The 125,591-nt window shown below is 32.0% G+C and overlaps 8 protein-coding genes and 2 long non-coding RNA genes across 18 annotated transcripts; 3 read left to right on the top strand and 7 right to left on the bottom strand.

Moving 5' to 3' along the window:
- Nucleotides 1-27,132: 27,132 nt before the first annotated feature.
- On the bottom strand, nt 27,133-39,802 carry LOC140663821 (uncharacterized). The gene has a single exon (XM_072888321.1). It carries the CDS (start codon nt 38,293-38,295, stop codon nt 36,388-36,390), a length of 1,908 nt encoding a protein of 635 aa, XP_072744422.1. The 5' UTR covers nt 38,296-39,802; the 3' UTR covers nt 27,133-36,387.
- A 4,262-nt stretch (nt 39,803-44,064) lies between these two features.
- Me31b (ATP-dependent RNA helicase me31b) lies at nt 44,065-54,855 on the bottom strand. Its single transcript, XM_072887210.1, has 8 exons — nt 54,489-54,855; nt 53,024-53,188; nt 52,662-52,868; nt 52,397-52,568; nt 52,165-52,315; nt 51,489-51,684; nt 51,242-51,412; nt 44,065-50,540 (listed from the first exon to the last, which is right to left on the bottom strand). Exons 2-8 carry the CDS (start codon nt 53,162-53,164, stop codon nt 50,244-50,246), a joined length of 1,335 nt encoding a protein of 444 aa, XP_072743311.1. The 5' UTR covers nt 53,165-53,188; nt 54,489-54,855; the 3' UTR covers nt 44,065-50,243.
- A 498-nt stretch (nt 54,856-55,353) lies between these two features.
- Nucleotides 55,354-57,921, bottom strand: LOC140663213 (uncharacterized). 2 transcript variants are annotated; one of them, XM_072887229.1, is made up of 4 exons: nt 57,803-57,921; nt 57,262-57,326; nt 55,958-56,588; nt 55,354-55,656 (listed from the first exon to the last, which is right to left on the bottom strand). In XM_072887229.1, the coding sequence occupies exons 2-4, from the start codon at nt 57,320-57,322 to the stop codon at nt 55,494-55,496; spliced, it is 855 nt and encodes a 284-aa protein (XP_072743330.1). In that variant the 5' UTR covers nt 57,323-57,326; nt 57,803-57,921; the 3' UTR covers nt 55,354-55,493. The 2 variants fall into 2 exon arrangements, with proteins under 2 accessions (XP_072743330.1, XP_072743323.1); XM_072887222.1 differs by lacking the exon at nt 57,803-57,921 and having other exon boundaries at nt 55,355-55,656; nt 57,262-57,477.
- Yl (Putative vitellogenin receptor yl) lies at nt 57,863-76,684 on the top strand. 3 transcript variants are annotated; one of them, XM_072887139.1, is made up of 33 exons: nt 57,863-58,003; nt 58,247-58,339; nt 59,437-59,500; nt 59,720-59,865; nt 60,510-60,647; nt 60,767-60,875; nt 61,613-61,750; nt 62,363-62,479; nt 62,556-62,681; nt 62,774-62,989; nt 65,152-65,320; nt 65,948-66,149; nt 66,237-66,431; nt 66,512-66,632; nt 67,898-68,038; nt 68,144-68,396; nt 68,489-68,700; nt 69,582-69,731; nt 69,817-69,947; nt 70,130-70,254; nt 70,761-70,954; nt 71,487-71,671; nt 71,952-72,187; nt 72,405-72,712; nt 73,648-73,887; nt 73,960-74,112; nt 74,489-74,634; nt 74,712-74,809; nt 74,956-75,193; nt 75,343-75,520; nt 75,636-75,924; nt 76,033-76,162; nt 76,336-76,684. In XM_072887139.1, the coding sequence occupies exons 3-33, from the start codon at nt 59,437-59,439 to the stop codon at nt 76,450-76,452; spliced, it is 5,265 nt and encodes a 1,754-aa protein (XP_072743240.1). In that variant the 5' UTR covers nt 57,863-58,003; nt 58,247-58,339; the 3' UTR covers nt 76,453-76,684. The 3 variants fall into 3 exon arrangements, with proteins under 3 accessions (XP_072743240.1, XP_072743232.1, XP_072743249.1); XM_072887131.1 differs by lacking the exon at nt 58,247-58,339 and having other exon boundaries at nt 57,865-58,003; nt 76,336-76,683; XM_072887148.1 differs by lacking the exon at nt 58,247-58,339 and having other exon boundaries at nt 57,865-58,003; nt 76,036-76,162; nt 76,336-76,682.
- Nucleotides 76,685-78,075: 1,391 nt separating this feature from the next.
- Nucleotides 78,076-79,576, bottom strand: LOC140668493 (neurophysin 1-like). The gene is made up of 3 exons (XM_072897540.1): nt 79,408-79,576; nt 78,394-78,598; nt 78,076-78,247 (listed from the first exon to the last, which is right to left on the bottom strand). Exons 1-3 carry the CDS (start codon nt 79,531-79,533, stop codon nt 78,129-78,131), a joined length of 450 nt encoding a protein of 149 aa, XP_072753641.1. The 5' UTR covers nt 79,534-79,576; the 3' UTR covers nt 78,076-78,128.
- A 1,262-nt stretch (nt 79,577-80,838) lies between these two features.
- Nucleotides 80,839-89,910, bottom strand: Ir76b (Ionotropic receptor 76b). Its single transcript, XM_072887201.1, has 9 exons — nt 89,776-89,910; nt 88,666-88,733; nt 85,303-85,479; nt 84,703-84,929; nt 84,512-84,621; nt 84,031-84,224; nt 83,225-83,321; nt 82,952-83,141; nt 80,839-82,711 (listed from the first exon to the last, which is right to left on the bottom strand). Exons 1-9 carry the CDS (start codon nt 89,846-89,848, stop codon nt 82,192-82,194), a joined length of 1,656 nt encoding a protein of 551 aa, XP_072743302.1. The 5' UTR covers nt 89,849-89,910; the 3' UTR covers nt 80,839-82,191.
- On the top strand, nt 89,304-94,485 carry LOC140663255 (uncharacterized). The gene is made up of 3 exons (XR_012046244.1): nt 89,304-89,403; nt 89,551-89,682; nt 89,787-94,485. It is a non-coding gene; the product is annotated as an uncharacterized lncRNA (long non-coding RNA).
- Nucleotides 91,342-109,702, bottom strand: LOC140663235 (insulin-like peptide 2). Of its 4 annotated transcripts, XM_072887263.1 has the most exons (5): nt 103,064-104,038; nt 97,424-97,640; nt 95,443-95,505; nt 94,946-95,157; nt 91,342-94,032 (listed from the first exon to the last, which is right to left on the bottom strand). In XM_072887263.1, exons 1-4 carry the CDS (start codon nt 103,250-103,252, stop codon nt 94,964-94,966), a joined length of 663 nt encoding a protein of 220 aa, XP_072743364.1. In that variant the 5' UTR covers nt 103,253-104,038; the 3' UTR covers nt 91,342-94,032; nt 94,946-94,963. The 4 variants fall into 4 exon arrangements, with proteins under 4 accessions (XP_072743364.1, XP_072743378.1, XP_072743355.1 ...); XM_072887277.1 differs by lacking the exon at nt 103,064-104,038 and adding an exon at nt 109,570-109,702 and having other exon boundaries at nt 91,342-95,157; XM_072887254.1 differs by having other exon boundaries at nt 91,342-95,157.
- Nucleotides 109,703-110,992: 1,290 nt separating this feature from the next.
- LOC140665525 (protein O-mannosyl-transferase Tmtc3) lies at nt 110,993-117,160 on the bottom strand. Of its 2 annotated transcripts, XM_072891711.1 has the most exons (14): nt 116,412-117,160; nt 115,056-115,192; nt 114,833-114,914; nt 114,642-114,741; nt 114,450-114,565; nt 114,191-114,363; nt 113,850-114,105; nt 113,500-113,648; nt 113,083-113,395; nt 112,690-112,980; nt 112,371-112,553; nt 111,960-112,244; nt 111,529-111,818; nt 111,285-111,434 (listed from the first exon to the last, which is right to left on the bottom strand). In XM_072891711.1, the coding sequence occupies exons 1-14, from the start codon at nt 116,601-116,603 to the stop codon at nt 111,407-111,409; spliced, it is 2,595 nt and encodes an 864-aa protein (XP_072747812.1). In that variant the 5' UTR covers nt 116,604-117,160; the 3' UTR covers nt 111,285-111,406. The 2 variants fall into 2 exon arrangements, with proteins under 2 accessions (XP_072747801.1, XP_072747812.1); XM_072891700.1 differs by having other exon boundaries at nt 110,993-111,818; nt 116,412-117,158.
- A 433-nt stretch (nt 117,161-117,593) lies between these two features.
- LOC140665529 (uncharacterized) lies at nt 117,594-119,544 on the top strand. Of its 2 annotated transcripts, none has more exons than XR_012046628.1 (4): nt 117,594-117,896; nt 118,183-118,398; nt 118,503-118,743; nt 118,847-119,544. It is a non-coding gene; the product is annotated as an uncharacterized lncRNA (long non-coding RNA). The 2 variants fall into 2 exon arrangements; XR_012046627.1 differs by having other exon boundaries at nt 117,598-117,888.
- Nucleotides 119,545-125,591: the final 6,047 nt, after the last annotated feature.

Genomic DNA, 125,591 nt, shown 5'->3' with positions numbered 1-125,591 from the left:
AGTTATCAGTTTATAAATTATGGAAATATGATAGACACACATTACACATGTGTAAATATATCGTATTATGGAATTGACTACGAAGATTTTATTGACTAACATGAATTAAATATGATTATTCAACTTTTATTTATTAAATCTAAATTTGAAGAGTAAAGTTTATTTTTATTTGGAATATGAATTGGATTTCATAATAAAATACATTAATTATTATTATTTTCATTTTTGTTCCGAGAAGAGCAATGTTACATGTAATAAAACGTTTTAATAAAATAAACTTTTGTAATTTTAATATTTTAGTAATCTACAATTTTTATGAATATTATAATTTTCATTGTTTTTAATCCTCAGCGTTGTTACCTTTTAACTAATATTTTGATATCCCAAATAAATGAATCAAATCGATGCAAACTCAATGAATCACTTTGACTTATTAAACTATTAAAATATTTAAATTGCAAATTTGATTTTATATAATTTCTCTAACTTTCAAAGAGAGAGAGAGAGAGAAAGAAAGATAAAAAATACATAAAAAAGCAAAAGCTTAAGTAAATGAGAAAAAATATGTTGTAACAACAGCACAAAAAGTAAAATGAGCAGCAAGCGACAAGAATTTGTAGGATATTTTTTATAAACATTTATTGACGAATACAATCTGTTACGATTAAGATTAACAAAAGAGCAAATGATTTTTTTCCAGATTAAAAAAGGAAATTGAAAGACAAAACTGCAAAATTTTCACAAATTTTGTGGCTTTATATTACTTCTAAGAATTATCAGATTTGCCGCATATGTATATTTACACATAAGAAAATTAAATCAAATATAAATTCAAGACACTTAAAATGAAAGAAAGAATTAGTTATTCGTATCATTATTCCGTTTCTCTTTCTTTCTTTTAAGAACAAGCTTTTAACAACAAAATCAAAATATAGAATGTGTCGATTATTTTAAGTTCTTCATAATATGCCCGAAATGCGGGAGCTTGTGAATTTATTTCTATCTCTCTGTTTAAAGGCATTTCAAACCTTCATTTAATAATATCGTCAGTAAAATATTGACAGTAAAATTATTTCCAGGAAAAACTTTTACACATTGTTTTTCACAAACATATACAGAAAGAAGAAAAAGTGTCACAATTTTTGCATGCATAAATACCATTAATCAATTTATCTCTCTTTGTCATTATAAGAGATAAATGAATTTGACAAGAGATTCAGAGAGATGGCTCTTGAAAATGGAACGAAAGTAATAACAAACATCAATGAGAAAATGTTTGGACAACGGTTGAAAACATTTTAATTTTGAGTTCCTGGGCATCATGTCTATTGACATTAGATTATTGTGTAAGCTATAAAAAATTTAAAGACCTGACCTTTCATTCTTTTCAAGGATAAGTCGATTTACATTTTATATGTATTAATCACATTCTTTTATTGTGCTTCGTATTACGATAATGGTTTTAGTCACGAAAAAGTGGGATTCAGTTTCGAGACGGTATTCGAAACTAGTTAGTTCAAAGATCATTTCCATTAACAGTGTGAATGACTTTTAGCTATGGAATTTATTCCTTTGACACAAACATTTTTCAATGAATTTTTATTACGAATTCTTACCGTCTTGTAAGTCATTTCATGAGTTATGTATCTTCGGTTTTCACGAAGATGGAAAAGATGTCTGATAGAAACAGGCTAAAGTGTAAAGCATTACTCCTGATTTCTTCCAAAACTATCTTTGAAATAAGGTGGAAAAATATCAAGGAGCCAAGTGTAACAAGATAAAGAAGCTCGAACAGTGAAAAGGAATTCTAGCGTCAGCTGGAGTGAAAGGAAAAAGACTATTACTATTGATAGCTATGATCGAAGTAATACAAGTGAATGTGACATAGACGAGCAAAAAGATGAAGTGACGAACAAAAAAAACAAAAATTGCATAGAGAAAGAAAAGATGTATGCTAGATGCCATCTCTGCTTTTTGAAATATTTGGATACTAGATTTATTAAAAAAGACAATTCAATATCAGCGAAACGAATAGATTCATCTTATTTGTGGGAGCTCTCTAAGAAAAAGAATATATTATAAATAAGAGAGATTATAAATCTATTTGATTTATATTTGAATGTGTGAATTAACAATATACGTGATGAAACATGTCGAGAAAAAAACAGTATAGGGCTACAATATATGGTAAAAAGAAAAGACATCAGATAAATCATTTTATTTTAGGAGAGACGAATGTGCAGAAAGAAACTGATCGATCGTAGCTTTGGTAACGTTGAACATCCTATCGTTATGAAACGACATTTTACTGTGTAAATAGTTACATCTACGTTATTCCAACGTTTGCCCAACACTCAAACCATTATAACTCTTTTTCGTATATCATGATAGCATCTGGCTGAAACTATTGAATACCTTTTTCAAAGGCAATTTCTCACGTATGTAAAAAAAAATATACATATATATATATATTAAAAGATTTGTTAAAATCATTAAGATTATTTTTTAAATAATTTTTATATTTAATTGAGTGTTAAAAATTTTTTTAAAACGTTTTTATTGCACTTTTTGTTAATTACAAAACTCTCTTTTGTGATATTTATAATATTATATATATAATATTGTAAACGTCACAAAAAAGAGTTTTGTAATTAACAAAAAGTGCAATAAAAACGTTTAAAAATTTTTAACATCCAATTAAATATAACAATTATTTAAAAAATAATATTAATAATTTTAACAAATCTTTTAACATTTAATATTACTAGTATAAATAATGATAATAATAAGTAATATAACCAAAATAATAAAATAGCTAAAATATACATATAAATGGTGTATACCTCGTACATGTGTGCTATTAATAAAAAAATAATGATACATTCTTTTTCCAGCTATTTTCCTAGTTTTATCAGTATCATAACAATATCTCATTTTAAAAAGAGCTTTTCGTTCCATCAATCCCCATTGCTGTTGATATCGTGAATGCCACCTTTGTTCTTTTCGTGCTTACTCCTTATTTCTTGAATCTTTATAATGTCATTATCTAGAAACATTTGTGTGTAAAAAGTATGCTTCTTTATTAATTCATTCTCTTTTTATTTATACTTAGCAAAATTATATAAACTTTTTATAAATTAAGTCTTTTAAAATTAAAATGTAAGTAGGTTACAGAGGGCAAAAAAATGGCGAATAAATAAAGGTAAATAAAGTATTATACACATATTAATATAAATAAATAGGTATATTATAAATTAAAATATTTTATGAAATTAAAGTATTTTATACAATGTAGACCAAAACAAATAAAGGCAAATGTTAAGTCTTTTAATTGCATTCTTTATTTATTTTTATTTTATAATTATAAATCTTATTAATTGATACAATCATGAAAAAGGACTTTGCAACAATTCTAAAGTTCAGAAAATTTAAACACCATTTAAATGTTCAACAAATAACATTTTCTATATTTGTCTGAATACAATAAATATAATATATATATAAATGTATATATATATATATATATATATATGTACATATATATTTATATATATTTACAATATATAAAATATATTTTAGAAAGAAAAATGAGATTTTATAAAATGCAATAGTTTGATCACTCTCTTCTATATCCATTGATATAGAAAAGATATAATATTCATTTGTCTGATCAGCTGATCGAACTCTTCACGTAAAATGTCGTTGTTAGGAACACTATTCCTGAATTAATTTGTTTTGTTTGCGGCTTGTTCGTTGCGCGCCGCGAGCAGAATTCTCGTCGAACGCCTTCGTCCTTTGTAGAGCGCTTTCGAAAGGCATCGTTCGCGCAGAAGCTCACGTTATTATTACCGTATCGTCCGTCACGCGGTAGACTAGGTTTCCGTCGTGCAACGCAGCCATTGTTACATTCCGGATCCCTTGTAATGTGCGAAAAATAAACTGCATAAGAACTCTTACCGTGGTGAAAACGTGGTGGGTACACGACCCACTAGTGTCACCACGACGCAATGATCGTCGCATTCTCACTCGAAGAGTGCACGGTCGTACTGCGATCTCCTCGAACCACCGATAATCCGCGTTCAATTTCAGCAGGTGAACGTGCACGAAGGCTCGGATAGTCGTGCCAAGATTCGTAGGGCAAAATGTGAGGAAGCCCAAGTGTGCTTCCGTAGGAATTCCAATTTCTTCCCGATTTCTTGGACCGCTTTAATGAGTCTCTCGTATCGCCGCGAGGTTACCACTTCGTTCCGTCGATATTAGACGCATGTGCTCCTCCTTATGTTGCACCAGACAAGAAAAGTTTTCCCCTCGTTAAAAAAATATCCCTCTGCCTGGAGCGAAGAGAGAGAGAGAGAGAGAGAGAGAGAGAGAGAGAGAAAGAGAGAGAAAACAGCGTGATGCAAGAACGCAGTTTTTATATACCTTGAACTTTCAAACGAAAAGCTGTGCTTCTTTAATCGCAAAAGGTTTCTCATTACGTCGTGTCGTCTTTAGCATTGTTAAGGATATTTTTATGTTGCTATTATTATTGTATTTGATATAAATATTGTAATAAGTCGTGTATACCACGGAAGAGATAATCCGATAGATCATAGAAAAGTAACTTTTAACCTTTAATCGAGAAGCATCTTGTTTTACAGTTAATTATCTTATTTAGTGATATTATATATCGCAACGCGTGTTCCAGAAGTTAGAAAGTCTTTCTCCGATTTCTTAGAGTTTAAAATTTATTATTTCTTCGTATAATCACATTAAGTACTCGAAATGTGGATTAAGTCATTTTATCTCAAGGTATCACGCAAGTATGTCTTAAACTTGTTCTAATTTCACTCATATTTCGCAAAGATCTTTTAGAGATTTCTCAATTTGCATTTCATTATCTTGTTAATAGAAGTATAGGAATTATTCAATTCAGTTAAGAGTGTAAAAACTAATAAATATTAAAATTAAACGAAAATCAAAATTGAATATATCAGGATTAGTAGAAAGATTTGTATTAGTGAATATTTTGATTAGTAAAAATAAGCACTTTTTAAATTCATTAATTATCAAAAAGCAGCAATAAAATATACATTCTTATTAAATTATATAAAATTAGTATATTAAATGGAGACAATATTATTTATCTCTTTTTGAGAAAGGCACAAAATAACAAACAGTTTAATATAAAGTATAATGTGTACGTAGTATACTAAAGTCTAATTAATGAGCGTAAGTCGAGAAGCCGGATGCACTTTAATCTATTAGTGCATTCAAAGGATAGTCTGCATTGATTCAGCCGGTGAAACGAATCTCTCTATTAAAAGAAAAAAATAAATTCGTTTACGATTATTCGTGAATAACAAGCAGGCAGCGTCCGTAATCGTTGAGTGCATGCGGCAAATGAAAAGAGAAACGCAACGAGAGATATGCAATCGGTAGAAGAAACAAAGCACGCAATTAAATCTATCCTATGGCGAAATCATATTCCTGTATATTGTACATTTAATTAATATTAGCGACAATGTCAAATGCGGGAGAAGGTGAAGAGAAAGGAGGAAAGAAGGGGAAACCCGATAGAGTTATGATGCTGTTAATTAAGCATAATAGCAAATGCGATGTGCGTAAACGTGGAAAGGGACGCTCGGGGATCCTTTGTTTGGCCAATGGTAAAGAGAACGAACACTTTTTTTTTTTTAATTGACGCGATAATTCGTTTTATCTCTTTTGCTTTAAAGGGCTTTTAAAATATAACTTGAATTATTTTTATGATGTCTGTATTTTAAAACTGTCTGTTAATTAATGACAGAAATGAAAAAAACAACGACAGGAGAAATTTCGATGAGAGAAAGCAAAAAATACTCGCGTTCCATTTTTCACAGTGATGAATCAATTATTCATACCACTGTGTGCATTTCACAAACGTGAGATTCGTAGTTGCTCATAAAAAAAAGAAAAGAATTCAGCAAAACATTCGGCTATCTTTCTTGGAAAACTCTCTCCAAACACCACACGCCACACCCTTCTAAGCGTAATACTAAGCCCCGTAATACTCTCTAACCCTTTTAACTCCCTAATCCTAGGGGCGAAGGGATCTTCGAGAGCCCATCGTGACGAAAATCATTAATGCAAATTCATTTAATCAGCTACTCACCACCCTTGTACTCTATCTAACGTATATATAAGACATTACACGGTAAAAGTTTGTTTATACAGATATATCTTTGGGAGGATTTGTAACTTAAATGTAAAATGTAAACGCGAAAAATTCTAATTAGGAAACTGCTTAAAAATGCATGTTGCAATTTGCGGATGGAAACGTTTGCTATCGTATAACAATCTTTTCCTTTTTTTTTTTTTGCTATTTCCATAAATAACTTGAATTAATCTGGTAAAGTTTTGATTTAATCTTCGTTTCAATATAAGCCTTCGCACTATTTGGAGCATTCAGCTTACCGGGATTAATGTTTTCGAGCCGGCTGAAGGAACTTGAGGCGTTGTAATTGAATGTTTTAACAAAAGCAAGTCGGATCAAAGTTTGACCCCGTATAACGTTGGTCGTCGAAGTTGGCTCTTAGCATGCATTTAACATAAATTGAGCATACTTGAGACGCCGTTCGGTTTCGACCATGAAGATGTAAAGTGTGGAATTATTTTTGTTTGCACTTGCGATTTAATTCAGAGTTGAATCGTGCACACATCGACATTAATTTCGAGCATAAACAAAAAAAAAAGAGAACATAACTACTATTAATTTTCGTCATGCATTATCGTATTTAGAAAGCTTACTCGGTGGTCGAAATCTGCTTCGCCGCTTTTAGAAACATGTCCTTGCCTTCGTTAAACAGGAAATGATCGTCCAGTAATTGTTGCCGAATCTGTTTGTCTAATGTTCCGAGCGTGTAATAGGTCTCTTTGAGCTCTTCCTTTAACAATGTTAAAGCTTCCTGTACCTAGAGGCACGAGATAATCGTGTTATAAAAGCTATCTTCTAGCCTCACTCTTACGGCAGCTTTAATCCCCTTTCACCGTGCCACGCTAAACGATACAAAACTAATTGCAGAAATCATTTTCTTGGGATAAACCGCGTATCTTTTACGAATGGCGGATTCAGCACTTTAGAGACCCTGGTATAAATGAAACAACGTTTAAGAGCATTCTTTGTTCATCTTTATATATATATATTAACAAACAGAGCAGAACAATAATTGTATTTACAAATTTTATAAAATAAATTTTTTATACAATAAAATTTCTCACATTTTTCTCAAATTTTCTTTATTAATAATTACAAAGTTAAAAAAAGAAACAAATAATTAGAAATTCACGCATAAGGGCAACAACTTGAAGAAGAGTTGGAATTTTAAATATTCATTTATAAATCCGCCGATGTGATCCACTTTTCGTTCCAGCTCGCAGGCAGCAAATCTTGCTCGCGGCGGGATTGAACGGATAACTCTTGATCGACTTTACGCAATGAATCTGCGTCGAGACCGCGAATTTTCCCTTGGAATCAAGATTACTTTTTTTGGCTCGCTCCAATCCAGGCCGGGATGAAGATCGTGGACCTTGAAACCACTCTTCGATCACGAGATCGAGTAATATGGCAAAGACGCCATAGGCCTCGGGATCAGACGTGCCCCACGCAAGATTCGGAGAATTCACCAGATCAGACTGGATCACGTACGTCAAGGTTGAGCCTCAAGTAATCGCGCGTGTCTTCAGCGCGTCGAACTGCTTGTCACATACTTCTTCAGTGAGAAAGCACCTTTATCAGAACAAAATCAAATATTCTCTATATAAAAATTCTCAATAATCGATATCTCTATATATAAATATTCTCAATAATCAATATATTATTTCTATATTAAAATTCTTAATAATCGATACTTCTATATAAAAAATCTTGTCTATATATTTAACTAAAATTAATTAAACACAAATTTAAATTTTAGATGGCTAATTTTTTAATTGTATTATAAAATGGATAAATTAAAAATAAGATTTCAGGAAATGATACATTGGAAACGATATTTGCAATTGTGAGTTAAATGTATTTCTGGAGTTATTTAATCCAGAGTTAAATCGTATTATATGACATTTTGTCGATATATAACTATTATAAATTTTCATGCATTATTAGAAAGCCAAATTTTCTAACATATCACTAATATTAAATAAAAATATAGAATATAAACGATTGTTTTCAGTAAGAAATATAGACGATTGTTTCCAGTTAAAATATGCTTAATTGTTCACTATTTATTTATTTGACTACTGTGTGATTCAAGGAGATTATAAATTGATATGTCAGTGCCCTATTATCTGCCCGTTTTAGAACGATGCTTTTGTAGACGCTATTTATAAATTGTACAGTTTATAAGCGCGTTGTATGCGTTTTCGATATGCAAAATGTTGTAGACATCGCGTTTCATAAAATGAATTTGCCTTGTGTCTCTAATTAAACAATTTTTTAATCCGAAAATTTGATTTCATAGAATATAACACTCCTTTGTTATTTAATAATGATTTATATATCTCAAATAGAGTAATGTGAATACCTTTTTACTGAAGAACATGCTTTATTCTATTCTACTTTCTACTTGCATAATTTTATATATGTTTTGCAGTTCTCTCAGTTTGTTCTGGTAGCACCCTTGACTTTTTTTTTTTTTTTTTTTTTTTTGGCAAAGGCATGACCGCTTGTCACACATTTTTTTCATATCTCTTTCTTTTTCCACGTGAACGTAATTTTTTTTGTTTCTCGTACACTTATCTTCTGACCCGTCAGCCACTCTATCCTATCTGCCTTCGTCTATCTCGGTAATTTTCTCGTCTCCTCGCCCTGATTTCCTTGCTCGTGCTCGAGATGCATCTCACCCACAGTGTTGGATTTTAATTATATATTTTTTTCACGTACTTCCCGTTTTCCCTTCCTCCTCGACGTTCGTGGCGATCAGAGAATGTAGGACGAGGATGCAGAAATATGTGAAATTTCAATCGAGTCGATCATCAAGTCTCTTTCGATATAATACTCTCGATTTGGAAATAGTTATGTTTTATATAATAATACGAAAAAATGTTTTCGTTTACAAAATTCATACAGTTCAGTGATAAAATAAAATAAAATGAAATATAAAATAAAATCATATCAGTTTCTATAATTGACGTATTTTCGATAAATATTGCTTGCCATTTTTGTCTTATAGAAAAATATCTGAATCTACATATATGAAAAAGCACAATTTTTAGTTTAGCAAAAATAACACAATAATTTACGGACATTTAGCATAGACAATAAATAACTTATGAAGAAAAATTTCAATTAATATGCCATTTTAATCGTCGTTAAACTCATAATCTTACTGTCACTTGCATTTTATATTCCAAATATTAGAAAAATATTTATAAATATTTTCAATATTTTCATCTACCTATGATTTAAATATATAAAAATATATTTTATATGCGATCAAGATTTGTTATAAATTTTATTTCAATTTATACATAGAATGTTAATCTTTCTTCGATTTGTTTAATATGTTAATCAAAACATAGTAGCTGTGACATTATCGAGATAATTAATCTCTTTCTTTGTATTAATTTTACGAAAAGTATATTTAATCTTATATTATTTAAGAATAAGTTATTTTTATATATGTACTATAGAGATTGTTAATATATTTTATTATACATTACATTATTATTCATGCATTAATATTTTAGATACAGTCAGATATTTGTTACCTATATTACATTATCTATACTTCACGAACTCTTCAATATTTTCGTATAAATTGCTGTGGCATAAATAAAGAACGATAGAAAGCTCAATTATGGATAATACTTCTCTCTAACATTGCATTCTCTCTTATAACTCAATAACACATTCCGTGTTACGAATACACAGGCGAGTATAAAGCTGTGGGTTATAAATTACGTCGGGAAACTTCGACGAGGTAGAAGGCGCGGTGGGAAGAATATTGGCGGCACACGCAAAACTAAACAAACCTTTCACGAGGATCCTAATGACACGTAACGAACGCGACTGACACGAACTATGCCCGAACTTCAAAACGCGAGAGGTAGCTCTCGTGTAAATACTGAAGAGGCAAAGAGAAATGCAAGAAAATGAAACGATATTACCCAGAGACGGGTGAACATGGAAATTAATTATACTTAAATATGTCAAGTTCTTAAACTACGTTCGATGGATTTTATAAATGTAGATTATGAAACATAAAAGAGTCAAACATCTTTTTTTTTCTTTTATTATCTTTCTTTGTAAAAAAAATTATCAGTATTTTATTCTTTAAAAAAAAGTATTTTATTTTTATATTATTTGCACTATTATCTATATTAGACATAAGACTTTATCATCTATACATTTTATTATGTAGATTAAAATTAGATTAAATTTATAGATTTTTCAAAAATATCAGATCTATAAATCATCATAATTTCTGCTACCGTAGGAATGATATCTGGATACGATACCTGGAGAAACGCAATTATTGGCGAAAGTATAACATCATTACTACCCGTACAAAAAAAAGTGTTGAACTGTCGGTTATTTGACCAGCTTCAAAGTAATTTGCCTATTTCCCATCATTTGTTCATCGATCGATCGCGGCGCACGCCAGGAAAACTACCATCTTCTGTCAAATATTCGTTGGAACGGTAGATTAGCTACCATTCCCCCGATTACTCCCGAGCATCAATGTAGTATCGTGCGATCTCGACAAATTATCCGGTAGTTATCGCCCTTCCCATCATGGAGGACACCAGGCTTTACAAATACTATCGAGCGTCTGGATACGGGTTGAACTCGCTGGTGAGGAATGCAGATCGATTAGGGTTATCTCAAGTTCGTCCAGGACTTCGATTTTTCATGAACTCTTCGTGTTTCAGATATACCGATTTCTCATTATCGATTACAATTTCCGACGTTTCTTCAATTTGAATGCTTATTGCGGAACGGTGACGTTTGTTACATTTATCTTTGCAGCGATTATAGCCATTTGTTCAACTGCAGTAAGTTCAGTATGATTTTAATACTAAAATAGAGCAATTCTATATTTTTTAATTTTTATAGTTTTATTTTGTTTAGTATAAACTCTTTTTTAATATTTAAAAAATGAAATCAATTAAAGAAAAATATATGGATCAATTACGTCAAAAATTAATATATATAACATATGTATTTCAAAATTCATGAATTTGATATTATGCAAAATATTTTAAAAATATAAAATTAATAATTAATTTAAGAGTCATAATAAGGATTTGATCTGTATAATATAATTTAATCTTAAAATCGTAAATATTATATATCTTATATTGAATTAATTTTTTTACAGTGACTACATAAAAATTCATGAAAATAAAATTGTTTTACTTTAATTCACATATTAATTATTAACCTTATATTTTGAAAGATTAAAAGTGTTTTGCGCAATGTCAAATTTTTAAATCCCAAAATGTATTAAATAATATTAACTTTTAACATAGTTAATCTGTACAGTTCCTCCTTAAATAGACGTATAAACAATGAGAACTACATACATCATATTAACCATAAAAATCTATAATAGTTTTATTTCTATAGAGCATTGAAAGTTTCTAGGCACAATTACCCATTTAGTAGAGAAATTTCAAGTGAGCTTATTAGTCTGGCAATTAATTTGCATATGATACCGTTGGAGATACAATAATTAAAATGCTATTGACAATGCGAGTATACGGTACTATAATTAATTGTTTGCTTTAAAATCAACATGATAATATTAATTCGATGTATAATTAATCAATAAACAAAATCGCAGAATTATCAATATATTCCTCATCATGGTAAGGTTTTTAAATAGATTTAATACTCATTGTTATCTCGTATGAAAGAAAATGGGTTATCTGTAAAAACCTTGCTAGCGCTGAATTCTCTTGTCGATTTGAAAAAAACGTAAATAACTTTACGAGGCAGCCGCTTGAATACTGATATGTTCATATGCCATTGTAACAATGTAATATCTTACACGTGTAAAAAAACACCGCATTTTTAATATTGAGAAAGAAATTTCAATTATTTCCTTGGATTTCAGTGAAACATTTGTTATAATCCTTATCGAAGCAATGATGTTCACAAGAATTATATTCTTATACTTCAAACAAATTATTCACAAACAAAGAGTTTATTAATTTCTCTCAGTTATTTTTCTTTTGTAATTGCGAGATTTGTTTCATGATAAAACGAATTAAAAAACACGCAACATAATGGTTGCAGATTTTAACCATCTGATAAGATTAGATTTAAAATTATAAAATTACGAGAATATAGAAAAATACAAGAGTTAATTTAATATGACAGAATTTAATTTAATTTCATAGATTTTTTTACCTCAAATAATTAAGTTTTTATTCTGACGTTAGAGTTTAAACACGGTAACGTCGAATGGAGCACTTTTTCGTGAATTGTTGAAGACAGCGGAGAAGGTAAGTTGTGACAGTCTCGGCAATCACAGCCAGATTGAAGTTTGATCAAGGCTAGAACGATATTGAACCATACTTGAAAAGCATCCAGACGTTGATTACCAATAATTTATAGAAGTTACCGCGGATGAAAAGCGTCGTTAATATCATACCTCCGTACAAATGTATTCATAAACATGTAAGTATGTTGATCGTCGATTAACTAAAATTTAAAAGCTATGCAATTAATAATTTTACAATTGTGCGCAGCAATAATTTTCATTTCTTCAGCTGCAACGGATGAGCGTGTTCCAAGAGAAAACGAAGAAAATGGTAAGCATTGGTAATCTATATAATCTATATCTCCTCCGTTACTTTGTCATTGGTTAAATATTTTACCGTTTTACGGATTTCTCTCTCACTGCGACAGTTATGCAAGGAGCAACTGGAGTTGGAAATAATGAACAGCAAAATGTCGTGTATCGAGAAGCTATTGAAACCGGAGGTAAATTTGTCTCGATAAATGGATCTTATTGCGCGGTCAGGTCGTTTTACTCATGAATAAAAAAAAATGAGGAAAAAAACACCGTTTGAAACTTGAACGTTATCCGCATATTCTTTCACCACGCTTTATAATTCAGTGTCATAGATAAAAATCATCGGGCCGTGACCTATTCGCGTTTCTATTCACAATTTACACGCGCAAGATCATTGACCTTAAATAATTGAATAATTCCCAGACTCTCTACGATCAATGCGAATACGATGGAGGTTGCGGGGACCCATATAGAGAATCACGGACCGATGCCGATCGCGAGCTCGCTTTTAATTAAAGTTCCGCCGCCATCGAAAAATAAAAGATTTTAATAAAACGCATTTACTGCGATTTTCCGCGTATATGCGTCGGATAATCGTTACGACAGGAAGTAGTACTTTCCGCGTGACAGACACGAGACGACCTATAAACTCTGAATTACCAAAGGTCACATAAACGCATCATGTCTTTCGATCGGACATTAGATCAGTCTCTGTATAGCTCGGCTGCTCGATTGGCAGACATAAAATTAGATTTATGCTCGACCCTATCACAGACCTTTATGCGCCTATCCGCGAGTTTATATTGCTCGATGAGATATTTTTATTTACCCCATTAACCCTTTTGCGTCCGTTAAATGTGTACCTGCACGTTTCAATATGTCTCTCTTTAAGTAAGTACGTGTTATTTTCTACTAATAATGAAATTAGCATCGGAATCTATATCAAAATATTGGCGAATCATTAAAGAAATTAGCTTAACGGAACGAGAAGAATGGTAACGCTCCGAAATTACGGGCTATAAAATGTCGAAGTCTCTCTTTGAACATAAAGAATTAAACTATTTTAATCGAAGAGAAATTCTATTCGCGTGAACTATCGAAACTTTCTAAATTATAATAATTTAGAAGTTTTCTTCCTTGTTTTTTCATTTCTTTTAATTTATTATATATGACTTGGAACAAATCTTACTGGCGATATATACGTTATTATGTTGTACGAATCACTTTATTTGTTAATAAAGTGTAATCTTGTACTAATTAAACATTGTAATGTTATATAAAGGTTGTTAATAGTAATCCGCGTCTGAGAGATTTTAATAATATTATCTAATTTAAAAATAATAATCTATGTGCTAAAAAATAGTAAGTATAATTTCTACGCTGATAGTAATCTTTTTTTCAGGAACAATCCGAATGGCGTCGTAGTAGATCACCGAAGGTATATCATCGTCCAATCAACGCAGAGGCATCGAAATAGCAAGTAAGAATATATACATATATATTGAAATATAGGAGTAATATATATGTAAACAATTTCGACACTATTCCATTTTCAATTTCATAACTGGCGACGATGTCAATAGCAATGTTAATTGATGTAAATGAAATAATCGTTGCCTGACATCACGTTTTAAACAGATAGTGTAAATCTCATGACGTACATAATGAAGTAATACATTTACATATCCCCATAATATGCTATTAATTGTGAGCAGTTAATTGTAAACGTTAATAACTGTGATTTGATAAATGTCTGGAAATTAAATTGAATTTATTTTGTCCGTTCACTCTTTGTGTATTTATGAATACGGAACACAATTTATAATGGCATAGTATACGCTATCATAGGCATAAATTAATACAAGTTTTAATAAATTACAACCGCGTTCGATAAAATGTAAAGTTAAAAATATTTTCACGCGATAGTAGGAAAAAAAACCGGTTTTGTCACATCGTGGTATTGTCATTCTATATGTATATATCCTTGTTCAAACAAATGTAATTTTCGTATGATCACGCGTAAAACAGTATAAATTGTGACCTATTAAATAAACTGCGTACTGTATAAAAACGCGCCGATTCTATGACAAAACTTTCGCTATTGAAATAGCCAGCGGTTCGCCAAAACTTTTGTGCGTGTTGAAATTTATCGAAAAAGAATGCGACAGCCTTTTTGCGGTTGACCATATGAGTATTTGTGAATTTTTTAAAAAGTGAGTGCCACAACGTCGCTTGCATTGCTATGCTGCCTTTTTTATGTTACAATATTCAAATATTTAAAATCATGTTATTCAGTTAGTGCATTTATAGAAGAATTACAATTATTTAGAATGTATACAGTTGAATCTCTTATCATCTCATGCTACGACCGCGAAAGGGGAATTATACCCCCACTCTTTAATTTTTGTCGTAGGATCAGAGGTTTAAGGGGAAGATTCCGGACCGAAAATGTCATAGGATAAGAGGTCCGACTGTACTATGTTTTATAATACGCTTCATTTAATTATATTACGTATTTTTTCGACTGTTAGATTAATAAGATGATAGATAGAAATCGAATCGACAATATATCCCGATCTGTGTCACTTGTAACATGTTTTAATAATTGTCGATTAATTTTAACCGTTTTATATATGTATGCAAAAGCATTGAATTGACACAACATTACTAATTATTAAATTTGATAAATTCTCCGCATGATCCCTTCGGTTAATTTCCTTCAGTCATAATAATAGTAAAACGACAAAGTCTCTCGTATTTACATGGAAAATTTCATATTCAAAATATCAAAATTCAAAATATCATCTTCATGATTAAACTAACTCGTCTGATAAAATTAACCGAATAGTCCTTGAGATCGAAGAGTTTGTTCGAATATATGGGCGATATACGTTATGCAACAATGAGGACTATTGTGAGCGCAACACCATTGTCTTAAAGTACAACCGTTGAAGTTTAACGCTATTATCCCACTCGTAAATAAGAAAAGACAATTTAGCATGATTACAATCTACCAAACTTCAACGTCTATTATCTTAAGACGATCGCTCCCTTACGTACGCGTGATTGTTGTATAACACAGTGCACTTGTGCAATATGCATTGACGAATAGTTTAAATAACTTCTACTTTGATAAATCCGAGAAATAAATGAGAACAAAAACTATTCCGCCTGGCAGCATATTTATTTTCGAATCGTTCTCTTTCACATTTTAAAATTATTTAATTTAAAAATCTCAAATCTTGGAGGAAAAAAAATTTCGCGAAAATACATACACACACATATTGTATTATATGTTATGTAAAAGAAAAAAAAAAATCTTTTGAGAGAATGTAAAGAAAGAATGATAAATAGCCTTCTTGGACACAATCTATCATCTACATTTTGATCTACATTTCATTTATACTCCTCGATTTCTTATTTCGATCGAAATTGACTCACCCTGTGCCGACTGATCGCGCACCGCGTCTTCTCTTCTCGCTTTCCGGATGTCGCCAGTAGTGCCAGTCCGGACTGTCTCGGCGCAGCGGGTCTGGCCACGACCGTCTGTTTCCACTGGGTCGCCTTTTCCGAACCCCCCCGCCTACGCCGGCTACGGAGCAAGACTGGCTCAGAAATTGAACCGCCGTGAACCTATACGTAGAACAGCAGGGTCTTTGCTCTCGTTTAATATTTTAGCCAGTCCATTGGCTGCTGCCGCTCGAGGCATCGACATGCGCTCTGGCTTTCGGCTCGTTCCGCTTACGTTCTGCTCCGCCACACACGCGGGCACGACACGATACGGCACGGCACGGCACGGCACGGCACGGCACGGCACGGCACGGCATAGCACGGCATACCACGGCACGGCATGACACGACACGACACGGTAGGGCAGAGCACGGCGCGCTCTCACACGCCTCGTTACGTCAGACCGGCCAAACTTTCAGCTCCGGGGATAATCTAACGAATGCGCTACACACGCGGCATCCCGATATCGATATGGGGATGAGACGGATCGATCCGCGCCATGCGCGCTCGGCCTATTTATTCGGCCATCGATCCCGCGGCTATCGAACCGCAACGACGGCCGCTTATGGTTCGGAAAGTGTTACATTCCGACTGATTCGAGAGAGAAGCTCGTTATATAAACGATGGATCGTTACCGTATCGTTAAACTCAGATTTTCGCCTCGATTTTCGATACGATGTTTATACAATCGAAGGATAATAAAAAGAACCTGTAGAAATATACAATTGCAATCTGAGGAACTAATTGAGAAACTTTAATTTCGATATCGAATAATTTCGGCTTCTTCCTAATCATTTTTTTCTCCAATTCTTAATTTCATTTATTTATTTAATACAATGCAATGTTTTTATATCCTTGCAAAATTTAATAATATACAGAAAGTTGTACTTGATATTTTGGAGAGAAGTAGGATAGTTTAGTGTTTTAAAACTTATGATGTATGGAATCATGTTTGATGTTTGTAGGAATTAACGCGAGGGAATATTCCACGTTTGCTTGATGTAATGTTGATGAATGGATAATTTCACGAAGTTTAGAGAACCAGCCTTAAAGCTAATTCTTCCATGCGAGATACTCCGTAAGTTGTAGATCACGTGTTAACATATACAAAGAAATATTTGCGCATCTTAATGTGCAACTGCAACGTGCAATAAACATTTATGACAAAACATTTATGATATCATACGTCTGTTTTTAAATATATTGTCTGTAAAAAGAAAAAAAAATATATATATATCGAGAGACGATCTTCTTTATATTTGACTTTAAAATTCAGGGGGAACGCAATCCACCTACTTCTATTTCTACCATCTTCGTACTACGATCCCCGGATTTTTAAACCTCGTGAAATGGCAACCTAGTGTTGACGTTGGGAAATCGGGTATAGAGTAGCTTCTATATCTCCCGTATACTACGTGGTCACTGAACCGTGTGGAGAATTTTTAAAGTAGAAGAAACCTTACAAGCATACACAGGCTACTACTAGTAATATAGTTGTCTAAAAATATAATTACATTATACTTCTCGTATAATGTATTTTAAAATAATGCATATCTATAAAATGTTTAATATAAAGCAAAGATATATAATTGGTAACAGAATTTAATGAATAATTTGACGTTAAAATAATTATTAAATCTAACGCTAGTCATTAATTTGAAAATAATATCAAAATATTGAAACATTTCTTTAGCATGTAAAAATTAACCTTAATAATGATTGATTTGAAAGATTAATAATCGATGTTGTTTGTTTCCGATACGCGATTCGACTTAGCTTCTTTTGTTCTCCGTCGACTATAGTCAGCAAAGCCATATATATGCTGATCGGCATTTTATGCCGACTGGCATAAATCGATTGATACGTATTCAGTAACGGGTACTACCCACTAAGCTTGTTGATCGGTAAAACCGATTATAATACATATAGAAGATGTCTTGAAGCAGAAACAATTCCACAAATTATGCATAGATTTAAGGGAAGAATAATACATACATGATGAGATTTGAGAGATTGAATTAATAAATAGTATAATTTATTAAAATATTTGTAATGAAATTAAATAAGCATTATCTATGATTTTATTAATAAAATTATTAAAATTAAAGCAATTTACATAAAACAGATTTAATGCATTAAACACTTTCAACTTTCATTTTCCTTATTTATTCTGTGCTACAGTAGAGCACAACTAATGCAGCTTTCTGGGAAAGACTTATATTAATTGTTAATAATTATATATTTTACAAGCTAACAAGTTTTCTCGCAGACGGACGTGTTATGTCAATGCTTGACAATTCGGGAAGCGGTAATACAATTTGAGAATGACTTCGGTTTTGGAGGGAATTACACGAAAACCCCATTTATTCTACATGTCGATAAGCCTTTGAGAAATCGATCGCACCGCAGCAGGCAGGTTGTTTATGCAAGTGTTACGTTACTACGCCGATAGCCTCGTTTGGCAAGTGTCTCGCGTCGCCATGCTTTACCGCGAAATAACCCAATAGCTTTGACACGTATCTCTGTAACGCCCAAACTTCGGAAATTTTGGACACGCGGCCGACAATGATTTCGCATCTATAAACGTGGTTTTCATACCCAGCCTTGCTGTTTAAATCCGATACAAACAAAAATTTGAAATAAAATATATCTATCCGTTATTAAACGCGTGTATTTAAAAGTAAAAAAAAAAAGTAAATAAAAAAAAACTTTACTTCCATGAAGCTTTTTCGAATATTTCAGCCGTTTGACAATTTTACAGTTTTACAGTTACAATTTTGCAGGTTTTGATTTTCAACCTCGTATACGTTATAAATTTTTTTTTTTTTTTTTTGAATATAAAAAAAAAGACGACCCGACAAGTTAAGCGGTTTTCTCATCCGCATAAGTAGTAAGTGTCCGAAGTATGGTCAGACTCACGCTCTTGACAAATATCCCGGGTGACGCTTGGTGAACGAAGAAAATCCGATTGTGTCAGTTGCCTATGTACCCAACGGGGAATTTGAAAAATCGATGGTAACTTCTGACAACGTGGCCCGCGAGAGAGCCACAGTCCCTTCCACCCCTTCCGGCCGCCCGCTTTTGGCACCCGCTCTTCGCCACCTCCTAGTACTCTGTCTACGCAACTATCGACTTTTTCGGGGACGCAAGAGCGGAGGAGAAAGTAGGGAGTTTAGGGTAGCGGGCGGGATACGGTGGCCGACAAGCAGCTTCTGAAAAATGCTCCTGGAACGTGACTACCCTCCGCCCTTTTTTCTTCTTCTCGGCGCTCCGTCCGGCACCCCCTTCGCGAAACCCACACCGGGTGGCGGCGAGAGGATTCGGAACGAATGGGCCACACGTGTGCCCCGCACTCTCTTTTTTTTCGTCCTTCCTTCTTCACTTCCTTCCTTCCTTCCTTCCTTTCCTTCCTCCCTCGTTTTATTCCCATACGGCATCGTTGCCCCCGCATCGTCGATTTCGCAGCCTCGCTACTGGCGAGCGAGGCAAGTCGAACTCTCGCGCGCGGTTCTACCCGTGATTTACACTTGTCACGGGCGTCGCTCTGCACCATGTGCCGTAGACACTTTACTTCCCTTATCGGGGACTGGGAATTCGAGAATCGCGTGTTGCCGCATAGGGTTGTATTAATAAATACGAGTTTAATCGGCTGTCAAAGAAAATAAAAAAAAAAAAAAACTCCAAGGTCGTCTATAATTAATGTTAAGCGTTATATATTATTCGTTCCTTTTTCTCTTTCTTTTTTCTTTATTTCTACGTGTATATAAGTACAATCGATTATTTAGAAGGAGATAACAATGGACTAACCTAGGATTAGCGCTTTAATTCAGATTGCGGGCACAATTCAGCTCCAGAAGCTTAATGCATTTAAAATTTATTAGCTCACCAAATGCTACCATTTTGTGCCCAGTCTTTAATTAATAAGCGTAATGTATACCATTAGTCTCTACTATTGCAATTTTATGAGGTAGGATAGAATAGGATATCTTTGGCTTTAATTTGTGTTTTGTTGTTATTGTTATTCACTATAAACTATTTCAACGACATTACAGTAACGCTTCTTTATTATTGTACTTTCTCTTACATTTCATAAATACTTTTATGCATGTAATATATACAATATATGTACAATGAAAGCTCATATTTTTTGCATATTTCCTTTCATTATTATCAAATCGCAGAAGAAAGTCTTTTAATTTAAAAATCCAAAGTAATGAAGTTTATGGTGAGTCAAATATTCTTTAGAGAATCTTTTTAGAAACCGTATTTTAATTTCTCTCGGGGAGAAAAATTAAAACGTCTATAAACGAGATAAAACTTCCACTATATTAATTAGCTTTAATCGTCACATTTTTATTATCGTTATTATTATTTTAGTATTATCACAAGACATGTGAAATAAATTTACGCTCGTTGCGGTTTAAGGTCGCCTGCCGGCGACGTTCTTCAAAGGGAGATTTTAATCCCTCAAGCGACTCGTCGGAAATCCGTCTTCGTCCTTTCCTCTCATCTCTCGTGTAGAAAAGCAACCCGTCGGTCCCGTCGAGTCTCTCCGTCGGGTCGGGGAGAGATTCTCAGATGAATAATATCTAGCGTCGTTCGAGACGGGTCCTAGGATAAATCGTCGTTTGGATGTTACGTCGTCCTTCTCGTCGTATATACCTACCTATCTACATACATATATCTATATATGCGTATATATATCTACGTTCGAAAGTCGGGCAGAAAAAGGGCTCTCGGGGAATAGGTAAACTGCAGCTAAACTGCGCGTATTACATATGACTCTGCAACGACCAACGTGCAGGATCAGCGACGCTATGTGTGTGTGTAGGTGTGTACGTGTGTGTATATGTGTGGATATTCGAAAGTTTCTGCGTGATAAGTGGCGAATGATTTATTCATCTCACGACAGAGCGCAGGCAACGGTACAAATTACGCATCGCGTACAGAAAACCTTCCCGGTACGTGACAGTAATTCATACATCTGTATTAACATGTAGTACGCTGTCATGCAGCTCCCGCCGGCTTCTCCGCTACCGCCAGCCGTTATTCCGCGTTTCGAGAATTTGAAGTAATTTTAATCGTTTGCGCAAACTTCTTCGACCTGTTAAACGGTACCGGGTACTGATGAAAATCATGTAAAATGCAAAATGAAGAGAGAGAGAGAGAGAGAGAGAGAGAAAGAGAGAGAGAAATGATTTCTTGTTCTGCACCAGTACGGCATTTGTAAGCTCCGACTACGCGATTAATTAAAAAGATTATATATATATATATATATATATTATTAATCGTTTTGCTAATTTAAATCAATTAAATGGAATTAAATTTGTATTGGATTTTAATATCTCTGTTAAATAGTCGATTATAATTGTAATTATAATGAGAACTGTTCTAGATTTTGATTTGCAAGATTCAGAGACAATTGATTTCTCGAGTAAAATAATATATACATTTAATTACAGTAATATATAATGTAAGAGGATACAACACATTCATATATATGGTACAACAGATTAGACACTAAATTAGACCTTTCCGGTAGGTCCGTAGGCGAAAGAAAATTCCAGGAAATTGAATTGACTTGAAATTTTTTGTCATCGATTTGGCACATCCCATCGCAAAGCTATCATCGAATTTCGGCTGACTAATCGAGCGTATCGACACGCAATCACTTAGAAATTGACGCGATGGATTGACTGCCGACGCGCGGCATGATTCGATTTCGGATGCGAGTGGGACATGCCCGCGGGTTCGATGTAGTTATTAGAGAAAATGGAATTAATGGACCAACCGCGTGCGGTAATTTCGACGTTAACCCATATATATATTATCGATATCATATTTCTGAAACCGTTTATTTTTAACACCGCATATAGTAAAAATAATTCGCGCGTGACGTTCTTATCGCTGCGATACGGAATTCGAATAAAGATGCTATACAAGCATATCTCTGATGAGGACTTTTTTTTCCATGGTATGCCCAACGGATCCATGGTTCACCACACAAGAACGTAACTCGTCTCTTTGTTCTTGAGGGAATTTTTGATTAAAGTTTAATTTACAGGTACGGCCCCTGGCGGATTTTAAAACGAGATTTTTCATCCTCCTGCTCTACCATTGCGCTCGCTTATCGCCACGCTGGAAAAAGCTAGGCGCAATGATGTCTGTAAATATTATCTGTACATGGAAATATCGCAGAACGCATTGGACGCATTCGTATATATTTTTGGGAATTCTCATGTGCTACTTAAAAACATTTTTATAGTAAAATGTAATTTTATATGAAATATGTAGTAAAATAATTTTATATGTCTTTTAAAATAGAAAGTTTATTTTCGACAATCAAGGTTCTATAAAGATCCCGTTAAGATATCGTGATATATCTGTAAAATCATAATTATCCGAATTATACTTAAAGTCAAAATTAATTGAATATCCAATTAAGCCCGATTCTTATCTTTATAAATCAACATTTGTTCTAGAGATTAAGTAAAAAGTATATAAGATTTGAAATTGACCTTAATGTGCGAGTCACTTAACGCCACCGTTTACTTTAATTATTTACGTTATTAACGCATATTATATTTTTAGCATGGACAACCACTTTGTGCGTTAAGGTTTGCGTAATGGCTTCACTATGTAAAAAAAAAAAAAAAAGAAATGGCCTTGACACGCTTGAATAAGTTTCGGCCGATATTGCCGTGTAAGTTTCGCCTCTTAAATTGGTTTCGAAGTGCAAACTTTATCGTATCGCGCGGATCCGCGAATTTTGTGAGTGACCCAGAAGAGGGAAAGGTATTTAGAAGGTATACACGGTGTTTACGATAGCACAGCAAACCGGCGTTTGCCAATTAACGATACTCAAACTTGGCGCTCAAAAACTTGGCCGGTTTTACTCGAGATTTAATTGCAGCGGTGTTCCAGCTTATCTGGACGGTTTCAGAAAGCGGTTCTTCTCGAGTGACGCGATATCTTCGATCGCGAATCAGTCTATACAAGACCGCGAACCATCTTGCCAGATTACGTAGTATAACGTGCGAATTACGAACACGCGAATTTAATTGTCGGACAATAAAATACGGTGGGGGATTAAAGCGGGGTCTCTCGCGAAGGAAACTCGCTCGTGTTTAAATTTTCCTCCTCTTTTCTCTCTTCTCGTTTTTTTTTCTCGTTTTCTCGTTTTCTGTTTTTTCTCGCACATCGCGATGCCGGGCGCACGCACGTTTAATAAAATGAATATCGCTCTCCAAGGATAACCGCGGCCGGGCGGCGCAGGCCCGGCACGAAATTAAAAGCAAAACGTGGTGGAAAACGCGATATTTCAAGAACAGACCCATGGGTAATTGCATGAAGTAAATTCGAGGTAAAGGTAGAGCGGCGGCCCGAGCTTAGCACGCGAGAGCGTGAAAAAGACCGACGCACGTAAATAAACAATAATTGCCAGTCGTCCGTGCAAGCTCGAGCTCGCATCTAATTAACATGGGATTCGATTGATCTGCGAGAATAGCTAAATGATTAAAATAAAACGATAGAGGCCGAGCTAATGTTTCATCTGTTGCTACAATTAATTATTTTTATTATCTCCATAAATCTACTTATTATTATTTCTTAAAAGTTGAACTCTCTCTCTCTCTCTCTCTCTCTCTCTCTCTCTCTCTCAAAGCCAGCGATTGCAAATGTAATTTATGCAAATATTTCAATTAAATATTATAATTTGTATTATCATATAAAAGGAAAATAAATTTATTATACCTGTAGTAAAAATCAGATTCAACGTAAAATGTAATATTGATGCAAAAGGTATATACGCAATTTCATATTAGCATAAGGAATGTATGTATACATATCTCCAGATAACATGAATGTATATGCATTGCGGGTATCCCTGAAGAATCCCTAAAATATATGAGACGGGAGAATTGCGGCCAACGCAATAGCTCACGATAGTAGTTGCGTTATGAAGACCATCCGATACGCATTTTCAAGCTTTCTGGCTGAAGTGTGATTACCGTTCGGAAAAATACAACATTTTTCCCGACCGTACGTCCGTTAATTCGCCGTATGCACACGTGTGTTTACCCTCGACGGGTTTATATGCTAAAGCGTAATAATGCCATTTCGAGATGGTCCGCAATAGCGCTCGAAGTATACACACTCGACGCATAGAAACGACGTGGCATATGCATTTTTTTTCCCTGTATATCTCGCTGCGAAATTGAAATTGCTTCCAAGATCTCGGTATAATGGCGAAGCGTGGGCAATGACTTTGTTCGAAATTAGGAAGGCGATTAGAATATAAAAGATATATAATACGGAATATTTAATAGGTATTATCATTTTCAATTTTAGTCTCAAGATTCATAAAGATAGATAATTAAATAAATAATTGTAATTAATTTATTAGAAAGTGAATTAAATAATTTACATGGGTAAAAAGAAAACACGTTTTTATACTGTCAAGAAAAATTTTTTTTTTTCTAATCGGTCAATGCTAATTAGTTTTATATAATTTCGATAAATTCCTTGTATTCGAAATATGATTAATATGATACTTTGTATAATTTGTCTCGCGTGTATAATATTTACTGGGAATAAAGTAACATTAATCGCGTTATATTGCGACATTTCTCTCCCAAGTACAAATATAATATATAACGATATGAATACACCAATATTGCGGTTAACACCAGAAACAATAGCTTGCCCGTCTCGTAGACGTAGATAACGATATTTCTCCTAACACACACGATCGATATCCGATACATCACAGTAATACAGAAAATAATAACCGATTGCCCTTTCAAACGATATTGTTTTTTTTTCTTCTTCTCTCTTTTTTTATGGGCACACAATGCAGTGCCAATTTTTATAGCCGTCGTGTTATTTCACTCGAAAAAAGCGTGTATATGCACGCACGATATGGTTAAATCCAGGGCTAAAACACGGGCTCACGCATTTGTGTCCCGACAACGCGTTCATCCAGTTAGAGGTACATATACAGATAAAGAATAACTCTCCACCACCCATATCAAGATCGGGAGCAAAGGAGAGTGGGAATGGGGGGGGGGGGAGGGAAACGGGATGGCGGACGGGAGGAAGCGGAGAGAGAGCATCATGCGGATATATTGATTTTTTGTTACAAATAGAAACGCGCGGGACAGACGGCGCAGATAGAATGATACCAATCAAGGCATTGTTGCTATAACGCGATTGTTGGATATGAAATTTCAGAATGCAACACCCGTGTCGCCGGATGCAATTCGGCCGTTCAGGTTTCAATCAGGTTGCGTCGTTTTCGACCAGGAATCCGGCGGACGTTCTTGTCATATAGAATTGCGTGTCCGTATTTGCTTAAAATCCATTTTAGACACTCAAAATATCCGGTGACAGAATCCGAGGCGAGAAATTGTACGCACTATTTGATAGCTCGCGTGATGCAGAACTCACCTTCGCGAAATTAGTATACCTATCTAGATACTTATAAAATTCTCCCGGCATAAAATGCACTCTGTGCATTTTTTTGTAGTGGCGCACGAGAGAGATGTGCATAGTAAAACTGGCAGATTTAATAACAATCATAACCCACGATTCAAAACTTTGATTACGTAATCAGGTATACACAGAGAATTGTAGATATAATTCCGAATCTAGATTTCCCAGTATGACGTTTCCTTTATTCACCAATTCTCTTTCGTTTTATTGCTTCCTCTTTCGTTATCTTCACACATATCAAACTGTACATTGGACATATCCCTCTCTTTGTATATTCTATACTGTGAGATACTTTCCAATTGAATTTTCACGCGATCCTTTCACATGATGTATATACGCGAGACCCATCATAATTTCTCACTTTGACAAATGCAAGCGAATCGATCTGACACGAGATGACCCTCTTTCTATTGATAAAGTGCCGCTTATAATAATGACGGATTGGGGATTCCTCCTCGTCAAACGTCAAGAGCACCATCGTCCTACCTGTCTTGATCTATCTCACCGCTTCTCATTCCGGAGTTTGTTTGACAGTCACTTGAAATCTCATGGTTCGCCCATGTCTCGTTGAATTCCCCTTTTTAATGAATGCCAACGAATAAACGCAATGATGAGAATAACGACATATCAGGGACATACAGACAGACATTTATGGTTATTAACGCGATAGAAATTAAATATATAAATATATATATATATATATATATAACTGTAATGTGTTAAATCCTCAATAAATATTTATGATGCACAGAGAGTGCAACGCAAAACTGACGAGATTTCTTTCACTATACATATGCGATAATATTTTACAACAATGTTTTCAAACAATTTATATAAATTTTTTTTAACAATATGTATAATATTTTATATATTTTGAAATATAAATATTCGTGAAAAAATATAATCATTTAAATTCTAAGAATAAGAACAATTACACATTAGGTATGAAACCAAAGTTTTATAGGAAATTTAACAGCGAGTTATTCAATTTTTATTGCAGTTACATTTTGAATGAAAGGATTGCAAGTTCTGCAATCCTTTCATTCAAAAGATTTAGTAATAAGTCGGTTAAATAAATACTTCTTGGATACGAATAAAAATAACCATACTTTTAAATTACATTATTTAAGTCTGGCAACGACTTAACTTTTTTTTTTAATATTTTGAATATAATCTATACGATTTATAAAATATTTATTTATAAATTTTATATATAAATCGTATGAATATTTATAACATGTATATTTATAAATCGAAGGTTTGTTTTTTATTTTTATATATAGTTCTGTTTTTAGTTTATTTCAAACCAACTATATACTAGTACTATATATATACTAGTACTATAAAAAACATATTTTATTTTTCTCACGTATTTAGTAAAGTTCCATTTTTACAAGCATCAGTCACTTTGGACGCATGTTATATAAATACAAACTTATAAGGTAGAAAGAACAAAACCATTAAGTCGATCGAAAAAAATTTTATTTCGACAACTGTCGTTATAGCACATGATTTTACCGTACATGTGAGTTTATGACAGCGTATCCTTTACACGCATTCTCTCTCTCTCTCTCTCTCTCTCTCTCTCTCTCACTCTCTCTCTCTTTTTTTGCTTTCTTTATCAATAATCTCCGTCTTGGAACGGTATATTCTGCTCTATTATGTATACCTTCAAAAAAGTGTGTAATTGGAAATATAGATACGTCTATGCCCTCTAAACGGTCGCAATCGTATGCATGCTCCTCGTCTCACATTCTCTCGTAAAATAAAAGAAATATTTCTATATACTTTTTCTTTCTTGTTTATTTTTCTTATTCGTCGTCATACACCACACCGTTAGACGGATTCTTCTTGCAACACTAAATTACACATTTGTACATCGTTAATATCCTTAAAAGTGATTGCCTCCTTTGGCGGGCTCGTTTTAAGGGTCGTAAACTAGGTCCGGTTCCTTACGTACACACGAGCGCTCGATCTATACGCAAATCTCACACACACATACACATACACACAAAACGTACACATACACAATGAAAATATGTGTACACGCGCGCACGCAGGATATACAATAACATTCTCTCTGCTCACTTTTTTTTTTTTTTTAAGGTTGCCAACATCGCATCGATTCTGGTCCGAAGACATATACAGATTTTAATTCGAGTTAATTCGCAGTAACAAAATTCGTTCCGAACTAGGATTCTTCGAAACTACTTAGATATGTAACTATATGGATATATGGGTGTGTGTGTGTATGTGAACATGTGTGGATATGCGAGGGAATGTATAAAAATTTCAAGAGAGATTTACATTTTGTCAAATCTAAAGACTTTGTAAAACAATCTCGTTGGCAACTCTATCGCTTTTCCGCACGATATTTTCGAGAGATTTAAGGTTCTTCCTTTCCATCTGGTTTTCAGTTTTCAGATCTCATATATGTCGCGATGATACGTGCAAGTGTATGTGATATCTTTTCGACTGAGCGCATATGTACGCAATACTATTGTTTCAAACAATAGCTTCGACACACCATCTCGGCGTCTTCTTATCATTAAAACTGAAATTTTTATTGTCCGCAATAGAAGCGTAAATATGCGCTCTCTCTTTCTCAGCGCTTCAAATCTACGATAAAAGATATAAAATTGATTAAAGGGATTAAAAAATCCGAGATGTCCATTTCCGGGTGATAAGAATGGCACACGTAACAGATGAGTTAGCGTACATACACGGTCTATTAACAGAACCAACAATTTGTGTTGAGGATTTTTTCGCGTGCTCGCGAGTCGCTTGTTGGAACAAACGTTAAAGAGTTGCTCATTAATATTATTAGTAGCGTTAACACGGAGCACACATAGCCAGTTACGAACCGCGGCAATGCGACTTGTAACACGCACTCTAATTGTACAAAGTGCAGTTTTTAAGGCCGGGATCGGCGCATTACGTCGGTGCGTATTTTGAAATCCTTCCTATCTGGCTTAGAAATATCAGATTTTTCTTTTTTTTCTTTCTTTCTTTTTTTTAAGAAATAAAGCTATGTTACTTGTATTTATTCTCAGTTCAAGCTTTTATCTCCAATTTCTTTCTTATTCTTTTCGCTTTGAAAAAATTGTGATTGTAATAAATTAAAGAAATCGAATTAGATGCGATACAGAGAGCAATTCTTTTCTTCTGAAAGAACAAACTAGGGCAATCTAGAGAACATCTACAAAATTTCTGGCATTCTCTATCCATACCTGAGTACTTGTATCCGAATTCAGATACCTTCATTCAATAATACCACTTATGCAGATTTATGTAGATTATTTACGTAGGTGATTTTATATAATTAGATGTTATATTAAATATTATTTAATGGGATATGCTTACAATTCTCTTTAACAGTTTGGAAAGAATGACATCACGCATCATGAATGAAATTAACTCTTACAACCATCGTACATAATTGGCAGTCACGTGTGTGTTTAGAATTGATTTAAGTACCTCAAGATGCGATTTAAATATTAAATATTATGTAAGACGCAAATATCGTGGCTTAAGAACTACATCCTTTTCTTAAAACTCAGCAGCTTTTTGCTTTTTAATTTTTGCCCGTTTACATCTTCTTTGGCATCTTTTCTAATTAAAAAGAATATGTTTCGTGGATTATAAGAGTTAATCTCACTTTTTTATCCAAATATAAAATTAACAATATACGGTGATATTATAATATAATGACAATTAATTTATTGCGCGTATATCTCGAATTTGTAAAATAATGTTTATCAATATGTGAAGTTATTGCGAATAAGTGTATTTCTTTTTCTGTATCTGTCGTATTCATCTCTCCTACTACGTTATATCATTATATTATCAAACGCGTTAACATAATTCACAATTAGTTTGTCATCGCTTAACTGTGTCTTTATCGTAATGTACGAAAGTTACCGTACACAATATTGCCTGTATACAAAACTCCACGAATCCGACGAAATTAACACTTTCTTTTAATTTATCTTATTTTCTCTCTTTCTTTCTTTCTTTCACTCTCACATGTACATGCACACTTGTCTTATTTACCGTTTTAATTTAAAATACTTCTCGGTTGATTGGTAGTTACTAAGATTTATTGTTACCAATTGTTAAAACAAGTAACAGTCGTTTGTTACATCACAGTGCAACAACAGGAAACGCCATTCAGAAAATGTATCTATATTCACTGATAATAATGACCCGTAATAACAGATGCAATTTTTGGTCTAGATAATAAAGCTATAAGGCCCGTTTCTCGGCCGTACATCAATAAGAAACATTAAAACATTATATATAATTTTTTTATAAACTTTTAATTTAAAATATTTACGAGAGATGAAATACATATATATATATATATATATATATATATATACATATAACTATATAAAATTCATCTGATTTATTTTACTTTTTTTTTTCAAGGGCTCGGAATACCTTGTCTTGGGTTCAAAATGCTCTAAATCCGCCGCTGCATATAACATTATGTTAATGCGTGTATAAGGTTCCGAAGAGATACGAAAATTCGAGGTGTATAAATTTTGCGAAAACCTGGCGTCGAACGTTGCGGTCGCGAAAGCATATTTTCACGCCAGGAGCGAAGCACGAGCTTCTCCCAACGAACAAAATTACCTTAAGAAGTGAGAAAATATGTGCACAGGGTTGTTTGCGCTTGTCTCGCGTAGCGCCACATCCCTCTTTCGGCAGTGTTTCAAATATATTTTCTCGTGAAAATATGCAGACACATAGCCGCATTATCGATACTCTAAAATGAGAACAACCGATGACATTATGTTGTTTGTAAAAGAAAAAAGAAAAAAGAAAAAAGAATTGTTACATGCGTGTATATATTTTTAAAATACGCTATCCCTATAAATGGAATGATATCTCGATGGATAACGAAACTTTTACGTTTTCAAGTTAAAATTTTTTTTTATTGAGTTTTATTCTATTAAAACTATGAAAGAGAAACGAGAGCGATTTAAGGGGTTAAACAATTACCACAATTAGAAAAATATTGAAAATTACTAATTCTATATATATATATATATATGTAATTAATATTTTCTCATATTTTATTAGTATTAAATACATTTAATTTATTCCAAGTTATTGTGTAATCATGATATTAAATCAATTGATTGTAAATTAGTAGATTATAGGGAAAATACAACCGAATATGTGAAATTTAAATTTTAATGTTAGTCTAATATACGTGCGAAATAACACGCACATGAAATTGTTGAACATAATTTAAATAAATTATTTGATAAGTTACATTCTCATTAGCAAATATAATCGTTATACCTGTGTAGCAGGTCGTCACTCGACTGTATACGACGAAAGTTTCGTTCCACGCAATATTGCACGCCATGTGTCAGTAACTAACTACACGATCATTTGTTTTCAGAAGCGGAAAATGCTAGGAAATAAATTCGCGACAACGTCTCCCTATGTCGGCTTGGATCGATAATTTAGGAAAGTGAAAACCCCAAAGTCACACCATGGTGTGTCTACGAAGCAGCATTATTCCGCGTACTTGCTAAGTTTTATTATCGAGTCATTCTCAGAGCGCAGAACTTTCAAGAGAGAACAATCAATAAAGATCACCCTCAGTTCTGCGATTATCGGGGATTTATTGTTGAAAATTAAATTCGCACGTAAAATAAAATTTTCAAGCAAATCAATCAAATTTTAAAATATTTATTGTTCTCAACGTGAAATAGAGCGTGTAATACGTAATATTTCGCACATTGATTTTTCACAACATAACTTCTTTTAAATCACCGTTTCATGAGCAGTGAGCATATGGCAAAAATATTGCAATCGTATAGTTTCTCAGTGAATATTCTTGTTAGATTATACTACGCGACATGTATTTTGCAGAACTTTTTGTCGAGTAGCGTTGTCATTTCGCGTAATCGATTACACCCCGAAGATTCGCACAATTTTGACAATCACAATTAATATCGCATATTTCCTTGATCAATATAGCTCGCATATATTGAGTTGGTATAAATTCTAAACTCATGTGCTTTTTAGTCGCTACATAGACAACATAGTGTTATCGTTGCGTATATTGAACCAGCATGCAGTGTTGCGACCAGTTGTGTGCCACGTCGATCGAAAGGTATAAAAAAAAAAACTCGTGGATAAATCAGATATAAAGACTTAACTTGCACGCAACAGTTGACTCTTGGCTACTTTGAGCGATCGACACATGCCGGCATATTCGCGAGAAAAAATTATACGAATATTTTTTATACGAAGCAAATAAATTTAAAAAGATGTGACATTTTTGTTAATTCGCATTTTCTCACACTTTTGCGAAACGTAAGTTTCCCCAAGATGAATGACTCCAAGTTTGATGAGAGGCAACGCAAAGTGTCCGCAAAACGCAGAAATTCGCGAATTTCACGGTTTGTTTTTTAATGTCGCGTATGAACGAAACTGCACGTACAAATTTTAACGGAATTTTTTTTTCAGGGACGAATTTGGTTTACACAGATTAACGAACGGATCAGGACGAACGATAGGTAGGATTGAACAACAGCGCATTCCTCAAAAAATTGAAATTGTTCCGAAACAAAATTTCCGACAAAAATAAAAAAAAGGAAAAATAAAATCTGATTCGTAATTTTTGTTCACGCATTCGATAAGATAACAATTAAAGAACGAGCCGCATTAAGTAAGTGAATAAATGAGAAAAAAAAAATTAAAATTCCATTAATTACATATATCGAAATGTTAAAGAATAGTCGTCACAGCGTGAAATAAATTTTTTTATGCCTTTTCGTTTTTTTTTTATATATATATGTATATAATATTCAACTAGAGTATTTATATGAGAGTAACAACCGATTCGATTCAAAGCAATGTAATTGTTGTTGCCCATGTGATTGTTTCATATATAAACTTTTTCTTCCTCATTTGAGAAACCGGTTGATTACCGTATAACTTTTAATTGCAGGCAGTGAAATTTTCAGATAGAAAAATCTCGTGTAACTGTTTTCAAAATATTCAGTATAACCGCATTAGAACTCGTGTATAATCAACGTTGTTGGTTTGTCGTCTATATATTTTCCCGTCTTTCTAGATGCAAGAATCAATGCAAATGTCCGGACTATTCATCCTGTGTGCGACATATCGTCCGGAGTGACCGCGTTTTTTCGGAGCGCTACTTTTTGATATGTCCAATACGGTTCGAGATCATTGAGCAGAGAAAACCGGACCGTGTACCGCGCGATACGCTAGAGCAAAATCGGCGACAAACACAAAAATAGCTGAATCTCGACCGCATATTTTTTTCGATAAACGGAGAACGCGTACGCGCGTTTTGACACGGAACATACATATCCACACGCATACACGCGCCGCACGAGTACATACTTATATACGGCATACAAAATGAACGCACGTCGACATACTTTAGATGGCGATCAAATGAAACTCGCGACTGGCCGTTTTAACTAACTATAGTCAGATCGAATTATTGTGCCTCTCTACAAAGAGCGTAAAAAAATGCCTCTAGAATAAATTGACACTTGAATAAAAAAAATAAACTTTCTTTAAATTGGTCGTTACTAAAAAAAAAAAAAATATAGTTAATTTTTAATAAATAAAATAGAAAAATTAATTAAATTTTTTTCTCTTTATAAAATATATCTCTTTTTTTTTAATTTATAAGATTACTTATTAATATAATTTTGTAAACTAAAAATTAAAATTAAAGTTTCTGCAGAGGTTAAAAAAATTATTAGCATTTTATGAAACTGCAGTGCAAAAAACACGTTGTTTACTAATAATTTTGTAAGACATTTCTCATTGTAATAATACTAAAATAATCATAGTGCAAAGTTATTTTTAATAAAAGCATAGTAATTTGATTTGACAGTACGATTCATCGTCGAATGCGTGGATCGAGACTCACTTAGATTCACAAGATGTTGCATTAAGTATAATCCAGTCAATCAATCGCGAAATCCAATTTTAGTGATTGAGCAATAGTATACATTCGCCCGCGATTGATTTACGGGTTTATCACACAGTCTTATATAATTGATTCTAGTGGATTTGCTGCGTACATATAAAAGTCAAACGTTCGAGATTTTAAATATTCTGGATTTATTGTCGCAAAAACACATTTTTTTTTTTGAAATGCATTTCGCATTAAAGCTTTAATATTAAAATTTAATATTATGAATTTATTGATTTATTGATACATTATAAATATTATTGATTGATATCAATATATCTCGATTTCCTAAAACTTTTATGATTTTTTATTGGTGATAAAAATAGTAATAAATAACAGAAAATAATATATTCTTGTCATTCAGTAATATTGATAAAAAAATTATACATTTTAAAATTGTGTATTAAATAAAAAAAAATTGTTAACCTTTTTTCATTTATAATAATATCGAAATACTATTGGAAAATGGATTTGTATCGGTCAGAAACATTGTAAATTTAATATGAGATACTCGAAAAAATTGAGATTATCCGCTAATAAGCCATCGTGATCAAATCAGGGAATGTGTTGTTGCGAGTATAAAACCAGAACAGCATCTGACGTTTATCTCTTGCTCGATCGTTTTTGCGAGGTTTCGTCTCGGACATGAGAGCCACTCGGACCGGCCACTCGAAGCAACAATATAGGCTCGCCGATAATCATGAGTTTGTCGACCGAGGCTTCGAGGGATGATTCAACGAGGCTATCTTCCGATCGAAAAAGCATTTTGCCAACGCGAGTTTCCGATCCCGCCAAATAAATAATCGTAACCGCTTTTTTTTTCTCTTCCTTTTTACCGAATTGACTAGAAAAAATCCGCGAAATACTTGTTAGCTTATAAGCGTTACTTTTTCACTTTCCATGTAACTCTGCGTGTCGTTCTCATCGCCTTCGCAGTCTTCGCAATCGCCACTTATCATCTCAAGGGGAGTCATCTAACGCATTTTATCCCGGGAGATCTTACGGAAACCTCCCACAGTCTCCGACTTTACGGCTATGATACAAATGTATTACCCGTCGATATTGTGCTGCACGACCGCCGAGACAATGACGTGACCGGCGTAGCGTATCACTTCCTCGTCCCTAACTCGGTGCACGTTGTGTGTATGCACTTCCTGTATGCACTGTCTCTCTCTCTCTCTCTCTCTCTCTCTCTCTCTCTCTCTCTCTCTCTCTCTCTCTCTCTCTCTCTCTCTCTGCCTGTGTGCATGTAACACGCGAGACATAGCTATCGGTGACGACGACTTCCGGTCGATCGATCGATGAAATCTTTCATTGTTGCGTTATATAGAGTTGTTTTCCAATGAAAAAAGATCGATTCTTTGAAAATTGATAGTGACAGTTTCATTGATAAAAAAATTTAATAAAGATACATCAATTTGGAACGAGTCATTGACTTTGCGAGTGGAATTTTTCAATTGCAAACTTGAAGGATGTTTATTATTTCTTATTAATATCATATGAAACTTTTGATCATCAGTAATATTTATATATTCTTAAGTACAGACTTTCATAAAAAGCTTAATTATTCAGATTATTAACTAGCGACGGGAATTTATCAGCAACATTTTCTTTTATTCGCAACAACTGACACTATCGTTCCAAACATTGGCCATTTTTCTCGGAGTACCTCGTACAAATTAACATTGTCACTGAAAGCAATCTCCGTGACAGATGCACGTACATATCCGAATAAACGGAACCGAATGTCTACCAGTTGATCGCACCGCACGTACTTGGAATGACGCACACAAGATTATGTCATTAAGAACGATGCATACAATGGGCTGGGCGCTTTGACGAGTCGCACCACTATAAACGACGTTTGCTCGCAAAGTGTGAACATAGATGGCCGATCTCTTCTTAGAGAGAGAGAAGTCGGTTGTTATTTTTGTCATGTTGTCTAGGAAGGTCATGTTTAATCGCACGCGATGACTTTAATACAGTTTATTCGGGATCGAAGAAAACCGCGACGTATACTGATATGATGTTACATACATAGACCCTCGGTGATATGATAATGATATGCCTCTGTTAGATCGAGGCCGACTCGAATAACGAGTTAACTACGAGTCGATCTTGCGAAAGCTTCCTGTATATTTAACGATTCGATTCGTGATCCTTTATTTATAGCAATCTTTAGCGATTGGCTAAAGTGTATTGCTCGCGCCTTGTCTACCGTGCGATTGTATCATACCTTCTTGATTGTAGAGTACTAGCGTGGTGCTGATTTGAATCCATATCACTGATTAAATAATACCGTCGGATAAAATACCGTACCTTCGATTACGGATATGTAGGATCGTGAACTGGCGTACATTTTCGTCCGCAACAGCGGGGCTGCTTAAACTCTCAAGCGTGTTTTTCCGCGCACGATAATGGCGCGGGTTATCGGTCATCGTCACACTGGTCGCGATCACACTCGAAACGAGATTCATCCCACATACACATACTTGCTCCTGTTTCACTACTGCCCGTCCGGCACTCGCGAGGACGATACTTTTCGTTTTTGTTTTTCTTTCAGCAATCAGTGTCGTCCTCCTGATGTCTCCTACGCAGTTCCAGGTAACGGTGCCGGGCATCGCAGTAATGAAGTAGCGGTACCTAGACGTCGGTGCCGGTTCCCTCCTGGTAGCCCTCGTCGGGCGAGCTGCGCGTGGATCCAAGGACGCGTTTTAACGCCGAGACCGGCGGCAGCACCGGGACGCCCTTCTGCCAGACACGCATCTGCTTCGCGCCGGGCGGGAACTGCTCGACAATTGGCGCCGCGACCACCGCGAGCTGTTCCTTCGACGGGTACACGTTCACCGGGACGGTGGACGTCCTGCCGCAGGTAGTGTCTCTGGCCTCCCATAGGCAGCTGGAGTAGAGCATTTTGCCAGCGTCGTCCATCGTTCCGACGCGACTGTAATCGGCGACGCCGTAAGACGCGATATCTTCGGCGGAGCCGCGCCGGGTGTCTCTGATGAGATCTGGATTATCGATCGGCATCAGGGACGTCGTGGACGAGAAACACCCGGCGCTCGGCATCGCCGCCACGGCCGACTGATTCTGATCGTCGAAACGGCTGATGGTGCTGTACTCGGTCTCCTGCACCACAGCCGCTTGCGGTCTTTGCACGTAACTCAGGTGCAACGAGGCAGGCGGCTTCGATTCCAGGGCAAACGACGTTGTCTCAATCTCCTCGTGCTTCCTGCGGGTGGTCGAGGTAGCGGACGATGGATTGTTGTCGCCTGCGCTGCCGTTGCCGGTACCGTCACCAGACGTCGCCTCCATTGGCGCTGATGACTTGACGTCCTTCAGCGACATTCGTCGCAGGCGCACGAATAACACGAGAATGATCAACAGGATGATTAATATGAGAACGACTAACGCGGCCGATATACCCGCGATCTGACCCGAGCCCAGAGTCGACATGCCCGCGGTTCTTAGGGACACGTGTAAGGTGAAGTTTGCCTCGACGCTACCAGCGCGATTTTCGGCGACGCAGTAAAATTCGCTCGAATCCGCCTCCTGGGCGTTGGTGAGGACGAGGGTGCTTCTCTTCCTAAACTGACCTTCCTCGAAGATGAGGATCTTTTGATAGCTGCTGAATGCCGAATGATTGGCTAGTAACCGGCCATTCCAATACCACTTGACCTTCGCAGGAGGTATCGCGCTCACGCGACATACGATGCTAGCATTCTCGCCGATGGTCGCCTCGGCGTAACGGCTGGCTATTAGCAGAACCGGCCGACAGGCAAAGTCGTCTATGTCGAGGTCGTTGAAGGCACGGTCGAGCAACTGATGAGGGCCGTGGCATATGGGCGCCACGAGAGTCGGCACATTATGCTTGACGAGCCACATTTTCATCTCACGCAGATGACAGTCGCAAGTCCACGGGTTATCGTGTAACTCGATGCTGGTGAGTTTCTTGAGGGGCTCGAATGTGCCCGGATGCAAGGTAGACAATCGATTGTTGTTGAGCTTGAGACTTTCGAGCAGCTCGAGTCCGACGAATCCCTTTGACTCGATTTCACCGAGTTGCGTGTGCGACAAATCGAGCTTAACTAAATTCGGCGTACTTTTGAATGCGTTCAAAGGAATTCTCGTAAGTGGATTATATGCAAGCACTAGATCGCGCAGAAACGGCGTGTTGGTGAAACTCGAACTAGGAATCTCATTGAGTTTATTGTGACTGAGATCGAGCTCGACGAGATTCGTGAGACCAGCCAGTGCCTCGCTGTCAATCCGGTCGATACGGCAATCACGCAAGTAGAGACGCTGCAGATTCGTCAGCTGTACGTGTATAAAGAGATTGCTCTGCAAGAGACGGATGTCGTTGCCGCTCATGTCCAGCACCTGGGTCTCCGGATCGATCCCGTCCGGTATGCTGGTCAGGGAGCGATCCACGCACTCCACCGTGCGCTTCCCGCTCTTCCACTTGCACGAACATTGGTTGGCGCACTTGTCGCCGCTAGCCGTTACACCGAGCACCGTCACTGCGTACAGTAAAAACACCGAGACCCCCATGGTGGACTGTTATTGTCTTCGTCGTCGTCGTCGTCGTCGTCGTCGTCGTCGCCGTAGCAAACTTTCGACGTTCCACAACTGGATTCCTCTTTCTCTCTTTCTGTCTCTCTCTCTCTGCCTCCCCCCCTTTTCTCTCTCTCTCTCTCTCTCTCTCTCTCTCTCTCTCTCTCTCTCTCTCTCTCTCTCTCTCTCTCTCTCGAGGAACCTACTTTCCCGACGACACTCGGGTTTCACGCGTCACCTCAACAACGGCCGAGAAACATCTTCATCCGCACGGGAAAGTCTTTCGAGATTGATCTTACGCCCATTTTCTTCCTCTTTTACACGTTCTTACACTTTGTCGCACACTTGTATCTTTCTTTCTTTCTCTTTGTCTTGTTCTTTTTCCTTTCTGCGCTCTTCCTCCCCTTGCCGTTTTGTATTTTTACTCTCAATTCTCCTTTCACTGGCTAAACGTTTTCTTCTTTATACATCTCGCGCGCCTCGAAATTTATACAAACCCACACCGTTCTCTGGAATTCTTGCTGCGCAGCGTGGCGAATCACGAGAGGGAGCAAAATTGAACGAACCCGTCTCGTCCATTCGTGACTCCTTTTCTAGCATCCCTCTAGCGACTACATATATTCCCTTCACTATACGTTCTTTCGCTCTCGTTACGAGTAGCACACCCCGTTCGGCGAGCCCAAACGGCGTCCCGAGGATGTCTCCTCGGGTTTCGATCAACTACTCTATCAAGTATCCATTGGCGGCATCACACGTGCGCATACGCGACTATTACATACGACGACGTCACTAGTAGACAGACGTAGGGTAGGTCGTTGTCGTCGTTATTCTTACGTAAAACTATGTCCATCAACATGCACCACTCGCGCGTTGTCCCCGACGAGAAGCTCCTCGACACCTTCGCCACGTCTCGTATCGACTGTAACCGCACCACTACTATCAGCGGCAGCACCACCACCACCACCACCACCGCCGCTGCTGCCGCCGCTACCACCGGCCACCACCGCCACCACTCACATCACCGACCATCGCCGCTGCTACGGAGACACCGCTGACACCCGAATTTTCACGAGATATACCGTCGTTGCTATCGTTGGAGCGTAACGCTGTTCTTGTTGCACGGGGACCAATGTACGAGAGTTCCGGAGGATCTCCCCAATAGGGGTGCCGTTCCCCCTTTGCCACCTTGGTTCTTTCTCTCTCTCGCCCTTCCTTACCCTGCCGACCCTCTGTCGCTTCTTCTATCTATCGCTCTGTCGCGCGCGCGCGCGTTTCCTTGTTCAGAGGAAAAAAACTATGGTTACGGCGACGCCAGCGACGCTCAGCGTCGTCGTCGTCGGCGTTGTTGAAATGCGAGACTGCGAAACGCCCGGCAGCGAAACGGAGAGACACCCTCTCGCGCGGCTTTCCTCTCCTCGTATCTTCATCTCGCGTCGTTCTCTCCTCCGTCCGTCCATACGTATGTACCCCGCTACTATCCCCGCATCCCCCTGCGCACGCTAGTCTGCTCGGGAGGGAAAACGCCAACGCGAAGTAGGGCGCACCCTTCTTCCGTTCTCGCTACAGGGTGGCTGGAGATGTTCGAATAACGATAGTAATATCGGGACGAGTTTGATAATTAAAAACGAAATCCGAATTTTATTTAAGTTTAGAAATATTAAGAATCTTAAGAGACACACTGAAATTTAGGCGAGAAGAATTTTTAGTTGACGTCTTATTACCATGACAATGGACATTAAAAGTTTGAACATTGTAAACAGGGATAATGGGGTCGATTAAATTTTCATCAAGCGCAACTTTCAAAGTTTCATGTACAACAATGTGACTATTATAATAATTTGAATTTTTACAACACCCTATATATTAGATACATACACACACATACACACACATATGCGTACACACAACCACCGTGATTCGAGTCTAATACCACCCTTTGTACCCCTCAACCCCATGGCGCGTGTACGTTCGCAAACGTCCCGACATCCACCTTCTTTCTCTCTTTCTCGTTGCTACGTTATATATCTATCTCTTTTTCTCCTTTATATATTCTCTCTTTTTCTTTCTTTCTAGATATATATATATATATATATATATATATATATATATATATAATGTGTGTGTGTGTGTGTGTGTATGTGTATATATACCTATGGCTACCTCTCTGTAACAAATCCCCACTTCCAACCCCCGGCGGCGGTGGTCGTGCGCCCTCCGCGGCAAGTCGAATCGGGAGCGTTTCCACCCCCTACCAACGGTCGGGGAAGAAACCCCACCCTGGTTGCGGGGCAGAGGGGAAGACTTTCTATCCCTAAACGGGTATGACGAGGGGCGCGCGCATATCGTAGTCGTCGCTATACTCGCCACTCCACCTACCCTCCACTACCTCCCTCAAGCTCGCCGCGAACGTGCCTCAGCGCTTCGTGTCTCTTTATCCTCGGGAACTTTCCTTCCCCCCTCGTTCTATCCCGTTTTGCCGATCTCGCTGCCGAATCTCGCGCTCTCGACATATCGAATGCTATGTCACACACATACAGCGGGCAGATATACGGGCTATTTCGCAAAGTGGTTAAATGCACTGCCAGATTACGGGGTGGAGGACGGCGTTTCTGGCGCCCGGCGCCGTCGTCGACCCGGCTACGATATTCGGCTACAGAGTCATAGAATTCCATCGTAGAATTCCGCCCGCGTGGTAGGCGATTCGGGACCTCCTAAGGTCCCGTATTCCGGTCGCATACTCTGCGATAAACGCGTGCTTCTCTGTGATTGTCGTATTATACAAATAAACGCACCGATTCCTTGAACATCCATTACAAAGTACAATTGTCCCTCTGTCCTTTTCTACATTCGGTAATTTGAAAGAGATAATAATAGATGATGGAACTATACTTATATTCAATTTTGGAGACGAAAAATAAGATATTTTTGGTAATGAATTTTCAGAAATAACACAAAAGAGATATTTTTTTATTCATTATCATTTAGCAGAAAAACAGCATTTATTCTTCCTCATCTCGAGTTATCTTGAGTAACATACCTCTTTAAATTGACAGACGTCTTAAGGATGGGTCGTAGGGCTCACACCCCAATAGCCGCGCTTAGTGCTAAATGTGGAAGTGGATAGAGGCGAGAATACGGGTCAGAGTATTCTTCGTTTCTTTATTCCACTGTCTTTTTCCAGCATCTTTGTATCTTTCTCCTCCGCTATCGTCGCATTGTCGTCGCCTATATATTCGAGCCGGTAGGATGTGTGTGGCATACGGACTCCCTCGACCGTACAAATCTCTCTTTCTCTATCCTCCCCTCTGTTCTTTTCTTCCCATTCTCCGGAGTCTCGATCCTGCAAACGACTCGTGGAAAAATAATTCAGAAAATGAGAAAGCGACGACCGTAGAAGAATGGGATTCGGGTGAGGGCAAGAGAGATGAGAGAAAGAGGCGATTTAGATTTGGCTATGTAGCGAGAAGAATGACACCTTGGCAGCGGTGAACGAGGTGGAGGAGTGACTTGTGTGTCATGTACAAATTTTCCCTGGAGGACCTCTTAGACCTAATTGGCGGTCCGAATCGATATCTGCCCGTCCGTTGTCGGCAAAATTGCGATGGTATCCTTTTCTTTCTCTCTTACTTTCGAAAAAAAAAAAGAAAAGGAACGATTCAAAGTGACGAGAAAATAAATCTTACAGAACTGGTCTAGAAGAGGATTGTATAAAATTGCGCTTTCTTCCATCGCTTTATTTAGTATTTTATAAAAATGGAATCTACCACGTTGCTGTTTGTTGAAAAATAATTGTAAAATATTGATGTAAACAATTTAAATTGTTGACTAGAATATGATGGGAAAATGGACACGCAAAAACGTACATGTATTTTTTATAAAGTTTGATCTTTTCTCTGTACAGATAGGGAAAATGAAAAAAGGCTTTAATTCTTTAATATACAATGTTAATTGATACGATGACTTAATTCCAGGAAAAATTTTTTAAGAAAAGCTCAAATATACTTTAAAATAAAAGTTTCTATTTTAAAATTGAAACAATAAAGAAAAAGACAAATTGCACAAGCATATAAAAATATGTATAGGCTCCATCGGATTTTGATGTGTGCATTGGGATTAAAAATCATACTATTAACATTACGTAAGAGCAAATCTCACTTTCGTCACTTTTTACGTGATTCGTCGATGAGATTGAAAAAATACATCTCACTTATACATTCATATGCGCACAATTGCGCATGCTCTTTCAAAAAATTTTTTTTTATATGATGATAAATTATTTTCAGCTGATACTTTATAAAAAACAGAAGCAAACATAATAGATAAAATACAAGGCGAGGCTAATGTAAGCTTTCCTTCTGTGCATCGATGTTACACTTAACAAGGATGGATTCGCAAACGCTACAGAGATAAGGGAGAGATGATAACGCGTCTTTGCGCGCATGATGCATTCGACGATGCCGTGTGGTAGCCGAACGACGCTATTTAAGCGACTACTTAAAATCAATAACGACCCGACATTTATATTGTACGCCAAGAGTCTGACAACATAATTCTTATCCCTTCTTTTCCACCCTCTCTCTCCCATATTTCGAGTTCGCGAAAATTCTGCTCTCTTTCGCAAATCCTTCCTTTGAAAGAGCCAGAGAATCCACCGCAAGAAGCTAGAGAAGCTTACGTTAACGATACGTTACGTATCGAACTGGGAGTTTATCCGATAATATTAAAGTTTCATTTTTGATATTATATATTTTTCATATTAATATGTCATTTTTGCTAATATCTCGCGATGTTAAAGAATTTCTACTTGTATTATTTTATGTCCATATATACAATATATATATTTGAAATAATTTTTTGTAACAAATTATACAGCAACGAGTTTTATATTCAATCGTGTTATATATATGCAATTTACTATTGTTCTGGAAATATAATATTCTCTATGCAAATTTTGTACCAATATTTTCCTTACGATATTTCAAATACTATCCGAATAATTTTTTATCAATATTGTAACATCGGTATCAATATATGAAAACAATAAGTATCCTTACTTTGAAGCGAAATATTATATATATATAATATTATGTGTTTCTCATATAAATCTGTTAAATGTGATTAGAGAAGAAAATGCATTATGTACTTCGTCTAGTGATAAATCAGTATGAAGTGTGTATATACGAGGACAGTACCTCGGTATCTCCATATATACGTCGCACTTTATGTAATCTGCTTGAAAATGTGCATTAGCTCTAATAATCCTTAGATACACCTATAAAATATATTACAGATTATAACAGAATTCATGTTTATGTTCCGAAATATAGGTATATAATAAAAACGGATCAACAAAAGCTTTATGAGAGAAATTAGAAATACAGAGAGAAAATGCCATCACACACATTTTCTCTTCTATACTATTATATCTATTACAAATATCAATATTTTCCAAATAATTATACCGCACCACAATTTGAAATAAATAATAAGATAAAAATCTTTTTATAACGTGAAAAAAAAAAAAAAATAATAATTTCGTAACGGATTAATTAAAATATTCAGTCCTGTCAAACTTGGTAGTTAATCACGGAATTTCAAGCCAAAATCATTTACACGTAACTTTAAAAATTTAAATGACAAAAAATTCATAGTCTTATATAGCTAATAATCTTATTGAAATACCGCACGAAATAGCGTTGTTTTACGCAAGAGAAAGTTTAAATCGAGTACTCTTTAGGATTTATGACATAAAGAAGATATATCGTGTACTGAAACAGAATTTTTATTAAGGGACGACAGAGAGAGTTCTGCTGTTTTGTCCCTTTTAGGAAATGAAATTGACATACGATTTATAGATTGGGTTTGGGCTAACAGAATGGCAAAGATAAATAAAAAAAAATGTTTTCATATATAGTCATGCGCAAACCCATCTTTACAATTTGGGAAAAGAAAAACAATAACATTGCTGGAACACGGAAACAGCTTGTAATTTTGCTTTCGTACCACGCACATAGTTTTCAAAACGATAGCAAATAACGAGAATTGTCTTGACAAATTATTATACATCATTAAAAATCAAAAATACAGAGTATTTTATTTGCGCATAATTACGCGTGAGTCGCAAGTTATTTGGACACTGCATAACATTGCGAAATCATTTTAATATCAAATATATTCCTTTTATTAATTGCGTGTGCAATTTTAATTATTCCAGTTATAAAACATAGACGCAACAGAATGGGTTGTAGAATATAAGAGCTGTGCAAGAAAAATTCCGCAATGTTACGCCGCTTAAATTTACAAACAACCGAAACTCTTAGATTTCAACGTCACAAAATAAATCGATGTCCGTTATATAGTGTCGAAAATTCTTTTCGTTCATATTTCGTTAATATATAGCAATAATATTAATAATAGTAACAAAGGGATATCATATAATACGCTGTTCAGGTATGCTGTTTCAGCTAGAATTGGTTCCGCAATTTGATATAAACACAAGTATACAATTAATAAGTTCTTTAACAAAACGGTAAAGCATGGGTATAGTCGATAAACTGATATTGTTTTACATTTCAAACGAATTATACTTTTTTTTTGGATTTTTTTTTTGTTTTTTTTCTTTTTTGTGTTTGACATACGTATTGGAGATCTAATTCCAATACCATTAAGATCGAGCTGCGTATGTTATTCGAACGCGGAAAGATTGTTTGTCTGGCCGCTTAAGTTTCCACGATGCGATCGATTCTTATTTCGTTTGTTGAGAATGTGCTTGCACGCAGCTCGCCGTATTTACCGATGGAAATATAAATTCAGACGAAGGTACGAGATCTACGATGTTCTGATTAGAGAGCTCGTTATCAAGATGTTCTCCTTCATTCTTACGATTTCGAATCGTAGATATTAAGAAATAAGATTTTCATTCCCTCCCCAGGTGATCGGGGTTACATTTTCTCCGCAATTCTCACATACATCCGGATGTTAACACATTTACTTCCAAAATACGTATTTCTACGTCGCACGAATTACATTCGCTTACTTTCATATCACAAGGGCATTCCTTGTTATATCCAAGATAAGTTGCTGGAACTGCACTTGGAGATACCTCGTGAGCTAGACTAGAAGACGTGGTAATAAACAAAATACCAAAGTAAAAAAGATTTACTTTGGCAAGTTGTAGTTGCAAAATGCGTCATATACGGATATATTCATTTTAACTTATCTTCCAGTATTTTTTGGAGGATATTTGTCTGCAATTTGGAATATAAGAACGGCAAATTACCACATTCTTCAGCCTGCTCACGTAACATTGCTAATCAATGTTTTTTCTTCTTCTTCCTCTTCTTTTTTTTGTATTTTTAAGCCCACTTTTTTCTAAGTTTATATATATCCACTTCGCATCATTCTTTAGAAAGAGTCAAGTAAAGCACGCAATTTTATAGATTATTCTACGTATATCAATAAACAAACTTAACATCTTTCCCTTTTTTTCGTTTGCATAAGTCTATAAAAAAATGTACATTCAATATATCCCTATTTCAATATAAATAAGAATTTAAATTTGAAAATAATTTTAACTAGAAAAAAATTTATTTATAAAATATCTATATAAGATTTTAAATGAGAAGAATTAACGTTTGCTTATTATAGCACGAGCTAATTGACTCTTTCAAAAGTTGAATAAAATACATTTCGCAAAATAGATTCCATAAAATGGATCTATCGATGTTTCCAATTACAGCGCAATAAGACTAAGTTTTTTCCCCCTCCTTAGTCTCTGTAAGATTGCCAAAAAAAATTTCGAAATTGTTGTAAGCAAAATAAGAATAACAGAAGAAGCTAACAGAATAAAAGCAGATTTTTGTATTTTGCAAACGGGGACATTTCAAAGATTATAGCGGCGAAAGAATTAGTTAATCCGTCGAACCCATTTGCGTTTGTATATTAAGTACATATAATGTCAACTCGAAAGAGGAAGGAACGATCTATGATCCAAATACTATCTTCTGCTTCAACGAGAGATAATAAGAACAAACAATAATCTGCTAGAAAATGATAATAACGTTAATCATATATAAAATAGAGTTTGAATAATCGAAATAAATCGAAAAATCAGCAATTATATGTATATTTACTACAATTTGTAATTTATTAAATTTTTTGTGTTTTATCATAAGAATATTATCGTAGAGCTAAATGCATAAATGTTTTTCTTGGCCAGCCAAAATTTTGTTTAATATATGTAGTTTATGAAAATTGTAATATTCCTATAATAGATAAAATAATTTAAAGTATATTATTATTAAATTTACTTTTCGAATAGAGAAATGTTATCCAAATTGATTTAGATAAAATCAAGAAATGGATATAAGCGTGTATCATGACATTGTACATTGTATAAAATCTTGTGATGCACGCAAATATCAGAAAAAAAAAAAAAAAAAAAAAAAAAAAAAAAATTGTTAAGGAGTTAACCCAAAACGCGATGCAAGAGTAGATACAGGGCTGACACATTCGTTTTCATTTCTAAAATAAAAATTGCTTATGTACAAATTAGCAGCAAATTTACCAAAGTTATATTACATCTGAATTCGCTGCATATACATTTACGTTTGTGTCTGATTTTTTTTCTCCCAATACGTTTATCTATGTGTAATCTTATTGATCAAATAATGATGTCGCCCCGTATTAATTGATCAGAGAATTAGATATACAATAACTTAATTTTATATATTTCCTTCATATTATTATCTATATTCAAGCAGAAGATAGTATTTTGATCAAAGAGCATCGGATTGACATTATATTTATATCACCAATGGCAAAATTCTCGCAGTATCAACACTGACTTCTTACCTGTACTCAATAGATTTTTATCTGCCAGTATAACAGTCACAACAGCAGCTAAATCGTGGTTAAAAAAGTTTTGTCAAATCGTATTAGATTACCGAAGAAATAAATAAGATCGAAAGAAAAACATTCGATTGTGAGCGTAGCAAGTCGTACCCAAACATTTTAATTACTGTGCCACTTTTCGTTTCACACATTTTGTTATTATATATAACTACGAATGTAAGAAAACAGCTAGACGCGTATCTGTGAAACGAGTTCCAAATTTCAAGATAATAGCATAAATAAATGGTAAACAAAAATGATAATCGCGAGCTTCATTTAATTAATAATTTGCTTTTTATATCAATAAGTATGTGATTTATGAAATATATAATATTAATAGAATTTCCAAAAATCTTTGTGAAATCTTGGATAAACACGTGCAGGGAAACAATACGTTATAATGAATACTGCAGAACCACACGAGTAATCTAATCTGTCAAGTTGATTACGTCTCGACGGAAAATGCGAAACCAACGAGTAAGCTACTGTTGCGCTCAATATAATAGTGCCAAAAATTTAGTACTATTTTAATTAGCATATGAAGTAACTTATACTTTTGTAGATTAAAGTGAACAACCATTTGTCTGGATCAACACACATCTGTTCAATGTTCAATCAATCTTTGCAATATCATTTTCCTCTCACATTTCGTGTGTTTGTGTGTGTGTCAGCAATTATTATCTCATTACTGTACATCTATCCTACAGTCTCCAATGATAAGCTCACAATTACTGACACCGCAACTCTAAATACATTTTAAACCGCCTTCACACTGTGTTAATATTTCATTTAAGGACAATTTGTCTCAGACATGAAATATTTTGGTATCGCCTGTATTATCATCTGTACGAATCTCGCATTCATAAACCTAAGTCAAATTGGTTGGTGGGCTTCAAATTATAAATTTCGATTATATATAGTCACATATTGCAAATAGTAAATTTTTTTCATATGCCTGCATATTTCCCTGCACGTATTTATCCAAGAGATCAAGAGAAAACAAAGAAATTGCAGAGATTAATTACTTATATATTATTTATATTCCGCAGTCACATGTAGAAGTTTTATATAGAAGTCTATGTGAAATATAGAGCAAATGTAGATATATGAAGCTATAAATACACGCTAAATCGTATTGCAATGTAAAGATAGGGCGCATAGAACCTCGACATAGAATCTCCAAACATATCCATGAAGATATAATCCTTAAAAAGTTTTAAGTGAGAATGTGTGGTATTATGATTTATTTATATAAAATATTTATTGTTTCAACCTAATGAAATCAGTTCAAAAATGAAATTTGTATTGAGTGAAAGAAACCTTTTTTCATAGAATAAACTTTTAAATAAAGAAATGCTTTGTGCAGACAAATTGAAAACTTTAATTATTATACTAAACAAGAAAAAGATAAGACTTTGTTTTTTTTTACTCTTGTAAGAGGTATTAAATATATCAAGTGAGCTGAGTGAAATTAAGAAGTGAGTTTAAATTCAATAGAAAAATTCAAATCAATTCAAAATTTGTTACAAAGTGAAAGAATGTTTAATAATATTAAGCCAAAACAATGTTATAAATGTTTAAATAAAGTGCTCAATAGAGAAAGAATAAAAAATTCCGAAGGAAATTTTTGGAGATTTTAGTCGATATTACCAATAATATAAATTTGGTAATTATCTTTTATAAGAGATATAATGTAATAGTGCGCCCTATTCTTACATTGCATGATTTAGCGTGTATATTTAGTTTCATGCATCTACATTCGTCCCCTACTTTGTATTATTCACTGTATAATTTCAGTAATTAATCCTTGCAATTTTTTTTTCTGTTAAACCTCAGTCTCAATAGAATGCTGTTGCATGATCAAACGTAGACTGTGATTGAATATATACGTTATCAGCATCAGAACCTTTGTTTAATGGAGTCCACCAGCCAGTTGTTTATAAAAAATAATTATATAAAACTAGTCAATTGTACAACCTCTGATTCTCAATCACGGTACTGTAAAAAGAAAATCTAATTGCATTAAAAAAAAAGAAAAAAAACAAGAAAAAGAAAAGAAAATCTAGTAATCAAAGCAAAAAAGTGAGATTAAAGATAGGAAAAAAAAAAAAGAAAGATTGTTTTAACATTGACAAGTGATTTGAATTTCAGAGTTGTATGACAATATTGACAGATAGCAAAATCAAGCCATGATCAAATATTACAACTGATATTTAATATTCCAAATTTTATTATTAGATTGCTAAGAGCAATTTATATGTGTATAAGATTTTATTAAAGTCTAAGGGCAATTTATATGTATATATATGCACAACAGTACAAAAGTAATGAGCATATAGATTTATAGTATGCTGCACTCAGTGAGATTGGCCAATTTCTTTTCACTAAATTATACATACCCTTTTCCTTCATTGTGTTAGATGAAAACAGAAGCAAAAAAAAAAAAAAAAAAAAAAAAAAAAAAAAAAAAAAAAGAAATACTGGAAGAATGAAGCTGTTGTATAAAAATCTTCTATTAAAACGATGTGTGTATCCGCATGTAATATTTACAATTATGATAAAATGCAATGATTGATTATTACGTTATTCACATATTTGTTTACATATTGTGCATCTTGATAATGGCTTGACTCTGATTTGCTTTAGCTTATGTACATTTAAATGTATTTATATACAAAGAATGACTCTCACACCAACATTCGCTCGACACTTCAAGCACTCAGCTCACTTATTACGCATGCTTAGTATGTTTTATTTACAAGTAAACTTTCATTCTTTTCTTGTTTAGTACAATGATAATTGAAGTTTTCAATTTCTGTTTGTACAGAGCACTCCTTTATTTAAATCGTTTTGCAGCACTGTTTTGTCTTTAATACACTGTTAGACACCCCTTCACTGTGACAAATTTCACTTTCAAACTGAGTTCACTCTTTCCATTGAGTTTGAAGCATAACAATGTATGCCTTACATAAATGAGTCACAATCACACATTCTTCTCACTTAAAACTTTTTGAGCGCTTTGTAAAGCTTTATTTTGCAACGGAGTATCGAAACTACTTGGACACATTACCTTCTTCCATACTATTATTGTCTTCTGGTTTCGCTACATACAAACTAGGATCTATCACCTTGGGGATAGGTTTAATTTCTGTTCCAAGCTCTTGTTCGATACGATGTAAGTTGAAGCGATCCTCGTACGTGATTAGGTTAATTGCTATACCTAAGTGGCCAAATCTTCCAGATCGGCCGATTCTATGCAGATATGTCTCTGCCATTTTCGGAAAGTCGAAATTAATTACGACATTCACGGCTTGAACATCAATACCGCGGGTAAATAGATCACTGCTCACCTGCAAAAAAAGTTTGCATTTGATAATCAAATCTCAAATTTGAGCATCATTGTTACAGATAAATTAAATAATAAATAAATAAATATACATACATATATCTATATATACATATATAATATGCATATTTATAAGTATACATACATATATATGTATATTTATTTATATGTATACATACATACATACATACATACATACATACATACATACATACATACATACATACATACATACATACATACATACATACATACATACATACATACATACATACATACATACATACATACATACATACATACATACATACATACATACATACATACATACATACATACATACATACATACATACATACATACATACATACATACATACATACATACATACATACATACATACATACATACATACATACATACATACATACATACATACATACATACATACATACATACATACATACATACATACATACATACATACATACATACATACATACATACATACATACATACATACATACATACATACATACATACATACATACATACATACATACATACATACATACATACATACATACATACATACATACATACATACATACATATACATACACATACACATATACATATATATATATATACATATATATATATACTTATAAGTAAAATTGTTGTCATAGATATCAATCAACTTACGAGATTTCGGCATAATCCTGCACGGAAATCATGAAACACGCGATTGCGGTGCGCCTGCGCCATTTTCGCGTGTATGTAATAACAGCAATATCCAAGATCTGTTATTTTCTTAGCCAATAATTCTACGCGTTGCGTTGAATTGCAGAAGATTATGCTTTGCGTTATTTGCAACTATAAATATAATACATTTATAAATATCTAAAGTATTGATATGGGATTAAATTAAATCAAATATTTAATGTCTCACCTTCGAGAATAACGTGTTAAGGCAGTGAACTTTTTGTCGTTCCTGTACAAAAGCGTAATATTGTGTTACGCCTTTTAAAGTCAATTCTTCCATTAAATTAATCTCATATGGATCTCTCAAGTGTTTCTCCATAAATTGTTTCACAGTCAGAGGAAATGTAGCTGAATACAACAAAATCTGACGTTCATGTGGCAATCTAGAAAATAATACAACTAATGAACATCATAAAATTATGAATATTAAAGAGCACTAATATGTATAAACAATTTGAATTACTTTTAATTAATAATGATATAGATCAGTATATTTATTATTATAGATCAGTATAAGTAATTGACTTATATTGGTAAGAAAATATCAAATGTAGCATCAACACGTCTTTCAAGACAAAAAAAAGAATGATAAAAAAATAAACACAAATCCAATAATTTCGAACAGGAGTTAATAAAAGTTAATCATTGATTCATTGATCAATTTAGTGCACTTAGAAATATGATAAGATATTTAAGAGGATATACACATTAAACATTTTAAATAATTATACAAAATACATCATTGTACATAAATCATGAATATCGTACATAGTCAAATATCGTTTATTTCTATGTATATTTAAATATTTTATATCTTATAATTTATATATTTTGTATTTTAGAAATATTTTTTACAAACATACCTCGATATGACATGATCCAACATTCCTTTGAAGTCTTGTGACAGCAGTTTGTCTGCTTCATCTAAAACTAAAATTTTACAATGTTCCATATTTGCCACATTCTTATCCATTAGATCAAGAATTCTTCCTGGCGTTGCAATTATTACTTGTACTGAAAACATAAATTACACATTAGTTAAATTGTGCAAATTCATTTAATTCATTTATAAATTTGTATTTTTCTAGATCCTACCTTTTTGATAAATCCTCATAATGTCGTCGCGTAAGTTAGTTCCTCCAGTGGTGACCATAACCTTTATATCCATATGTTTTGCAAGTTCAATACAAATCTGTGATGTTTGTAGTGCTAACTCTCTTGTAGGTACAATCACCAATGCTTGAATTACTTCTCTCCTTGGGTCAACCTAAAACAACAAATAATATATAATGTTAAAAAAAAAAAAATATCTAAATCAAATATTTTTATTTTTTTAGATTAATATTGTAATTATATATACCTGTTCTAGCACTGGAATTGAGTACGCTCCAGTTTTGCCAGTTCCATTTTTCGCTCGTGCCAAGATGTCCTTACCAGAAAGTGCAATGGGAATACTAGCTTCTTGGATCGGTGATGGCTTCTCCCATCCCTTTTCAAAAATTCCCATCAATAATTCACGTTTTAGGCAAAATTCTTCAAATTCGTTACCACGTGTATCAGTAACATCCTGTAAGATTTAAAGATAAATTATTATATTAAGCCAGAAAATTTAAACAATTTTATGAATTATATAAACAATAAAATTAATTTTTAAAAGTTAATTTACGTATTTAAAATCTCAATTTATTTAAATTTAAAATTATAAATTTTTTTAAAACTTACGCTTGTTTTAATTCTCTTATCCTTTGGTGGAATTTTTAATTTGGCCTTCCAACCTACATCATCCATTTTATCTATTTCCGATTTGTTAGACAAACCAGAATTCAACATGTGATTAGAGTTTATATGCGTTTCAATCATCATTCTGGATATATTGCAGTATTTTTCCTGGAAAAAAAAAAAAAAAAATTGAAAAAAAAAAAAGAAAAAGATCACTATTTGTAATTATATTTATATCAGCTAGTACTATTACATTGTAATATATACATTGTAAAATGTATATTATAAATGTAATATTTTCAAAAATTTATTAAAAATTTCATATTTTTCTGTTATAATTTATAAAATATTAATAATTACATCATAATATATAACTCAAGCTCTAACCATGTTCAAAAGCATTTACTCAGTTTTTATGTTAATATCTGAATAGAGAGGCAGGAGAGCAAGACCAAACAAAATTGACCTACAATGACTATGCCTATAGGTACTGTTTGCTGTTATAAATACATTCGAATATGCTAAGTGTTTTTGCATGTTTGGATGTACAAGAAAGACGAATACTTTTGTAGATAAGATGATTAACTGTGTTAAAAAAAAATGATTTCTTTATCATTTATAGAATTTTCAATAGATATAAAATTTATATAATCAAACATAAAAATTAACATATCTAACAATAAGATATAATTTAATAAGTCATTATTTAAAAAAAAAAAATAAAAGAATAAACTCGTGTTATTTAAAATTACGTAAAAAAATAAGAAAGGAGTTTTATTAGTATTAAGAATAACACACAAAGGCACTTTTTTTTTTAATGTATAGGACATTATACTTATACGATAAAAACAAAGGAACATTCGCATTTTTGGAGCACGTCGCTCTTTATCCGTGTATCAAAATGTCGAAATATTCAAACTGCCTTGAATTTTCCCGAACAATTATACCGAACAAAGCACGAAACAACAAAGGAAAATAGCAGTACGTATTTGACCAATCACGAGTATCCATGATTAACGATAGCTGATATGCCGCATAGGCAAACAAGTTTCGCGGATTTCAAACGCGTAACGTTCGAATCGTCGATAAAAGCAGATGCAATATGCGGTACAATAAGTACCATGTCGCGAGTATATTTATTTTCCCCAAAAAATTGCAACGCGCGCGCACGTACAGCTAGAGCCATTTTCTCTCGATTAAATCCGCCTCCTGGAATCTCTACCTCCGTTTCGAATTGATCCACGATATACCGTCGGTAGCGACGGATGCGACGGAAACGAGACGGATACCGTTATTAGGCCCCAGAGCCAGCCAGATTTTCCGCGGCGGTTCTCGTGACGGAGACGGAGATAGAAACTGAGACGCGCCGCGCGCGTCGCGACGCGATGCGACGAAAATGACGCCGAGGGTCGCGAGGATCGCGGGCACGCACGTCGTCCGGGAGGTATTACGTCGGCGTGTACCTTACCTCGAAAACGGATGGACGTCGATACCGTCTGTGTGTGCGCCTCGAGCTCGAGCACTCGGATCGGTGGGAGACAACACGCCAAAATGGCCGTTCCCAATGTCAATGATTTCGTCGACTTCTCGCAGCGCCAGTGACTGCGTCGGGGGCACCGTAGCCGTTCGGTGCCGATGCCGCGCGCTTCTCTCTTCCTCTCTATCACCTCTCTTATCGGACTCGTCGTTTTGCGCTGCGGAAAAAAAGGGTTTCTCGCGTGTGACGCGCGAGGGGCCGACTCTCAAAGTCTTCTTCTTCCGTCTCCTTTACGTCTCGTGATTTTTGCCTTCCGTTTGCAGTAACTCGAAATTCCGACTAACGCTGACTAATGCACTGCGTCGAATGCCAGCGACGATTATTGCTTGTTCGGTGTACGCGGATTCGTGCCATGAAAGAGCGAGAGATACCTAGATTCGAAACTACCACCGGCTCATCGTTTCAAGGCACGATTCTCATACCGTGAAATGATTCGCGGACAATTTTCCGGGGAGACACTAGCGTTCCGTGTCAGCCAATCGCGTGTTCTCCCGTGGTTCTGGTCGCGTCCACGTGTTTCGCATATGTCGCGCCGATCAAATCGCGCGTCATTTCAAAATCATTAATATTTCAAATAATTAATATATTAAATGCTTTATAGGAAATTTAAATTTGTATATAATTTCGATGGGAGGAATGTTCTTTATATATTTGTTTAAACGTTTTTACACGCGTTTGTACAATTAAATTAAAAAAACTAAAAATTAAAATACAGTTAAATTAATAAAAAAATGAGAAAAGGTTAAATTTAAACTTTGATTTATATATATTTGACACGTTGCATAGAATCATCGGATAAGTGTTAATTCAACAATAAAAAGATGTAAAAAATAGTTATATAACGTAGTATATTATAAAACTTTATACGTAATACATAACATTGTTAAGAACAACTTTATATCGGAATCTCTTGTATGATATTTTCACTTGCATTTACTAACAAGGAAATTCCTTCTTTTGGGATATACGATATTTGCGACAAGCTTCCGGACAATGACGTTCCAAGTAACGTCTTTGCGAGAAAGCTTTAAAGCACACACCACAACGCCATTGCCATTGATGATGATTACGTGTCCTTTGATGAGCGCGTAGATTAGAACTGTAAAATATATCACATAATGATTAATTAGTCATACGATAATGGTGTCTTTCAATAATTATTATGAAGATAGCACTAATCAAGAAAATAAAATTAGATATACAGAGAATGTCTCGAAATTATTATTCCTTCTTTGTTTTCTATTTGCGTTAAAAATTCTCTATAAAATATTTCTGGAGCAAAATTTTACAAAGTTTAAATTTTTAATAAAAAAAAAAAAAAAAAAAAAAAATGAAATTATTAATCTGTTCAAAACTTCTAATTTCAGCGAAATTTTATTTTTGCCTTTTTTTTTACGTACCGATCAGCAAAAGATTTATGGCAAACGGGACACTCGAAGGGCCTCTCGCCTGTGTGAAGACGCAAATGGCCCTTCAACACCCACGGTCGATCGAAGCTCTTGCAACAATACGGACAATAATGCATCGTTTTATTTCTTTTCCAAGGTTGAGCGTTCTCTTTAACGGACGTCTTGTTCTCGACGGCGTCGATCGGTTCCTGCTTTTGTTTCGGCATCAGATACAAAGCCTGCGAGAGTGTTTGCGTTTCAGAGCCGTTGATCATGACTTTCTGGTTTATCGTCCCGTTGAGCTTCCCTGGATCGATTCCTTGGATCTGCGTCGCTCTTAATGATTCTTTTGCATTAGAGGAGGATCGAGACCCGTCGTCGGGCAATATCGCGGACACTTTCCTCGAATCGGTCGTGTTTACGACGTCGATCGACGGAGCATCCTGGCGAATATTTGTAAAATTTCGACCCGTTGTATTCAAGCCTATGTCAAACGTAGCATTATTGACTTTATGGAAGCTGTACCGAGTTACAATGGGAAGCCCTGAACAAGTCCAGATATTGCTCGTCTTCGACGTTGCGTCTGTTGTGTGATTCTTTCGCTTGAAATCCGCGGTGGGCGGCAGCCATGAGAATTCGGTTTCTGTAAAGATCGATTTTTTCGTCAAGTGCAAAGAAGTACAGGCACAATATTTATTATCAGATTAGTTTTCAATATTAAAATATGCTGCAAATAGAGAGTTTAAAACGTATTTTAAATATGCATCATGATTTTGCGAAAAATAGAGTTGATATAAAAATTTATTCTAACAAAAGTCTTAATCCTTAAAGATTCTTAATTATCGAAATAATTTTCAAGTTTCAAAACTTGTTTTTTGTCTCTGATGAGGAAGAATTAATTTTTTCTCTTTATAATAAGCAATTAAAAAATATAATTGTGTCTATTACATATATATACGGCATTTACATGATGCTACAATATAGGTACAACTTGCAACAAAAAAAAAAAAAAAAAACTTTTTGATGTGTTTCCTTTGACAATGAATTTCTGATTTATAGCACTTGGAAATATCACGCGAAAATAGGAGGCAAATGGCATGATCAGTCGAGGAGTGTTTGTTATTGTAACGACAGCCAAGGTTGAATGATTGTACAGGCATTTGTATCATTTCAATGATTTTAGACTTGACATATATCAGAACATTCGGAAAAGGAGAGTTATCTTTTCTTTTCTTTGTGCATACATTAAGATTAAATAATCTTAACGATACATATTGAAAGGTTCTACGAAGAGATACTATGAACAAAATCCATACCTTCGTTCGAATTATCTGTTTTCTGGTACCGCACCATCGACTTTATCAAACAGCGTGGCATTTTTCTTAAAGTAAAAAGAAACTATCTATTATCGAAACTGTTGACCATCACAGTCACGGATGATGTAATATCCGTAGTGCCGCGTATTCACGACCGGCGTTTGTTTTCACGAAACAGTAGCGTATTATTCAATGATTGTCAGAGTATACTTAAAATAAATAAAATATTAGAATAGTGACACTCTCTCTCTCTTTTCTTAACAAATTTTATTTTTCTTTATATATTATTAACAATTATAATTTTTCTGCGCTAAGCATACAATTAAACATATAATTTATATAATACAATTGTAAAATATAAAAATTAATATAATATAATGCATCACATTTTTTATTTTTAATCATTACAGAATTTTCATTTTATATTTTAATTTTTATAAAATATTCTATATTTTTATATAACCATACTCAATTTTAAGAAGAAATATTTAGCAGAATTTGTAAGGATATCTTATCACATCTGTTTACAATATTTTCATACCTTTCCTATTGGTCGATGACGACCTTTAGTAGCTTGATAACATCCTTAGTGGAAATAAGGTAAGAATCTTGAGTTTGAAGGAACCGTCTCAGAGCCGATTCGTACAGCATCCTGATAGGGTCAAAACGTCTCTTCTCTTCCTCGGAAATATAAAAAATACGTGAATATTACATGTGTATGTAAAAAATTTCATTTATTGTGGTGAGTTTTTCATACTGTTTTTACCTTGTTAAATTTATATATGTACATAATGCGTCTTTCTTTTCTTCAAATATAAGTATTTTAAGTTATACATATTATTTATAATTAAATGCAATAAATTTTGTAATTTAACTTTGTAATATAACTATATATGTTAAAAAAGGTATACATATACATACAGTGTGTCTGTCGATAAATGTCCGTGCAAATAACTCGCAACTAATTGAATGTTATAATATATAGTCCGGTCTACAATATGTAAAGTAAGCTTGGATTAAGAAGTAAGAGCTGATGCAAGAGGGCTATTTCTGGTGAAAAAAGCTAAGGAGTAAGAGTGTGAGTGAACAAAATATTTTTATTTCCTTACTCTTATTCCAACTCTTACTTTTTATTATTATTAGAATGGGCCTAAGATATAATGGCATAAAATTAAATAGTGTTTACCACATATTTCATACTTTATTTTGACATAATTTTACATAAACTACGAAATATCTTGTAAAACATTCATTTCTCGATTATCTCATCTCATCATAGTTGTCTTTACACCAATTGATTTTTCTCGTTATTCTGAGCATAAAAGTGATATTATTGAAACAAGATTAATTGAAAAATGATTATTTTACGAGATATTTTGTAATTTATATAAAATTATGTCAAAGTAAAGTATGAAATATCTCGTAAAATAATGGCCTTCATAATTCCAAAAGTTTACCAGTAAAAAAAGTTTTTTTACGGACACTTTTAGCAGATTCATAGCCGTGTAAATTTTTTTTTTTAAACTTTCTTATAATTTCAATTACTTGCGAGATATTTACTCGGATATTTATGGATAGACATTCTACATATCATATCATATATATATATATAAATTTAAATTTTTTTATGTATATATATATATATATATATATATGTAATATAAAAAATTTATTATTACATAAAATACGCACAATTACCTTAAAATACTAAATACATAATCCTAAACATATACATATATATATACATATATACATACACATATACCAATCTTATATACATATATATTCTGTATTATATAATATTTCGATTTATTAAGCTATATAAAACATTTATTTATAAAAAAATTGAAATTTAATTAAGCCAATTTAAGTAATTTAAGACAAGCTATTTGTTGATATTTTGTCATAAGTAAATATTCTATCAAAAGCATTGTAGAATGTGTTGTTATATGGTATAAACGTATATATATCGTTAGAACGCTGCAATATTTACGATGTGGATTGAATTTCTAATTAAGCAATGTATTTGTACTATTTAGTACAGTTACTTATATAGATTTTAATTCTACTTTTATTTTGAAGATTTAATATGCGCATACTCAAATAACTCAATAAAATAGTTGGAAGAGTCTAATTTGTTTTATCGCTATAAAAGTTTGACGCTTTTTTTTGCAGATGATGTACAGATCACATATTGTAAGCTTGCTGCTTATATACTCTATGTACTTTTATGGCAATAGTAAGTTAATATTCCTATATTTAGAAAAGTGTATCTATATTTATAAATAAATTTTTAATACATTCTGTTGAAAAACGAGACTATCGTATAGTATATCGATGTATTAAAAGAAATATACCGCAGTTGATTAAAACGAATTATTTCTTTGCATTTTTTAAAATAAATAATGAAATTAAGTTTTTTTTCTAAATAATTTACGTACAATAAATTTACAACTAGGTGCATCCTATCACTCATCTCGACACTGCACTAAACCTGACTGGTTTCAATGTGATGATGGCGAATGCATACCATTTACATATGTATGCGATGAAGAAGATGATTGTAACGATGGATCGGATGAAAATAACTGCAAAGACTTTCATGTAAGTATTATACTACTAATTCAAATTCTACTTTTTTTTTTACCAATTAATTTCTAATTCTTATCTATTTCGAATTTTTAAAATGTTTCTTAAGCTATCATGTATGAACAGCTTTTATCTGTTGCTTGTAATTAAATTACATGTATTTTAAATGTCGATTTCTTAACTTAAAGTAATAGATTTTTTATCTTAAAGTCCGAAAAATTCTTTTTTTATTTGCTTATATTTAAAATAGATATATTTGGTTATAGATATACACATTTAAAGTAGATATATTTGGTACCTATCTGATCATACTTTCTATCTAAAAATTTATTTTTTCAAGACCTAACTTTTCAAATATGTCATAATAATAACTATTTATTTTAAAAAATATATTGGTATTTTCTTTCCCAGTAATAGAAAGCTCAATTCTTGTTAGCATTGAAACAGTTTTATTTGTTACAAAAGTTATATTTGCAACATTTGTAAAATTCACCTAAATTACGCCTGAATAAAATTTAGTAAAAAAAAAGAGTGGTATCTTATATGGTGTCTATATACACATTTTCATTAATTTAATATTACGTCATGTGCATCATATAAATAAATAAATGCACGGATACAACATCAAGTAAATAAAATAAGTTTCTTTGTGCTTTCAGTTTATAAATCATCATCATTCCTGTAGCCTAAATGAATTTACATGCGAAAATAGAGATTGTATACTGAAAGAGAAGTTTTGTGACGCAGTGAAGGATTGCAAAGATGGAAGCGACGAGTATGTTGGTTGCGTGGATAAGGTGAATAAATCGGCGTCTTTTTTGTGCATTGTCATGTAGCATTTATCTATCTGTTATATTTATTTTATTATAATTATTTTATAATGTATTTGTAATTTTATTTTTCGTCATTGCAACAGTTAAATTGCGAAGACAAGTTTCGGTGCAAAGACAAACATTGTGTTAGAAAAAATTGGGTTTGTGACGGTGTAAACGATTGTCCCGATGGTAGCGATGAATGGCATTGCGGTAAGTTTGCAGAAATATAAATTTTACTGTCCGACAAATAAGCATTTTTCTTTTTCAAGAATCATGACATATACTTTTTAGTAAATTTGAATATGCTGAATCTAAATTTGGTCATAAAAATAGCCTAGCTCATCAGGATTTGGAAAAAATTAAGAAAGGTGCAAAAAACCATGATTTTTTCAATCTTTGAATAGCTACCCGGGAAAAAAAGTTATCCATATATGTATTTTGTCAATATCTGATCATGTCTTACTAAGTATAGTTATATATGATATTATATGATAATTAAATAAAATCATATGATATTATTATATATAACTATATTTGGCAAGATATGCTCAGATATTGACAAAATCCATATATGGTCAATTTTATATGGACTTTTTTTTCCCGGGTATATCTAAGTAGCTTAATGTGATTGAAAAAAGATAATTTACAAAAAAGATATCAGCAAATTGATCTAAAATGCTATTTTCATTAGATTAATTTATTATATATAACCCAGTTGACATATATAGGAAAAAATAGTTTGTTTAATAAACACAGTGATAATTTTCACTGATTCCGTGTCTATGTAAAACGTAAAATAGTTATAGCTAGGCCTTGATAAGTAATTTATTAAAAGATGCGAAAGCATTTTTTTGCACTTTTAATTTTAATTGCTCAAAATCTTAATGAGTTAAGGTTTATTTGCTATATTCAAAAGAAAATTATTTAAAGTGTTGTGTTTTTTTTAGATAATAGGACGTTATCTGCAAATGATTGTACAAATACAAATAATCGATATTTATGCAAAAATCAACGATGCATATTTCTTAATGCAGTGTGTGACGAAAAAGACGATTGTGGCGATGGATCAGATGAAGGTGCTAGTTGTAAGTATAGTATATTTATTAACATGGTATTTTAATTATCTTATAGTCTTCTTTAATACTTGTAATATCTCTTAAGGAGTAATACTACCTTGTGTACACGAAATTAATTTTCATTTTCTCGAATTTATTTAAGAAAAATGAATTAATATATTGAAGATCGGTTTGTTATACATGTTTATATAAGTCTTAAGGTATATAAAAAAATTTTTTATTAATTATTTAAAAACAAAATGGCGGCGCAGTAGCTCTCGTAAGAAAACCCATTTTATTTCGTGGCCGTACCCTGCAGGTCGTAATTTTTCCTAGAACAAAAAACAAAAAAGATTTTGAAAAAATATGCCCAAATCTAGTGAATTACGTAGGATTTTTTTGATTGATTGAAATATATCGATTCTATGACCGATTTTTTTTATAAGAAAGAAAATTTTTCCTTCACATTGACGCCAATTTTTTAAAAATCAATATTTTGGAAAAATCCTACGTAGTTCACTAGTTACGTACTTCACGTAGTTCGTGTAAACAAGGTAGTATTACCCCTTAACACGTGATGTAATCTTTATGCGCAATTTGTTATAAAATTTTATCTTAATTAACTTTCTTCTTTTCCTTCAGGTAAATCAAATAGTTGCAAAACGATAAAATGCAGTTTCGATTGCAAAATAACACCTAGTGGACCTGTATGTACCTGCAAACCGGGCTATAAAATTCAAGATAAAATCACGTGCATAGGTAAATCCCTGATGAACGAAAGCAATAATCATACGCGGATTATATAGTGAAAATTATTTAACAATTTTTTTTACAGATATCGACGAGTGTCAGATTTATGGAATATGCAGTCAAGGATGCGTGAATACGGAAGGATCGTACAGATGTACTTGTGAAGCCGGTTACACCTTGCAAGATGATATGAAAACGTGTAAAGTCTATGGTAAGCTATTTTGCATATATGTATATGTATAAAACAAGTGATTGATTTATATTAGATTTTATAGGAATGCGATTTTTTCAACTGAAATTTAGGTGGCGAGGCTATGTTAATGTTCTCTCTAAGAACCGAGATTCGTGCAATGTATCTCGAGTCTGAAATATATTTCACAGCAGTGAAAAATTTGAGTCAAGCCAACCATTTCGATGTAAATGGAGATTACTTTTATTGTTCCAACGTTATTCCAGAAGGCATCCCAATGATTGTAAAAGGCATTATTGAAGGAAAACGCGAAACCATTGTTACACAAGGTAAGTGTCTTATTAATGGTACTTATAAATAGTTATTATTTGTGCAAAGAGTTTGCAGAAATAATATTCTAATATATGTATTATCTTGGAAAACATTGATTTTCTTCTTAAAAAAAAGAAATATTTTATTTGTTCAGTTCAAGTTATTGATAACTATACGTATACAGTCGCGCTCAAAAATATTTTGTAATTACATATTATTTTATGTGATTATTTGAAAATTAAGTATTAAATTATTTTAGTCTTTAAGATAAATTAAGAAAGATTCATTTTTACCCAAATTTATACAAAATAAAGTTTATTTAATGTTGGATTTCAATATTTTTATTAACTGTGGCTTAAAATATTTTATTCGTTGAAAAAACAAAGTGTAAATACCATGTTTATAATTAAAACAACATTAAAATAAACTCTAAGATGTAAGAGACTTAATAATAATTTGTCTTAAACCCTTTAAATTTACAGCCACATTTCTTAATTATTTGAAAGTTTCAACGTCGTTCGTGTGTTTTTATTTCTGCCCAAAGGTATTGTAAAACAATAATGTAACAATAAAATTAAAATTAGGATTTTGACTGGGTCATTCAAAACCTTGATTTTGTTTCGCTTAAAAAATTTAATCAAGATATTTTAATAAGATACGATCCCAGGTAGAACATGAAACTCATAATGATATCATTATGACATCATCATGATTTTATTTATCACTTAAAAGTTACCCAAACAAAAATGATTAAAAAATGAGTTAAAGATGACAAAAAGAATCATAAATTTTTAAGTTCAATAATCGCATATATAATTTTAAAAAGATTATGTTGGTTAAATATAATTAAAATGTACATGAATAATTAAATAAACAAGTAATTGCGTAATATATATAAAAAATGATATTATAATATCAAAAATAAGTCACCAAAACATTGCCAAAAGTATATCAAATAAGATCATTATAATTTTTCTAAAATGACTTTTAGGTAACGTCATAATGATGTCATAATGAGTTTCATGCTCTACCTGGGACTCAAAACATTTTTCTCAGCTTATAAAGTTTATATTTTTTAAGCGAAATAAAATCAAGGTTTGGAATGGCCCAGCAGAGGCTGGACAGAGTTAGACGTACGCGAACAACGTCGAAATTTTAAAATAAGTAAGAATAGTTCATTGTATTGCAAGAAAAATAGTCAAAGATCCCAAAGAATCGTTGAAAAACTTGTAGACAATGCCTAACTGATGGGCGTTGCGACTATAAAATTAAAGGGTTTTGTTACAAAGTATTAAATCCCTAACATTGTTAGCGTTTATTTTATCGTTTTTTTATTTAATTATTAATATTTTTTATTTATTTAATTATAAACATGGTATTTATTTTGTTTTCTCAACTAATAAAATACTTTGAGCCACAATATTAATAAAAATATAGAGTTAATATTAAAATTATCCAACATTAAATAAATATTATTTTGTACAAATTTGGATAAATATAAATCTTCTTTAATTTATTACAATAAACTTAATAATAAATTTGTTACAGTAAATTAAAATAATTTAATATCTAATGTTCAAATTTGATAAAATAACATTTATCTACAAAATACTTTTAGCGTAACTATATAATTTATTACTTATTATACAATATTATTAATTTAATTATTGATGAAATGTGCGTGTGCGTTGCGTTTGAATATGTGTCTGCGTTGAGCGCTCGATGTGTGCGTGTGTGTGTGTGTGTGTGTGTGTGTGTGCTGATTAAGAATATAATAATACTTAAGAAGATAAAAATAAGGAGAAAAATATAAATAATATAAATATTATCTTTTATAGAATATATCGAGGGTTTTATAACATAAGAATGTATCCCTAATTTTTTGAAAAAGAAGATACATGCAAGTTCTATACGGCTTGCATTTTATAATAGAGTTGCTTACTAGTTGTTCTAATAATTATGAAAATAAATGCAGAAATATTCAGACATATTTCTATGTATCAAATGTGAATATTAAATCGTTTTTTCTTATTCCTGTAAAGCTGCAATTTCAGGCTTACACTCATTAGTGTAAAACCCTCGATATATATATGTCTGAAAAACTATAAATAATCTTTTTATATATATTGCGAGTATGTTTTAAATTTTTTTATAAAAAAGTGTTTTTTTCATAAATAAGGTTTGATCACTGTAGCGGGAATAGCCCTGGATTGGATTACGGGTAATATATATTTCACGGATATGGGTAACAAGTACATCGGGGTTTGTGACACTAATGGTACATACTGTACTGTATTGCTCTATGAGAAATCTAAACCAAATTCTATCGCTCTATTACCGACTAAAGGGTAAATATATTTGTTATAAAAATTATATATTTAAATTTCTATTATATAAATAATAAACTCTCTTTCTCTCTCTCTCTCTCTCTCTCTCTCTCTCTCTCTATATATATATATATATATATATATATATATATATATATATATATATACAGGATATCCGGTAATTGGTGAAAAACCTGCTAATGGCAGATGCTTGAGATCATTTGGAGATGATTTTTTCTCAGTGAAAATGTCGAAGCATCAATAATTTCCGAGTTGTAAGCGATTGAAAAAAAGATGCTTTTCGCAAACTAAACTTTTTGAAGTTAAAAAATTACCAAAACTACATTCTTCAGTTAATTTTAGATAGAGTTTACTTTAATAGAATTTTAATTTAAGGCTTAATTACAAAGATATATAATGATAAAAATTGGAAACTTGCAAAAAATGATGACATCTCTCGATATTTTCGAGGAAAAATCGACTCCAAATGATCTCAAGAATCTGCCATTAACAGGTTTTTCACCAATTACCGGACATCCTGTATATATATATAATTTCTTATTCATGCAAAAGATAATATGTCCAAATATATATTAATATGAAAATAGCATATATATATATGTATTTATGTTTTTTCTATAATTACAGAATAATGTTTTGGTGCAATTGGGAACCAACTCCGCTTATTGCAAAGGCTGGGATGGATGGCAAAGACAGGAGTTCATTTCTCGATGAAAACTTGGAATGGCCTAATAGTATAACTATTGACTATCCAAATAATCGATTATATTGGTTGGACCTCAAGAAAAGAATAATCGAATCAGTACGCTTGGATGGCACCGATCGAAGAGTTAATTTCTATTTCTATTTTATTATATGATATTTTAAGATATAATTAAAATTATAACAAAAGAATTATAAATTAAATTATTCGCAGGCCATATTGAGCGATGTAGTCAAATATCCATTTTCCATGGCCGTTTTTGAAAATAAACTTTATTGGAGCGATTGGCTTGACGATTCAATACAATCTTGCGATAAGTTTACCGGAAAAAATTGGCGAATCGTAAAGCAAATAAAGGACGTTACAGTTCAAGATTTAGTAATAGAGCACTCGGCGATGAAACCTAAGGTATGCAAAGTTTTATTTTTACTTTTGCATTGCAACACAAGTCGGTACAAAGTCTGCATTATCGTTCAATTTAATTTCAGATTCCAAATCCATGTCACTCTAATCCATGTTCTGAATTATGCATGTTGAATCGGAATAATAGCTATACATGCGGCTGCACTTTGGACAAGAAATTAAAAGCCGATAATCATACGTGTCGAGGTAAATTGTCAAAAGACTTTGCAATGAAAGAAAAATGCTCGAATTTTAGGACATATTAACATAACATTATATATCTATACATATATAACATTTTACCAGAGTTGGGAAAGTTACTTTATAAAAGTAACTCGTTACCGTTACCGTTCTTTTTTCCAAAAAGTAACTCGTTACCGTTACACGTTACTAATTTTAAAAAGTAACTCGTTACCATTACCGTTACTCAAAAAGTAACGAATCGTTACAATTTCCGTTACTTTTTTTTATACAATATAAACTTTACATAAACATTTTTTTAATATACAAGATCAAATTTTTGCACTAAACACTACAAATTTTTAAACATTAATTTATATTAAAGTAATCAAAATGATATAATTTTTTGATGGTGATATCGCTATTCATATAAAGTGCGTAATAATTTTGATAATAATAAATTATTTTAAATAAGAGAAACTTTTGAAAATGTGTAAACAAGCTTTCTCAAACACGTTTAGATTTTGTAAATGTAAATAAAATAATTTTCTTATTGTTAGTTCACTTTTAATAGATTTGTAAATATGGTTAAAATCGCTTTCTTCGCGTTTCTTCAATTTTTTTTATTTTAAAATTCTAACACGGTACGATAATTTTCATAACATCGAATTCTTGACTAATCATTGAATTATCTGTCTACTTAAATGTTTTTTTTACAAAATAGAAAGATACTAGAAAGAAATGTCAGCAATTTCTATGTGATACTACGTTTCAATACTCTTATCAATCATTAAGTTTCATTTCACACATATGTGCACTCGTATCTATAGTATTTTATATGTTACATGTACCATGTAAAATGCGCGCATATGCATGAAACGAAAAATATCTGTTTTTTTATTTGAAAATTTTATATTCGAAAAAAATATAGTATATTCAAGTATATTTGAAAAAAATCCCAGACTGCACAGAAAAGTCAAAAGACATCTTAAAGATATTTAAAAGACAATAAGACGTTTTTAAGTTGTCTTTTAAGCATTTTTTTATAGATATTTACTGTCTGAAAAGTAATGATAAAAGTAACTGTTAATTTCGTTATTCATTATCAAAGAATGTAACAAAGTTACTTTTTCTGTTACAAATAAAATTTGTAACGCCGTTACCGTTACAGTTACCGAAAAAAGTAACGGTAACGACGTTACAAGTAACGCGCTACTTTCTAACCCTGCATTTTACATATTAATTTAAATTTTAGGTTTTACATTTTTAAATTAACATAAGTATAATTTCAGAGACGAAGAAGAAGGAGCACATTATTATCATCGAGGAAAATATATTTATAGATTATACTCCTGCCTTTTTGGGAAACCCAAAAATGACTGTGAGCTCTACCTCACGATCTATAACTGCTGCGACTTGCGATTCGCTTACTGGTAACTATAAGATTCTCACGACAGAGAATTGCTACTTTATAATAAAACGAATGTTTCGCTCCGTTTTTATATCAACTTTTTCTCTTACAATTAAAATTTATTTAGGCACTATACTTGCAAGCGATAAGAGTACGAATTATATCATTCGTTACAATCCGAAAAATGGCAATATTGAGAATCTTATACCATTTGAGATTGAAATATTGGGAGGAATGGCATTTGATTACATCGGTAATAATTTATATTTATCGAACAAAGAAGACAAAAGTATTGAAGTACATAGCTTGACAACTAAGGCAAAGACGGTCTTTTACTTTGAGGATCAACCTAGCGATATTGCTGTAGTGTCTGAAGAAGGGTACGACATTTTATTGACTGTACTTACAATTAGGCTGAACATTTTAATAAAACAGTGTGATAATATAATATAATGTTTTATATATATTGTAGCATAATGTACGTCGTATTCGTCTCACATCAGGAAGCATTTTCATTTAATCATTCCATCTATCACTTAGATAAAATGAAAATGAATGGAATCGGATCGATTCAAGTAAGCTCGACCTATGGACGAGGAATAAAATCGCTCAACTATTATAAGGATAAAAAGACACTTTTTTCGATTGATGTATATGGTTATATCGTGTCATACCAGAACGAAAGTTTGTATTTTAGTTTTTTTATTTTAACATTTTTAACATTTCAGTTATAAGCCTTGTTTTTTAAATTTTCATATATAAATATACATTTATTTGATTAAAAACATAACAAAAACATTTTGATGGATCATATTATACATTCTAAAAAAATATCATTATATACCCAGGTAGCAAGCACACGACATTTTGACGTCAAAATATGGTCAGTTCGAACCAAATATGACGTGATGTAATGACATAAAAATGACTGAAAAATGACGGACTAATGTCACAGACCGATGACGACTTTTCAAGACGTTAAAAAGACATGACTTTATCACCATTTTAGACTTATTGGTGACGTTTTAATGACATATTTCATCATGAATCTTTTCCTCTAGCGTGAACATCGTGAAAAATAAAAAATTCATTCACAAATATTGAATTCGTTAATGAAATTTTTCACTTTTCACGAGTTTACGCTAGAGGAAAAGATTTATGATCAAATGTCACGATCAAGTCCCAGGTTATAGAGAAAATTCATGTTAGGGCCCTGAGGTATAGAGAATTGTGAATATCAAAATTATAAACAAAATTGTTTGAATTATTTAAGATATAATAAATTAAATGAGTTTTTACTTAAAAAATAGTAATACTTAGGCGATTTATAATAATGACTTAAGAATCACTATATTTGACGTTCTTTTACAACACCATTAAGACGTCACAAAAAAGACGTTTTAAATTAGACATTATTTGGTCACGTGACGTTATTGAACCAGAAATGACCAGTTTTCGACGTCAAAATGACATGTGCTTGCTATCTGGGTATATGTGTCTAATATTTAATTGTGAAAGGACAAATTTTTCAAGTATCATAGAAATAACAAGCATTGAATTTTCAGGTTCACGTATTCTTCGTACCGGATTACATAATGTTATGAGTCTTGCGACCGTCGGAAACGATATATTCTGGACACAACGATTTTCTAATTTATTATATTGGACAAATGTGGAAAATAAAGTTAATTTGTTTGATCACCAAGTTATATTTCGTGAGTTTATTTAATGTTTTAGCAAAGAATAATGCATGTACATATATGTCTAGAATAATTAATCAGCAAAATGAATACTTTGTAGGTATGCCCAAAAGTGTAGAACATCCGCTTGTGACACATTTGCAGAATATTGTTAGCCACGAAAAGCAGGGTTGTCAGAAAAATAATGGAAATTGCTCACATGTGTGTTTGCCTTCATCTGCTATTTTATTTGTAAGTGTACAAACTTCAAATGATGCCAAACATTGGATAATTGTAATGCGAGCATCTAATATACAATTGTTATTTTGATACGTTATTATTTCAATCATAATCGCATTCAATTGTAATGCGATGCTATTGGTCAACAAAAAGAGGTTTTTTTATAATTTTATATTTTGCGTGATTACTTTCAGATTTGTGCTTGTCCTCCTGGAATGATGCTAAGCGCGAACAATCGTACATGCACTTTGCAAACTGCGTGTTCCGCTGATGAGGTCAAATGCAGCGAACATGACATCTGCATAAAGCGGCAGAAGTGGTGCGTTTAGCCGATTTTTTACATGTAGTTTATAAGTAAATTAAAATAAGAATATTATTTAAATTATCTGAAAACTTGCATTTTCTTACAATTAATATACGGAATATTGAGAGATGTCAATTAATATAAAAAAATCAAGGTAGATTCATTTAAAAAAAGTAGGTTGACCTTGAAATTTATTTAACATGTCCCTCTAGAAAACTACTAAGTTATCACTTTTACATTTAAAATGTGTGGAATGTTTTTTAAATTAAAAATTTTTAAGATAAAAAGGCTCTATAAATTTTACTAAATTATTTATCACGAGCGATTAATATAATTAATTAGTATTAAGTTTGTAATATAACAATAAGTTATTCGCGGAATTAATGAAAAAAATATACTATTTTGTATCTCAAATATTTTTTTAATCAAAAAAAGATTTTTAATAGATTCTCTTTTTAATAAAGTATATTTATATAGGTATGTTTTACATTTAAAAAAAAAACGTCTTGCTGTTTATTTAGGTGCGACGGTGTCAAGGACTGTCCTAATAATGAAGATGAAATGAGCGACTGTGGCGAGACTGGCATTTGTAAAAAAGGTCAATTCATGTGTAAAGATGGTACCTGCATCAGCTTAAAAGGTCGTTGCAATTCAAACTATGAATGCGCTGATAGATCAGATGAGCAAAATTGTCCAAAGAAGCAATGTCACAGTGGTAATTAGAAATGAGATTAATAATATCTGAATAAATTTGTAATCCTTTTGAATGCTGCGACTTTATTATATTAAACAAAATTAGCATAAAGAGCGTAAAAAACTAACATTCTTAATAAGAGGGATAATGTATTTCAGAAAATCGTTAATGACATATATAATAAAATCAAGCGTTTCGGTCAGATTTTTTTGACTTTCTTTAGCGCAGAAAATAACATGAGTAATAAAAAAAACAAGTTACGGTTACAACTGTCGGGCAGAGTATAAAAATAAAATAAATATGAATAACAATTATTGAAAATTATAAATAGCTTGAACAATTATCAAGCAGGACGATAATATGTCATTAAAGATTTTTTGAAATACATTACCACTCTTATTGAGAACGTTAATTTTTTATGCTCTTTATGCTAATTTTGTTTAATATTAATTGTTTATCATTTAGAGCTCTTACTTATATTGGGACTTTATTATAATTATACTTGTATAGTTATTTATTTATTTCTACCTCATACATACGCGTCTTTTTTTAGATGAATTTCAATGTCGTGACGGAACTTGCATATCGAATTCCTTAGAATGTGATGGGTACAATGATTGTCTCGATTACTCCGATGAGATAAATAATCATTGCAGAGAGCGTACATGTTCTCCAAATAAATTTATGTGTAAAGATACAAGAAAATGCATACCAAAGGAATGGGAATGCGACGGAGAGGTAATCAATTATTTATATTTATTATATGTTTAATGTTTACAATTACACTGATAATTCAATTTATTCATATTTTTTTGCCTTATATAAGAGAAATTCATATATATATATATATTTATTTATTTAAAGTAATTATAAAAAAATTATTGTAAGAAAGAAATGGAAAGAAACATATTTTAATATCTAATTTTAAAAATCAGAATTTTAAAGATTATTGATCGGTTACTCTGTTTATAACATATTAATGTCATTTTACATAATCTTACGTGTTTATATTTTTAAGCGAGACTGTTCAGACGGATCGGATGAGCTCGAGGAATGCAATGTGAACATCTGTGGCGATGGAAAATTAAAATGCGATAATGGTCGTTGTATATCATCTTCATTGAAGTGCAATGGTATCAATGATTGCGGCGATGAGACTGACGAGAAACATTGTTTGAACGAAAATTCTCATAATTGTTCCGAGGATGAATATTTATGCTTGAACACTGATATATGCCTCCCGAAGCAAGCAAGGTGAGTTGATTCTTTTCAAATACATGATTGCTGATTGAAAATTCACACACAAATATTAAAATGCTAATATATTTGTCGATTTGCTACATAATTTTCTATTTTAAAAACATTTTTAATTTTAAGTAACAAACTATGCTGTGCAGACTATCATAGTAATTATTACATAAAAGCCTATGCAATGTTAAACATACTGCTTTCATGATTGTTTCTGTTACAGATGCAACGGTGTCCAAGATTGCCCGAAAAACGACGACGAACATCATTGCACGTACTGTTTCGAAGATGAATTTACCTGCGAAAATCAGAAATGCATCCCGCAAAGCTGGGTATGTGACAAAATCGATGATTGCGGCGACAAATCAGACGAGAAAGATTGTAGCGGTAATAAGTTGATAAACGTCAATGTCAACACGTCAAAAACATGTGACGAATTTAAGTGTGCCATGGGCACTTGTTTGCCATTCAGCAAAGTATGCGATGGTATTCGAGACTGTTCGGACAACAGTGATGAAAGAGGAAAATGCAGTACGTAGTATCTTCGTCTAATCTTTGTTTGCTATTAAAATTCTCTATTCTTATAAAAAAACGCTCGTGATAAATAATTTAGTAAAATTTATAGAGCGTTTTTATCTTTAAAAATTTTAAATTTAAAAAGGATTCTACACATTTTAAATGTAAAAGTGATAACTTGATAGTTTTCTAGTGGGAGACGTTAAATAAATTTCAAGGTCAACCTACTTTTTTTTAATGAATCTACCTTGATTTTTTTATATTAATTGACATTTCTCAATATTCCGTTTAAAAAGTTATAAAGATATGATGGCCAAAAATTAATTAAATAATTTATGAGACATTTTATATTTTAATTCGACATAATTTTATACAAACTCTCTATAAAATATTTCTTAAAATATTTATTTTTTATTATCTTACTTCAATATTTTTATGCACAGAATAATAAGAAGAATTAATGGATGTAAAAAAAATACATAGTCTTTAAGAAAAATTATGTAAATTATAATTATTAACTACTCGTTGTAAATTCATACTTTACGAGTATATTAACTTATATATTCAAAAATATACATTTTTTAAGCTCGAATGACAATCATTTTAAACCATCGTATCTTTTACAGTTTTGATTTTCAAATTCTGCGCCCGACTTTTGATCAGCACTTAAACTATAACATATTTCAATTTCAACCAATTTGACTAGAACCACTTTTACATTTAAAATGTCCTTTAAGAAGCTTAAATTTTTTAATTTTGAAGATTTATGGAAGATAATTTACATTGACATTTAGAGAGAGAGAGAAAAATTCTAAAAAAATTAAAAGTTATATTTCTTATTATACATTATATATTATATTATATATTATAATATATATACATTATATTTTACGTTGTATATTAATAAACATGCATCACATTTTTACGACGTATTATTTCTTTTTGCGTAGCAAGCGCTTGTGCGTACAACAATGTCTGCAAGGATGTGTGTTATAAAACACCACTTGGGGGAGTCTGCGGTTGTCAAGCAGGATATCGTTTGGCCGCGGACATGGTATCGTGTGATGATATAAATGAGTGCGAGCTCGATGTTTGTTCGCAGATTTGCCGAAACATTCTGGGCTCCTTTCAGTGTTCATGCTACGATGGATATGTTATTCGCAGCGATAGGGTTTCTTGCAAGGCTATCGGTAAGTGATTAAATTTTTGTGCAAGTTGTTTAAAGCAATAAATAATATATCAATACTGATTGTCTTTATTAGGATCGCCAATGGAATTAATTACCGTTACCGATGATGACATCAGGAAAATATCACCGAATTTACTTTCAATTGAAGTAATCCATTCGTTAACGGGCTTGAGCCTAATTGGTTTTGATGTAAACGCACTTGATAATACTATTTATTGGAGTAATGGTTAGTCTTTATATCTAAATTTTTTTATTATTTGACAATCAATTATAAGGCTCTGTATAATCAATATAGAAATGGGAGAGAAGACAATAGGAGCCAAGTTCTGTTGTTAGTGAACAATTTCTTTAATGTAAAACGCTTCGATATCAATTAAATTTGTACTTCCGGTCCAACACAATTAAAAAATATACTATATTTATTATTTATTATTATTTATTATAAATATTAATTATATTAATATACATATATAAAGTATTTACTAAAAAAATATAAATATTCGTGAAAGATTTTCCGAAGCAATTTAATATGTATATCAGAAGCGTCTTTCAAAAATTTGTGATATGTGTGTATCGAATAATGTTAAGAAAAATAATTGCAGATGAATTGAGCTCTATTAATAAGATTAATATTGAAACGGGCGAATTAAGTACATTCACGAATATCGGGAGTCCGGGAGTACTTGCAATCGATTGGATCACCGATAATATCTATTTTAATGATAATGATGGTTCAAACAAAATTAAAGTATATTTCTCTTCTTAATATTATTTAAATGCGAGTGCTTTGAACTATTATAATTTAATTTAGTTTATTTATTAAAGGTATGCAGCTTGAAGCAAAAAAAATGTGCAATTGTGTTTAAAATAGAAGGTGCACTTAAGGCAAAAGTAGCATCCCTTTTAGTCGACCCACAAAATAGGTATTTCTTTTTTACTTTGCTTGTCAGTTTTTTATTATCTTTATTTATTTTTATTATTTTTATTGACTGTAATAAAAATTACAGAGAATAGAGTAAAATGCTATGACGTTAAAATATAGAAAAATCAAAATTGCTTGATATTGCAGATGGTTATTCTGGAGTCAAACTACGTGGCGAGTGCATGATAAACCGTACAGTGAAATATGTCGGACAGATATGATGGGTAATAACATGAAGATAATCGGTTTTCGGAATATAGGCGTCGTGAGTGGAATGGCGATCGATCACATGAAAGCCAGATTATATTGGTCAGACAGTTTCCATAAAACCATCGAATCATCTAATTTAGATGGAAGTCAACGAAATACATTTTTAAATACGGATGTACGTCAATGAGAGTACACTATTATTTTTTAATCAATTCTATTATAACATTTTCTGTACGCATATATAAAAGATGCAATCGCATCTTGTGTAAAAAATAGATATATATTAAATATTTTCTTCTAATAAAATCTTTTTTGACTTTACAGGTACATCAACCGTTAGGCATCAGCATTTTTGAAAATTCGCTTTATTGGTTAATGGGTTCGAATGGTCAAATACAAAAATGTAAACTGTATGCCAACAAATCCTGTGACATAATAAATATAAGTTCGAACAATATTCACAAACACTTTGCCATTCTACATGCTTCCAGGCATCCTCTCTGTAAGTGTAAATCTAAATATGAACTATTAAAATGACGAATTGATCTTAAATTTTGCATATATGTCAATATTTAATCGTAATAGTTACAAAACGAAATTATGTGTTTGTTTGACAGTTGAGAATCCTTGTGAAAAGCGAAACTGCGACTACATATGCGTTTTAAAAGCTGATGATGCGACATGCATTTGTAAAGATGGTAAACCAATAACATCTAATAGCACTTGTACGAAAGAGCATACGAATAGTGAAATGAGAATCTCTACAAAACGTATTAACATTTCAAGATTCCGACCTCAGGGTGGAATTTATAGTATAACAATAGTCACATTACTGATTATTGTTTTGTCATTGTGCAGTTATTTTTACTATCGAAAAAACAAATTGAAACCACTAAATGACCTCAAGTATGTTCAAAATTTATTTGACCGAGTTTCAAAGATAAAATATACATTTATATTAATCATATAAAAATTATACAATGATATCATACAATGTGATATGATTATTTTCAGTAGCATTCGTTTTCATAATCCATCATACGATCGAAGAGATGAGGTAGCGGTGACACTTAGTTCTATAGTTCCAAATGTATCTCCAGGACAACATGAATATGCTAATCCTATTAATGATAATTTATTAAAGGTAATAATAGCTAAATATATTACACTTAAACATAACATTATTTCTTCTAACTGCATACTACTATATTTAATTACAATATACGTTGTACAACATTTTTGATTGATGATAATTTAAGCATTTATTTAGACAAAGTAAATTAATTACGAATTTAAATATTTAATATTTTTTTATAGGCTGCGATGGAAAGTAGTTTAAAAAGATCAGAACAAAATTTGTGTCAATCAGACAAAGAGGATAATGAGATGGACAAGCATAATGCGAGTTTAATTTCTTTCACACGAACGAAATAAAATTAAAATATGATCAAAATCAAGTGAGATTTAAAAGTAAAATAAATCAGAATTAAAGAATGTTTAGATAATAATAGAAAATCTCTGTAATAATTGATATTATAAATATTAAAATGCTGCGTTAATAAGCGTAATATTATATATATAATATATATCTATATATATATATATAGATATATACATAAAATGATGTTTGTTGCATATCTCAAGTGTACTTAATTATCATACAGTACCAAGTATGATTTAATATAGATATAACTTTAAATTTATATAGCTTTTTATTAGCTTAAATATTGTCATTTTGTTTTTAGTAAATACTCGAAAGTATATTAAGTATTGTTAAGATAGATCCATTTTTATAAATGATACATTACATTACATTACATTTGAAATTGGTCATGTAATTATACAATTAAATTCTAATTTTTAGATAGAGCTAAATGCTGTCAGAAAATTTGTACATACATTTATCTATGTTAATAGATATTACATTTTATACATTGTTAAATATATTGTACACATTTCATTATTACATATATCAGAAAATATAACACATTTTTATATAATTTTGCTCTTATTTTTTTACTTTACAATTTTACCATTACTTATTTTATAACTTTTATCTAGTTAAAGTAGGCAATTAAAAAAAAAAGATGAAGATATAATATATATCTTATTATTTAAAACTATATATATATAATATATATAGAATAAATATTAAAATTTGATTGTGTAGCATTGTTTTTTAAAGTGTGATTTGAAGTGTACAACGTTGAAATGCATAGCATTATCACGTAATTGGATTTTTTTTTATTTTTGAGATACAATTTAATATGTCGAATTGTACTTGAGTCTTGTTGAAATTTTTCTTAAACTATCTTTAAGTAATAATATAAGCTTTTATATACAAAGTTTTGTACAAAATTTTTATATTTGTTACTAATTATTATAATAATTTTATATTTGTGTTTTTTTATATTATATTAATTAAATAATAATTTTTTGAAGAACAATAATAAAGTTGATGATATTTGCAACAATTTATGATATCTTTTTGCAGATTGTCTCAATTTTACGTACATTATGAGAACATGATGAGACTGTTTTTTAATATATGTATGGAATAATAAAATGCATTTAGCTTTAATATTCTACGTATTTATGCATTTTATTTCGCTTACTTTTTATCATTAAAATGACATGTAAAATATAATGTTATTAAGAAGACATGTTATATTTATATTTATTAATATAATATTTTTGTAGGTATAAACATTTCTGTTTTTAGTTTTGAGATTAATAAATAATATATAACATATAAAGAAATAAATGGCGCGCATATAACACGAGTTTTGTAATATTATAGTAATACTAAAATTAAATTTTTTATTAAAATTTTTAATATTAGCTTTAATATAATATTTAACTTCAATGCATTAAACAAATTAAAAATTTATACATATTACATTTACATAACAAAATCATCTCTATAATATCACTAATACATATTGCATAAGAAGAAAATAAAACCTTATGCGGGTATATAATTAATAATATTCTGTGTTCTTTAATTAATTCTGTTTATTTTTGTTTCATATTGTTAGTATTCATATAATTATATTTTATATGAGTTAAGACATCAAAATAATAAGCGAAAAATATGAAATTTCACATTATTAAAGTACTTCACTAGAGACTTCATTGCCTGAGAGTATCATATACAAATCAGTATCGATTTTGCGATCCTTGGCAACAACATCAGGAATTTTGCACGATGCGTCCATAGAGCAGGATTCTAAGAATAATATACATAATTAAATATATATTGTAGGATACTTACATACATATGTATAATTAAACAGATATTGTTTACATCTGTACAGTATAAATTTTGTTTGAAAAATAATTTTTTTTTAAATTTAATTTTTGTTTTATGCCTACCTTGCGAGCAGCAAATACCGTTTGTAGCACATCGCGCTGTATTTCCACGACACATTGCGTACCCAGCGATGCAAGGCCTAGTTGTTAGACTTTCTTTTTTGCAACGATATGTTTCAGGTGTTCCTATGAAGCAGCCGATACTAGGACCGCAGCAGATGCGAGGTCCGAAGCATTGGCCCATCTGGTTGGGGCCACATGAGGGACACTGTATTTAAAGAATATATTATAATGATTCGACTATGACATAATTGTAGATTTTGTATTACATATTTAAACATAAATAGTAAAAATACTCGTTAATTTCGATATTTAAAAAGAAAATATAAAAAAGGAATGAAAATAAGGAAATAAAATTAAAAAATCAATATTATTTTATCGTATGTAGATACAAGAATAAATAGCAATTTATACAAAGTATATATATATATATATATATATTTATTTATTTATTTTTCTATCTACGTATGAACATTTTAATTTTAGTGTTAGTTTTCTGTTTATTTATTAAAATATATATTTGCATAAATTTGTGGTTAAAGTGTTAATAATAATTAATAATATAAACAAAAGATAAACACTGGGTAAAAAATTAGAGTAAATAAATTTGTAAGTAATTCTTTGTTATTCTAAAGTTCTGCAATATACTTATTTCTAATTCTATTGATTTCATTAATCATTCATTTAAAGATTTAAAGAATATTAGATTTCATAAATATATTAAAGATTGTATAGATGTGTAATTCTACAATGATTATTAATCGTAAATATAAATAAATGTATAAAGAGAAAGAAATATAAACAGATAATATTTAATTTTATATCAATTATATACATTACTTTTGATAAATTTGTTAGATATCTGTCTTCAAAATAATTATTATACAGTATATGTAATACCAAAAAAGATTGTAATATGTATATAATTATATATGTCTATATAAAATGTATGCATATAGAACATATATATATATATATATATATATATATATATATATATATATGTATATAATTTACTTCTCGTGTAACAGTTCTCAAAGCAGGCGCGATATCACCCCTCTTTCCACCACGTGGACAATTTACAATCAAACAAGCGTAACTCAGGAAAATTAGACTCGCAAAAATGGCAAGCTGCTTTAGCATCCTGAGGAAACTTTGGCAATGTTACACGAATGTATCAACGATCGAAAAACCACTGCTGCGTTCGAAGAGCTCCGTCGATTATTTATATCGTTGAATCTTCGTACTTAAAATTCTTATTGAGTATTTTTAGAGATATTCCCACTCATAATGCAGCACTCTACAGATTATGGAAATTATATTTCTATGCCAGAATAACGAACATCTAGCATAATGCCATTTATTGTTGCGAAAGCTATACTTTCTATACCTTTCTCTCTTTATAGAATACAATTTAAATAAAAATCCAAAAATATTAGTGAAATATCCATCGAATAAAATAAAAAAGTTAGCGTTTTAAAATTGTATTATATTTGTATAACGTGTATAGTGAATGAATAAATAATGTCTTCTTTTTTGTATTTTTTTCAGATTTTATTTAAATTAAATTTATTTTAATTAAAGAGAGAGAGAGAGAGAGAGAGAGAGAGAGAGAGAGAGAAAATATAAGTTGTGTCTTATTAAATATTTATTATTTACATAAAAATAAAATTTTTATAATTTTTATAAACAAAAATATCTTTAAATACTCAACAGAAATTTTAAGTATAAAACTCACTTGGGATATGAGTATCATTTACAAACTATCAAAACTAGAAATAGACATATAAAGATCTTTTATGTAATTAAAAAATAAGATGTCTATACAAGATGTCAATATCTGATATAAGATGGCACGATAAGCGTGTCTGACATGTACATGTGGTTTTATATCGACATATAATTAAACCTATACAGCGTATAACAAGAACTAGTTACAGCACCACCGTTGGCGAGTATATGCACTAAGATGTGCGTCTTGCATGTCGATTCAAAATGAGTATCCATCGCGAATGTACGCGTAGATCAAGAATAAATAATAATATAGAAAATCGGGACTAAAAGTGAGAACTTTTAGATAGGTAAACTGCTAAGTTCTATTTTTCATTATTTCAAAATGAAGAAAGAATTCAATTTCATAAATCTCAAGATAAATCGAGATCGCACATAAGATCGCGTACAATGTAGCGATTGGATGACGTGGATAATGAATATGTTGTACTTAATATTACAAATGATTCAGAGAAATTTAAACAGTTAGAAAAAGATCTTTATTCTTTTTATTATAATCAAACGAACGATTCAAATTAGTACTTTTAATACCAAGTAAGCAACATTTGTCACACTTGTTGTTTTAACATTTGTATGAATGTAGTCTAATAAAAAAAAGTTTAATAAAATTTTCTGATGTAACATCTTTTTTCCAGATTTAAGAAATTGTGGACTTGCATGTTAATGGATAGCTTAAAATAAATAATTTATTGATTTAATTTCTTTATACATATGTTTTCTAATCGATATCTTTTTGTTGATTCTTAAAATTCTGCTTGCTTTGATATTGTAAATTATATCGTCAATTACTTTATTTACAGAACCTGCCTGATGTTTAGATACACGATGGTTATCGCAGAAATTCGATGAAATTTGTGAAAATTGATGAGTGATAAATATTAATATTTTCGAAATATTTTATTATTTTGTGTTGTAAGTAGTTACAACGGTCTATTTATACATTAACTATAAATTATTTATTACTTTCTTTTGGAAGAATAGAAAGCAGAGAAACTTATATTTTTTACAAAAATTTAAAATATTATAATACAAATTAGTAAGAGATTTTAAAGCACATTACAATATTGTCAATCTCTTCAGTGTATAAAAAATTAATATTTAAACTTTATTCTATTTTTATTATTGCTTGATTAACTCATTAATTAATTAAATTCAGATGCAAAATAATAGATTTTATGTTTCTATAACATAAAAGAAAAAAGAGCATGTAAAAGTTGTATTATTTATAAATTTATATAAATAATTTTATATCAATTATAAGTATTTAAAAAAACTTATCAATTTGCCAACTACGTATATATGATAATCGCATTCTTCTTTTCTGCACAAATTCTTTCTATTTTATTTATTCTATTCAAATCTTTTTCCGCATCTTCTTCTTCTTCTGAAATTCTTCTAAATTAAACTTTCTTATATAACTTTCTTATTACATTTTTTTCTTTCATCCATCATCTTATGTATTCCTTTTTTCTTCTTTAATAATTTTTCTGTTTTCAACGATTTCATATCTCCTTCAATTTTTTCTGTTGCATTTATTCTATTCAAATTCTTTTTCTTTCATCTTCCTCCTTCTTTAATCGTCATAAATTAATTTCGTCTGCAAGTCACTTCCTCATTATTGCTTTGTACAATGATAACGATAGTTTAATAAACATTGATTGCTTTTTGTATTCGTGTGTAATGTAATTACAATATGCGTGACACATCGAGCTTGATTCTAATGGAATCTAAATGCCTTCATTTTCTAATACTTTTTAGGTAATTTTCGTAATCAAAAATATGATTAAAAACCTATTTTGAAAAACGTTTTTGCAAAACGTTGCATTTTTGAGTGTTTAAATAAACAATGGAACTCAGATATTTTTAATATATTATTTGATATAATATTAGACAGGAGAGGATCGTAATTTTTAGCATACGATACTTGTATGATTAAAATTTCCGAATTTTGTAATAATATTCACAATTAATTTCTTATGATACAGTGGTTATATAAGTCGTTTCGCTCTGCTATGCCGTGTATTGAAACAGAAATGCGGATGGCGTGCGAATAGGTATTAATCTTTGATCACCATGGCGATCCATTACGACGTAATAATCGCGTCCGTTAATATTATGTTTCTTTCCTGGAGCGAGATCGTACGGAATATTCTGATATAACAGTCGTGGAGTTATTTTTTCCAAATTGATACGTTTGTCGAACAGCTGATTCTTCGTGGTGTACACCAATTGTGGGGTCACAGATTCGTTCGATCTTCGTTTCCATTTACAGCAGAGGGAGCCATCGCACCATTTGCCGGTCTTTTTCCGTCGTTTATAAAAGTTCATTGTCCCTTTGATCAGCCATTCGAGGATGAAGATCACCGTCGCAATTATATAACCAGCGAGCACTACCTTGAAAGTCAGGGACAGATCGGAAAGTGACAGTTGTCTTTCGGTGGATCGAAGATCCAATGGGCATACTTGCGCTAGTGGTAGATCTTTCTGTTTTTCACGCTTTATTATACCGGATTCCACTAAAGTCATCAATCTAAAATATATGTAATTTATTGAGGAACAGTAATTTAACCACAATGTTAAAAAAAATTAGACAATTCCAATAAATAATTTGCATAAATTATGCGAGTTATTTAATCAAATCTTACAGACTGTTGTAAAAATATATATTTAGGCATCAACAATTAAAAAAGTATTCATCTTTAATCATATTTGTCCTTTAAATCAAAAAGTCTATATGAATTTTTCCGACATGAAAATTAGAAATGCTTACTCTTTATTGAATGGTTTTTCCAAAGTAGAATTTACGGGAAATGCGAATGCACTACTGGTAATAAGGATCGTACCAGGCATAATGACATATGTACATCTTTTTTGATGTAACATATGCTTGCGCGTTTTGTTGATATAATTTTCGAATACCAGGCTTTGGAGGTAATGAGTGTCTCCGAGAAACAATCTGTCTACAGATTAATACATATGTCATACTTTTATTTAGTATAAACGCATACTTCTGTCAAAATCTAACACGATTGTTAATACGTACTCTTCTCCACAGTGCTAAAAATTGATTTAACCGGATAATCATACGATGTGATATAGTGACCTTTTAATTTTAACAAATTTAACTCTTCCGAAACGTGCTGAAAATATATAAAACGTTTAGGTAATTATGTATTATTATACATACACTACCGTCAAAAAGTTTAAGACCAAAGAAATTTATATATATGAATTTAATTTATAATTCCTTCTCAAAAAGTAATGCAAACTATTTTTACTTTTGCGGTATTATAACATAATCCTATAATTATTAATCAAAAAAGGAACAATCAGCAGAATATCATGGTGCAGCGTGTAAAAACAAATTATTTTCTTGAGGAGCCTAAAAATCCGTCGTCACCAGAAGTGAACTGAAAAATCTTTATGGGAAATAGAGGAAGCGGAACGCTATAGACAATGAGACAATAAAAAAACTAATTGATAAGATATGTTTAAAAGTTATATAGAAAAAGGATGGATTTTTTTATAAAAAGTGTTTAGTAATTTTTCATAAATTAAAAACTTTTATTGTTTGTTTTTACTACTATGTATTTCTTTTAAAAATAAAGTTTATTTTGTTTATAATTTGAAGCATTTTTATTTTGTATTTTTTCCGTGATATTTATTTATTACTTTTTTAAAACTTTTTGACGGTAGTGTATATATTATATTATATACGTATATATTGAAGAATATTTCACCAATTATACGATGTAAATAATACTGATAGCAAGTCTTACATTAAATCGTAAAATGTAATGTTACGTTATCGGTCATGAATATTGGATGCAAATTTGCAAAAAGACTTACATGAGAAAGCAGAAAATCGATGGTGCGTCCTTTGAAAGTAACCCATTGATAACCCTTGCGCACTATATCCTGCAAGTTGTTGATCGGCAAGGTAAATTGTGGTTTTGTGAGAAACGCAGTAAGATTTGCCGTATAAAAGGACGTTAGTATTAAGATGAATATCCACCAAGTGGCGAAAAGAATTCGCGTCGAGTCTGTAATTGGCATGAATTTATTTTGATAACACATGATAATAAATACAATGTAATGAGAGCATACATAGCATTCTTACATATTTGTCACTTTCATATTATTATAAAAAATTAATATGGCTGCTATAATAATTGTATAAAAACTATACAAGAGTTAAATGACGCGTGTGAATTAATTAATATAAAATAGAATTGCACGCAAATGGGTTGTAACTCGTAAGAAAAGACATTAGATATATAAACAATGTAATAATTAAAATCTTTTCATTTAAAAGAGCATGGTCGCATACCTGTGGTCGCGATTATAGTCGTTCCTTGTTTCAACAAGGAACTGTACACGAACCAGAAGCAAGAGAACAAGCTAAAATTCTCAGAGTTAGGATTTTTCCACAACTTCGCCCTAGAAAATATTGACAATATTAAGAACAATTGTGTCAAAATACGCTGTATGGTTGCAGATTCTCCGAAACTTTCGACGAACCTAATTGTGGCGAAAACATAGATTATGGGCCCTACGAAAAGCACCGAAGTGAGTACCAATAACCAAACAATTCGGTCAAATGGTGCGAGCAGTCCTGTACCGGTTGCCGATTCTTGCGGTCGCTTCATCAACACCGTTAGCTCGCTTTGGTCCAAAGCTGTGCTGAATGTGCAATACTTCCGCAATTCCGGCAAAATAGGTAAGAAAGCCACCGCCATGTCCACTTTCTATTCAAATGGCGAACGGTATTTATATTTTCGTTCTTCGATTATACGTTAATATTACTTGATGAATTAACCCTCAAACGTGGGTCTTTCATGTCCGTGCCATTTTTAATCCATTGTTTTAAAAAAATTTTAATAAAATCTCGAGGTTGGAAACTTATCCAAAAAAAAATTTGTGTCAAACGGAACTTATAACTAAAAGGACACTTTAAACAGTTAATTCAGTGCAAAGTGCTACCTACGTGGATTACGGTGCCAAAAAACGTGTTCAGTTTGGGAGTTAATTTTATTTATATAATTTACTCTATATTTGATTATACATGGAGAAGATAGAATAATTCACTAATCAATTATGATGAAAAATATAATATCTTACCTTCTCGTAGAGTAAACTTAGTATTCCACTTCGACTATTGCCTAATATATGTTGTTTAGGCGGTATAATAGTATATGTAAAATTTAATTTAGAACTAAGCAGTTCGAGCAAATAAAATGCGTAGCCTTTTCCCACCCACGTTCCGTTTTCTTGCACTAATCCAGAAAATGGCATGTCCTATAACAATTACCAATGTTCACGTAGTTTAAAATAAATATAGAATTGTGATTCTTATAAAATTTATAACAATCGTTATATTTAAAATTAAATGTAAAGCTAAAAATTTTTCAAAAATCTAAAATTTAACGAATGCTAAATATATAACATTTACAAGAGTTGTAATTATCTTTTAATAGTATCATATATTAAGTACCTATATAATATTATGATGCATTAACTAAGTTAAATTTCTCCCATGGCATATAAGTATTATAAAATTTTAATTTTCTTTAACGCTCTTAATTAATTTTAACAGCTCCGATTATAAGACAATATTTATCATTTAAATATATTTTTGACAAAACATGCGTCATCTTCTAGCCTACCTAACTAGAGAATATTAATTAAAAAAATTTTTAAATTACTAATAGTCATCATGCGACAAGATGACAGATATTATAATAATCGAATTTTTATAAAGCGTTTTGTTTTTAATAATATTTTACATTCATGACTTATTTTTTTCATTCAAGCTGTGATTATAGTTTCTTTGTAATCTGCGCTGAAGAGGGTCAAAAAAGTAACCCAAACGTTCGCTTAATATTATAAATTTTAATATAAAGTTCTTAAGATTATCTAATCTAAATAATCTAAATAAAATTTACGCACCAATTACAATGCTCTTATTTGCCCATTTTTTAAATATTTTGTTTAAATTATAAAAGCCTTCTTTTATTTTTATCTAATATTATACAAAAAGATAGAGAAATTATAATTAATTATTTAACGTGTATATTTTCCTATCATCACGTATGATATTGTTATCAAATTTCTTAATGCTTATTGGTAGACGCTATTTTAATTATTATCTTTGAGTGTTTGTAATCATGATCGTCATGATCGTTCCGTGCACGGTTAATTGCATATACTCAGCATAAATGTTTGTACATTTTAACCTTCGATATCGACGAGCACGAACGTTAATAAATGCTGTGAAAATTGCAAGATGCGCGGCATGTTGGGAAATATACATTCACGTATACTCACTTTGTACTCGACCCTAGCAAACCTTATTAGTAGCCACGATACCTCACGTAATGTAACAGCTCTAATAACATGCTTACTCGATTAGCGCTCTTTGTTTATCACGTCACGCAAAACACGCGATGTCATCGAGAAAATACTATTCAATTTCTAACTAATATATGAGACAAGATAAATAAGTCTATTTTGTATATATATGTATATATAAATTTTTAGAGAAATTAGAAACCTAAATATATGTAATATTTAACAAAAATCAAATTTTTAAATTTTCGAAAAATGTATTTAATCGTTTTTAAAACTGGACATCTTATAGTTGATGTGATTATTACTTTTTAATTTTTTTTTTGTATACCGAGTATTCTAAATTCTGTCAACATTTTATCACAGAAAATTTCAAATTATAGAAATATGTAAATAAATCCTAATATTTTAGAATAAAAGAAGTTAACAAAGAAATGAGAATTATGTAATTGATATCTTTATTATCTATTCCTGTTTCATTTTTTTTTACAATTAAAGTGTTTGTTTTACAATTAAAGTTTTTGCACCAATGTATTCTAACCTGCTATAATTAATTTTCTTTTAAACGTTATTGCATTTATGTATTATTTAGTGTATATTAGTTGAAAGTTTTGTATTAGTTAAGTGAACAATAATATTACAATAAAACATAAAATGATGCATTTCCACGGTGAAATTAGTTCTCATTGTTGAAGGATAGAATTAACATGCAAGATATGTTGACAATTTTACGTCGCGTGTTTTTGTAATTCTAGGTTTTTCACATCGTCAATATAGAAAAGTAGGACATTTTGTCAGTGATCAATAAATCGTGTGACGGATTGTCACTTAAAATATGACAGAGCTAGGTATACTTTTTTCATAAATAACTTTTTGTATACATAATACATATATTATTCAGTGTAATTACATTTTAATATGCGAGATATATATGTATGTAGACATTAAATAAAAGAAAAAGAATTAGTTATTTTACTTCTAATTTATCTACTTTTTATCTTTTCAATAAATATGATAATAAGGTTTTAAAAAAGACATTAAAGAATTATTCAGTGTAATTCTTTCTTTTATAATAAGCAAAATACGCTTATGTGAAGATAAATTAATATTTAAAAAAGTATTAATTAATGTTTATCTAATTAATCTGTTTTTCATTTTTTCAATTATTGCAATAACTACGACTTTGAAGAAGAGACGTTGAAAAACATAAATTTAATATCAATAATAGTATAGTTAATAAAGATCTTATACTTGACAAATACATAAGTGTAGTCACATAAATAATCATCGTAAAAGAAATGAATAGACTATTTTACTGTGTAATAAAATTATGATATGTATTTTTTATTGAAAATGTTATACTGTGACATTGGCGTTGTATTCTTAGCGTTCGTCATAAAATGAAATTAATGTGTACTTAATACGTACTTACGTGTGGCGTAATAAAATAAGATATTCCATAATATATTCACATGCATATAATATATTTGCACTATCAAATGTTAATTACTTGCCAATCCGTAAGAATTACTTATTATTATTAAGAGATTTAATTCAATTTTGAATTAATTTTTCATTTTGATAATGTAAAGTTTTGTCTATTAAAAAATTTTGGGTATAAATTTAAGTTTACAATTAGATATATATGACAGAATAACTGCTACATACGCTGATTAAAACTAAGTTGCATTTAAGTCTTTAATTAGTAAACTGGAGTGATGTGGATGTGTGACACTATTATATAAATTTTTTCTAAAAACGATAAGTTTATCAAAGCGTACAAATAGCATTATATTCGTCTCTGTTATATCAAACCTATTTTAATATAACTAAATATCATTTTGATGATTCCGTGCAAAGTAAACAATAAAAATTTATTTGTTTACTTCGTTACATTACTTTAATTATACGTGTATTTTCGAGATATATATATATATATATATATATATATATATATATATATATATATATATATATATATATATATATATATATATATATATATATATCACAAGAATAAGAATTTTTACATTAATAATAAAAAAATTTTTTTCAAAAATTAAATTAATTAATGTTCCATTATAAATGTTACTTTTTACTTTAATAATACATATCAATTATAATAGTTAAACTTACATTCCATGATGTTATTTTCATTTCTGCAGGTATTGACTCCATAGAGTTTTTGTCAGTCGTCGTAGCATCTGAAAGCATAATATTGTTCTTCATAAAATTAAGGATAATGATATGTCAAATTCCTTTCAGTCAACCTTTTACTTTTTAAATATTAAATTCTTAGTTTAACCTTAAAATATGATTACTTAGATAAAGAATAAATTCTAAATTTAATTATATTTATTTTTTTATAATTTATTGTTGAAAAAAGAAGACTTCGTAAAACTTTTTATTTATTGTCAACTTAACTTTTACATATCTCATTACATTTATGTATATTATTAATCTATTTTTTCATGTGTATATCTTTAACATTTTAATAGAGAGATTATAATAAATATATATATAATAATAATACATATACATATATAATATTAATATAATATATAATATATAATGTATAATATAATTAATATAGGACAACACCCACAATATTACATGGTGAAAAACACACTAAAAAGAGAGAAATTGCGGAGATGTTTTTTATCAAGATTCATAACAATTCAATTAATTTAAAAAAAGACACGGAAAATTTGAATCCGATCTACAACAATATTACCAAGCATTTTCAACGAATTTGACCCGATACTGGTGTTTGTTTGTCATTACTCTATACATAACTTTAGTCTTCGTACTGACGTGTTCGTGTGATGTAGCATGAAAAATTTTTTAACTTCTTGATTTATTATGTCATGAAAGGTACGCTGATTTAATACTTTAATGTTAACAAAAAAGAACGCGCATAGTGTCATCATAGTTAATTAAGTAAAATTGTATAATGTCACTTCTGTTAATCCATACACAATGAAATTGTCACTTAGATACATTTTTAATTTTTATTTTTAGACTTGATAAAGACCTAAATCAAAGATCGAAACGTCGTCTATTGTTAAGCCTATCAAACATCGAATAAAATATAAAGCTTAATTAAACTAGTTTGGTCGATCAATAACAACACCTAATTAATAATCGTCACTGGTGATTTATAATTTTATCAATAATTAATATATACATGTTAATGAAAATTAATTAATTAGATATAATTATTTTATTAAGAAACAAGAAACTTACTTTGTCCGTAGATGCTATGACAACACGTCACGAGTATAAACGTGCCAAGTAAAAATTGTAGGAAGTTGTGCATTCTTCAACGGTGTATCCGCACTACATTTTATTTCTTTGCATCTTGATCAGCAAGTCCTCTCATGCATTTCCTGCGACCGGAAATGCTTTATACAATGTGGCATAACTAGCAACCAGGTGAATCGATACTAACACTTATCCAGTCATTCTGACCTGGACGACAGTAAGGTAGTGACGAGCCGTTTATATCAGCTTGTCACGCGAGCGTTGAAGGTGTCCGTTGAAGAGGGGTAAAGAGCTGACAGAAAACACGACGAAGTTTTGTACGCGCGGGCGCCGTCAACCCTCTGACATATTCACGCAGTTATTTTATCAAAGATTCTATTGGTTTACAAAGGTTGACAAATTAACTTTTTTTTTTTATCAAAATCTACGTCAGCACTTTGACTTCGTTAATCGTGAAAATCAGATATGATAATTAATAATCAGATGCGTACAAGTCTTTTTTACGTTTATTTATTTCTTTTCAGTAATGCAGTAACTGATAAAACTATATCTTGAATATATGTTTATGATTTTGATAGATAGAGAAATTTAATTTTATGCTATGTTCTTCATTATTATCATTATTATTACGCATTTTAGATTTTCTAAAATTAATTAATTATAAAGATATATCTTGACTTTATATAAAATTGATTGATAGATATCTTCCTCTCAAGATCTTTAGTATACGAGTAACGGATAAATGTCTATCAAAATGTGGATAAGAAAAAAAGGATATATTTCTTTAGTATCTATGATAATAATGATATTGAGTGATTGATTAGTGATATTAAATATGATTAGCCACATAGACACGTATACCATTTTCATGTGTCACGCAAGTCGTATCTAATATTTTACACAATATATCTATTGCAATGCTGTCTTGTTCTTTAACCTTCTAACTATAGAATTATCTGATCCGATCTCCGAGCGATAAGAGCGAAAAAAACCATTTTATATAGATCTATTTTTATTAGTCACTTTTATTTAAAGAAACTTTTATCAAGCTATATCGATCGTATGGAGAAGAAGAATCTTATCGGTAATTAATAATAATTACAGATATTTTTCTCAAAATTTCTAATATTTACATTAAAATAATATATATATAGAGCAGCAGAGCGAGAGATATTTGTACGTATGATTTATTTGTACATACGTATTCCAGAGATAAATTGAAAGATTAATGTTTGCGAATGGGATGTTAAGTCTTCGTGAAAGTATACGTTATATCAGCCAGCATGAAGGTTGCGTTAGACGTGTATGCGATCAATATACGCACCATTAGTAACATTAAGCAAGTAATCGTGTGAATCATCTGTCAGAGGAAATTAATAGTGATATTATTAATAGGACGTGCACGCATTCTGGCGTGTAAAAGTTTATAACGCCAACTAGAATTGAGATCATTGAGATTAATCGTCCTTGTCCTGTCGAATATTACGGAAATAAAACGAAATAAAACATGTGGGTGGTTAGGTGGTCGAGGTGAAAAGAAAACAAGCCTTCTTGGGAACGACTTTTCATTGTTCATCGTTAAATTGAAGTACATCTCAATATACAAATCACATCGCCTGTGTCCTACGAATATATAGTATATCGCCGCTCCTCTCGCCGGAGCGCCTGAGTTGTCTCTCGTTCGCAGTCGCAGTCGCAGCAAAAAAAGCACCACCGCGTCTTCGCACCGAAGGATCGAGCAACGTGTCAAGGATCGAGACAACGAATTGTATATATAAATAGTCTATCAACGAGCAATATGATCATCGAAAATGGATATTAGCTTAGATTTTACACAAATTTTGTTTCATTTCGCATCCCAATCGCGTACCGTTCGAATATCCTTTTCTATACAATCTTAGTAGCTATTCTATTTAATTTTTCTTGACATTTATATATCTCTTGTGATATCAATTGTTATACTTTTTGCTGTAGACTTTATCCCGCTTATATTTGATTTCGCTGTTTCGTGTGTCTCGATTCTTACTCGTTTCCACGTTATATTACAATCATCGCGCGAGGGAAATTGCCGAAATGAAAGGGGGAAAGATGATAGGAAACAGTGCGAAAGTAGAACGTGAGAAGCGCGGTCGAAATGTTACAACTAATGCAAGCACGCTCGACAGTAACGTTAACGATATAGATCACATCTCATTATGACGATGACAAGGAATGACGAGAGAATGATAAAAATGATCATGCGGCGCTAACGCGGCAAATGGGACGTAATAATCTCGAGATGATGATCATGATAAACGTGATTACGATGACTCTCGTCTAATCAATAACTTATGACCTTGGCGGTTATCATCATTTTGTCGCATTATTCACTGAGAGATCCAACGGCGAGTAGGCGAGAAGCATGCATAGAGATGATGTTATGATTGTAGAGAAAATTCGGCGACTTTGTAAATTCGAAGGAGAGACATCAAATATAATAATCAATTCTAGTCGAGATTAAAAAGACTAAATTATATTAAATAATAAAGCTATTTTTTTCGACTTTCTATTTTTATATCTTTAAAGTCAAAATCATCTATAAAATATTGATTAAAAAATTATTAGCGTTTTTTGTATATATGAAAATATATATATATATATATATATATATATATATATATACATATGTAGATAAAATAGACTCTTTCGAATTTGCATGTTACTGAACTTTCCTCGCGAATCGCGATGAGATGTATTATGTCAACTTATTCGGGATTAGCGATTCGCTGTTTACAGATCTATCTATGATACAGATTCATTGTCAGTTAATCGCGCAGGAGAGACGTTAAAACAACTCTTCGGTGATAGAATACAACAATATATAATTCGGAATGGAACGTGCTCTTACGCTAGATGTGCGTGACGAGATTAATGACATGCGATTTAGAGATCACTCAATACGTCACAAAAATCAACACTGTCAATAGAGAAACAAATCGATAATCCATTATAAAACTTTTCGAACAAATGATCGGCGAGTGTAGATTTTTACGAGATTCGATTTCTGACGCATTAATTTATCCCAATTTTTTTTCCTTCACAACAATATGCTACATTTACGATAATTATTTTCTTTGATTAGTCACTTATTCTGTCGTGCAATTCAATCTATGTAAATCAATCACCAAATAATGATAACATTTTTTCGTAATTTCGACTTATATCATTTTACTGATACATATTATTTATATCGTTTTACTGATACATATTGTCTAATTAAGATCAATTTAACATTTTTACACATGCTCGATTTATAAAATACTCACTTAGTCGACAACACTTATTTGAATCGCTGTGCAGGTCAACCAATCTTGCCCACGTGTTTTGCTACAAGCGATACATCGATGTGCATAATTTGACAATAAGTTTCGCCATCATTTTGCGCGAGCGCACTCTCGGTCTTTCCCTCGAGAACAAGATATATATATATAATTATTGAGAATACATGTTCTATGAATAAGAATAATAATATCACCATATACGGTATAATCGTGGAGTGCCCATTGAAATTCGTCACAGCCTCTGGCAGATTAAAAATAACACAAGCTACAATAAAGTAATAAACACAATATATCCGTTCATGATAATGATCCTTCTTGCGTTGTTTAACGGATCTCGAGTTTGATATTAAAAAAAGAGAGGAAATTATACGCGTGGTTATAAGAAACTAATGGCTATCGAGCTATTTCTTCTACGCTTCGTCGCCAGAAATCACCATGCGAGTTGAGACTGTATCCCCGATAAGCAGCAAATCTTTCAATGCCTGTTAGATCACAAGCAGAACAACGATGTACGCGTATGCAGAGTCATTAAAATGTAAAAACTCTCGTCGGTCAAAATAATGTATGTATAAATCAAAGAATCGCATTACATACGTCATTCGATGCTGTCCAACAAAAAAAAAAAAAAAAGAAAAAACAGAAACCAAAAAAAAATAAACAAATGTCCAAGTCCAAGATCGATTTTCTCGGACAAGGCAAGCATGAAGTCGCGTGACATCGCCGATATGCGCGTTTTCCATTTTTCACATATGTCGCACGATGATCGCCAGTATAATTATATGAGATCACATGCTAGATATATATATACGTGATGCCTACAGGTCGCGGTTTCTCCCTTTTTTCAATGTTGATTCTTTATCCCGATTTAACTTTCGCAGACTGATTCACAAAATGTAGACGTTGATGCTGCTTCTTTCGACTGTAAAAAATGATAAATATCGTATATATCGTATATATCGATTATAAGCTGTATAAATATTTAATTTATCTGCAATTTGACGTCTTTTCGAAAAATTGTTAATCTTTTTTTTTACACATTCTCGAGTGTACGTTATAGCTTATCTGCAAATCGTGATTCAGAGCTCTTGATCATGGTGCACATTAATAGCGAAAAAGTTATATTTATAGAAACATAATGAAATTTGGCAATTCTGATTTCAATTTATTATATTACATTGTATCAACAATTTCGATAAAATAATTTTAATTAAAACGTTGTTTTGTACGCATGATGCAGTTGACACATTGTCATAAATTTCGAGAATTTTGCTTTAATTGTTTCATTATCATAAAAAAAGTAGAGAAAGCGAAGAAAGTGTTGTAAAGTATTTAAATCGAGACTTAAAAACCGAAACTTAAATCAAACTAAATAGATTTCGTTTTTAAATTACTTACAGAATAGATATTACCGCATAATTATAATAATTTTAGACAAATGTAATTAATTTGAAGACCATAAAATTTCTGATAATTTTATTCCTCCGACTTTTTAAAATTGGTTTTTTTTTCGAGTTCTGTCTTCTCTTCGCTGGCTCTTCTTCTTTAGAAATCATGAACAAAAATATATGCCATCCCGCACACGACCATATATATACGTTAAGAGAAATTTCAGTTTCTCCGCAAAAAAATTACGTAAATTTATGCATAATTCACGAGTCAGTCTCCAGCATGAGCGGTGATGAAACTACTGCAACAAACTTAAATTTTCCAAACATGTATTGCACATATGTGGTGTGTGTATGTCTGACGTGAGTATATGGATATATGCGCGTGTGTCTGGAATTATTTGGTTGCATGGTGATCGAGCGTTAAAGCGGAGGTCGAAGGATTACCGGTTTCCGGACGGGCGCTTAGGATTGGGCGCAATAGCTGGACAGTTCGCTTATCGTGCACGCGTTGATGCAGCATTCCTCGTGGATGCCTCGCGATTCCCTTCGATTGCGATTGGAGCGTCTGCCGAACGGTCCATCCAGCATCCCCCGTGCTCTTTCTCGAGACATAAATGGATGAAACTCGTAACCCGGGTAATCGGCCATCTCCATTTCTGAAAAAAAAACCGCAAACTCTCGTATCGATAATGTATAATAAAAAAAGATCATATAATCATTCTAAACATATATATATATATGTATATATGCGTACACCGTCGGTTTAATTGAACAATTTTTGCGTGCATTTTATTTTTGTTTATTCCTAACTGGAATGGAAAAATAAAAAGCGTAATGTACTCATTACGCTTTTTATTTTTTTTTCTTTTAAAGAAAGTTCTAGGAAAGTTTAGAGATTTTTGAGAAAAATCTCTCTTGAGACACCATCTTTAAACTCGTACCTTGAGTGCGTACGTAATCAAAGTTGATATCCCTGCGACTTTGAGTATTCGCTTCTTCCCGAGCTGTGAAAGAAATCAAAATAGAATATTGTTGTTTAAAAATCTCAAAACATTTTTGGCGATAATAATTTAGAAAAGACACATACACGCAATCATAACTTATATAACAATAAAATAAATTTTAAACGTTTTAAATAAATTATAAACATAATTCAGCAAAAATCAATCAATCTTACAAGTTAAAGATTTAACTTGACAGTAATGCTAATCCTATTTATATTATATTGATGGAGTAATCGTGATATGATTTTGAATATTTTCGAAAAAATGTAGCGAATCTTTATATTTGCGTGTCACACAAGGCATATTATTTGACATAAATGAAGAAGAATTTGCTTTCCACGATTGTCAATAAATCGTACAGCTACATCTAGATTTCGGTGTCAGATTATATACATCTATTTGATCAATTAAGCTTAGCGATAAGTCATTTTATATATCCGAAAAAAGGTTATGTAAATTTTCGATGCAAATTCTCGCGTTTGTTTTCAATGAAACCGTTGAAAAATAAAGCAGGAAATAAAGATATTGAATTATAATTGAATCAGGAAATAAAGACATTGCTGATGTATGCCTCCAATTATTAACGTATTTAAGAGTGCTTGACGATTATAGAGAGTGCCTCTGTCAACTTAAATGATCCCACTCGGAAATACGTAATACGAGCTTACATGCATTATTCATCGGCGACAAAGTGGCGATTACTTGGTTAATTGTAGGCACAGAGATTGATCGTGTATACTTAATCGCCTTTCATAGAATACCGTGCTCGAGAAGCTATTAAGAAATTGACAGGTTTAAGCAAAAATTTTCTCATAATTGGAAGCTACCCGTAGTCTGTAACGTTCACTTTAAGGATGAAGTTGTATTTAAAGTGAACATTTTAAATTACTGACTGACCTCATTCTTATATTGAGCCGTTCAATTATAAGCCCAGACCAAATTAAGCGTTATTTGTACATTCAAACGGATCGTTTTATATATCCATGCAGTTAATATTATAATTATAAAATATATATATATATATATATATATATATATATATATTAAATTATAAAATTATTTAATGAATTGTTTTTTGAAATATCTAGAGATGTATTTGACATTTGGACGGCGCGATTATCTCGATAGCTCCATTACTAGTTCTATTATGAAATATTCGTCGTGAGTGATATTAATCGAGAAAGAAGGAATGCGAACAACATTAATATTAATGGCTACATATTAACTGTTGCATTATAAAGGCTAATTTTGTACAGAGATACTGGCATCGCGCGCGAGAAATCTTCCTGAATATTATCTCTCTCAACTCTTCCTATTATTAACTTTCTAAATATTATCATCATGAGCATGCGCGCAAAATCATCGATAAATTCAAAGTATGCAACTTTCGCAAATCATTTATATAATAGTCAAAATGAGAGAGAAATCAATAATGAATATTGTATATTTCTTAAAAAGCAATTATCTCTTTTTTGATGATTTTGAATGATAGAATAGATACATCACAGTATATTCCGTTATTTACAATATTTAAAAAATTTTTTAGACATTTATAATATATAAATATTAATTAACACAATATAATTAAGATTTATATTGTCCTATTTTATTACGTAAAACGCGCATATGATTGAACATTAACAATAAGAGATACATGAAATAATCGCTGATTAGACTATCGCTTTCAGCTATAATTATGAGTGTTAAAATCTGATAAAGAAAAAAAATGGCATACATTTAGGGAAAAATACATTACGTAACCTTGTTACAGAAATTTAGGTACAAATTTAGTGTTTGTTCATTAATGTTCCACTACCAATATATCTATCCTACCTGTCACTTGATATCGATGTTGGAAACAAACGAAAAAAAAAAAAAAAAAAAAAAGTTTTTCGTATCGATCAGCTTTTCTACTCACCTTGAGCACTCTTTTTAAACATGGAATTATACACGCCTTCACAGATTATCTGTAAAGCATTGGATAGCTTCTTGCCGCAATATTTCTGCGGCGTGCCTACGAGTCGCTTCGGGTTAAACTGGGGGTAGCCGTCCGCTTGTGCGTTTCCTGATTCTGTCGCAAGAAATGCGATGGCGATCATCAGGGTCACAAGCACGTTCAATCGATTCGTGGACATCTGAAAGTAACCATTCTCTTTTAATTATGCGAATGCGTACACGAAACTACACTAAATGTCATTTTCATTTGTCAGTTTAGTTGAAATTGCCTTGAAATAAAAAATTAAACTCTCCAAGTTATGCTAGCTTAAAAAAAAAACCGAAAAAAGGAAATATATTATAGTTACGTCAGGGAAATACAAGTTTTTTTCGGAGATGATTTTATGAGGAAAAGCAGCGAATATAAAACATAAGTAAATATATGTTAATTAGAAGTGGGTAGAAATTGTGGACAACGATCATTTATCGGTGTCACCACGCAGCCTTCGACTAAACGAGTAAAAATGAAGAGTTATCTGGAACGCGCGCGAGACGGACGAACTGTTTACTAAAATAATGCCTTATTATACATATTGGCGTATATCTAATGTATAAACTCTTTATTCGAAACATTAGCACGGAAATGTTAATTTAAATATATATTTTTTTAACTGTCCGATTAAGTGACACGATGCCGTTTAAGTACCGTGAAATGGATGCCGCTCATCATCCAAGAGATCTCAGTGTTGCCTCTGTTTATATATCGGGTTTAATTAAATGCGAGTATAGTGTCGCGGCATTCCCCAGCGATCGCGTAGGATGTGCCTCTATTTTTAGATATCTCTCACTTAAATATAAATCTCGCGACGCAAGTAAGAGAGAGACAGATCGCGTATTTTCGTTCGCGCGTGTCATACAATCGTCGCGACGGGAATCGTCGCTCTCCGACAGAATAAGAGAAAGAGAAGGCATTTCTCTCTGTGCTTTGTCCATGATAGCGACCTTTGTTCACACGTTAGCGCCAGCATAATTACGCTCCTCCGCAATCAAATGCAGACCGATACGCGGAGGTCCTCCTGTTGTTTTAGGGTATCGCACGTGCCACGTTTATTTCGCGTCTCCTCAGATAATTTCGAAGGCGTCCAATATATATTTTATCGAAGAAGCGTTTGATTATGTTTATTATTTAAACAACACTGTTTCGAACAAACAGAAAATTTGCTTTTGTATTTTAAAGAGATATAAAAGTTTTACAATGTGTATAGGCATCTATATGCAAATACGGATTCTAGTAATTTAAAATAATATTCTAGTCTGTTTAAGGTAGGATTAACGGTACTTGTGTCACTTTGATTCTTCAAAGATGCGGTCTCCCAATAATGATACCCTGTGTGGTTGGATTACAACAATGTTGATTTGTTTTATAGGCTACATTATACTCGATTAGTCATGTTATCAACGAAAATAAAAATCAGGCCAGTGGCTTTGATACGAAAATATAATGTAGTACATTATAGTAGTACAATATAGTTAACAATAATTGATATGCATTTTATACAATGTCTAATTTTTAAATCAATTGAGGTATTATTGGCGCATTAAAAATGACGGTTTAGAAAATAAAAGATTTAGAATAAATTTTGAAAAAAATTGATGTATTGCCGATGATTTGTATGAAAAGATAAATAAATGTGTGTGTGTGTGTGTATGTGTGTGTGTGTACCTATGTTATTTCTGTTGAATTTGAAAGTTAAAAACTATCGCGTTTTAATAACAAAAAATGAAAGGATCGATAATTGAGTTTGAATTAAAATTTTATTAAAATGTTTTTTTGAAAATCAATAAATGAATAATATTCTATTATATCTAGGTACGCTTTCAAAATTTATTTTGTAGAGAGTAAAATTGTATTTTCAAAAGCTAATGAGATATTTAATAAAATATTTAATAAAATATTTAGTAAAAATTTATTTCCAGTAGCTAACTAAATAGCAACAACTGTCAGTTTTTCTATTTTCACTAATAGAAATCGATTGTAAATGTGCTTTGATACATTATTAATTTGTCATCGGTATTCTTTTGAATCTTGATCTTAAGTTTTAATTTATATATAAGTTTTCGTCAAAAATATAATGCACTTTTATTTTGATGTTTCAAGGTTGATGGAATTTATTCGCGATCGATTCACAAATGCCATATCATTAGACATGCCAGAGTCATTGCCGCGGCAGGCACATTGATTTGCCCCTTTCAAAACAAGTAACGCGAATATAGGGCAGACCACTTCTATTTCCGGCGCATAGTGACGATAGAAATTAGCGTTCAACACCAAGCAATAACTGAAAGAAACGGCGCATGTTGATGTAGAATTATCTAACATTATTTATCTTTTCTTCGCGATTAGTAGCGCTGAAAACACGCGTATATTTGCAATCCGTAATAAGCATTATGCGTCGATGGATCGATCAAATTAATTATATTCACGATTATAAAACTTTGCCGAAATTTGATTACAATACTGAATAAACTCTGAATCACTTTGCTTTTAAAATTGAAAAATCAATTTCTATACATTATTTATATTTAAAATCCTTTTCTCATATATTTTGAGACTATTAAGATTTTGCACTCTGGTACACCAGTGTTTTTTAAGTATCTAAAACAGTAATTCATCTGTAATTCTTCTTTGTCGATCTGAAAGAAACTGTACGAGTGTCCGTGATTCTCTTTCGTCGGTCTAAATAAAAAAAGATCGCACGTCTCTCGAGCGGCAAAAATATAGAACCCGGACGGTAAATAACTGTGTTTGTGTTTTGCGAACGCGGGCGAACGAGATTTGTGGTATCTCACCGCGAAAATGATAAGCGTGATCGCACGCCGTCGACACGACAGACGTGGGCGTAAAACAAATAAAAATCCATCGGCCTCATTTATCAGCGAAAATTAGTTCGTACATGATATATCTTGTTTTATTCTAAGTATATCCCATAATCTATCAATGCAGTAATCCATTTTACGTTTATGGGGGCATTATATAATTTCTGCGAAAACTAGCTTAATTTATAAAACTAGGTCTTTTTAGAGGAGCGAATAAAAAGTGAGAAGAAAAGATGGAATGCATAAATTTAAAATATTATCTTAATGCATTTTTTTTCTGTTATTACAAATTTGTCAATTCAGAATGACTAAGAATTTACCGATTTCTTTGAATTCGCATTATTTTGCGCATAAAGTGAGATATCAGGCCGTATCGTACCGCTTCAAATTCCCATAAAATGAGATTGAACAACAATTATACGTGTCGATAATAACGTGTATGCCGTTCATTGGCTTCTCGTCTGGCGCCTCCAATGATTGTAAACAGAGCTACCGAACTACATAGATCCTCCCGGCGTTCTCAAGAAGAGACGCATTTTACGATAGCGAAAAGTCCCGTAAATTGAAAAGAGGACTCGTTTGTCTCGATCACTTTCCCTTTCCTTCCTCAGCCTGGGGTTATTCTCTTTTGATCTCTTTTCCTCCCTCTCGCCTTCTCTGTCTCTCGCAAGACTGGCGCATTTCTATTTTTGTCTTCGTCTTTTCTCTTACAATTAGTATTATCTACGAAGTACCGCCGGCAGACACCACGAGTAATAATGTATAAACACGTGTATATAACACTCGGAAAGATACTAAGCGAGCCACACTTATACGCACTTATGAGAAAACGCACTTATGTCCTATCGAGTGCAAACCGGCCAGGGGTGATCGACTTTCCCGATCAGAGCGTGATCGCGTATACGCAAAGGAACTTTTCCGCTTTCTTGCGGCTACACAGACAGGTGTGAGAGAAAATAGTTGAAAAATCCCGAGGTTACAAACGCCTCGATCGCATCGTTTTGTTATCAAATTGCGCGAATTTTTCAATTAATTTTACGAAAGACTAATTACAAAGAAAATTGTACGTCTTATGATGTGACAACAAATGCAATTTTACATTTTAGATTTAGCGTGTATTCATTATTTTTAATTAATTTTTTATTTGTCATATATATATATATATATATATATATATACAACCTCCCATATAGATACAAGCAATGATATTTTGTAAGTAAATTAATAAACATAAGTATAACTGATCATCAAATGCAATCATTATTGTTCATTTCGGCATTATTCTATATAGGAATTGTATTTTATTTGTTTATCTTATAAATAGAAAATTAGAGAAGAAAATTTACAGTTATGATACGAGAGATTGATGAAGAATCTAACATAATTCTATTGTGTGAATCACAAACGATAAAGACGTGTTTTAATTTAGTCTTTTCGGTTTGTCTAACACATATAATTCCCTGAATGAGAGAGAACTAAATCTATCCAACATTATCGAACACAATAACAATTGCCAAGTATCGATAAACGCATGAAAAATAAATTTTTAGAAGAAAGAGCAATATTTAATAATCAATCGCGTAGTTCGGTCTTGACATTAAAAACAAAGATCATTTTGAAGTTACAATACTGTTCCAACTGTTGCTAAATGTGATCTTAATTAATTAAAAAAAAACTAATTATGAATTTTTTGCAGCAGAATTTCGAAGGTGAGCATTTATGCGTGATAAGTTGTGCCTGAAATGCAAGTAATGGAAAAAAATGCTTTCACTTCTTATGCGTATCTCAGCAATTGCGATGAAATATCATCATTAGCGACATTAGGAGATTGATGATTAAATATGAAAATTATAAAGATTAATTTAATTTTAATGATGCGGTACTTGCGCTAATTTCTCCGTAATCGACGCTGCGTAATTCGGGTTGACGCATAATTTGAAGAAATGAGCTGAACCAATGAGGCTCTTCTAAGAGGCAGATGCACTCTCTAATAATACAATTGCACGGTACACGAGCATCAAGCATGCTGTGCTCATATACGTCAATTTGACGAAGAGGTCTTGCATTTGTAGTATTTGAAACGACTATGCATTGCTAAAATTAATGGCAGTCGTTTGTTCTCGAACAATTTGAGATGAGTATAATTTGCTCTTTCTTGCGATAATTTAAAACAGTTTTAATGTATTTTGGAAGATAATACATTGAGAGCTATTTAAGTCAAAATATCTTAATCAGTTTTATTATCAAATGTACGAGCACAAAGTTGACTTGGTTTTAATGAATATTGAACTGATATCAAATTAAAGTAAAATAAAAATAAAATAATACTGCATGATAAATGCGATAACTTAAACCCAGCGTTAAAGCAGATATTAAAAATTTATAATAATTTTAATTAAATAACAATTCTATATATATACTTAGATAAAATCTTTTTAAGTACAATGTATTTTAACGAACGTGTTAGATGTATCAATTTTCCCAATAACAATCAAATTTAATTGTAATAATAAATATATCTTGCATTTTTTTTTCGTCTGGCGTTAAAACCCGGAATAATTAAATACTAGATTCGAGCAACAAAGTGAGCACGCGCATCGAACGGATCTATCTTCAGCTCTCACGGAAGAGAGAGTATTTTCTTCCTCGGATTATAATTAGTTTTTACGCAGCAGAGAGCACATCTTTCCGATAAGAACAACATTAAAGGCAAAAAAAGAGCGGACAGGATGCGAGAGAGACTTACTGAGTACGGTGAGGTAAAACGCGGATCACAAGGCGATTTCTCTATCACACGGGGTAGTATCACAGTCTGGCACTTTTTCTCGGACGACGGCGGACGACGGTGTCGCGGACGCAGCAGGTGAGATGTAATCACGATGACGATTGCTACGACGATAGCGTGGCTGGTTTCTCTCATGGGGAAAACGATCATGAAATACTCCGTAGACGATAACGGGCCACCGTCTCGAGACAATGCTGGCTTCTCGGCAAAATCAACCCTTCCCACTGTCTGGGATGCATTGATGCCCGTCCACGAGCACTTCTTCACGTCCAAGTCTTCTTTTTCTCCTCGTTTTTCTTTACTTCCTTTCCCAAAGGTAATTGCAATCGATCGGTCGATAGTAGGAGACTCGTCCGCGATTGTCACGGCTGAAGCGTCGTGCGACTCTTGTATATGTGTGCGCGATCTGGATTCTTTGGTTCTCCAGGTCCGGTTTCGCAGACTCGTCTCGTCAGGTTGAAGATGACACGATGTACAATTAATATTCTTGGCTCGGTATTTAGATTTATTGCATCACAGTCGTGTACTTTTTTCCCTCTTGGGACTTTTTCTCCAACAAAATATGTATCTCCGATGAAATTGTACGCTTTTTATTTTTAGTGAGATCCTCGGGTATATCTCTCGTTCGATCCTGGTTTGATCCTCCGTTAATGATCTTGTATGCCTCGAACTGAAGGATCGTTATATCTCTTTACAGCCTGACGGAATCGGCAGGTGTTCGCTGATGCAGGCACAAATCCGATGCTTCTCCTTGAGAAGATCGACGAGGCACGTCTCGACCGCTCGGTCGCCGACGAGCGTCTCAGACTCTTCCGACTGAGAACGTGCGGTCACGTTTCTGACAATGCCAGCCTGATTGACCGCAATTGTCACGAAGACCTGTCCCCGGAGAGAGGTTCGGTTCTCCGTCTCGGTAGAAGGTTGCTGATGAACTAGTATAAGGTGGCTCGTATCATCCCTCTCTTTCACTCACTCTCTCTCTCTCTTTCTCTCTCTCTCTCTCTCTCTCTCTCTCTCTTTCTTCCCATGCTTGCTGTCCTTTAAGTGTGATCGGGGGATAGCAAGAAAAAAAGTAAACAGATCGAGGAGGGAGAGTGACGAGTGAGGGAAACATCGGTCTCAAGGAAAGCGACGTGTCTTATTTCTGTATTCTGTCGAAGATCGAATGCAAATCATCCCACATCATCGTTTAACCACTAATTGGGTGACGTGAGTGCTTAAAGATCGGTACTGTGCGTAATCTGCTTGATCGAATTATATTTAGATACAGCTAATATTAATATTTTTTTTTTCATTAATTTTCATTTGTACAAAAATGAGCAAGAAAGCATGTAAGTATATTGCAACAAGAAAATCTCATATCTTGTTACTAGGTAAAGATATTAAGTTGATTACCACCATGTAAAAGAGATAATTGCAAATTATATCTTTCCACATACCCGCAAATTTATTTTTAAATAAAGATGAATTACTTTTTATACTAATCCATTTGCGACTTTATTTTTAAGAAGAGGATATTCGTAAATATTCGTAATGTAATCGCGATGTAAATTTTAATTTTAATATTTACTTTTATATAATTACATTTTCGGAATTTGCTAATTTAATAAAAAAAATTAATGATTCGCCAGATTGCATGCTGACACGTCAAAAATGCTGTCATGCGTGAGGTTGCAATTTAGCAAAATGGGTTTCACTTAATCGGTCAAAGTCCAGGTAAACCGTGAGCGTAATCATTTTGCGAATAATCCGTGTTTTCGAAACGAAATCCTGAAGAAACTGTCGCGAAATTGAAAAAGAAATGCAAAGATAGGGATAGAAAAAGCGTATTCGCGATTAAGGAAAAAATTTCCACGTTGAACGATGATTATGATAAGTGAATCCAGTGTGACTGCACTCGCCGTTGATACGAATTAATTTCTCTTGTTCCTCTACTCTCTCTCTCTCTCTCTCTCTCTTTCTTTCTCTCGCGGTTGGTCGGGAAGAGGTTCGGGGAGTCTGCGAAGGCGATCGCCTTCAAATTGCATGACCTTTATCGAGAGGGGTCGTGCACACGAGAGGTGAGGAGACATGCAAAATAGACGCCGCCGACCGGTCGGTCGGAGTTTCTCGTTCTTTTTGTCGCGCATTCTTCCAGCCTCCGCAGACGGCCAATTGCGTCTGGACAGTTGTCTGCGAACACGTGCCACAGCCAGATCGTACGGATGTACTCTCATTGTCAGTGCACTCTTCTCGGTATGATCGTCACCGCACGGTAGGCAGAAAGACGCGATCTTTTTAAATGTTCCGTGTGGCATAAAATTATGTAAGTTTGCGCGTAAATGTTCTATTAAGTTACGAGACATTCAATATGTATAAATAATAACTATCTCTTTCGGATTTAAATACCAAAAAATAACCTTTACACGATGATTCGTAACAATAGGGACTCTGGTAAATGAGTTTAAAAGCTGTCGAGAATTTTTTTTCTAAGCGCGCACAATTTTTCTTCATATTTATATTTTTAGTGACTGTACTTCTTCAGGTTTTACTCTCTGATAACAATCTCGATCTGCAAGTGCTGCTTAACTGTCTTCTCCTTAAACGATTACAAGTCCTGCAATTGAGTCAACGGAGTAACGCTATACGCGGGCAATTGTCTTCGTAGCGGAAAGTACTGCTGTCCTACTTCCATCAGCCAGCCCTAATGGGATCCATTACTGCTTAGTAAAGCACGTGATCAAAAACCAGCGATTTTCTGCGCGGAAGAAAATCTCGTGAATCTCGAAAACACGATCAACGAATAATAACGCGATCTTTAATAATCAAACTTCGGCAAACTTGTGTCTCTCTCGATAATACAATAATTTGCAGATATTACGTAATGATAGATAATAATTTTAATTTGTATTATCAGTTCCACGAAATGTATCAAAATACAATACTTATATGTAATTCAATAATAATAAAAATAGACTAGTAATTTAAATAAATTATTTTGGATACATTTTATTATTATAATTATAAATATATATATAATATAATTAAATATAATACAATAATAATCAAATAATAATAATAAAAGTAAAAATAATAATAAAAATAGACCAGCAATAATTAAATAAATTATTTTGGACAAATTTTATTATTATAAATATAAGATAATTTTCAAAAATTTAATTTAAAATATTTTAAACCGAATTATAGTTAAGTTTGTTAGTTAATACGTAGCGTGGTATATTAGCAAAATAATAGGGAAGTTTATTGGATCGAACACGTTTATTAGATCGAGAAAGTAGAAAGTCTTTCGCGAGCTATTTTCTAAGAAATAAACTTGAATGCATAAAAACATGATTTTGTGATAAGTTAATCATAAGGCATTGTGGTAATACGAAGAATCTTCAAGTATATCGCGGTTCGCGTGACGTTACTCATTTGCTACCCCGATTTATCCAGTCAAGCTTTTTTCACAACGAAGTGGATATACATATACATATCTTTTCTCCTCTCACATGCCTAACACAACTTTGAATTGTTTTATTTATTATGCATTAATTTTTTTTACAAATGGGTGCTATATCACACGTCTAATGACGCACATGACTATCAGAAATAATATCTATTTTAATTTAATTTTTACTGTTAATTTTTTTAAATTTCCTAAATTTATTTAAAAAAATGATCGTTAATATTATTTTTTTAATCGCGATATATATATCCCTGATATATCCCGAAGAATATAAGACACTCTTTTCTGATTTACTCTCACGATCAAGTCTTTGAAACTAAAATAGATTCGTTCGTTGTTGTGTTCTGAGATAGATATGTAAATAAATAAGTCTTTCTTCGTGGCCGTCGTTTATCCTTTGTTTTATTATTTTTATCAATTTGCTTCTTTCGCATTTGCACCGAAATCGTGTTATATATAAACTTGTACTTATAACAATAGATTGTAGAAATTTCCTCGAAATATGTGACATTAAGGAAACATTTACGCACACGCTCGATTAATCGTGATTACGATAAAGACTGAAGAAAAAATATCGAGACACCTTGTACGACGCGGTCAACGATCGTGATCGATAAAGGCTAGCGTGGCTTTCACTCGTGACATTAGCATCGTGTATAGTTTGCTTTGCTCTGATATTTGTTTGTAAGAAATCGCATGGTGCGATGCACAATATATATTGCCTGAACGAGCAGCCTGCATCATAAATATCGGAAGAAGTTTGCAAGATTCACTACACATAGAGACGACGAGAGTTTTATCCGTATAAAAAAAAATTATGACATCAGAATATAAATATTAAATGCGTTACGAAAGAAAAGTAAACCATAAAGGAACAATGATATTAGTAAATAAAAGAATAAAACGTATTTTTATCAATGATGACGTTATTGGCAACTAGTTTGAAATTTTTAATTATCTTCACGAGACATCGAACCTTATTCACACGTCATATTTAATATTAATATTAAATCATTGTAGATGTAATATATGATGTATTATATTTAAATTTAATATATCAAAATAATATACCAATATATTTATTCTATGTTTCTTAAATATATCTATACATATAAAGGTATCTCGCGAGTACCAAACTTCTAGAATGTTTAGAGATCATTCTAAGCAAAATACGTACATAGTTTTTATATACATTATAGATCAATTCGGCTCAATTATTGAGAATTTATAGAAAATTTTATCAATATTGTAATAAGTAAAAAAGACATTTTTATAATTTTTACATAATTGTTATTCTCTAAAATTAAATCGAGATATGTTTTAAAAATAATGTGCCTTTTACTTGATATTTTGAAACAGTCTACTAAATATATCCAGAAATTGTATGTGGTAGTCTTAGCATTACGCTAATGTCAAATAATTATTTAGGGTGACACATTCGTATCTAATAAAAACTGATACTTTGGGCGAAGCAGAGCCATTGTCAGAATTTTGCGTTACTGATAAGAATTAAATTCTTTATATCTAGATAACTGAACCGAATTTATCTATAATATATATATATATATATATATAAATTTTTTGCTTAGAATAATATCTAGAACACTTTCTAAAAGTTTGTTCGGTTTACTCGCGGGACACTCTGTATATCGATGATTCGTGATAAGATAGTGAAGTCACATGTGTCTAAAACTACTTTAATCATATACTAATACATCAAATTTTGCAAAAATTACATTATAGTGTGTAAAGAGATAAATATAATATTTAAATATGCATATATATATATATATTAAAATAAAAATTAATGGAAATATTGTCTTTTGTTTGGGAATAAAATACAAAGACGCAAGGTTACAGAGATCAATTTCAAAATAAACTATGTGACTCAGATCACGCATAATTGTTGTTTTGATATACAATTAAAGGTCGACGCGTGTGTGCGTGCGTGTGCGTTTTCACGACATCGTGTTAAATTCGTTCCTTTCTCTGCGCGGGGTAAAGGATGGCGAAAGATCGGCGTGTGGTACTTACCGTGCGTGCGTGTCGGCGATTGTTACTCGATGATGCGTGTGCGTCTTGTGGTAGCCGAAAAGGTGGCCGCCTCCCTTATAAACACTCAGCTCCCTAGTGGTAATACTGAGCAACGGAGACGTGTTCATTAAGCACCGGCTTACCTGTCAACTTCCCTTAATCGCGCGGCACGCGGCTAATGCCGCCTGCATACGGAAGGCCGTGCGGTCAACCGTGAACTGCCTCCTACAACCCTCGCGCCGGCCGATTTCGGTCCACGAGACTCCAGAAAGGGTCGCCGTCACTTTATTATGTTCCACGATCGGAAACCACGCGGTGACATCCAGTTAGACGATACGTTTGTGTGTTTTCCTGCCGCTACTTTATTTATTTATTTAAGCTATTAATCGATTCTAATACCCTTAACGTAAGACTGTCATATGTACATATAATTTTTTTTATATTATTTTACTTACCGAAACTCATAAATTTAACATTTAATTAAGATATTATCTAAGGATGTACATATTTTCTACACTTGTTATTAATTAAGTATATACGGCATTTCTCTGCTCTTTTGCTTTTCTACCTGTTTTAAAAGTACAATTCAAGATACTTTTTCGTATATTATGGATTTCATCCCACGTATGCAATATTATATGTATATTTTTTTACACATTAAATACTTAATAACTGATGTATAAAATATAATACCAACGTACAGTTACTTAATAATATGGTATCAATGATACCGATTGACATTTTTAAGACGCCTCACATCTTATTAAAATATCTCTAGATCTCTATGTTATTCGATGGCGGGGGAGAGGATACCTTTATTATCTTAAATATTAAATCAGATGTTAAAAATACTTTATTTTTCACAAAATCGTTAGATCGGAAAACTTTTCGATCCCCCCAAAATAGCGCTCGTCCGAAATGGAAATTTTAAGTGGAACACGAGCGTCGCTTTTACAGACGCTCGGGTTGAGCCGGTGTGACTTACCAAGGACATTGTTTTCGATTAGAACAGGATCCCGCGATAATGGGTCAACGAGCGTCTTCGGGCTTCCTGCGCGTCGCGCCGCGAAGTCGCTCGGTCCAGCAAGCGGTCGTCTCGAGGTCGATTAACGCGTTAACCTTCACGTCCAGTTACCAGTTCGCCGGATTTCACAGGCAATACGGAATCTAATTTAGTTGTTCCTAATATAGATCCTAATAATTGAGAGTCCATTTAGAGACTTCGACTATGTAAATCCCACTCGAAACATCAACCGATGTCGCATGTCTTCGATAAAATAGTGTTTACAAACGAGGGGTTCGACCGAGCAAAAACAACGTATTTGCCAGCATTTTTCCGGCATTTAATTAATATGATATACTATAATATATAATATATATATTTATAACTATTAATATAATATACTATAATTGTATGTATATTAAATAAGTATCCAAAATAAATCCAACATTTTAGTCAAATAAAATATATAAAAATAAAAAATTAGAATTTTAAAAAATCAAATACAATTTTTGATAATTGATATATAATATATATATATATATATATATATATATATATATATATATCAAAAAAATTAAAATTTTTTTTAAGATATGATAAAAATATACGGAAATTTAAATAATAAAAAAAAAAGAAAAAAATAATTATTACAATTTTGTACTCATGTGTTTCGCGTAGATGGAAATAATATAAGAAATATATAAAATTGGGGGTAATTTGCAAGCACCCTATATATTATAAAGTTCGCGTTTTCATTTCCATATTTATCGGACGGAGCTTTTTTACATTACATACACACACCAGCACGTTAATATGTTTCGTACGTGGGTGAGGGGCGTGATAGGGTAAAAGTCTTGTAACTTTCACATGCATGCTGTATGATGTTTCAACAGTCTGGCATCCGATGAACATGAAAGCCAGCCTGATTCATTACTTTGCTACTTTATAACCCGCAACGGCTTGCTTTCGTGCTGCAATCGATAATAAGTTGCAGGTAATGCATGGACTAAATTGACGATCGGGCGATGACCTTTCGAACAAGCTACATTAAAAAAAAATGATAAATATTATCTACATGTCTATAGCTTCGAATACTACAAAATCGATGGACGTTATTGAGATTTAATTTTTTCTATAATATCGTTTGCATATAATTTTTCTATGTGTAAAGCTATGTACTCGGAATGTCAGTTAACATATCATAGATTTTTATAAAATGAATACTGTTGAACAAATATATATTACAAGCATTATAGTATTATAGTTTGAATAAAGGTGTAGTATATTTACTTTGAATTACTGTTTTACACTCGTTTCTCAATCATAATCACATATGGTTTGAAAGTATGGAAATTGAAGGGAAAGAAAGGAAATACGTACAAGTAAAATATAAAAAAATGCACGATTCTTTTAAATATATTTTATAAAATGTCCTATTTTTATACAGCATATAAAACAATACTCTGTATTTATTTTATATTCACACATTAGCTCTATATGACTGTACCACCATAATCTTTCGTTATATGCATATAACTTTACAGTATTCGGCGGATTTTACATTAATACTATGACAATGCGCTGTCTTTTGTCTGTTGAATTCCTTGCTTGCCGCTGATCGTTGCGGCGGCACTCTGATTGAACTGGTCGGATGTTGTATGTTTCGAGCCGTGTTTCTGCGTGATATCTAGCTTCGTTATATCAGCGCTTATAACCCTATCGAAAACCCTGTCCGTGGTAGGTTCCACGATACTCAGTTCAGGGACTGCTGTTTGTTTGAGATTCTGTCCATCTTTCGTTTCCGTTGTCCTGGCGCTGCTCATCGTTCGGGCAGGTTTTGATGGACCCTTTAAATGTATAATGTGATTATTCAAGGAATCAGTATTGCTCTGCTTATTTCCTATGTGATTGTGAACTGTCGCGTGATTCGCGAAAACGGACTCGGTCTTTCCTATGAACTGTCCGTTCGACGGCTCGACGTTATTGACGTTAATGTTCCAAAAGGAATCGTCGAAAACGTCGGTGTCGCGCTGATCCGGTGGTAGACGACTGATACGGGTTTTCACGATCGAAAGATGCCTCTGCACGTAATCCTGATGTGGTGCTAGGGCAGCTGCATGTTCCAGACACTGCGCTGCTAAATTCAATTTACCCCGTTCCACCATCACGACGCATAAGTTGTGTAATCCTTGAATATTGGTAGGATCCAATTGCAGTATTCTGCGATAGCACTGAAATATAACAAAATGTTAACGTTAACGAAATTGTCGATACAAATAATTCTCTCTATTGTATAATATAAAAGATCTGTACATATTCTGCACATTTTGACTAAAAAAATTTAAAAAGTTATTTAACGTATGATATCTTACATTTTCCGCAGCATCTAAATCCTTTATGTTATTGATATAAATGTCTCCCAAAAGGATTAGGCCTTTCACATGATCCGGATGGAATCTGACTAATTGATTCAGAAATGGTGCCGCTTCGAGTGGACGTTGTTCATCTGCCAACAATAATGCGAGATTGAACAACGCCGAACGGAAATCTTCCTTCAATGCAACGGCATTGCGGAACCAACGCTCTGCGCTACCACTGTCGTGATCATCCATGGCCAACATCCCCAAATTGAAATGTACACGCTCATTATTGGAATCCTATAATTAGATGGTAAATTTGTGCTATTAATATAATGCTATATTATAATTATAGTATGTTAATAATTATTATATATTAAAATAATAATTTATGAACAATTGGTTTTATGAAAAAAGCAACCATACCTTTCGTAAAAGTTTCAGAAGTCTCTCTCTAGCTACTTTACGTAATTCTGCTCGTCCCAATTCTTGGAGTAATATAGCAGAATTCAATAACGCTTGTTCATGCTCTGGATCAAACTCTAAAGCTTTATCCAAGTATGCCAAAGCTTGAGATGCTTTTCCTTGTTCCAAGAATACAACACCAAGCTGTGGAAATGTCAATCATATATATTTAATTTAATCTTAATATCTCTAGTCTCTAGTCATATTTTTTAGCATTTTTTAAAGAATGTATCAATCTATTTACTTGTGTATATTTTTTTTTCAACAAATCAATACTTACATTATAATAAATATCAGGATTATTACTGTCATAAAATAGTGCTCGCTCATAAACTTCTTGAGCTTCCTTTGTACGATTAAGTTTAATTAAAACATCGCCGCGATTAATATATGCTTGAGTATAATCCGCGCGCATACTGATCGCTTGTCTGTATAATAAATCAGCCTCTTCTAATCTAGTTGCGTTCTTAGCTATCAAGTTAGCTAAATTAACAAACACATTTAAATGATTTGGCGCTATACGCGCTTGGTAAGATTCTCCCGGTTTCGCTTTTGGTAGTAACGACTTGGCCTAGAAAAAAAAAAAAAAAATATATATATATATATATATATATACAAGTTATATCGAAAAAGTTGATAAAGATAAGTTTACATAAATTCAATAATTAATTACTTTTAAATATGCATCTTCAGCTTCCTTGAACATCTTTAAATGATTATAAGTCCGTCCAACATTAATGTGTGCTCCGATATCATCACCCTGAACTTGTACAGCCATATTAAAAAAATTTAATGCTTCTTTAAAACGACCTTGGCTTTCCAATGCATGACCTACGTTATTAAATAATTTGGCATTCCTATCGTTCACTTTCAAGCCAGACATAAATATCGAATATTCATCCAACCAGTCATAGTTTCTAACAAATGTTTTCGTCGTATGCGCTGCCAGAAGGGTTATAAGTAATAATAGCACCAGCTTTTTGCATCTAAAAAATGATATAAATATAGTTATATATAAATATAGTTTCTAGAATCCACAAAATAACAATCCATACAGAATCGAATTACAGTTTCAGACGAATCAACTTACTTCTTGTCTGCTAAAATGCTCCATCCATATCCAATAAGCATGCAAAACCCCATGGATGGTGCGTACAACACTCTTTCAGCAATTACAAATCCAACCGGGAAGAAAAGATTTGACGCAGGTAAAAAAGGGAGTATCATCATAGCTAAACTCTGCAGGCATTAAATTTGGAAACACAACATACTCGTTAAATATTAGTATTGTTAATTATAAAAAATCTACACATGTACAAAATTTTTAGGACATGCAGGAAAGATATTCTCCTTATTCCAACAAATCATTATTCACACATCATTATTCAATTACTTAAATTCTCTATTATACCTAATTGCGCAAAGATTATCTTTACTAACCATAATAAGAATAACCGACGTTTGTCTGCTACGTGTTACAACAGCTGTTACAAGCAATCCTAGTACAGTTCCATGAGTACCTAAAGTTGCGAGATTACGTACATCAGCAAAGCTTTCTACTAATGGTATCGTTCCCATTGTCCAATCACAGCACAAATCACTTGGAAGAAATAGCAGTCTTAGATTCACTGCAGCGAGATAATTATACGTAAGCTGTCTCGTTGGTGTTGCAGCAACTGATGCAGGATTGTCAAATCTAAAATATATATACATATTAATTATAGTATGAAATATATTAACTTAATTACAATTATATATATAAATACATAAACACAGCATACCTGGTAAATACAGGTAACTTTGAGCCCATTATATGTAATCGAAGGATAAGCAGGCTAAATGTAACAAGTGTAAGGGCAGTCAAACGTTTTGTACCCTCCCCTGACCATGCAGGTGAAATTTTATTACCACCAAAAGCTGACTTTAGTGCTAAGAAAATATCCCTTGCTCTAACCTAAGTAAAGTTACAAGTATATTATTATTAGTAGTTTTGTTATATTTGATATAATGAACATATATGGCATTGAAAAGAGGTTTTACCTTTTGTACAACAAAAATTTCATACAATACACAAACTGCAGTGGCTGTAATTCCCTGTTCCTTGCACAACATTGCAGTAAATACAAAAAACATAGATAAAATCAAGGATTTCCACCCTGTAAACCGCAGATATGTATGTATAATGTAATGTTCTAGACTGTAAATCATCTGCATTAGAACTCAAGTCATTACCTGTAGATCTTTTGCTTTTGCAACATTTAGTGTACGTGATTAAAGCTGCTAGGTAAAATAAGGAGGACAAAGTTTCTGCCCTGCCAACTACGCCTGTGACCTAAGAATATAATTATAGTCATATTTTTATCAATGCATTTTTGAAAATAATAATTCAAATAATAAGTCTTTTTATTTTTGGCATTACATACTGCTTCTGTGTGTATAGGATGTACAGCAAAAAGTAAAGATGATACAAAACTTGCTGCATCTGGTAGAAACATCAAACAGGTCCTGTAAACAATTATTGTATTTTTTTTGTCTTTAAAACTTTGCAAAAAATTATTCTATAAATTAAAGAAATAATTTTTTATAATTCTACATTAAAGAGAAGTATTGCAGGAAAGGATATAATAAAAAGCAATGTCAACGAACCTGAAATATAATAGACATACTCCAACATGTAGAATAACATTTAGCAGATGATATCCCATAGGTTCTAGTTGATGAATCAGGTAATTCCATCGAAATGTGAGAACGCAAAGTGGTCTATAAGATTTGTGCGACTGTTCCTATTAAAAAAAAAAAAAAGAGATAATTAATGAAAAAAATAATTGCTCAATTAAACAACAAATGTGCAATTATTATTAAGAATATTATCATTAATTATCATTAATAAACATAAAAGATAAGTGTAAGAAAGAATGTATTTTCTATACATTTTAAAAATATAAAATATAAGATTTAAATAATATATTTTTAAGAATCTTGCTCAAAATAATTATCCAATTAAGTTCACATCTTATTTTCATTACATTGACAATATACTTATGTGTCTCTTACATAAAAAACTGAAAAATTATGTTTGAGATAATTAAATAATAATACATTGATAAGACAAGATTACAGATTATATATTTTCACAAATATCTTTTTCATTTCTCTATTTTGTATAGTCTTAATAATTTTAAGATATTTTTCTTAAATTGGATAAAAATTAGTACCTATTAATTTGTAAAATGGATATTTTTGGGTGACGTATAGAAAATTTAACGCTGTCAAATTTATGAGTTGACAAATATAAAAATAAAGTGACCATGGTCAAATCTATTTATCACATTTTTTACATCTTCTGGACACAGTAAAATCAATATGTACATTAAAATTGGAAATAAAAAAAAATATATTATAAGATAAAAATGTAACAAAAATGAACAGATTTAAAACCTTTGATATAGATATGTGTTTCATGTAAGATCAAAGTTTATTCTGTTTTATTATCCTTTATCAAAATCGATGTAATTACGAAAATAATAATTATTGATATTATGAATATGAAAAAATATACTGTACTCCTCTTTGCATTTTCACAATACAATAAACAAAAATTATCTATGAAAAATGACAGCGTCAAAATCTGAATTTTTAAAAACTTTATCTATTTTGATTCTTCTAAAATGAATAATAGAATTTCGATAATCTCAGGTGATTTAGAAATACGTATAGAAAAATCTAACATTAAAATCCGAAATTTAGTTATGCTATACCGACTTTGAGTCATGTCAGAGAGAACGCACGCGAGGGGACGAAAGACGAGAGAAACGGAAGGCACAGAGAAAGGGGGATCGGATCGGGATGAAATGGACAGGACGCTCGCGGATCAATACGCAGGGAGCCATCTATAGGGATGGTGAAGAGAGAGGGGAGGATCTCGAACGCGCGTCCTCCGAGGGCCGGACGATGCCTCCTCTTCTTTCTTTCTCTCTCTCTCTCTCTCTCTTTCTCTCGCACCTTATGCATCGGGGTACCCCAAAAGTCGTTGTAGAAGACATTCTTGAGGGGCGTGTGGGGCCTGAGGTCGCGGTTGTCCTTGATCGCCGAGATGTCGTCGAAGACGAAACCGCATCCGAGGCTGTTGAAATATACGGCGAACGCGGATACAGCCACGATCGCCGCGAGTGCTCCCCGCGCAGGCACTCCCATCACAAATAACACATCGATCGGCCGGTTGCTTTTCGTTTCTCTCGCGCGCGATCTCCGCGAATCACTCCGGGAACGGAAAGAAGAACGTGGTTCTTCTCTTTCGTTCTCTCTCACCCGCCTTCGTTCTTGAAATTACGATTTTCCTGACTCTTAATTAACTAAGAACTTTCCACAAGAGACGTACGAATGTCATTTCCACGCACGTCGATCGCGTAATCGCGTCCGCTTTTAGGCACATCACAACTGATCCCGTTGCGTCACGACGAGGCACCATCGCGAGTGCCGGCGAGTCGAAGCGTAGCCGCGTCGCGGCGTCGCCGACATTGTCGTCGTCGTCGTCGTCGTCGTCAGCGACCTAAGGAGAGAGGCTTCTTCGTAGCTTCTTACTGTCGCTCGTTACTCTGCCTCTCGTCTCTCTAAAGCGCGTCGTCTCACCGCGATCGAAGATCGCGGCCAGTGGGAGATGATGAGGAAACGCGGCGCGAACAAGCATACGCGCGTACCGCGCACCACCGTCCGTGATCGAGCTGTCAAACGCCGGACTCGCGTTCGCGTCTCGCGTCGCGCACAATCGCCGACGACAGCGACGTCGTCGGCGCTGTTCTTGGTGTGCGCGCGTTGTACGTACGACGAGACGAATAGAAACGACGCGGAAACAGATTTATTATCAAATAAAAGCTGTTTCATAATCTTTGTCTAACAATAAGAGAGATTATAACTTATAATTAAAAAAAAATTGAGATAAATAAAGAGAAGTGAATACTAAAAAATATGTAGGAGAAGAATAAAAGAAATTATATATAAATATAGTTGCAGTTTCGTAAAATATAAATTTTTTAAAGATTTTTTTATCATTATAATTGCTCTCTTGAGTGTTTAAATGTACATCAGTTTATACATTATTTCTTTACGTATTTATATTATTATAAATTAGGATTGTATGATTAAATATTATCTTTAGAATATCAAAGTGAGTGCGAATATTTTAAAATGCAGGTGGAGCTGACGACTATTTGTTAGAGACGACTATTACTTTGCTACTGATCAACACGTATTTTATTTCACGTGTTAAGTGCTAATGTGATATGTTTTTGGCTTTCATTATATTTGTAAATTTTTCCTGAAAAGATAAATGCATTCTCGTGCAAGGTGAATGCGTTCATTTAGCGAGAATGTGCTTTAATTTCACATGCATTTCGCAACAATGCTGAGAATGGTACAAATTATGTCGGAGAACGAAATTCATGACTTTTGGCAGATATTACTTCAAATATATAGTAAAAGTGTAAGCAGGTAGATTATTAGCATGTTTTCTTTTTTGTTTTTAGAAAAATTGCTGACTGTTGATAATTGACACTGCATTTCTCGATTTTTTAAGTGCAATTTCTATTTCTCTCCATTTAATATTCATTTTATGTCAGTTATAAGTATTAATTAAATGCAACAATCTTTCATATATTTTATGACCACATTTTTTACTGGTGTGTAATCAGTAAAGTTTTCATTTGAATGTACTGGAAAGTACATATACAATACAATCTTAACCTAACTTTAGACTCAATATGTTAATTTATTACAGGTAACAGGTGATTTGAGTATTTATTATGCTATACAGAAAACAGCAAAGACATCACTTTATAGAGGAGGACATAAGAATAGCAGCAAATTTAACTATAATAAATTATTGGAAACTTGATGTTCGAAAAAACTAGAGTTTCCATCCATAGATAGTAGAAGGAAGAATTTATATCCATGGACTAGCTAGAAAATTTGGCCTCAAATAAAAAAGTTGAGGGTATGATTAAATGTGATGAACATTTATGTTTATAGAATATAGTGATTATATTTATTCAATTAATCTGTTCAACAGATTTATTTTTTGTGTCTTTTATGTTGCAGAAAAGATATGAATCAATTAATTATGATATATAAATAAGATAGACCAATTGTAGTTCAAGCCGATACTGTGATGAAATTATAAAAATCATTGAAGCGATGCATATTTAATTTAATAGAGACCTATCTATTAAATTACAAAGAATGCTAAGATTCGCCTCTTCCAATCAAGAGAGAGCATCCTCTAATAGTAATACTACACAAAAATCTAATTGATGACAAGTGTATTAGTTATTTATATATGGTATTTATATTTGAAAACGATATAAAATATTTAACATAATTATTAATTTATATACAAAGTTAGCTCGTAATTAGTTTTTGATGAAATACTTTTATTGTTGCAGTAAATACAAACATTAAGCCATTGGGAAGGCTAAATAATAGAATATCACAGGTACTTTAATTAAAATCCAATTTTGACATGTGGCATTTCCAAATGTCTACCAATGTTTAATGCGAGAGAAGAAATTATTAATGTATTGAGCTCGCAATTATCAAGTAGTTATAATTGCGGCTGAAACGGGATACAGCAAATCTAGATAGGTGTCACAGTACATTTTGGAATAGTATCAGCAAAAATATCAGTTTTGGATCATTTGCACACAATCCAAACGCTTATTGGGTGCATCTGTGGCAGAAAGAATGGCATTCAAGAGACGAATAAATCAGTCAAACGCTCCGATATTAAATAATACTGAAAAATAGCATAGCTCTGGAAACTCTCTTCAGATATTGTACAAATGGAATATTACTTATAACATTACGGGCAACAGTTTCTTCCTAACTATACTCATGCATATCATTGTAAAGTTCACAAACAGGATTCTGTGACTTCTTTTCGATAATCTTAAAGGATATTGGTTAAATATTATTCCTTGATACTTATGAGTGTTAAAATAGATATCAATAGTATCTTTGCAAAATATTTTAATAAATGTACTTTCATCAACAGTTGTGTGCAAGACTGAAATGATTTATTATTTTTATTGTTTGTTTTTTAATGGTCGCGACATTAATCTATTACGAATGTTCATCGAATGTTGCAATTTGTATCATATTTTACATATTTTCTATGTTCCAGAAAATATAAAAATATACATTTACGATATATTTACATTTGTATATTATCAGTTTGATTGTGAACTTATGATTACTATTAATTCGAATAAAATAAATCTGATTTTGCTATTGTTAAATTATTACACACACATTATTTAATACTTTATGAAATCTTATTTTCGTTAGCATTTAATGTTATTTAATTTATACTGTATAATCATTTTGATGTATCTTTCTATTTGTTTGCAAAATTTATTTTTAAATTTATATGATAACAAATATATGTAAATGTACAACAATTAAAATTTTTTGGACTTATCACACGCACAATATGGAAAATATACTTAATATATATATCTAAGAAAGATACTTTTAATTTAGGTGATAGGAATTCTTGCGTTTTATTATAGTCTCGTGTCCTTCATTGCGATTGTGAACTGTTAGCATCCAGTTAAAAGAGAAGACGTAAATTGTAAATTTGTTTCTTTTTTCGGAAATTAAGTACTTAATATTACAGGACCAATAAAGATAATTTATCGAGCATCTTATAATATAAACTAATATTCATATAATAATATGTAAAAAAATTATACAAAAAATTATAGTTACCTATATTTTCCGCTAAAAAAGTGGACAAATAGGAAAAATTTATGAAATTTCAAATGCTTATAACATAAGTAATAATCGTATCGAAGTGATTAAAAACCGAAAATGAAGCTTAAAGTGTGTACATTGAGAAACTGTTAATGTCGATCGCGTGAGATGATTAGTTTTTTAATGGCAGATGTCACAATAAAGACCTGTAAAATTGATTAATAGAAAGTTTAGGGAATAAGTTGCATGGTGAATCAATTGAGCTATATATAATAGGATAATAAGTGCTTGAAAGTTCAAATTTTTATCTTCAAAATGCGTTATCGCAGAACTTGATACGGTTATTTCTCAAGTTACGTTAATTTAAAGAGAATACGAATTTTAAATTAAATAGCGATTTTAAATGCTTAAAACACAGTTAGAAATTATCATATTGAGTGATTAAAAAATGAAAATGAAATTTAAAGTCTATATTTTGAAATTTTTATTGTCGACTACGTAGAATGATTAGTTTTTCAATGGCAGATGCCACAATAAAATTCATACTTTTTCAGATTAACATAACTTAGCGAAAAATTACATATTAAGTTCTGCGATAACGTATTTCAAAAGGAAGAATTTGAATTTTGAGCGTTTTGTATTTCATTGAGCTCAATTGATTCACGACTGCAACTCAGTAAAGTGGATTTTCCATTGACCGATTTTTTATTTTATCATCCGCTATTAAAAAATTAATCATTTCACGAAATCAACGTTAAAAGTTTCTCAAAATACAAAGTCTAAGTTTCGTTTTCGTGTTTTAATCATTTCGATACAATAATTATTAACTGTGTTATAAGTGTTTGAAATTTCATAAATTTTTCCTATTTTTCTGTATCACTTTTTTTATACCGAGATGTATAACTTGAGCTGTTATGTTAATTAATTTACGAACAACTGAACAAAATATTGATTATATTACATTTCCCACACTCATACGATATGCACATGCATATGCATGCACACACACATACACACACACATATGCACACGTACACGCAGATTAGATCTGCCATCGTAAGAACGAAACTAAAAATAAGAAATGAAGAAATCAAATTTACGATTGGTATGATTGTAAAGCATCATTGCAGAAACATATCGCCTCATTAATGAGGCTTGGATTAACAATTCACTTTGACGTAATAATAGGTTGGCTCAATTTTAAATGTGAATAAGCTAAGTTTATAAAGAATCATTGAGTTGTATAGCTTCATATCTGGCCGAATGCTGTGAAGAAGATCAGCACATTCGTTCAGAATGTAGAAAATTAAATCAAGGGCATTACATAATTCTCACTGAGGGTGATAAAATATGTTACATAGCACAAGGTACGAATATTAGTAGCATTCTTATGCATTATATTTTTTTTCTTCTATTATCTTTAATCCGTATAATATTACACATCTGTTTTATTTTAGATGACATATCGATGTGTCAATTTTATTAATCGGGTAAACCACCGCGGGTTGATAAATGTAGTGATAGAATGATATTTTTTTAGATTCCACGGCACTAGTTATATACCAATTAAAAGTTTGGCAGAAGAGTATTCAAACGATATAGAAATAAATAAACTTTGCATTGTTATGTAGATTACTTTTTGAAATAAAATATTAAAAATAAATTTACAAATTCTTATTATATAACTATAGTATATTAACTCCCACGGGTTTGAATTTATTACGCAACATTTCTCTTTAAAGGATTAAATTTTGAATAGAAATAACATGCAACTGTAAATATATAAAATGTAACAATGTAGGCTGCGTGTACATGGACGACTTATTAGTCGCGCTACTTATGATTGTTCGATCGAGCAGAATTTCAAATTTTCATGTATTACGATATTTCATTATTATGTTTATATGGATTATATTTCGGTTTCATATATCGGTTATAAATAAATAGATTAGAACAATATACTAAGAATTTTAAGAAAATAATTATTACAATAACATACGTGTATATAGTTAACGGAACAGTTTGTACAAAAATATTTGTATTAAAAAAAAGTTAAAAAGCCAAAAAGGTCAAGAGAAGGCAGTTTTGTGATTGCAAAATGAAAGTGACTTACTTTAAAGGTAGAGAAAGTTTTTTTACAAGGACACATTTAATTACTTTTGGATCTTTCAACAGAAAGACCGGTGTTGGGACTCGTATATACCGACAATCAGATAACCTTCGTATTATTCTGTATATCATTTGAAAACTTTCAGCGATTGTAATCTTCGGCATTGATAAATTTGGATATTCCCGAAAAAAAATGAAAATTTAGAACAAGGCACGTTTTTTCTTAACCAGTAAGTATAAATTCTTGTCCAGTAGTAATACAGCAGCAAGATGTACGATGAAAGCAGCAGCAATAATAAAATCATTTTTCAACTAATTGTAAGCAGACCTTGCACCTTTGTCAAAATACTTTCTAAAGGTTTTGTCCAAATATAATATATAGTTCTGAAAAGTCTCTTAGCTTACTTCTGGCTGAAGAGATTCTAGAAGACATTTTTGAAAAAAGAACTAATAATTTAAGAGAGAAAACTTATTGAAAAGAAAGCTATATTTAGCGCCCTTTTTAATATATCGCGTAGATATAAAAACAATTTTGTCAAACAATTTTGTTATTAAATTATAGCTCGAATTATTGTTGAACATACATATTAATAAAATTTTTAGAAATAAATAACAATAGTATCTAGAATATTGAGAGAAATATCGAATGACTATCACATGCAGAGATTATATTACGTTCTGTAATTTGCGTATGTAACAAGTCCTCTGTATTCAAGTTTTTTAAACTTGTATAACTTATATATTTTTTTATGTAAAAATGGAAATATGGATGTTCAAAAAAAATGTTATTCTTGTATCGTTCTTTTTTAAATCATATTTTAATGTAATGGATAGATTTTGCATATACGATATATGTATAGTCATAAGTGTACATTGGTCAATAAGTAAAAAAAAAGATAACTGATTTAATGTTTTATTGTGTATTTTTGCTCAAGTACGTACAATAAGGCATCATTATACTATATTTAGATTATTTTATTATAGTTATACGTATATATATATATATATATATATGTATATGTATATGTATATATATATATATATATATATATAACTATAATAAAATAATTTAAATAAAGTATAGTAGTGCCTCATTGTACACATTGATAAATTAGATAAATCAGATTAAATTTAAATTGATAAATTTATATTACAAATCGATAAATTAATACATTAATTAGAGAATAAGATTAATAATGCTTCATGGCTTACTGGTGCAATATATTATTTGATTTTTATATGTATTATATATATATATATATATATATATATATATATATATATGTAGAGGATATACCTATATGTAGAATAAAGATTACATATGCCAAAAAATAGCATAACAGATACGAATAAAAATATAACACATAAAGATAAATAACACTAATTATATAAGTATATGTTTCTACTATGCATAATTTAATTTTTCTGCATTTTAATACGACATCCATACAACTGACATATGAATGATAAAAATTTTTTAACATTAATTGGAATAAACAACCAATGTCATAAGAACAGTGAAAATATTTGTTGAAACATATATCAAAACAATTCATATCTTGGATAGATCGTCAACAATTTCTAAACATTTATTTAATTTTTCGGTATCGCTCGGAAGATTTAAAGCATTTTTTTAGCTTTTTAAAAAATATCACGACTTTAATTGGGACAATGTTGAAATCTTGGATGATAAACCATTCCTAGAACAACGACTGATATCTGAGATGATTTACATAAAACGCCAAAAAAATGCTTTAAATCTTCAGAGCGATACGGAAAAATTAAACAAAGCATATTAAATCAAATATTTTCACTATTATGTTCTTATGACATTGGTTATTTATTCCAATTAATGTTAAAAAATTTTCGTCATTTGTATGTCAGTTGTTCATCTTATCTCTAATGTTCTCTTGCGTCTGACTGAGTTGCCTCTGTTTAATATTCATACAACTTTAATATTCATACAACTTTAATTTCTAATATTCAAGTAAATTAATTAATAATCCCATTAAAAACTATTTAATACAAAAGTTAAACTACATGAATAATTAATTTTAAGTTATAAACATTTTCAAACAGTAATTCAAGCTATTTTTTCGCAAAACTTAATAGTTTTGCAGCGATACTTACTTTTATTTGCTGTTGTTTGTTTTCTTCTTTGAAAGATTTTGCTTAATTTAAATAAAAACAACTTCAATTAAACAATAAATCGTGAAAATTTTTCAAGTTTATCCACTTTATTAATTAGAAAGCATAATTATCGTTATATAACAAAATAAATATGGACACTTTACTCGCTAGTTGATGAAAATGAACGAGTATCGTTTTAATGTTTCTGTTGTATAATGATAATTAATTATGCTTTTTCATTAAAATGATTAAATTACATTTTAAAAACTTTTTGAGTATGTAATGTTTGGAAAAAAGTTGTTTTTTAAATTTAAATGTACAAGTGAACGAAATCTTTTAAAGAAAAATGAACAATTGTAAGGAACAAAAAGTTCTCAATAGCGTCTAATAATAGACATAAATAAAAAAAATATATATCTATAACTTTTTTGTTATAATGACAATACACGATGTTTTTCTTATTTGTCACATTTTACGTTTAAGATTATTTATATACTAATTTGCTCGCTAAACTTTTAATTTGGTAAACGGCAAATAATCCTATTTTTTCTGTATTAAATCAATATATATAGAAAAACTAATAATACTACATACACACACAGAGTTTTATTAACATCTGTTATAATTTATATTTATTAACTTTTATTGACAGATAAAAATAAAATTTCAGAAATTTTAGTATTCTGTATTATAATTAAAATACAATAATATGCTAAAAATATCTCATCTTCTCTCTCATACATATCGCAATATATATAATTACTTGTTAAAAATTATTATAATTGTTTTTATTTTCAAAAAAACACAGAATATATTAAATTGTGAATTAAGAAATCTATTATCATGATCAAGCTACAGTTTTCTATCTTAAATGCAATAAAAAAGGTAGATATGTATGCACGTATTTTTGTATTATTTATTTGTAGTAATATATAAAATTTCTTTCTGATTGTGTCAAAATAAAATTGATTATTAAACTTTATTTTTATAAACAACGGGTTAATTAAAACGACCTGACTAGCCAAAATCATTCAATTTATTCACACGACGTTTCGACCATATGGTTGTGGTCCTTTTCAAGTGTAACTATAAATAATAATTTTTTAAAAAATTGCGACAATTTAGAATTTGACCCCCGGGGGAAAGAATTACAAAAAAACAGCCTTTTTATTTCAATTCCTTATGTTAATGAATTCA

The sequence above is a fragment of the Anoplolepis gracilipes genome, chromosome 1 (assembly GCF_047496725.1).
Source record: "Anoplolepis gracilipes chromosome 1, ASM4749672v1, whole genome shotgun sequence".
Taxonomy (NCBI): domain Eukaryota; kingdom Metazoa; phylum Arthropoda; class Insecta; order Hymenoptera; family Formicidae; genus Anoplolepis; species Anoplolepis gracilipes.
The sequence above is the reverse complement of the archived record's forward strand: the minus strand, read 5'-3'. Positions and strand labels throughout refer to the sequence as shown.

Excerpts from the sequence above, each read along its gene's own strand:
- LOC140663821 (XM_072888321.1), bottom strand. The coding sequence starts at position 38,295 with ATGGGGGTCTCGGTGTTTTTACTGTACGCAGTGACGGTGCTCGGTGTA.
- Me31b (XM_072887210.1), bottom strand. The coding sequence starts at position 53,164 with ATGATGATTGAAACGCATATAAACTCTAATCACATGTTGAATTCTGGT. Across the intron at positions 52,316-52,396 it reads TATGAGGATTTATCAAAAAG|TACAAGTAATAATTGCAACG; the intron begins GTAGGATCTAGA and ends TTATGTTTTCAG. Across the intron at positions 50,541-51,241 it reads CAGGATTATGCCGAAATCTC|GTGAGCAGTGATCTATTTAC; the intron begins GTAAGTTGATTG and ends CTTTTTTTGCAG.
- LOC140663213 (XM_072887229.1), bottom strand. The coding sequence starts at position 57,322 with ATGCCACGCTGTTTGATAAAGTCGATGGTGCGGTACCAGAAAACAGAT. Across the intron at positions 56,589-57,261 it reads AACAGATAATTCGAACGAAG|AAACCGAATTCTCATGGCTG; the intron begins GTATGGATTTTG and ends CGATCTTTACAG. Across the intron at positions 55,657-55,957 it reads CATAAATCTTTTGCTGATCG|TTCTAATCTACGCGCTCATC; the intron begins GTACGTAAAAAA and ends TATATTTTACAG.
- Yl (XM_072887139.1), top strand. The coding sequence starts at position 59,437 with ATGATGTACAGATCACATATTGTAAGCTTGCTGCTTATATACTCTATG. Across the intron at positions 73,888-73,959 it reads GGTTTCTTGCAAGGCTATCG|GATCGCCAATGGAATTAATT; the intron begins GTAAGTGATTAA and ends TGTCTTTATTAG. Across the intron at positions 74,810-74,955 it reads TTAGTCGACCCACAAAATAG|ATGGTTATTCTGGAGTCAAA; the intron begins GTATTTCTTTTT and ends TTGATATTGCAG.
- LOC140668493 (XM_072897540.1), bottom strand. The coding sequence starts at position 79,533 with ATGCTAAAGCAGCTTGCCATTTTTGCGAGTCTAATTTTCCTGAGTTAC. Across the intron at positions 78,599-79,407 it reads TGAGAACTGTTACACGAGAA|TGTCCCTCATGTGGCCCCAA; the intron begins GTAAATTATATA and ends CTTTAAATACAG. Across the intron at positions 78,248-78,393 it reads CGGTATTTGCTGCTCGCAAG|AATCCTGCTCTATGGACGCA; the intron begins GTAGGCATAAAA and ends TATTATTCTTAG.
- Ir76b (XM_072887201.1), bottom strand. The coding sequence starts at position 89,848 with ATGCACAACTTCCTACAATTTTTACTTGGCACGTTTATACTCGTGACG. Across the intron at positions 85,480-88,665 it reads TGAAAATAACATCATGGAAT|GACATGCCATTTTCTGGATT; the intron begins GTAAGTTTAACT and ends TAATTGTTATAG. Across the intron at positions 84,930-85,302 it reads TAAGTTTACTCTACGAGAAG|AAAGTGGACATGGCGGTGGC; the intron begins GTAAGATATTAT and ends CCATTTGAATAG.
- LOC140663235 (XM_072887254.1), bottom strand. The coding sequence starts at position 103,252 with ATGATCGTTTTCCCCATGAGAGAAACCAGCCACGCTATCGTCGTAGCA. Across the intron at positions 97,641-103,063 it reads GTTTTACCTCACCGTACTCA|ATGTCCACGAATCGATTGAA; the intron begins GTAAGTCTCTCT and ends GGTTACTTTCAG. Across the intron at positions 95,158-95,442 it reads TGATTACGTACGCACTCAAG|AAATGGAGATGGCCGATTAC; the intron begins GTACGAGTTTAA and ends TTTTTTTTTCAG.
- LOC140665525 (XM_072891700.1), bottom strand. The coding sequence starts at position 116,603 with ATGGGAGTGCCTGCGCGGGGAGCACTCGCGGCGATCGTGGCTGTATCC. Across the intron at positions 114,566-114,641 it reads CAAAAGCAAAAGATCTACAG|GGTGGAAATCCTTGATTTTA; the intron begins GTAATGACTTGA and ends TGCGGTTTACAG. Across the intron at positions 113,396-113,499 it reads AGCATTTTAGCAGACAAGAA|ATGCAAAAAGCTGGTGCTAT; the intron begins GTAAGTTGATTC and ends ATCATTTTTTAG.